The sequence below is a fragment of the Ceratotherium simum genome, chromosome 14 (assembly GCF_057802395.1).
Source record: "Ceratotherium simum simum isolate JZ-2026a chromosome 14, ASM5780239v1, whole genome shotgun sequence".
Taxonomy (NCBI): Eukaryota; Metazoa; Chordata; class Mammalia; order Perissodactyla; family Rhinocerotidae; genus Ceratotherium; species Ceratotherium simum.
Window position 1 is genome coordinate 17,528,612 of NC_141913.1, and position 121,896 is coordinate 17,650,507.

Sequence of the window (121,896 nt, forward strand, 5' to 3'; positions counted from 1 at the left end):
CTCACTCCCTTAAAGTTCTCCAGACTAAAATAAGCGGAATTCATCATAAAATATGAATAAATGGCCACATTACCAATTCTACTTTTTTTCAATTTCAGTAAAATTTCAAAGCAAAGTGCTTCATTTTCCAATCTAAACATTTTATTAACATATATATTTGCATTTAATTTTACGAGTACAAAAACTCCTCAGTAGAGAACAAAGCAAAGTTAAAAGTTAATGCAAATAGTGCCTTGTTTTAGCCTTACCTGAGTATCTCTAAAAAGCCCTGTGAATTGGCTTAAATTTTTCATATTCCCATCTAAAATATATGAACCATTTTTCCTCTAACTTGACTTCACTTCCTTGCTCAATGAGAACTCCCCTCACACCCAGTTTGAAGTTTATGGCTTCAGCTCTTTGAGTTATATAAGCCCCAAAAGCTCAGAGCACTTTTTTTAGAGAAGAAGGTGTGTTTCACCCTCACGTGACTCAAATATGGCTAAAATGACCCAGCAGAAGCTTTAAAAAGATTCATGTACCAGTTGGTTTGGAAAGCTTTAACCTGAGAGAACATAATCCATAACCTAAAAGGAGACTGTTCAGTTGCATGTTCTCAAATTACCTCGATTACATGTTCTATAGTAACACATATGAACATTTATGAAACTTACAAGGTCTTAAACACACGAGGTTTAAGAATTTAACCTGATTATTGTTTATTTGATTTTGCAATACCCTTTTTAGACTTAAAAAATAGGATCTATTAATGGATTAATAAATTAATGTTTTAAGTAAAACTTTTCATTTGAACAAATAGGACCAGTAGTCATAAAGCAAGTATACTTGTCTCCCACTGTGCCTTAAATCAGCCTTGTCTGGAGCTAGGTTTTCCCATCTCCTTGGATGAAAACTAGGACAGGTTCCATTGCTTTTCTAGATATTCTTAGGTAACAAAAGTTCCTCTGGTGACTCTAGTCCTCCAAGTAGTCCCAGTTCATTAATAAAATGTTCAATGCTTGATACTTGTCAAATTTTCCAGCTACGTTTAAAGTTAAGTGTTCTTCCCTTCTGCAGCTAAGCCTGATTCAGGCTGGACATCGGTGGTGGCAAAGATGAGCATGACTGACTTCTCTATTTACTCTACCCGCACTATCCCTCCCCTCCCCACCATTCCCAACTCAGCACTAGCTGACGCTTCAGGGAGTGGAGGGGAGTTGGGGAGGAGGAAGGTAAGAGCAGCAATTTGGTGTGAAACTGTCTTTTGGAAAACTTTCAGAGCTGCCTATTTCTCTCAGGAGCTCTTCAATGGGTTCTTGGGCATTAGAGGATCTCTTACCTGTAGTTCCCATATCTCGGAGAAAGTATCTTCTTAGGCTGGGAGCTTACACCTCCTCCATTGGTCTCTGCCATCTGGCTGTACTCCTCCAGCATCTTCCTGCCAAGGTGTCCTTACTTCTCCAGGTGGACCTTTAGCACAGGAGCTCAGGCAATCCCACACCAGTTTTCTCTCTTTTACGGCCCACACTGTTTCCAGAGAAACCATCAGGCATTTGTTGCTCTACAGATCCTGAGTGTGCAGGCTGTCCCCCACCCAGTAACCAATATATCTCCCCCTCTGTCAAAGCAAGCAACCAGTCAGCCCTGTATCTTTCTCTAGGCATGAGAACAGAGTAAACACTCCTTCCTCCTCTCCCCTCAGAACTGTAGAATATTTCCTAAACTCACCCCAAAGTTCCTTTTCTTATTTCCACTCTCCTCCTAGTCTCTGCAACAGCCCTTATAGGCTAGCATTGTGTCATCAGCTAAGGGTGACAAAACTAGTTCTCAGACAACCCCTCTACAATTCCGCCTTGGTGGTCTGGATCTCAGGAGTAGTTGGCACCTATTGTCTCGTGTCCTAAGCCAGAACTGATCACATTTTTTAACATCCTATTCTTAACACTTTTGCAACATCTGTTGAGATCATTAAAAATATATTGGAATGTAACAAAGCCAGGATTGGAAAAAGTGGTAGTAAACATACAAGGTATACTGTTTTAATACAATATTTTTAGATGCAATATTACATGTACAAGTCAATCTAAAAGGAGGGGAAAATACATGTTACATATATGCACCAATATTAACGTGCCTGGGAGTTCCTATCATAACACAGAATTCTAGTGAAACTGTTAAAAGTGCCATATCCAGGTGACTGGCTTCCATCTACAATTACCTCAGTGACCAAACGCATTCACATTCCTCCACATAGCTCCGCAGGGCCAGTGCAGAAGAACTCACAGGCCCCAACATGGTACTAAATGAACAATTCTCTTGCCACCAGAGATTTGGGGAGTGAGCATAGACCTCTGAAAACTACTCTCCTCTTTATGTTTTTTCTCACCCTTCTCCAATTTGTCTAGAAGTAGCTAAATGTGGTCTACAAGTAACTGCAAATAAAGTTGGCCCTGCAATTAATTATAATAACACAGCACAATTTGGTTCTCTATAAAATAAACTAATATAATGCTATTTGCTCCCTTCCATACATGACTTTGTATTTGTAATATTTCGTTTTCTTTACTTCTATTTTAAAAGAAAGATAAAACATATGATGGGGTAGAATCTATTCTACACAAACTATTTCATGGAAATATTTATCTCTTAATTTCTCTCCATCTCACAAAGCAAATTATATGATTTTAATACTTTTAGAACAAAATTAACTTTAGGAATAATTTGTTCCAAACTACCTGTATAAATTTCCTATAGCTGCTGTAACAAATTACCACAAACTCAGTGGCTTAAAACAAAAGAAATTTTTTCTTTCACAGTTCTAGAGGCTGTAAACCTGAAATCAGTATCACTGGGACAAAATCTAGGTATTGGCTCCCTCCAGGCTCTAGCAGAATTCTTTCCTTGCCTCTTCCAGCTTCTGGTGGCTGCCAGCATTCATTTGCTTGTGGCTGCATCACTCCAATCTCTGTCTCTATGGTTACAGTGCCTCTTCCTCTTCTTCTGTGTAAAATCACCCTCTGCCTCCCTCTTATAAGGACACCATTATTACATTTTAAATAATCCAGGATGATCTCCCAATCTCAAAATCCTTAAATTGATCGCATCTATCAAGACCCTTTTCCCATTTAAGGTAACACTTACAGGTTCCATGGATTAGGACTTGATATCTTTGGGTGCCATTATTCAACCTACTACACTATCCATTTTAGAAATGAGGAAACCAAGAATAAGAGAAGAGAGGTTGCCCAAAAGTCATGCAACTAATTAGAAGTCAAGTCAACAGAAGAACATAAATGTCCTGAGTCTCAGGTGAGTACAGCCCTCTTCATTACATCAGCTCGGTGATTTTTTGTTTTGTTTTTACTTTAGCACAATTACAAAATACACATCCACACACACAATTGTTTTACAAAACTGGCATCATAATGTATATACTGTTTTTGTGTAAACTTCTTTCCACATAAATTATTGTTCATTCACTTTATTTTAAGCAACATATTGTGTTCTGTTGCATGAGTGTGGCAGAATATATATATCATGATTCTCATATTATTAAAAATTTAGATTGTTTCTAGTTTGTATGTTTTGCCAATGAATGTCTCTGTACTGCAATGATTATGCCTGTAAATCTTTGCATCTCTGTATATATTTCTGATTGATTTCTAATGACAAAATCTTAGAAACAGAATTATACAGTGATGGAGTATGCATAATTTTGAGGTTGTAAAGCAAATTGCCCCCCAGAAAGAACAAACACCAGCAGTGTTTATGAGTGCCCCTTTCTCAACACTCTTACCAACAATAAGAATTGGCATTCTTTTTAACATGTCTAAAAAATTTTAAATGTTGTCTTACTCTTGTTTTAATTTGAGGTTGACTAATCTTTATCTATTGGTGTTTATTATTTGAGATATTGCCTACTCTTTTTTTGCCTATTTTTCTATTGAGATTTCACTTTTTGATATTGATTTACAAACCTTCTTAAATAAGTATATTAACTCTTAACCATATAAATTCAAGTAGTTTTTTTTCCAGTTACCAGTTTATTTTCTTTTTTATGTGTATGAGGAAGATCAGCCCTGTGCTAACATCTGCCAATCCTCCTCTTTTTTTGCTGAGGAAGACTGGCCCTGGGTTAACATCCGTGCCCACCTTCCTCCACTTTACATGAGATGCCACCACAGCATGGCTTGCCAAGCGGTGCATCTGTGCGCGCCTGGGATCCGAACCAGTGAACCCCAGGCTGCCGCAGCGGAGCGCCCGCACTTAATAATTTTTTATTTATTTATTTTTTCCCCCAAAGCCTCAGTAGATAGTTGTATGTCATAGCTGCACATCCTTCTAGTTGCTGTATGTGGGACGCGGCCTCAGCATAGCTGGACAAGCAGTGCGCCAGTGCACGCCCGGGATCCGAACCCAGGCCGCCAGCAGTGGAGCGCGCGCACTTAACCGCCAAGCCACGGGGCCGGCCCGAGCGCCCGCACTTAACAGCTTGCACCACCGGGCCGGCCCCCAGTTTATTTTCTAATGTTATTTATTGTATTGCATTTTCTTCTAACATAAGGAAGTTTTAAATTGTTTCTTGGTCACGCGTATCATTCTTTCCCCTCAAGTGGCCACAGTTCCACTTGGTGGCCCCAGTTCTTAAAAGAGAGTGGCATGATGCATTTTGGGGAACAAAAGGGAGGCACTGCTCCACCACAACCACAATAATTCCACAGTGGCAGACACATTGACCATCGGGGAATGTTACATCTGGCAGTGTCAAAGGTGACTGTAGATATCATCAAGTTCAATTCTTTTCAAACTTGGGAAACATGGAATTTCAAAAGAATGCCTCAGGGCCACCTCCAGGAATAAGGGGGAGACTGAGCACGTGGCTCAGGATTTTCCACTTCAGCTTCCAACGGAATAGCACAAATTTTATCTGCTTCATTATTAGGCTTCCACAAAACATTTAATTTTTTTAAAGGGTTCCTTTGAACCAAAACTCTGATCAAAAGCAGTACACTTATTTACAAAAGGCACTAGATGGGCCTTTGTTCTCGTATGGCCCTCACTGTCTTGGTCTGTAGTAGCAACTCCATAGATGTTGGCTGAGTGAAGTCACTTGGCCAAAACAACACAGCTGGTTAGTGCTAAGCTGAGAATGGCACCTAGGTCTCCAGATTCTCAGCCCAATGGCTGTTATTACGGCCATTGTCACACTGCTTACAGTTTTTATAGTCCTAAGTTTAATAAATATTTGCCAAATGATTGTGCTAACCTCCTGCTCCATGGAAAAATAGATGTACACTTCAAGGAAAATATATTCAGTTCCATTGACATAGTTGGGCGTGGTTGGCTACCCTGGCTTTTCCCAAGACTCAGCCTTGAGTTGAGATGAGATAGATGGTCCCCTAGCTGGTGAAAATTGGAGAGGAGTGTCTACAGCAACACCCAAGAGGACCCAATTTCCAAAAGCCTTTTAATAGAGATTCCTGTTTATAACAGACTTTTGTTCTTGTAGTACAAAAGTTTGCATCACCAGAAGTTCTTTTTCCTAATGCAAATGCTCCTGGGTAGGTCAACTCATTCAGTCATTAAAATCTCCAAAATGAATTAGAACAGTGCTTCAGAAAACTGACTGTATAGCCTTTATCTTGGGTTCTGGTTAAAAAGCAGCTTCTGATTCAGTCGTCCTGGGGTGGGGCCTGAGTTTCCGCATTTCAAACAAGCTCTCAGGTGTTGTGAGGCTGCTGGCCTGAGGATCACCCTCCAGGACCAGTTCAATTGACCCCATCTTATCAACAGAGTAATTAAGAGTGGTTTTTCAGGAACCGAGACCCCTTGTCCAGTTCAAGCTGGTTGAGACCACCAAGCCATCAACTGAGCCTGTGCAAATGCTGTCAAGTGACGTTTTTGACATCAAGGAGCTAAAACTCCACCCTTAGATCACGGTAACGCTGCTATTTTGTGAACATGCATCCTATGAAGGGGCGTGAAGCTTGACTATGCTTGCACAGATCATGAATTACCTCACTTCTCACCTCCAATCAGCTATCTCCACACTTCAGACTACCTTGCCCCCTACCCCATAAATATCCCTGAGTCCCCATTTTCAGGGAGGCGGATCTGAGAGTGATTCTCCCACCTCTTTGCTTGGCTGCCTTGTGATTAAATCCTTGTAATTAAATTGTGAGTAAATCCTTTCTCTTTGCAAAATCTTGGTGATTGGCATAATCATGCAGCGGGCAAAACGAACCTAGTTGGGCAACAAAGGGAATGGGTGAGTCTTATAATGAGCCATCTATATGCCTAGCACCCACCTGGGCATTGCTGAGAGCCTAGAGTCTGGATTGTTTAATAAGACCCACTTTCCAGGCTCCCTTGACTTTTAAGTTAACATCTCACCGAGGTGACTAAGAGGTAAGGGTACACTGGAGTCGTACCTAGCTCCGTGGCAGCAGCAATATTATCTGATTGGAGATGCTCTTCATGGAGGCTGGGGGACAGGCGTGTTTGCTCAGTTGGTTTCAGGGAGACTTTACAGAGCTCCTTAAGCTGTTTGCCTCATAGCAGGCAATATTCAGTCTTCCTCCCTCTGTGGCGTTATGCAGGGGCTTGGAGCTTCATTAGCCCCAGCTTAATTTTTACCAGATCCCTGCTGAGCATACACAGAAGCAATTTTTTTAATTGGCTATTTTTTTTATATTTTGTACTTTTCTTTCTTCTTTTCTAAAATTTACACAAATACTATTGCACTAGGGAGATGAGTCATTGGTGATGTTTGAAGTTTTATTTGTTAGGACATTTTTAAGGCACGATGGTAAAGAATACTCCTCTCTTTTTAGACCTATACAATGTAGAAAGAGCTACATATTTTTTTAATGATGGGGAATTATTTGTATAACAAAATAACAAAACATATTTGTATACAAAAAATATTTTGTATAACAAAATAAAGAAAAACTAGCTCTAAAATATTTTCCAAAACTATTGTATATGTAAAATTATATCATTTATTACTTTGTCAAATAAGGTATAATTTTTATTTCTAGAAATGATGGTTATGTATTTTGTGCTTATCTTGAAAACATCTTCTCTCTCAAAAAGAAACAGATTATTTTCATTGTTATTTGTCAGTCACAAGCTTGAGACAAATCAGAGCTAATCTCATTTTTAACTCTCTGAGTTTGTTGACACCACTTTTCATTTCCATAATCTTGAAGACTATTTTGAAGTCTCAGTATTGAGTGATGGAGCTGTTTCAGTCAGTCAGCATTTAGCCCTCCTCCTCACAAAAAAATAAAATTTTGGGCCAGCCCCGTGGCTTAGCGGTTAAGTGCTCACGCTCCGCTACTGGCAGCCTGGGTTCGGATCCCAGGCATGCACCGACGCACTGCTTCTCCGGCCATGCTGAGGCCGTGTCCCACATACAGTAACTAGAAGGATATGCAACTATGACATACAACTATCTACTGGGGCTTTGGGGGGGAAAAAAAAGGAGAAGGATTGGCAATAGATGTTAGCTCAGAGCTGGTCTTCCTCAGCAAAAAAAAAGAGGAGCATTAGCATGGATGTTAGCTCAGGGCTGATCTCCCTCACAAAAAAAAAATTTCTTTGCTGGTGTTCAGTACATTCTGCAGGGTGTTTTCTAGCTTTGATCCGCACTTCCTATGTTGAGAAGTCTTCCTACTTCTTTTCTATCACTGAAAAGTTAATGTTATTTTAAAATGTCCCCTATCACAGCCTAGATTCTCCCGAGGAGCATATTCCTTTCCATAGAATGGGCATTTTTGCAACTTAATATCTTACATTTGATTACCATTGGTGCATATTTAAGTGTTGTCTTGCTCATCTTGTTTATTACGTATATGTATTAAAAACTAATAAAAGCAAAATAATACAAAAAATGAGCATTTCATTTTGGCATCCTCCCTACTACAAAACACTGCAGATGTTTGGCTGCCTGTGATATATTCTGGAGGATGGAGTTTGCAACTGTTATAATTAAGCAATACCATTAAGTCACCCGAGAGTAAATTAGAAGCCTAACTGGGGCTGTGTGCTCAGGAACCCAAGATTATGGGCTGAGATCTCTATTCACATATGAAGTCAACCCCCTTCAAATTGATTCTGAAATAAAGGTGTTGTTTCTATTCCCCACCTCCAAAATACCTAAGTGTATTAAACATGTCCCTAACATCGATTTGGCATGCCAGTTGTAATCTTAAATTGTAGGGGGAAAATGTTTTAGTAAATAGAGCTGTTTCTATTTTGTTACTACTGTTTCAGTGGTAATGGGCAAGAGAAATGTGTAGGTCTGGATTATTTCCAGGGATTTGGCTGAGTTCCATGGTCTCAGTAGTGGTTTAAAAAAAAAGAAGAAGAAGAAATCAAGAGAAGGAAAGGGGAAGAAAGCCGTCCTAGTACTTCCCATTGCAGTTAGAATTAGATGAAGGTAATGTCACTTCTTGGAATTTTCCCTGCATAATACCATCTGGAGAGAGATGATCAAATCCCAACAACCAAAAATACAAATTGTCAGTAATCTGAATAGGACAGTGATACAATAGTTGTCACCAAAGGCAGCCTAAGCAACGTATAATCCAATATACTTAGAATACTAACAATTAAAAACATGTTAACTAATTACCTAATAAAATTAAAATATGTAATCTTGAACACGCCACCATGCTAAACTCCTCTCTCTGACAATAATTTAAATTGACCAGACTAAGACATAATGGTCCAGCCCCTTGCTACTGGCCATTCAAAGTATGGTCTCAGGAACTAGCCCTTTGCCACTCAAAATATGGTCTTTGAAACAGTATTATGAGCACAGTCTGGGAGCTTGTTGGAAATGCAGAATCTTAGCCCCACTCAAGGCCTACTGAATCAGAATCTACATTTTAACAAGATCCCCAGGTGATTCATTCACATATTTAAGTTTGAGAAGCACTGATCTCGACTTTCTGATGTCTATACGTTTTCAGGCAGCCAGGGTGGGTGGCCCAAATTCACAAAGCCTTTTTAGTCACTGGACAGCGGTGTCTCAGTATTGCATCCTTTCTCTGCTTTCCCATTTGTCAGTCACTTCCTTGACTGTCACGATGTAGCTGATCTCCCAAAAGTCACAATAATTTTGGCAGCTTCCAAGAATGCTTCACAAATACCACTGGTCCAGAGGATTGAATTTCCTCTCTTCTTTTTAGAAGAGCTGCTTTCACTGAGCTCCTCACAGAAACATTGACAAGATATCGATGCTATACATTTTCAAGTGAGTCCTTAGCCTGATCTTTCTGCACTTGAATTGCTGTTAGGATGGATTGCTTTTCTCCCCCTACCTGACATATGTCTCCCCTGATCTCACAATCTGCTGCAACTTGGCAGCCCAAGTTTATGAAGTTTTCTATTCTTCTTCCAGTTTTTCTTCTACAAATATTACTCTGCTTTTCTTCTCCATTTGTCTGGGTGTAATTGGTTTTGATCTGATAGTCTTTACACAACAGGATACTCTTTGTAAAGTGACATTTGTCCTTTATATACATGGCTAATCAGGAATGTGTCCTCCCTAGAATGACTCCAGTGCCTTCCTCCATGGCCTTTTCAGGCTCCCACTTTGTCACCCTACCCTATTAATAGAGATGGAACCGTGTTTCCCATTCTCTATGGTTTTGTTGGAAGGTTGCAAAGGACATCAATACAGGAGGGCATATACCCTCTCATGATCTTTAAGAAATAGGAAAAACAAAAACACAAACCTAGCTACATGAGGTCCATTGCACCATGTTTATACAGATACAAAAAGATTTAATTAGGGCAAAGTCCGATCAATCACTATGGTAACTAGTATATCAACCGAAAGGCCAAGGTCTCCTTTGTACTCGAGGCAGCCTCTCTATATTCTTCTCCTCCTCCCCAAAGTACACTTGTTTGTCAGCTGCTTCTATGATTATGTTTAATCCAAGATTTTGCTACATGGGGTTGCTTTTATTTCTCCTTGGCAATTTCAGTCTTGCTATGACTTCCACAATCTCAAGATCATGAATCTCTTGAGCAAATAATGTGCCAATAAGCTCAAATCCAAAGGAAATTTCTACAAAGCTGTCTGTTGACTCTATTTTCACAAAGAGTGAGGTGTTTCTTGTCAAGGGATAATAATCTGAGAAACAACATCTGGCCAGATCCACTACTTGGTTTCAAATTGCATACTACTTTAATATGTTAGAATAAACAATCTTTTATTTAATAAATATCTATTGAGTGCCTACTATATGCAAGGAACAAAAGAACAAAGGAAGAACTCTTACAGCTAAATGATTTTTTTCTCATTTCTTCAAGCCTGTTCTTCTCAAATTCATCACAAGGGCCTCCCAGCTAATTGAAAGGTCTCTGTGCCTCTCCCTACTCCTAAACTGTTCACATCAGCCCTGGGAGCACTATCAATTCAGAAGAGGCCTTGAACACTTTTCAACTCCCCGTGGAGGCACTCGCCCAAGCATCTAAAAGAGAGAGCTCTTGATGGCAAATCAAACATAATTTTAGTTAATATGTTTCTTAGTCATCTCAGTTTAATTTTTGTCCTCCCCCTACATGGACCATTTTTCATACTACTTTCAATGGTAACAATTTCTCAGCCTCTTGAAACTCTCTGTGCTTAGCACTGTGGGACCTAATCAGGTTTTCTGAGCAGCTCCACACTGTGCTCTCAACACTCTGGGACAGTGCAAGACAACTCTAAAATAAACTGGGGGGAAATATGTTGTTCTTTTCCTATTCCCGAGTATATAGTTGGTTCTCAGTAACTTTGCTTCTGATCTAGTAGCCAGTCATAAAATCCTATGATCATATGGAGAATCACTGCCCCCAAGATGCATTGAAAGATGCTGAGAGACTTCTGATACCAGACGGCAACTTGCCCAAGACAAAGGAGGGGCACTCAAGACAATAAGTCTCTGTGCTGAACGTTGGATTTGTATGTCATTGGCTGAGCAGACAGATGTACCTGAGCAAATAAAATCTCATTTTAATGAAAGCCCTACTGGTTTAAGCTACTTGCTCCATTTTGGACTGTTTTCCTATTGAGACATTCTTTAACTTGGAAGAACTCTTCATTCTATTTTCCTAAATGTTCCCTAGTAAATTCTTCTCTTTTGCATATGGTAAGTTTTTTTGTTTCCAGAGCCTTTCCTTCTAAGCTTCCCTGGAGCTTCACACAACCTCTTTTAAGAGATACCATAAGAGAAAGTGCAAACAGAATTATAAAGTTTAGACAAATGCTGCCTGATTCTAAAATGAAAAACAAATACGATTCAGTCATTGCTATCTAGAAAAACAAACCCTATTAATAATAATATGATGCTTCTGATACATTCCCTACTTTATACTTTGTAAATTAGTCTGCCATTCTCATCAGTCGCCCCTCAGGGTTGGCGAGAAGAGCATTGGCGCCCCAGGTAATATTTTTTTGGCAACCCCTCCCCAAAACAACAAAGCCAGTCCCCCACTGCTCTCTCCTCTCCATTCCTCAGGTCGCCCCATCTCTCTAATTGGTATTCATCCAACGCGGAGCAGTAGCTATCAGTACTCGATGATTAACAGCCTTGTGAGACCTTGTGCTAGCAGCAAGAGTTGGCTCTTGCATCCACCATTTAAAAGGGACGCTTGAATGTGAGATTCTTGTTTCAAAGAGGTACAGATGGATGGCATTGTGTTTCCACCATCTGATTGGGTCATGGGATCAAGGGATGTGTGGTGGAGGAGGAACACTTAAATCCCTCCACAGAGTCCCTCCCAACACTGCTATAGCCTGGGGAACTATTCTTGATCTGATTCTACATCACTCAAATATTAATAAATCACTTGATTGTTTAGTTTTACGATACCCCTTTGTATTTCAAAGGGCCTTATGATCTTCATTCACTTTTCTTCCTCACATTGATTTTTGTGCAATCCAGTCCCTTTTACCCCCAGGACCCCCAAATTCTGGATTCTTGCCCCACCTTGCACCAACTTCACTGAGTCATAGGAAATTGGATATTCATCTATATTTGTAGACTTACTAGAGAGTAGCCCAGAGTTACATGCAGTAGATTCAGAATCTACTTCTATTCTGAATGACCCTGAAGGTCTCTAGTTACAAAGAATTTTGCATGTCAAGATTATGATCCCACCGTATGGGGCTCTTTGCTTTGTACTGGAGTCAGGCACAGGATTTCAGAAACATGTTTTGGGTCTCATGGAACTACCAAGTATGTTTAGATTGTACCAGATTTTATAAGCCATGGAGCAAATTGTAAAGACTTTTGGATACTGGCGCACATTTTATAAATAATTCTGGCAGAGTTTTAATTCTCTAGGACTTCAGGGGTTTGTTATATTCCATTTTTCATTATTTGTTCATTTCCATGTGGCCTTATTTCTGCAAACACAATTTCTTGAAAAATGGAATTAGGTCCAGATTTAGCAAACACAAAAGGATGATTTGTAACATTTCTCTCATAAACTGGTTCTGAGCAAAGGCAAAATGAACTCATTTATACTTAGTGAAACATAATTGTAAATTTACACATAAAAGTTGAAGGGAAATTTGATATTCTAAATTTCACCAGTCTCTATAGTCGCTTTCCTAACCTCTTTAGGGTGACTAAGCCTCTCCCTTTTGGTCAGTCTTATGTCCAGAACCCCACAGGGCCGGTATATTTGGCTAAAGGAAGCAATGACTAAGTGGCCCCAGTGACAAGTTCCTCTCAGTAGAACTATTTCTTTCTAAAGTGCTTCATACTCACCACTCTGCGTTGGTTATGCAGTCTGACTCAAGGAGAGAGGAAATGGCTCTACTGGCTAATGTTAAAAAAAAATGAGCTGTTCACACCATTATGTCCCCTCCACCTAAAATACTCTTCAAGCAAATGTCATTACGGCTCACTCCCTCACCTCCTTCAGGTCACTCAATTGCCACCTTCTTAGGATGTTCCCTGATGGCCTATTTAAAACTGCAACCCATCCACCCCCAAACTCCTATCCTCCTTCTCTGCTTTCTTGTTCTCCAGAACCACTGCGTGCGCACACACAGACACACACACAGACACAACCCACTAGGATGTAGGTGCCATGAGGAAAGGGATTTTTGTCTTTTTTGTTCACTCCTATATCCCTAGTTTCTAGAACAGTGTCTAGCACAAGAGAACACTCAATAAATACTTGTTGAATAAATGAATGAATACAAATCCATAAACAATATACATGTAAACACATTCTCACAACCACATTATCAGTGTCAAGTCCACACTCCCATATTTACTTTCCCCTAGACTTTGCCTCATTAAGACTAATCCTATACTTGATATTCCTTTTGACCTGCTTTCACCTCTGCAGAAAAGTTTGAGGTGGGAGAAAATGCATTTCCTAAACTCTACACCAGTAATTAGGAGAGCTTCTTAGATGACTAATCTATGCCTTTATTTCTTCAACAGGCTTTCTCTTCAACTGCCCCAGTCAGGATTCTGTCCCCACCATGCCATACAACAGCACTGAAATTTTTCTCATTCAATCACTAAAGCCAAGTGGACAATTTTTCACTTTTCTTCCTTCCTCCCTTTCTCTCTCTTTCTCTCTCTCTATTCCTTCCTTCCTCCCTTCCTTCCTTTCCTTCCTTCCTTTCCTTCCTTCCTTCCTTTCTCCTTTCCTTCCTTTCTCCTTTCCTTCCTTACCTCCCTCCTTCCTTTCTCCTTTCCTTCCTTCCCTCCCTCCTTCCTTCCTTCCTTTCTTCCCTCCTTCCTTGCTTCCTTCTCTCCTTCATTTCTTCTTTGCTTCCTTCCTTCCTGTCTTCCTTCCTCCTTCCCTCCCCCGTTCCCTCCTTCTTCCTTCCTTCCTTCCTTCCTGTCTTCCATCAGCATGCCACATTTGCTGGGATTGGCTGCTCACTTCATTGTCTTGCCCTCTCGGTTTCTGAGACATGGCTGTTTCCCCTCTCTGCTCATTCCTCAACCAGCTGCTTGTGCTTGTCCATTAAATGCTGGGGTGTTGAAGGCTCAATCTACCACCTACAACCAACGACTCCCAAATCTCTGTCTCCAGCTCAGCTCTTGCCTCTAGATTTTGCACTTTTATTTGTACTTGCTCACTCATCTTCTCCGTTTGCTATCTCGCAGCCCTTCATACTCCACATGCCCACATTCCCTCTCACTGAAGAGCATACCATCGCCCAGTCGAGTAAATTAAAACCTTGGATCTTCCTTTCACTCTCAGACTACTTTCATATGAGAATGGTCAGCAAACAGGATGGGAAAGCAGAGGCTCTGGGGGCAGACCAAACGTGGACTCAAATCTGGACTCTTTGTGACCTTAAGCAAATGAACTAAACTCTCTGAGCCTTAACTTTCTCAAATGTAAAATGGAGATATTTGTTACCTAGTACCAATATTTACTTTTAAAAATTCATAAGGGCTCATTTAATCACTTTAGGAAAACAAATGTATCAAGTGCTATGCTAGGTACTAGGGTCCCACAGTGAACAAAGTAAGCTGCTTACGCTCTGGAAGACATGCTTTAGTAGACAATGAGTTAATTATGTAAACATCTTAGCCTTAATCTAACAGAGTCCAGAACTCAGTAGTTGCTCAGTAAATTGAAGTTATTTTCATTATTATTCCAGTTACTAAGATCTAGCCAATCCACCCTATCAATACCTATTAAATCCATACTAACCTTCTTCCTCCCCTGCCTCAGTTCAGGCCCTTAATATTTCTTGCCTGAATTATTTGTTGGAATTTCTCTCCTTCTGCTAGAGACTGAATGTTTGTGTCCCCACAAAATTCATATGTTGAAACGTAATCCCCAGTGTGAGGGTATTCGGAGGTGGGGCCTTTGGAAGGTGATTAGGTCATGAAGGCAGAGTCCTCATGTATTGTATTAGTGCCCTTATAAAAGAGACCCCCGAGAGATCCCTCGCCCCTTCCGCCATATAAGCACGCAATAAAAAGAGAATCGTCTGTGAACTAGGAAGCAGGATTTCACCAGACATCCAGTCTCCCCTCAAAGCTGGGAGTGAACTCTGCCTCATGAGGCTCGCTCAAAGATGAGAGATGGGTGGTTTCTCCAAAGCAAAATTAGCGTACAGTTATAACAAGAAAGGGAAGGGAAATAATAACACCGGATATACAACCACAGGGTCATAAATAATGCCACCCTCTCTTTTTTTTTTTACAGTTTTGGCAACTAAAGATCAGAGAGGTTTAGCCACTCGCCAAGGATCACTGCAGCCAGCTCTCTCTGGTATGGCCATTGCTTCTTAACACCTGTCTGTTCCCTTTGTCTTACCCTATTTCCTCAGCTGTCTAACTCCAACTCCTTTGAAACTCAGCTCAAGTGTGACTTTCTTTCAGAAGACTTTATCAATGCACTTTCTCTCCTACCCAAGCTGATAAACTGATAACTGCACTGAGCAATCCCCCACTCCCATAACTTCCTCTCTATTCCTCCATAAGCCTTGACTTCTTGTTTGTCTCCACCAGAAAACTGTAATTTATTCATCCATAGATCTCAGTGCCTGGTAGGTACAGTGCTCAATAAGTTTGTTGAATAAAATGGGCTCCATTCTACATATGAGGAAATCTGAGGTTCCAAGAAGTCATCATCACAGGGTCTTGGGCAAGCCAGTGTAGGAACGAGGTCACCCAGGGTCAGTGCTAGGGCTGGATAACGTAGCTAAAAGAGGCTAAGAGTGAAGTGAGGTTGAACTGCAGTGAAGTGAGTTTGAATCTAGGTTCTAAAGAATGCTAGGAGTTAAGAGAGGAACAAGACATAAAAATAGAATGCTTGGGACCATGTGGACATAAACCAAGCAAGGATGGTTCTGGACAATTGCACAAAGCAACAGAGCTGTTCACGTGTTCAAGATTTATATTGACTGGCTGTTGGGTGGGATGAGTCTGAAAATGTTGAGGCTAGGACTCAAGCTGAGGTCCTCTCCTCAAAGTCAAATGCTGTTTTTTATGGTATAAAGCTCTTGGTTTCCTTAATCGATTTCATGAATTGTAGATGTCATTCTCATCTAACAGTTTAATTAATAACTTCCCTGTGTAGCTCAATCTTGATCAAGAATATTTACTGAAATAATTTATCTCCACTTTTATGTTAGCAGCAAAAGGGTAGGGGAGGCAGAAGAAAATTAGGAGGTATGGTACTACAAATACCATGGCTAAGAGGGTGCACGTTGTGTTCCTGGAATTCAACAGGGCCCTCTCATGCTGCTTAGTCTTTCCAAGGACATCGACTCCTAGTTCTGGAAGAGCAGCTCAAGAGCTAGCTGCTCAGGTCAGATGCACTATTCTTACCATACCTTCCAAGAAGGCACTGATGCAGTGGGCAAGAAAACTGCCTTCCAGGAAGGGCAAGTTATGGAAAGAAATGACCCTGTGCATCCTAGGAGATGGTAAGAATGATTCATGAGAGGGCAAACATGAGTAAATATGACACAGTGACAATATATGGGCCTACTAACAATGCGATTTGGAGGACTTTTTTACGATTCCTGTTTTGGGAAAACTATTTTAAAATTTTTCACTGGCCAAGGTAGACCTGGTACTGCTAGCTGGACCGATTAATTTTACATCTGTTCTAACACAAATAGCCAACAGGCATATTATTTCCAGATTCCTAAAGATTGGTGAATAGCAGTGGAATTAATTCTTGAGTACGTGTGAGAACATGTTCTCCCCCTACTTACAGCCCGTCGTGTTTTTTTCTTATAGATGACACTCAAGCAGAGCTTCCATTCACAGTCCCTGATTTCTTACTAAGTCAACTTGATCCTTTTGAAAATAGGAACTAAAATGTTTTGGAATTTCTATTACATGAACTACAAAAATTGTGAAATTCACCAAAACTGTGATTCTGGATTTGGTTTAGATAAGCTCCTCATAGCAGAACTATTATAACAAATTTTTTGTTAACACTTGGTTTTCCTCATGGGGTTTACTGTGAGGCTAGATTCTCCATCCAAGTTGAACCCAAAGTGGGGGAAGGGGATATACATTTTTTTAAGTATTACATTTCATTAGTTACCTTAGCATTGAATTGAATACTATTCAAACAGTAAGAATAGAAGCATACTACTGGAATCCTAGGCCTTCAGAGAATATGAAGATGAATTAATTACAGTCCTTGCCCCCAAGAAATTTATAATCTAACAGGAGGATAAGACAGTAGGCTGTGATAACTTACATAAGAGAGCTTCAAAAGAATATAATGTGGATTCAAAAGAAATAGATGGGTTGAGAGACAGAGGTTGTTGCATTTGAGAAGGTCCTTGAAGGATCTTAACAGGAATATATCGAGGTGGCGGAGAGGAATAGAAAGTTGTGGACGACATCTCAGAGGGCAAGAAAACATGGGACACTCCCATCCCATTGCCCTTGGTCCTGAACACGCATCTATAAGAACTGTATGACTTATCCTTTTCTGAAAAAACAAACTGAGTATTAAAACTGCTCTACAGATTTTTAAAATTTTGTTTTGTTTTAATCATCACTGCTGTTGATCACTAATCAGAAAGAAAATTCTTAATGTTATCTAGGCATAACAATCAAAACCACCTGAATAAATCATGCTAGTTTAATGGCTAATGTGTATACATTGGATCTTCTATTTATGATTCAGTTTGTTATTTGCCAATAACCCCAAAGTTGTGGTCCAGGAATAGACAACATATAACGAGAGCTCAAAGTCAGAACTTGCCCCTCAGTCCATGCAAACATGCTATTACGTAAGACCACTGCCTCAACTTTACCAACAGATGATCCAGCAACCATTTCCCTGAGAAGTGTTTGGAGTAACTATTTGTGAATTTTTGTCACCCAATGTTCATCTTTCCTTTCCCGATGATATATCTTTCCTTCAGAAATGTTGCAGAGAAAAAGCAAGCATAATATGATATACATGATAATAACCCAGCAGAACTAACTGTAATCAAGGAGAGGGGGCTTCATCTAGTACAAGAGATGCAAGGGCTTTATACTTGAACTTGGACATCCTCAGCATCCTTCTATGTCTCTCCGGGTCGCTCTGCCTGAAAAATGGGGCTAATTCAACTCACCTAGATAACTCACAGACGTGATGGGAAGATTAATTGTTCAGGGTTCACTGAGTGCTTTCAATATGAAAAGCACGATGTATGTCACAAACAGAGAGCTGTACTTCAGGGGAGACAATAAACAGCAGGCACAGATGAATTTTTAAAAAACAAAGACCCTATTCTCATGTAAATACTTAATAATAAAGGCAATGGAAAGAAAGCTGCAGGAAATATAAAATATAAACAGAATATTTTCCATGAGGAGTCAGCAGATTTTATCAAGTTAATAAATTATTACAATAGAATATATAAAATCAAACTCATACAGAATCAGACCAGAGAATATAATGTGTGGCTGCTGGGATTATCTGGTGGGAAAGATCTCTTTGATTTTCGTAGAGCATTGGATCTGGGAGATTTTTAAATTAGGAGAGGATGATGACCCAGTTTGGGTGGGAAAAGCTTAGAGGAACCTAAGGAAGAATACAGCCCAAGAAGTCTCTGGAGGTACAGTTATTTTTAACTTTTCAGACTTGCATGACATGAAGAGAATTTTGAAAACTGAATGCAAAAAGGAAACATTTTAAGAACTTTAGTATCCATTTCTCACTGTCATGACCCTAGCATAGAATTTAAAAGGACAGGCAAAGTTTATTTACAATTAAATAGAGATTTGAGAAAAATAAAATTGAGCTTGCTTTTTTATTTTTACCAGTATATGTGGAAACAAAGTTGGATGAATTTTCTCTTAGACTGTGATTTGACTAAGAAATCCTTGCACAAAATAAAGACCATCAGCATCAAATACAAAGCATATTAGAGGTAACCATACTGAATTTAAAAATCAGTGGAAACATTACAGAAGCACTAAGAACTTAAAAAATATGTGTATCAGGGGGCCAGCCCAGTGGCATAATGGTTAGTTAAGTTCATGCTCTCTGCTTCGGCAGCCTGGGGTTCCCAGTTTCAGATCCCGGGCACAGACTTACCCACTGCTCATCAAGCCATGCTGTGGCGGCTTCCCACATAAAATAGAGGAAGATGGGCACAGATGTTAGCTCAGGGCTAATTTTCCTCAGCAAGAAGAGGAAGACTGGCAACAGTTGTTAGCTCAGGGCTAATCTTCCTCACCAAAAAATATACATATATATGTGTGTATCAGTTAGCTATTGCCAAAATAATGCTGCATAACAATCACAAAAACTAGCAACATACAACAATAAGCACTTGTTCTCGTGGTTCTATGAATCAATCTGGGAGGTTCTGCTTCACATACAAGACTGGATCTGCTCCACATATCTCTCATTTTCCTTGAACAAGTGGGCTAGCCATGGCATGTTCACCTCAAAACTAAACTAACTCAAAACTAAAACTTCCACCCTGTTCTGTTAGCCAAAGCAAGAAATATTGCCAAGCCCAAAGTCAAGGAGCAGGAAAGTACACTCCATCCATGTCATGAGGATCCAGCAAGGATGTGAATGCAAGGTGAAGAACTGAGCCTAAGAATTCAAACCACATTTTGTTTCAAAGTTGTATATTAAAAAAACTCTGGAAAGATGGTCCAGAGACAGAGATCAAGATGGACCTGAGATACAGAAACACAAACTTTTAACAAAATATTTGTTGTAATGATGATGTTTTCAATTTCTTTTCCATCTATATGTATATTTTCATTTGCACATGTGACAGTTCTTATGATTGACATTAACCTATTCTCTTCTTACTGACAAAAAAAATCTAAGGCGTTTTTCTTTTTAAACTTAAAGAACTTTACAATGGCTCTATAATATGGAGAGCTTAGCTTCTTTGAGAAGCATTCACCACATGCTAAAAGATTTTGAGAGTTCCATTTCTGTAAATCACAAATAAACTTTTAAAAAGGGTTCTAGAAAGTTACTGCCTCCAACCATAGAGGTGAATTTTACCTCCATGAATTTTGGGAGAGTTTCAAGCTAAATGAGGAATGGAGGCATCAGCCCCAGGATTTCTACACCATCTTCACCAACTCAATAAAACTCATGACAGGCCCTCAGAAAAGTTAACTACTAAACACACTTTTGAACTCAACTACCCAGAGAATATTTTCAATCTGCAATATCAGCAGTTCCGGTGTAAGTTATCATCTTTTATCACCAGGATTATTAAAAATAGTTTCTTAAAATATCACTTTAAGGAATCAAATATAAATATTGATAATGCTCTGTGTTGGTAAAGAAACAAGCACTCTTCTACACCATTGGCTGGGGAGTAAATTTATGCAAATTTTTGGAAGGCTGTCTGGCAATGTGTATCAGTTAACTGATATGTAAAAATAACACTCCTTTTGACCTAGTAATTCCACTTTTAGGAATTTATCTAAAATAATTAGCAAAATACAAAAAGAAGTATACATAGAATGTTCATTGTTCTATTGTTTAAATAATAAAAAAGTAGAATCTACTCAAATTCTCATCAATGGGGAATCTGTTCAATAAGTAATGGTGCTTCTATACTGTGGAATATTAGGTAGCTATGAGAAAAGGCAAAACTAATCATGTTAAGGGCCAGCCCTGTGGCTTAGCGGTTAAGTGCTCATGCTCTGCTGCTGGCAGCCCAGGTTCGGATCCCGGGCACGCACCAGCGCACCACTTCTCCGGCCATGCTGAGGCCGCATCCCACATACAGCAACTAGAAGGATGTGCAGCTATGACATACAACTATCTACTGGGGGTTTGGGGGGAAAAAATAAATTAATTAATTAAAAAAAAAAAAAAACTAATCATGTCAAAATACCCAAGATACAGTATTGACTTAAAAGTGTCAGGATAAAGACCAGAATATTATGTATAACATTTATATATATATTCATATATACATGTAAATTCCATATGTGCTTATGTATGTATGAAAAGCTATATAGCAAACTGTTAATGATTATCTCTCGGAAGAAGAGTTGTTTTGATGGAGTAGGTGGATAATTATTTTTGTGTTTTCTTCACATACTCCTACATTATTTGAATTATGTATAAAGAATATGTACTACCTTTTTTGGGCCGGTGGCATAGTGGTTAAGTTCAGCGCACTCCACTTCTGCGGCCCGGGGTTTGCGGGTTCAGATCCCGGGTGTGGACCTACACCACTCATTAAGCCATGCTGTGGTGGTGACCCACATGCAAAATAGAGGAAGATGGGCACAGATGTTAGCTCACGGCCAATCTTCCTCAAGCAAAAAGAGGAAGATTGGCAACAGATGTTAACTGAGGGCCCATCTTCCTCACCAAAAAATAAAAATAACATAAACAAAAAATAAACAATATGTACTACTTTTATAATTTTTTTCCAACTAAAAAATACCCTTTCACTATTTTCACATTCTCTCTCCTCCATACCACCTAAACACAATAAAACCCCACCAAATCCCACATGTGCAGAAACCAAAATATTCGATTGAATAAAATGTGTTATTGTAAAGTTAAAGAAAGTTTGGGGGAGGCTGCGCATCTAGCCACTGGTAGTTCTGGGTTAGGTGCTGGATCCAAATGTGGTTTGTTTGAGGTCTGGTTTGTCTACTAGCAGTGGTGTCTACTCTGGTTTAAATATCAGTAGGGACAATCTGGGCTCATGGCTGGCTGGGATTTCAAAGGCAGTGCCAACTATCCCAGTTATCTCCTGATTAATTGATATCCATTTCACAGCCACAAAAATAAGTCTAGAAAACTATTGGGATGTGGCAACACACTCTTTGCCTCCCCACTTCCAAAAAATTGGGTTACCTGCCATTGCCCTGGCCAGGCCTCCATCCCAACCCATTGGACACCCCTGCCCCCAGTATAAGAAACTTAGCCTGCCCTTGTTTGAGAATGGGGCTGAATGAGGACAAGAGCCAACGCCAACCACTCTATCTGATTTCACATCAGATAGGGTTTATCACACTTCTAAATCATAAGTCTCGAACCAGATTGCTCTCATGCATTTTTTTCCATGCGTTTTCTACACCATTCCCTTCCATACTCTCCCAGGGAGATTTTTTTTTTTTCCCACCACTGGCCCTTAAAGAGGCAGTTCAAATGCGGTCTCGTTTATATGAAGCCATAGAAATTCCCATCCTCAACTCAGAAAATGCTTCACTGTCGTCTCTGATCTTACCCACTGCTTCATACTTCTGTCACCGCACTGAGAACACACTGTCTTGCCCTGTAATTTGCTGTGTACATTTCTGCCTTCCCAAAAGATAGTAAGGGCCTTCAGTAACTCTCACCATCATCCTCATGCCTTACCCTTTTCTGCTTGCACTACACTCACTCAGCAAAATCTCGACACTGGGTCAAGCCAACCACCTGCCTTTTGCACTCCTACACTGAGACCCCTGAAGAATAGTTAAATAACAATGCCAAGTGCTGCCGTTACCCGCTCCATGGTCTCCAACAGTGACTGGACCCTGACCACTGCCCAGAGCAGCCCTTCTCCCATTGCCTACATATAGCAGCTGCTCCAAATCTTCCCATCCTAGTCAAGCTCTCTGCTCCCACCAGGATCTTCCCCACCCTCAGCAGTTAATTTGGATTACTCTTTGCGAGAGAGAGACTGCTCATCAGGAACTGTCTCGATCTCTGCTCCCCTTCCACCTCTCCCCAACTTGTACCTATGTGTGTATCCACACTATGGTGGATGCTCAGATCCCCTTTACTGGCAGATGCTCTTGTCCCTCAGCTGCTCTGAAGGCAGGTTGTTTAAAATTCACAGCTACGGCCTTCCCTGGAGAACTGCCCTCAGCCAGACAGGACCCACCTAGTCTGGAAGGCTATGCCCCACTCCCTTGGCGGGTACCCAACCAATGAGTGACTGGCCTGGGGAAAAGGCCAGTCCCCTGCCTCAAGGTAGGTAACCTTATTTACGGTGCAATTTGTGATGCAGCCCCTCCCTCCACAACCAGACTGACGTTGGTTTCCAGTGAAAATCACACTCTTGCTTAGCTTCCTTCCCCTACCCTATCCTAACGTCTCTCTCTCCCCTTTTCCTGAGAGCACCCTCCTCCCCAAAATCACTTAAACAAGAATCACGTCCCAGGCTCTGCTCCTAGGGAACCAAACTTAAGACACATGCTGATCCTGATTTCCTTTCCTCCTGTCAGTGTAGAAGAGATGACTCCCCTCTGTCCGAGACCAATGTGCTCTGGATCCTGCCCTCTCCTTCCTCACCAGAGACTTTGTTTGGTCGTCTATTCCTCCTCTCTCCTGGAGCTTCCAATCCTCCCCTTTTCATGGCCTCTTTCCATACAAATTATTCAAGATCATCCTTTCTTAAAACTAAACTAAACAAAAAACTCCATCAACCTTTTGTCTCCCTCTTATCTTCTTTCTGGCCTTCATAGACGAGACATATTGAAAAAACAATCTATAGCTATTGTTTTTATTTTTTCACCTCCTACAGTAGTGTAATTCTCTTAGATACAGAGTATCTAAGAGGAAAGGTTTCAGGAGAAAAATGAATTCCATTTTTGACATGTTAAGTCTGAGATGCCTATCATATTAAACTTAAAACGTCTAATAGGCATCTGATATTGAAGGTTTCAAGAAGTGATGTGCTGGTAAATATTTAACTGGCTCTCTGCTAGAGGGGGGAATGCACGCATACATATGTACATAAGTTTATATACCTTTTATGGATATGAAGAACATGTAGTGCCCAACTTACAAATAATAATAAAGTATATAATACTTTTTATTGTAAATTCCATATCACCATTCAATTTTCACAAAACGTTTTTGTTGACTTTTCCCAAGCTCTTGTATCCACAGCCAACCTGTGATTGCAATTGATGAATGAATGCAGTTATGATACAAATATGGTTGATATTACGTTTATGTTAAGAAGTAAGAGAAAATGAAATAAGAAAGACATGACTCAGAACTTCTCTTGTTCATCAATGATATGAGCAATTTCATTGCTGAACTGGATAATAATTTTTGAATATTAGAAGAATATTGCCTCAATTTTTTCACAAGATAACAGCTATAGACACGACATACTATTAGGCTTAATCTACATTATTAACAATTTTTCAATCACTGTCTTAAGTCTAGACAATCAATAAAACAATAAATTAAGCCCTGATTTGTAGCACTTCCCGATTTCCGTGGTGTAAATACTCCCACTGTGGCAGTTTTCAAGTTCCAACATGACACTGCTGAAAGCAGAGTTGGAAGAGATATACAGTAGCACACCGTTATATGGTATTTCCAACATGCAAATACCATAGATGTACAAAATCTGAAGAGCATTGATAATAAAAAATGTAGCAAATTTGTTAGAAAGTAATGTGTTTTAAGTATTTATTACCTCTGTTTTTAATATTGTAACAGCTAGATCTTAAGTTAGCATGAGGGAAACCATCTTAGGGAAAGGAAGCAATATTCTAACTATATATGGCCCTGACTCACTAGTCTCTGTGAATACATTCTAGCCTGCACTTAGCCTAGATGATTAAGCACCTCTCGTTTTTGCAAAATACATGATCTGCTAGTTCTATGGCTCTTGCTTACGTATATCTCCCAGCTGTGATAAGACGATAACTTTGTTCTCTGAGTTCCCCAGGAACATGATGACCTCCAGAAAGAAAAATTCCGTGTTGGTACCCATCGTAAATGACAGAAGAAAGAGATAATGAGGCGCCTTGAAGTTCGTCACACCAGATGGTCGACATCCCTAAACCCCCTCCGTCCCTGCCCATTTCCTCTATATAACTGCCTCAAGATTCTGTACAATTTTAAGATGGTTCTTTATTTCACTAGTCCGCCATCTTCCAATTATGCTAGCTAACTGTATAAGCTTTCCTTTCTCAACCACCAGCTCATTTGCAATTGATTGGCACCAGATTGCAGTGAGCAGAATGAGCCCCTTTTTGCTTAGTTACAATATAATTTATTTAATTGTAAATTTATTCAATTTTAATAGTAGCTTTTTAGCAACTGATGCACAAAAGTCCTGAAAATTTAACAATTGGCCCTCGTGAGCTGGTACAAGCTGGCTGCAGCAAACCGTTGGTTTAAAGTGAAGTGCAGAGGTCTGGGCTGGAACATAGAGTGTATGGGTAGTAGTCAAACCAGGGATATAGATGAAATTCCCCCAGGGAGAATAAGAAGATAAGATTAGATAAGATTTAATAAGAACATAAGACAAGGTAGTGAGGATGAAACCCTGGAGGAAATCTACATTTAAAGGGCAGGTAGGGGCCGGCCTGGTTGCATAGTGGTTAAGTTCGCGTGCCTTCGCTTCAGCGGCCCAGGTTTTGCAGGTTTGGATCCCGGGCACGGACATACACACCACTTGTCAAGCCATGCTGTGGTGGCATCCCACATACAAAATAGAGGAAGATTGGCACAGATGTTAGCACAGGGACAGTCTTTCTCAGCAAATAAATAATTAAATAAACAATAAAGGGCAGGCAGTAAAAAGTGAGCATGGGGAGAAGATGAGAAACAGCTGATGAAGAAGTAGAAATGGAGGCAGCAGAAGGCAGTCGGGGGGCCAAGGGAGAAGAGTGACGTAAGAAAGAGGGAATGGCCAACAGTATGAAATGACACCAAGAGGTGCTGACCAGGAATGAAAATTACCAATTCATTTATGGGATCATTTGTTCATTCCCTCAACATTTACTGAGAATTCATTTTTACTGAGCACTCTGAAGTGCTTGGAAATCTTGTGTATTACAGTGGGACCTTTTAGCCTTATTTTAGGCTGAGGTCCAAAATACACTCCCAAAAAGGTGCTAGCCCACCTAGATAGGGTTTTTCTTAGGAGGCAGCCACGAGTTTTCTCCCAACACCCACCTTAAGGGCATAAAAGGAGTAAAGTGATGTGAGAATGGGAATTTCTCTGAAGAGAGTTTTCAGGAGGCTGTGAGTGATACCCCCATGCATAGTCCCCTCATTGAAAGCCCCGGATGCCATTGAGAACCACTTTGGAATGCATCATCTGAAGTTCATGGAGTTTGGGGGACACAGCAGCCTGGTGGCTGACTCACTCCAGAAAAAAGTGTGCATGTGAGAGGCAGGGTGAAGTCTGCTCTACAGCCAGAGCAGCAGGCTATGTTTGAGAAGTCCTGCCTTTAATAGGAACCTCAGCCCAGGGAACTTTGAATATATCCTGACTAAGAGGGTTCTGTCAGAGGGCTAGGCAGCCTCTGCAGAAAGGTTGGCAGTGTATGTTTGGATGCAGAGATCACAGCTACCCACTTACTTACAAAATTTTCTTCCCTTAGTTTCTGTGACATAATTTCTCCTGGTTCCCCTACCTCTTGATCTCTCACATTGGTTCATTAATTCTCTTTATCTACCCACTCCTCCAGATGCTTACGTGTCAAGGAGTTCAATCCTCCTTCTGTTACATGAACTCCTCAGGTCATCTCATCCACTCCTACGGCTTCAAATATCACCCCTGCACTTCATGGCTCATGACAATCTAGCTCCAGCCCCACCCCGTCTCCTTGGTTCTGCACTTAGATTTGCAATCATCTATAAGCAGCTCCAAATTAGCTATCACATAGGCTCCTCAAACTTGAACGCTTCATAGTCCCTCTAAAATCTTTGTGGATGTTTAGAAGTTTCTTAAAAACTTAAACATTCATTTCCATAAAACTCAGGAATTCCACTCCTAGATATTTACCCAAGAGAAATGAAAATATATGGACACACAAAGACTTTGTAAGCAAATGCTCATAGTAGGATTATTCATAACAGCCTACAACTGAGAACAATGCAAATGTCTATCAACTGATGAACGGAAAAGCAAAATGTGGTATATCCACACTGGAATATTACTCAGCAAACAGGAGAAAAACTACTGATATGCACAACATGGATGAATCTCAAAATCATCATGCCAAGTGAATAAATTCAGAAAGAAAAAAACATACTGTATGACTACAGTTACATGAGATTTCTGGAAAAGGCAAAACTATAGCAACAGAAAGCAGATCAGTGGTTGCTGGGTCAGGGTTAGGAACAGGCACTGTCTACAAATGGGCATGAGGAAATGTGTTGGAGTGATGGAAATATTGTAAAACTGGATTGTGGTGATTGCTCCCCAACTGTATGAATTTACTAAAGTTCATGGAGCAGTATACCCAGATTTCTCACTGTTAATACTTCCTTGTTAAAAAAAAAAAAAAAAAAGAGGGGCCAGGCTGTGACCTACTGGTTAAGTTTGGCATGCTCAGCTTTAGTGGCCTGGGTTCGGTTCCCAGGCGCGGACCTACACCATTCATTGGTGGCCATGCTGTGGCAGCGACCCACATACAAAACAGAGGAAGACTGGCACAGATGTTAGCTCAGCGTGACTCTTCCTCAAGCAAAAAGAGGAAGATTGGCAACGGATGTTAGCTGAGGGCGAATCTTTTTCAGAAAAAAAAAAAAGAGCAGTATACTTAAAAAGTTGGTACTCAATCAAATACTCAATCATTTAAAAAATAAACAAAAATGCAATATTTGTACATCTGTATGAGCCCTATTGAACTTATCCAAATATGTAAGAAATATGTAAGAAACCCTTTAAAATTATTAAGCAATAGATAAATAGACAGATAAAAAAAATAAGAAAATACAAATGGCTAACACACAGGAAAATATTTCAATTCAACCACAATAATAACTGAAGAAATAAATATTAGAAAAAACTGCCATTTTTATCTATGAGATTAACAAAGATTTATCTTTAAAAAATGCTAAAAATTGGCAAGGGTGGGATAATATATACTCAATCCATTCCAGGAATGGAAATCAATAAAATATAATTGGAAAGAAATGTGGCAGTATTCATCCAGAGCCTTAGAAAATGTTTATACCCTTTGACAACTTCTAGGAATCTATCCTAAAGAAATAACCCCAAATAATGAGTTTACACTTTCATAGCACTTACTATGTGCCAGGCACTACTCTATCTAATGTATTAACATGTAACGACATTAGGAAGTTTGAGTAATATATGTATACTAACTCATTTAATCCTTACAACAACCCTGAGGTTAGTAAGTATAATATTATCTCTAATCAGGGATGCAGCAACTGCTGCACAGAGAGGTTCAGTTATTGCCCAAGGTTTCACAACTAGTAAGAGAGGAACCAAGATTCAAACCTAGGCAGTCTGACTCCAAATTCTATGTCCTTAACCATTCTGCTATTTTGGCCCTCTATAGACTAAGCATATGGACAAAGATGTTCACCTCAGCGATTTTTTTTTTTTTTTTGCTGAGGAAGATTCGCCCTGAGATAACAACTGTTACCAATCTTCTTCTTTTTTTCTTTTGCTTGAAGATTAGCCCTGAGCTAACACCTGTGCCAATCTTCCTCTATTTTGTATGTGGGTTGCCGCCACAGCATGGCTGACGAGTGGTATAGGTTCACTCCTGGGATCTGAACCCATGAACCCGGGCTGCCAAAGTGGAGTGTGCCAAATTAACCACTATGCCACGGGGCTGGCCCCCATCTCAGCAATATTGATACCAGAAATTTCCATAAGAAAAGCCAAATATTCTATAATAGGAGAAATTATTAAGCAAAAGATAGTAAAGATAATATACTATGCTTATTTTTAAAACATTGGTTTTTCTACTGCAGGCTTTTTATTATTTAGGTTATTATAAGTTCTAAGAAACATTAGTCTATTAAGAAAATTAAAAAGAGATGAAAATAATATGGTGTACTTTTAAAAACTTTTATATTGTAACTCATCTAGCTGAAAGCATCATTAATTATAAGAGTAAGACACATAATCATTTTACATATTATCAAGAAAGAAAAAAATCCCAATTGCAGAGATGTTAAAATCTGAACTAAATGGGTCTCAGATGAGATGAAATATAGTATATTCAGTTCAAACTAAAAGGGAGCTTCCAAATATGAAGTCATTATGGCTTATCCTTTTCAGCCTGAATTTTCTTACATCTTCCTTTCTCCATTGGGGCAAACTTATTGATGCATCAGCCCAAATGTGAGATCCTACACTGGTTACCAAGGAGCTTTTGCAATCTATTTTTCATAGAAGAAGAAAAATTATTACAGGCCAGGCCAGAAGCCCACCACCCCTCACATAAGGGAACTGTCTACTAGAGGAACTTGGAAATGCTTAGAAGCCATAAAATGTTAATAAAGGAAACAGGTTTAACAGACAACTTGATTGAACATGGTTGAATGAATATTATGCAGTAAGGAAAGCCAATTGGAATGTAACAGATTGTTTGGGGAGGGTAATACAGAGGGAGGGAGAAACACTGGGAAATAGAAGGAGCATTGTTAAGGTAGAATGGGCATGCGGCCAAGGCTATGAGAGAGATGTGAAGAGGGGAGGCCAAAGGAAGTTCATGATGGTAAGATCATTATATGTATCATATAGTTGGCTATACTGATGGAGCAAAATAGCACATGTTTTCCTAGCAAGTTGTAGACTCTTAATGGTTTAGTTCTGGGCAGAGAATAGAGGACAACAGAGAGCAAAATAAAGAGAAATGCTGTCATCAATGTCATAATTCCTCTGTCTGCATTCCCACAAAAATATATTCCCCCAAGGAGATTTTTTTTTATTAACAAAGGAAAATCTGACAAAGTTAGCTATGCCTACCATTTTATAACCATAAAATTATTGCAATGCTATAATTCATTAATAAATCACCTGTATGACCAGGCAACTACCCCTGGCCTACTTAAAAATGAAAGGTACCCTTCTATTATACAGGCTTAAGAAAAGACATTTACATAGGTTCACAATCCCTTATCCGAAACTCCTAAGACCAGATGTGTGCATATACATATATTACATGGTACCTCCAGGGGAATCTGAGTCAGATAAAGACAGATTATAAATAACCTCACCATAGGTCAGGCCAGGTTTTGCAGCCAGATGACCTCAGGATAGGTCAGGATTGTGGAACTGTGGAAGGCATTGTGGATCTGTGTTAAGGCCCTGATTTTTCTCCCTAATGCATCTGTTTTATTACTTCACTTATAATATATGAATCCAAATTCCTGCATACATCCTAATTCATAACCAACAGTCCCGATACTCTCTTTCAACCAATATTTATGGAACTCCCATTACATATTAGGCATTACTCTAGGCACTGAATGACCAGCAGCAGACAAAAACAAACTCCCTGACTTCAAGGAGCTGACAATGATTCCCTAAAGGCAATAAGAAAATTCATAAATGAGCTATGGGTGATTAAAGAATTCAGTTTGATTCCTAAATCTAGTCACAGCTCCTAAAGGGGCCAGAGACCACATCCTACATCACATCTATTTATATTTTGTGATATTAATGTCAAATGTAGGAAGTTCATAATCAGGCTTGCTATACAGCTCTTTTATAGTACACTTTCAGCAAACATTTGGAATATATAGCACATTTGTAGTCATACTCCTCTTTCTCTTCCTAAAATTGCTTGCTTGTGCCTTAATATTTTCTAGGTCAATTTATAGCTTTTATTTTCAAAAAAACTAGATTTGGTTCTTTTTGGTGATCCTCTATTTTTTTATTATCTTATTTCATTAATGTATGCTATTATCTTTATTATTCCCTTCAAAATCCTTCCTTATATTTATATTGTTTTATCTGCATTTAATTTTGGCTTCCTCACCCATATTCATGAGTTGAAATTATTTTCCATCTTTTTTGTTTTTACATAAAGGCATTTAAGGCTATCCACTTACTTCTAAGAACTGTTGTATCAGCATCTCACAAGTTTTGATACTGACAACTTTTATTGCAGCTCACTTCTAAATTTTTTAAATTTTTCCACTGTGGTTTTCTCTTTAACCACAAGTTGTTTAATAAATTTTGAACGTTTCTAGCACATGTACTGTTGTCAAAGTGATTTATGTAACACTGATCCTTTAAAATTTGATCAGACTTCTTTTGTAAGTTAGCATAGGGTCAATTTTTGTAAATATTGCACGTACCTGAAAAAATGTATACCCTGTCAGGTACAGGATTCTCTATTTATCTATTAGACTTTCTGCATCAAGGCTACCCAGTATGGTAGCCACTGACCAGATGTGGCTACTGAGCACTTGAGAGACTAGTGATGTACTAGTGTACATGTGAAATACAAACTAGATTTCTAAGACTTACTACAAAAAAAAGAATGTGAAATGTCTCATGAATTTTACATATGTTGAAATAGCATTTTGGATATATTGGGTTACATAAAATAATTATTAAAAGTTTCCATTTCTATATTTTTAAATGCAGCTACTAGAAAAATTTTAATTACTTATGGGGCTGACATTATATTTCTATTGGATAGAATTGTTCTATATCCTTACTGTTGTCTGAGTCGAGTTTTACTAGATTAAAATTTTTCCACTATGGCTTTGGAGTTTTTGCAGTTTTGCTTGTAATTCTGTTTTTGCTTTATATATTCCAACGTTATTATATCTTAAATGGTTTTTCTATTTATTACTTAGGGTCTTTCTTTATTCCTATTAATGCTTTTGCTTTGAATTCTTTGATATTAATATACTTGTATCTATTTTCTACCTTTTTGTTATATTTTATTTTAGTATTATCTCTTAATAATATTGTTGGGTTTTCTCCAATAATGTCTTTTAATAAATAAGTTTAACCTGCTTACATTTATTGTGACTACTGATGTATTTAGATATAATTCTAGGGCCGGCCCCGTGGCTTAGCGGTTAAGTGCACACGCTCCGCTGCTGGCGGCCCGGGGTTCGGATCCCGGGCGCGCACCGACACACCGCTTCTCCGGCCATGCTGAGACCGCGTCCCACATACAGCAACTAGAAGGATGCGCAGCTATGACATACAACTATCTACTGGGGCTTTGTGGGGGGAAAATAAATAAAAAATTTAAAAAAAAAAGATATAATTCTATTGTATTCTTTTATGACTTTGTCACTTTTTTCTGCTTTATTTCTTCCATTATTCCTTACTTCCATTGGATTAGTATATTTCCTCTATTTCTTTTCTCCTCCCTTTTTCCTCTCCCTTCCTCTTTTCTGGCTCTTAAATTTCTGAATTGTATTTATCTTTTTAAAATAATGACTCTTACATTTTTTTACACTAATATTTTTAGCATTACTCTTTCGTTTTACCTGAAAATTTTCCAACAGTCTTTCAGTCTATTCTCCTGAACATGAAAGCCCCTTAGCATGCTTCATCTATTCATTCATCATGCTTCCTATCTCGTATCTTGTTATTGTATCAGCTATCTATTGCCACAATAATGCTGCATAACAAAGAAATCAGTGGCATACAACAATAAACATTTATTTAGCTTAAGAGCCTGCAGCTGATCTGGGCTGGACTTTCTTATGCATCTGTGTCAGCTGGCTGGGTGGCTCTGCTCATCTTGGTTGGAGGTTGGCTGGTGTGGGCTATGTTGATGTGGCTTTGCATCTAAGTCTCTCACATTCCTTCAGCAGGTTAGCCTGGGCAGATTTCCATGGCAATGGCAGAGGTACAGACCAGAGGCAGAACTGCACCAGTGCTTTTACAAAACTCTATATGAGTCACATCTGCTAACATCTCACTGGCCAAATCAGGTCCCACAACCAAACTCAGAATCAAAGAGCAAGAAAATGAACTCTGCCTCTTCAATGAGAGGAACTGCAAAATCACATGGCAAAGGAGTATGAACTCAGAAAGAGGTAAAGAATTGAGGTCACAGATGCAATCAATCTATCATATTTAACTTCACCTTTTCTTTGCACCCAAAAAAGAAGTGATGTTTCCTATGAATAATTACATTTGATGAATTTAATGCAACATTATTCTTTTTTGCATCCTATACCTTCTTCTGATTATTTTTGGCTCAAGTACATCTTCTACGAATGATAAGCTCTTTTGGTCTTTGTAAGTTTGAAAATTTTTTATATTGCCTTCACCATAGAATTATAGTTTAGCTGGGAGTAACGTTTAGGCTGACTTATTTTCCCTCAGTACTTGACTCCTTTATCTTGATTGTTGCAGAGAATTCTCCTATCTAAGGCTTATTTCTTTATAGGTAATGTGCCTTTTCTCTCTGGTAGTTTTTAGATTTCGATCTGAACACCATCATAACGTACCTGGATATGGATTCTTTTTTTTTTTTTTTTGCCTTGATTGGACTTACAGTGAATTTACAATCAGAGTATTTATAGACTCTGTTGTGGAAAACTGTCAGCTTTTATTTTATATGTATTGCTTTTCCACCAATCCCTCTCCTTCTTCTGGAGCTACCTTATTAAAACTCTGCATTCACTCCCATATCTCTTAAATGCTCCTTCATATATATTTTTTTACATCTTTTCCTTTCTTTGTACTTTGGTATGGGACAATTTCTCACACTATCATCCAATTCACAAACTACCTCTTCAACCATGTTCAGCCTACGGTTTACGTCAACTGAGCTTGTTTCAATATTTTTTACTTGTAAGATTTCTCAAGTTTTTATATACACCTGTTTCATTTCTCCATGTTTTTGTTCTATAAGTTCATATATGTTTGAGAATCTATGCGAATGAATGGATTTATTTCCTTGAGCATCCTAAACATTCATATTTTAAAATGTTAGACTGTTGTATAAAATTAGTTTTATGTGGTAGGAATACATGTTCTCCCAAGTGATTTTGCTGACATATTTTGAAATGTTAGTTCATGGGTTTATTTAAAGTAGGAAGTTTTACTTGTCTTTTTTTAATCTCTTCCCTATCCTTCCTCCTTGCTTCTGTACTGACACTCATACCCCTGGACCCCTACACTAAGTCCAGAACCAAACCTTTGAGAACTTCTTCCCTACAATGACTGTTTTAGAAATATTTTAGACCTAATTACCAAGGTTCAGAATCCTTTGGTCCAGCTCCAGATCAAGGGGCTACATATGTATTTTCTAGCATCATTATGCTCAGCTTCCTCAAAACAAGGCCCTAGGTAATGGTCAGCAGCAGAAAGCTTTATTTTAAGCCTCCTTTTATAAGTGGGAATAGTGGGGGAGAGTCATATTCTAGCCTCTGACATCAGGCAGTAACCTGGCTCCAGTATCTGATCTTGTGTAATATGTTGAGTCTCTATTACTTCACAGGAGCTAATTTTTGCTCCATTTTTGTTCCATACACATGTGGTGGTGGTGGCAGTGGTAGTAGTAGTATGTGCTTGGAGAGGGTATACCAAAGCATGAAATAATGCCTACTTGCCCAGAAGTCTACATGGAATGTTCAAACACACACCCCCCCACACCAAAACAAACAAAAAACCCATACACATTCTTTCTGGCCTTAAGTTACTAAACTTCTTGTTCATTTTCTACTTCCAAAGAAATTTTTAAGTCAAAATGACACATTTTCAGTGATACTAATGATTAAATGTAAACTGTTATCTTCCAATAGACTATTGCAAATTATGGTTCAAGCCATTTAATCACTGGAACATTTAGGTAGATTTTATTTCAAAGAACCAGAGTTAAGTGCCACTGATCTGCAGCTTGGAATTCAATTCCTTCTTATGAAAATCCAGTTATAACTTATTAAAACTCAAAATGCTTTGGGCGGGGTATGGAGGATGAATGACTTTCAGAATAGCCTGAGAGTCGTGAATAAAGAAAAACATTGCTGTGTTTATTTAGAGAGTATTACCCCTTGGAGCCCGCGTTTGCACTAATGCATTTTACATTAGCGTGCCGCATCAGGAAATCCTGACTTTTTGGTGCCAAGGGGGTAATTAATATCAGTTCATGTTTTCAAAATGGTTGTGTTTATGTGGGAAGGAGGACTGAGCACTAACATGTTGAGCTTGAAGTATGAAAGCTTGCTGTGAAGCGAGATCTTGGGAAAGCATGGAATACTGAAATTAATGAACAGGAAACAGGATTTCTATGGATAGAATAATATTAGTACTGAAAAGAAAGCCACAGCCACACTTCCTTGCTCTTAATTTACTAAGCATTAACAGAAGTAATTCCCTAATATAGTCATATTGACAGAAGATAAAATCCTTGATAGCTATAAACAATATTTTCGATCCACTGATATCAGGAGTCTTGAAAGTTAAAAAAGATGATGATGTGTATGAAATAGTATATGAAAAAACAATGATTATTCCAAACTGTCCTTCCATAGCTAATATAGTTACACCTCCTGTAAATATAAAATTCTATTTGACCTACACTGAATAATAAGAGCCACGATAGGTATAAAATCAAAATGCTTTTAGTACATCGTTTTTTTTCCTCAAAAGTTGGCAGGAAAACTGGAATTGAAGTACACGCTTTGTATCATGAAAGTCAGAAAACAAAGGAAACAGCAAGAAAGCATTAGAGAAAAAAGTCCATAAAACAAATTAAAGCAGAAGCCAAAATAAAGTTAAAAATCCACAAGATTTTATTAAGTCCTACCTAATACAATTCTCAAAATAAGTACTTAGAAAACATGCTATCTATAAAATTTATAACTACAGAGATGCCAAAAAGATGATAAATATTAAGTACATTTTTACTAATACTTTAAAATTAACTAAATCTATTGTTACTAAATATAGCATTCAATTCATTCCAATGATGGAAAGCAGAGGATGATCTTAAAGGAAATATTAAGAACTTTGTCCTACTTCATTAGTCAAGAATATTACCTGAATGATTATGAAGTACACTACATACACAATACACTAACCTGTCATTCCTAAAAACTATCACATATGTCATAGGGTAGTTATGAACTGGTCCTCCACCACATGATCCTGCATTAGAGTACAGGCTTTGCTGCTATAACAAAGAGTCTAGAAGTGCTATTTCTCTCATCTCAAAGTCCAAGCTGATAGGCAGTAGAGAAGTATGCTTCATAAGGCCATTCGGGAGACTTTTGATTCTTTCTAGTTGCACTGCCATTCTCTAGAGTATTTTTCTAATCTATAAGACCAAAGCTTCCCACTAACATGTCATGTTCCAGCCCTTGGGAAACAGAAAAGAGAAAATGGAGCACACTTTTAAGGATGTGATCTAGAAGCTGCACACATCACTTCAGCTCACATTCCACTGACTGAACTTTAAGTCATATGACCACAGGTGGTTGCAAAGGAGGCTGTTAAATGTAGTCACTAGGTAGGCAGCCATGTGCCCACCCAAAACTTGGGGATTATTTTTAAAAGAAGAGAGAAGAACATTGAGGAATAACCAGTATTCCCTAACAGAGGCCAAAAATGATGAAAACCTCTCAAAATGTTCAGGATTTTTATTCACTTATTTTAACATTAAACAATTATTTTTAATGCACTACTTCATGAAAAACCTCTCAGTATATTATCACTGTTAAAGATTATAGCCTAAACATAAATGCATCACTCACATACCTAAGTTCTTAAGCTATGGACCTCTATCAGGAAAAAGATAATATATACACACATTTCCCCACATACATACAAATATATAACCCACACTCAAGCATATATATATATATACACACATATATATGCATGTTATGTATGCACATATATATGTGTATGTGTGTGTCTATGTATAATATCCCCCTTTCATGCTCAAAAGTTTCCCAGATTGACCAATAAATTACACAATCATCTATTTACAGGTCTTTATTAAATTAATGAAAATTGTATTGTCTATTTCTGAGAATTGGAGTTTTAAATAACAAAAAAGATTTTGTATTGATTTAATTTTTTTGTAGTAATCAAATTGAGATACTTTTCGGAAGCAATGAAGATAATTAGTAGTATACAAAAAATTAAAGAGCTTGAAAACTTCAACAAGCAAAATGCTCCAAGAGGTTCTAGTCATTCTATTAAAAAAAACACATTTCTGTAATTCTCTTACTATTAAGAAGCCAGTCATTGTTTATACCCTTGCAGTTAATTCTTATCTAACAAAAAACACCTTGCTAGGGGAAAAAAACCTCTCAACTTTATGCCAGTTAAATGAAGTTATACTTAAATGAAACTAGTCTTTGAAATGGCATGAATCAAACATGCCTTAACAATAATTAATGTTTTAAACAAACAGAATAAGGTGACATCTCAAATCAGCTGGTTTATTCAATAAATGATATTGAAACAACTAGTTATTCATATAGGAAAAAAGTCAATATTCTCAATCATACCTTGTACAATCAATTTTAGAAAAGTGGATGAAGTGGAAGTATGGGGAATATTTTTATAAATTTAGAAGTTAGAGAGGTTACAAGAAGCTATGAAACTATTTGAAATCTTAAAACTTGAATACAGTGAAAGACATCATAACCAAAGTTAAAAAAAAAAAAAAAAATGAACAGATTGAAGAGATGTGCAATATATAGGAGACAAAGGATTAATATGTGCATATAGAGAACTATATATAGTTAGATATATTTGTGTATTTGTATTTATATTATTTCCTCTCTCTTCCACAACAAACTCAATAGAAAAATGGACAAAGGACATTAAAAGGCATTTCAGCAAAAAACAAACTGTCATTAAGCATTCAAGATGCTCAAACTTACAATTAAATCAAATATTATTCAAATTAAATTCTGAGATAGCACTTTTTAAAGCCTACCAGAATTGCAAAAATTAACGCTAATAATCTGGTGTTGGCAAGGATATATCCTTTAGCAGGACACTTTTTAAAATGCACATAGCTTTATAGCTAACATATTAGAAATTTACTGTGTAAAAATAGCCCAACAAGTATACAAAAACAAACAAAAAAAACCTTGCCAGATAGTTTATGAAAGCTTTGTTTCTGCAATAGTAAAAAATCAGGAACAATACAGGAATAGGGAGCATTCAAGATATCTCTAACTTAAGAAAAAAAAAAGGAAGTTACAAAATAGTATGGCTAGTATAATTCCATTTTTGTTTAAAAAGACAAAACAATAATATATGTTGGCTTATGTGTGTAAAATAAGGTGGAATAAATGTATCAAACCTTTTAATAATTGTTACCTTTAAGAGATGAAATTATGGAGAATGTTCACTTTGTGTATGATCTATTTCTGCTAATGTCTTAATTATGTAACATGAACGACTTTTTAAAATCAAAGGCAGTGATTTACTCATAGAAATTCTGAGATGGTTTCTAATTCATTGTTAACACTGAAAATACAAAACTTCAGGAGCAGAAAGAGTCCTTAAGGGCCGGCTCCGTGGCTTAGCGGTTAAGTGCGCGCGCTCTGACGCTGGCGGCCCGGGTTCGGATCCCGGGCGCGCCCCAAGGCACCACTTCTCCGTCCAGCGCGAGGCCGAGTCCCACGTACAGCAACTAGAAGGATGTGAACCTATGACATACAACTATCTGCTGGGGCTTTGGGGGGAAAAAAATGAATAAATAAAATCTTTAAAAAAAAAAAAAAAAGAAAGAGTCCTTAAGTATGAAGGTGTTTTTTAAAAGAGTACTTATCTTTTAGAGATACTTACTGAAATAATTAAATGACACAGTGTTTGCTTCAATTTGTGGGTTGGGGTACAGACAACACAAAATTGGCCACAAGTTGCCAAGTGGATAAGCTGGGTTACTGGTACATGGGGCTCATTATACCATTCTCTCCACTTTGGTGTTTATGTTTGAAAATTCCATGGAAAAATTAAAAACAAAACCCAAAACAATGTGTCACGACAACTCTACAGAATAATACTAACATATTCTCAAGCAACTAAACAAGTACCGTTAAATATTTTTAAATGTTGATCAATAAACACCTTGCTCTTTTCTTTGTAACATTTTGCTTCTGGAATCTTACAGGATGGTATGATATTTCTTCATTATAATATATTTTGATAAAATAGAAATTTCAGTTTTAGAATATATAGTCTACATGGGAATGTAAAATTTGGTAGAAAGCTACTGGTAAAGTTATTTTTCTTACTAGGTACCAAAGGAGTGAGGTAATTTTTGTCACCACCAATTAAAAACTTTTATGAAATAGGACTGTTATAAAACAATTAAACCTTGCAAATGCACTAGTCTCCAGGAAGAAAGTCCTGGAGGAAATTCTGCTTATTAAAATTGCAATTTTAGTTTCCATTAAAAGGAGAATAAGACAACAGAAGATGGGTTGGCAAGACAAATTATTTCTTAATGTCAGTTGAGCTTCTTTCAAATGAGATAACATATCTACACCAGGTTGGGTTCAGTACAATTTTGTCTCCTCAACTCATTTATCTAATTCAGTCATCTTGATTATAGCCTCCTGGACTTCATTTTCAGAGAAAGAATTCTGTAACAAACAGCCCACACAACATGCTGATTACTGAACAGTTAATTCTAATTAACTTGGGCATGGCAAGAGAATTTTGATAAAGTCCTAGAATACAAATATAGTCTGCTTATACCGGACTAACTTATATAAAAAAACCCACAGCACGGTCTCCAGACAAAACAAGACAGTCAAAGAGATCTAATTTAAAGAAACAAATGAGAAAATTAAAATCACAAATAATTTATTCTTCCGTTAGAGTTGATACAGTTTTAAATAGGAACAAAGTACACAGTGGTGGAAAATTGGCACAGAACCTATAAGCATTTCAATCACAATAACGCTGTCCGTCCATGCTTTATCTGTTCAAACTTGATGTCCATTTTCTACTGACCAGCTTGAAAAAAACCTATTCTGACCTTAAAACATACACATTCTCTCTCATACACACACAGAGACAAATTGAAATTCCTCCTTTTGATTACAGTATGTTGAGAATAGCACGTTTTGCTTATTCAAATTTATGGCACCCCTTCTGTTTTGTTTCCAGTTAGAAGTGAGAAAAACCAATTCAATCATAAACAATACACCTTATTCCCCGGGCATAGGCAACTGTGATGAAAATAGCAACTTACCTTTGGGCTAGATGTTTTCAGATTATGCTTAAATAATTGTGGTTATAAACTTCTTAATGCATGATTTCCTGCCCAATGCAATATCCCTGAATTTAGCTAAAATAATCAGGCACAGGACAGTCTCAAATATGATTAAATATGCCATGCTAATAACAAAGTGACCTAGAATGCCACCTCTACGCTTTTAATACAGATCAGAATAAACCTCATCAATATGCATTTTCCTAAACATCTCTTTGCGTTACGTTAACCAACACAAAAAAGGGAAAAAGTGTCCCTTATAAATGGCATTATTTCCAGTTAAGAAAGTTGAAATAAAGGTTTGTAAAGTCTGCTGAACTATTCTATTATATAAATCAATTACCGTTCTAATGTTAAAAAATAAAATTACTGGATCAATGTTGACTCTTCTTTGACATCATTTATAAAATGTTTTGATATTACTAAGTTCCCTGACTACTCAAACAAAATAAAATTAACACTTCCATTTTCAGTTATTGCTATTTTAGGAGAGGATTTCCACTTCATTTACATGAAACTGTTACCAAGATTCTTCAGATCCAACATGAAGTAATTCTTATTGCCTCACATTTTAAAACGGTATTATAAATGATCTTTATAAAAAGGTTTTAGTCCACAAAACTGGAAAGCTTTTAAAAAATGTCTTTACGCAAAACTGTATCACAGTGCCCTTGATCATCTAAGAGATAAAAGGGATCTGAATTTCCTCTAAAGAATATAACAGTGGACGTATGGTGTGCTTTGTCTTCTCTCTCACCTTTATCTTTATAGTACACCATTTTGAGACCAACACAATCCAGCATCCACCATGCTCCATTCCACATTAACAGAGGATTTCTGATTCTGTCCGGTGCGTAGTGTACCGCCTTGCATATTCACATGAAACAAACGTAATATACAAAATATTGCTGCTGTAAAAAGTGTACATTTCCCTCTTCCCCTTACAAAAGAATCTGTGGAAAAGTATTAAATTCCCTTAACCTTCACAAACATACAAAGCTGTTCACACCTTTCAGTCTGTAACAGTCCATTTGAAACACAGTTCCAAAATCATTGCAAATTGGTTATGTCATTCTATTTTCTGTCCAATGTTGCCATCTAGAGTAGAAATGTGAAATCAAGAGTATTTTTGAGCTACTAAAGCCTTTTATAACTAAGCCACAAAGGCTGCTTACTGATGAAACAGCCACTTATCCACAAGGTTTTTCCAAAAACTAGATGGAATGGAAGGATCTCTTCACAGGGAGGTGTCCACAGTGCTGAGGTGACAATATGGCTGCTAACAGATACTGGCTACTGGAATGTAAGTACTTTCTCATTGCTGGTAATTTCCATACTGTCCCTAAAAGATAAATTAAAAAATAATTAGATAATAGTTTGGCATAAAACATTACAAATAAATCTTAACATTGTCATACTACAAAAGCAACTACATCTACAACAAACAAAAACATATATTTAGGTATGTAGTATCTCTGTAATTTCTTCTGATATTATATTCAATTGCAAATGGATTTTAGAGTCTTTGAGCCTAAATAGTACACGTCACATAGTGGAAAGTTAAATGTTTGGTGAATTTTGTTGAACTAAATTGAGCAAGAATGAGTGAGATGTTCTAGTTCTAAATTACGGTGTAGTATACATTAGTGTATAAATTATATGCTACTCTAACAACTTTGTGACTATTTAGCTTATTATAATTACTATTATGAATTAACATCAAGGGTATTTGGGATAAGTGGCAAGAATGGAAAGTTATCTGCGACATAAAGGGAAAAGAACTTGCAGTCCATACTAATGAATCTGGGCCCCTAATGAATTTGGGCCTTTCCCTGAGGCCGATGCAGTGTCAGCACAGGTATTCAGACAGGCAGCTGGTACATAAAATCAAGGGAAGTTTGTTTTGTTTTTGCTGCTTTTAATTAGGGAGACTTGAAGGCCTACAGACTGAAAGAATGAGAGAAAAAGCGAGCAAGATATAAAAGAGGTGATGAATGAAGTAGCAAAATTCTACAAGGGAGGTAAATAATGTCTAGTATAAAAATGTTAAGGTTAGCTTTTGGAGAAGAGAAGGAATACCTTTTCTGGTGAAACAGAAGAAAAATAGAAGAAAAGAGCGATATATCAGAAAATACATATTTTAACAAAAATTTCTTAAATATGTTTAAAATAGATGCTTATGAAAGCATCTACGTCCTCAAAACAGTACTCATTGGAAGCAAATAACCAGCTAACTATTTCCTTTGGCTAAATTTCCCCCGAGTCACATTTTATATCAAGAAAGTATTCTAGAGTTGAAATACTTCTATACCATAAAAAAAAGTACCCTACAAGTTTACATTTCCATAGAAGTAGATATACTGGAATATCTGTTGAATGTAACTATCTATCTAATGGAATAATTCACTATAAATAGAATTAAGGTATTTAAAAATTATTAATGCACTTTACATAATTTTATTCAGCAAAACTTAAAGTCAATGCTCATGTTGAAATATTTATGGGTAGTACATCAAACCTAGGATTTGCTTTAAAATATTCTGAAAAGAAAAAAACAGCATTGGGAGTTACATAAAACAACACTGGCAAAATGTTGATAATTGCTGAAGTTGGTTGGCAGGTACACAGGGATTCATGATGCTCCTCTTTTTCATACTTGTTTAAAGACTCCTATAATACAAAGCTCAAAATAAGAAATATAAGTGAATGCTTAGCATACAGGAATATATTATTCAATTATTAGATTACGTAAATAGTAAAGCTGAATTTAAGTCCCAACTCTATTGTTAACTGTCTATTTGAGTCTAAAAAACACTCTCTGAGACTCAGTTTCTTCACCTACGAGGTGGGACTGTCACATCTCCATCTCTGGATCTCAATTTTCTCTCCATTCATGGCTACATTAGTTCCCACCTCATTTGTTTTTTAGGACACTTAAATAAGAGAGAACATGAGAAAGGACTTTCAAAAATATAAAGAATTATAAATAAGCAACTCTCAATGATGGAGGGAAATGTTCCCCTAGTGAATGTGTGTATAGTGATCTTGATGAAAGTGAGTTGCACAAATGATGTGAGAGGTTAAGAACTGCCGTGCTATATAAATATCAGCTATGATTTATGCACTATACTATGATTACTTGGGGATAGGGACTAGGTCTTAACCATTCTTATGCCCAAGTATTGAAGAGTGCCTGATACATAAGACTTCTTCCATAAAGTATGTTGAATATTATATTCAAGCAATTATAAACATTTATTGAGCAAATATTATGTGTTCATCATCATAGTAAATTTGGAAAACAGGGAAGGTAAGACTTACAAATAAAGTACAATTATAGAACAGAAGTTCTACAAGAAATCAGAAAGGAAAAGGTTAACACAGCTAAAATATTTCACAGACTGTGGGAGCCTTAAGAAAATAGTAAAATCTGAATAGCAGAGAAAAGAAAAAAAGGATAATCCAAATAGAAGAAATACTAAAGCAAAGGCATGGTGAAACAATAAGTACAGAATGCTTAGAGAAGTAAAGAATAAAAAAGAATATACAATAACAAGGAGTAGAAGCTATTAATTATTTGGTAACACAGAACTTACAGCAATGAAAATAAGAAATCTGGCTAATATTAACAATAGCTAACTCTCAGTATATCTCAATAACTAAGACCTTACCATGTGTCAGGCACTTATAATAGGTACTTTGTGTCCATCTATAACCTATACAGTAAACATTATACAGATGAAGAAATTGAGGCACTGAGAATTTAAGTAACTTGATCACATTGCTAGGTCCAAATCAAATCATAAGCAAGCCCAAAAAAAGTATACTGAATATTTGCAACCATTAGCCAATTCCAGGGTTAAAAGCATGGGTTTTAGGGGCCAGCCCGGTGGCACAGTGGTTAAGTTCGCGCACTCCACTTTGGCGGCCCGGGGTTCGCAGGTTCAGATCCCAGGTGCGGACCTATGCACTGCTTATCAAGCCATGCTGTGGCAGGCACCCCACATACAAAGTAGAGGAAGATGGGCATGGATGTTAGCCCAGGGCCAATCTTCCTCAGCAAAAAGAGGAGGACTGGCTATGGATGTTAGCTCAGGGCTAATCTTCCTCACCAAAAAAAAAAAAAAGTATGGGTTTTAGAGCCAGAAACCAATTACTAGTATTAACTCCACCATTTAACAGCTTCTTGTCCTTGAGCAAGTGACCTGAATCCTCCTTTGCTCAATTTTCTCATCTAACAAGTGAGGGTAATTATAATCCCCACTTTAAAAAATTATTCAAGAAGAAAAACATGAAAACACTCTGCATACTACTCAAGTACTCAATGATGCTACTGGAGGTAGCATGGGATAGTGAAGACTTTACTCAGTGGAGGCTCTAGTCACTCAGGACTTGCTATCCAGCTCCACTATATCTTCGCTCTGTCATCTTGTGTAAATCATTCCAACTCTACAAGCCTCAGCTTCTCTCTCTCTCTGCTTCTTTGATTTTTTTTTTTAATTACAAAATTGCTCTGACTAGAGTGTAAAGAATGAATGGGAAAGGAAGCAAGAAGACAGTGTTGGATGAAGCTAGAAGATGTCAACAGTCTAAACTAAGATAAGGCAGTAGTTAGAGAGAAGTGGATGGATTCAACAATGTTTTAGGAAAGAGGATTAACAAGATTTCATCATTTATTAGATGAAGAAAGAGAGAGAGAGGAAGACAAATATCAAATATGGCACCTGGCATTCTAGGTTGGTAATAATACTCTGCTCTTTGACAGAAAATACAGAAAGGAGGAATAAGTTAGGGTGGAAAAATTATGAATTTGTCTTAGCTATGTTGACATCTAAGTGGAGATGTCCAAGAGGCATCTGATTTTCAGAAGAGAGAGTCAGACTAGAAATAGAGATTTGGGGGTCAACAGCATGGTACACTGAAACCATCTGAGTAAATGAGATTGTCTAGGGAGTATACTGAAGAGAAGAGAGTCTTTAGGCTAGAAAACTGAGCAATACCAACCATCTTTAAATTTCTTCCTTTCATTCATCTAATCATATAAAAGTCTTACAATTATTCTGTCTGAATACTTTTTAGGGCTTGGTTTCTCTCTCTATTCTTATGATCACCATTTGAATCTAGAAGTACAGGCCTCATTTATTCACTTACTTATACTTTATTTATTCACCAATATTTATTGACTATTTGATAAGTTCTATTAGGTGATGGAGACTCAACAGTGATAAAAACAGACATAGTGATATCTTTAAAGAACTGACATTCTAAAGGAGGAGAGTATGACAATAAACAATAACTACATAATCTGTCATATGGAGATAAACGCTATGCTAAAAAATTAAAGCATCTACACATACCTAATGAACTGTCTCACTAAGACCAAGAACAAAGCAAAGATAACCCTTTCACTAATCCTTTTCAACACTGTACTGGAATTCCTAGCTTATGCAATAAGAAAAGGAAATAAAGGTACACAGATTGGGAAGAAAGAAATAAAACTGTCTTTGTTTGCAGATGACATGATTGTCTAGGTAGAAAATCCTAAAGAACCAACAACAAAACTCCTGAAACTAATACGCAAGGTTGCAGGATACAAAGATAACATACAAAAGTCAAACACTTTCCTATACACCAGCAATGAACAAGTAGAATTTGAAATTAAAAACACAATACCATTTACATTAGCACCCCCAAAAATGAAATACTTAGGTATAAATCTAACAAAATATGTACAATATCTATATGAGAAAAACTAAAAAACTGCTGAAATAAATCAAAAAAGAACTAAATAAATACAGAGATGTTCCATGTTCATGGACAGGGAAATCAATATTGTCAAGATGTCAGTTCTTCCTAACTTGATCCCTAGATTCAACGCAATCCCAAGTTATTTTGTGGATACTGACAAACTAATTCTAAAGTTTATTTGGAAAGGCAGAAGACCCAAAATAGCCACACAATATTGAAGAAGAAAAAAGTCAGAGGACTGACATCATCCAACTTCAAGATTTACTATACAGCTACATCAATCAAAACAGCGTGGTATTGGTGAAAGAATACACAAATAGATCAATGGAACAGAATTAGAGAGCCCAGAAACAGACCCACATTAATACAGTCAACTAACCTTTGACAAAAGAGTAAAAGTATTACAATGGAAAAAAAGACACTCATTTCAACAAATGGTGCTAGAACAATTAGATATCCACATGCAAAAAAAATGGATCTAGACACAGATCTTACATCCTTAACAAAAATTAACCCAAAATGGATCATAGACCTAAATGTAAAATACAAAACTATAAAACTCCTAGAAGATAACATAGGAGAAAACCTAGATGACCTTGAGTTTGTTGATGACTTTTTAAGTACAACACCAAAGCATGATCCACGAAAGAAATCACTGATAAGCTAGACTTCATTAAAATTAAAATTTTCTGCTCTGCAAAAGACCGTCTAGAGAATGAGAAGATAAGCCAAGACAATATTTGCAAAAGACACACCTGATAAAGACTGTTATCCAAAATCTAAAAGGAACTTTTATAACTCAATAATAAGAAAACAAACAACTCAGTTGAAAATTGGGCCAAAGACCTAAGAGACACCTCATCAAAGAAGATATAAAGATGGCAAATAAGCACATGAAAAGATGTCCACATTATATATCATTAGGGAAACAACAAAGAGACACCACTATACACATATCAGAATGGCCAAATCCTGAACACTGACAACACCAAATGCTGACGAAATGTGTAATGACAGGAACTCTCATTTGTTGCTGGTGAAAATGCAAAATGGTACAGCCACTATGGAAGACAGTGTGGCAGTTTCTCACAAAACTAAACATATCTTACCATATAATCCAGTAATCATGCTTCGTGGTATTTATCCAAATGAGGTGAAAATTTATGCCCACACAAAAAGCTGCACACGGAAGTTTACAGCAGCTTTATTCATAATAGCCAAACCTTGAAAGCAACCAAGATGTCTTTCAATAAATCAAGAGATAACCAAACTATGGTACATCCAAACAACTGAATATTATTCAGCACTAAAAAGAAATATGCTATCAAGCCTTAAAAAGACTTTAAATACATATTACTAAGTAAAAAGCCAATCTGAAAAGGCTACATACTACATGATTCCAAGTATATGATATTCTGGAAAAGGCAAAAATATGGAGACAGTAAAAAGATCAGTCGTTGCCAGGGATTAGGGAGGAGAGAGAGATGAACAGAGGGAGCACAAAGAATTCTGAGGACAATGAAACTCTTCCATATGATATTATAATGGTGCATACATGTCTTCATACATTTGTCAAAACCCATAGAATGTACCAATATCAAGAGTAAACCCTAATGTAAACTATGGACTTGGGGTCACAATGATCTGTCAAGGAACATTCACTGATTATCACAAATGTAGCACTCTGGTATGGGATGTTGATAGCGGGGGAGACTGCATGTGTGGAGGTAGAAGGTAAATGGGAACTCACAGTACTTTCTGCTCAATCTTGCTGTGAACCTAAAACTGCTCAAAAAAATAAAGTATCAAAAAAAATTAAAGCATGTTTCTGGTTAAGATAGATCTACCCTCCAGTCTAAAGCAAGCAAAAGCTACACAAAACATACAAAATAATCATATTCAGGACACAGGACAGAAAGCAACAAAGGACAGCGATCTTTGAGAAATGGGAAACAAAGAGGTGAACCCTCTGACTATCACATCTTACTACACTGCGAGTTTCTACACTACAGTGCATGAAGGGGAACTGAGGATGAATATGAGTTAAGAAGATAAAGCTTTGAGTCTGGAGAGAAAAAAGGAACTAGAGTTCATAGAACAGAGTACCAGAGAATGAAGACTTGCATAGAGAACTGTGGAGATCTGCAGAGAAGCCCTCTTGAATATTCAGCATAGTACTGATATGCAAATGAATGCAAGGAAAATACCCAAGTCTGAGGAAAGAATTAGACCAAAAGGATTAAAGGAAATAATACCTAGTGCTCACATAGGAACAGAAATAGTGTTCATTCCCACCAGCCAGAGTGAAAAAGCTCGTACTTCAATGACATACTCAAAAGGGTCTTACCTTAGTAATGGGAATAACTAGCCCAGGACTAAACACTGCTCTGGTCCTGCCAAACAAATCTTAAAAGCAATCCCCATAAGATCAAGCTGTTTCTAAATTACTTAACTGCATCCCAAAACAAAATTCAAGAATATTTCTTGGAATACAAATATATCCATCATCCAACAAAATAAAGGTAATATCCACAATGTCTGGGCATTCAGTCAAAGACTATCATGCATACAAAGGATAAGGAACATATGACCCATAATGAGGAGGAAAAAAAAAATCAAAATTGACCCAGATGATAGAATTAACAGAAAGAAATATTAAAACAGTTATCATACTTGTACTCTATATGTTCAAAAATTTAGGCAGAGACAAGGAAGATATAAAAAAGACCCAAATCAAACTTCTAGAGATGAAAAATACAACATCTGTGATGAAAGATACCTGGGAATGGATTAAAAACGGATTAGACCATGAACAAGAAAAGATTAGTGAACTTTTAGACATATCAACAGAAACGACTCAAAATAAAACAGAAAAAGGAATTTAAGAAAATGAACAGAGGATCAGTGAACTATGGCACAACTTTAAACAGCCAAATATACACGTAACTGGAGTCTCGAGAAGAGAGAAAGGGGTAGAAACAGAAAAAAAGATTTGGTCAGAATTTTTCCAAATCTGATGAAAACCATAAAGCCACAAATCCAAGAAGCTACGCAAATTCCAAGCAGCATAAGAAAAATGAAGACATCTACACCAAGGCATGCTGTAATCAAATTGCTGAACACAGTTTGAGCAAGGGAAATTTTTTTTCAGCCAAGTAATTTGATAAAGGGAAAATCTTAAAAGCAGCCAGAGAAAAAAGATACACTAACTACTAGAGCAGAAAGATTAACAACAGATGTCTCCTTGGAAATAACGTAACCAAGAAAACAGTGAAGCCACATCTTTACAGTGCTGAAAAAAAAACACTGCCAACCTAGAATTCTATACCCAGAGAAAATATCTTTCAAAAATGAAAGAGAAACACTTTTTTGGACATACGAAAGCTGACACAATTTATCACCAGAAGACCTGGATTACAAGAAATCCTAAAGGAAGTCCTTCAGGCAAAGGAAAATGATACCAGATAGAAATATGAATCTACACATATGAATGAAGAGCACCAGAAATAGTAACTACAAGAGTAAATATCTGTTTCTTTCTTATTTAAAATATCTTTAAAGGATAATTGGTTTTTTACACAAAACAAATCCCATATACTCTGGCATTCATAACATACGTAGAAATAAAATTTATAACATTAACACAAAGGTCAAGAAGAAAGAAATGAAAGTAGACTATTGTGAGGTTGTTATACTAAACATAAAGTGGTATAATACCACTTAAGGGTCCTGACACATGCTACAACAGGAGCAAACCTTGAAAACATTATGCTAAATGAAAGAAGCCATCACAAGACACCACATATTACATGATTCCATTTATCTTAAATGTCCAGAATAGGAAAATCCATAAAGACAGAAAGTAAACTAGCTGTTTCCAAATGCCGGGTGTCTAGAAAGAAATAAATATACTTAAAAAAAAATCCCATTGAATGGTACACTCTAGAATGGCACATTAAATGGTACATGAATTATATTTCAAAAGACGATTTTTTAAAAACAGAAAAAAAAAATTCAAAATAAGATAGAAAAAGAGGAAAAGGAGAACAAAGAACAGATGGGACAAATAGAAAAAAGATATTAAGATGAGAGACTTGACCATATCCATAATCACATTAAACATAATACTCAATGCCCTAATAAAAGGCAGAGATTGTCAGATTGGATAAAAAAGCAAGACCTAACTATGTGCTGCTTACATGAAATACAATTTAAACATAAAAACACAAATATGCTGGGGCCAGCCCCGTGGCTTAACGGTTAAGTGCGCGCGCTGCACTACTGGCGGCCTGGGTTCGGGTCCCGGGCGCACACCGATGCACCACTTCCCCGGCCATGCTGAGGCCGCGTCCCACGTACAGCAACTAGAAGGATGTGCAACTATGACATACAACTATCTACGGGGGCTTTGGGGGGAACAAAAAGGAGGAGGATGGGCAATAGATGTTAGCTCAGGGCCAGTCTTCCTCAGCAAAAAGAGGAGGATTAGCATGGATGTTAGCTCAGGGCTGATCTTCCTCACAAAATAAATAAATAAATAAATAAATAAATAAATAAATAAATAAATAAATAAATAAATAAATAAAACAAATATGCTAAAAATAGGAGGATAAAAAAGATATATCATTCTAGCACTTCTAGCACCAACCAAAAATAAGTTGGTGGCTATATTAATATCAGACAAACATATTTCAGAGCAAAGACTATTACCAAGGATAAAAAAGGCTATCTCATAATGGTAAAGTAATAAATTCATCAAGAAGACATAAAAATCCTAAAAATGTATGCACCTTAAAAACGTAGTATTGAGCCAGCCCTGATGGCTTAGTGGTTAAACTTCAGCATGCTCTGCTTCAGCAGCCTGCATTCAGTTCCCAGGCACAGAACCACACCACTCGTCTGTCAGTAGCCATGCTGTGGCAGCAGTTCATGTAGAAGGACTTACAACTAAAATATACAACTATGTACTGGGGCCTCAGGGAGGGGAAAAAAAAAAGTGAGCAAGACTGGCAACAGATGTTAGCTCAGGGCAAATCTTTCCCAGCAAAAACCAAAAAAAAAAATAGTACTAAAATACATAGAGCAAAAATGAATAGAACTATAAGGAAAAATAGACAAATGCACAATTATGGTCAGAGATTTAATATCCCTTTCTCAGTAACTAATAGAGTTTTAGAAATGAAATCAGGTAAGACATAGGAGACAATACTATCAACCAACTTGGTCTAACTGACATTTATAGAAGACCCTCATGGACCATATTCTGGGCCATAAAAAAAGTCTCAATAAATGTAGAAGAATTTAAGTCATACTAAGTATGTTCTATTATGATGATGGAATTAAATTAGAAATCAGTAACAGAAAAATATCTCGGAAATCTCCAAATATTTGAAAACTAATTTTTACACTTCTAAATAACTCTTCAGTCAAAGAAGAAATCAAAAGCAAAATTAGAAAGCATTTTGAACTGACTGAAACTAAAAACATGACATAAAAATTTGTGGGATGTAGCTGAAGAAGTACTTAGAGGGAAATATATAGCAGCAATACACACCTACCGTAGGTAAAGACAGTTCTTTAATAATTGGGACTTCAGCTCTTACCTTAAGAAACTGGAAAAAGAACAGATGAAACCCAAAGTAAGCAGAAGAAAAGAATAAAGATCAGTGTAGAAATCAATGAAACAGAAAAAAAAAGGGGGGGGATCAATAAAACTACAAGCTGGTTTTTTGAGATCAATAAAGCAGATAAAAACCTGCAGCCAGATTAATCAAGAAAAGAAAAAAAACAGAGAAGACACAAATTATCAATATCAAAAATGAAAGCGATAATATCACTGCATCTAGAGATACTAAAAGGACTATAAAAAAATTATTCAACAGCACAGATGAAATAGACAAATCTCTTGAAACACACAAATGTTTACTCAAGAAGAAATAAGTAACTTGAATATCTCATATTTAATAAAGAAATTAAATCTGTAATTAAAAACCTTCCCACAAAGAAAACTCCAGGCCCAGATGGCTTCACTGGTGAATTGTACCAAACATTTTAGAAAGAATAACACCATTTTCACACAAATCCTCCCAGAAAACTGAAGAGGGATAAATTCTTCCCAACTCACTCATGAAGCCAGTACTGTTTCGATAACAAAACTAGACAGACATTAAAGGAAAAGAAAACTAGAGTCCAATATCCCTCATGAAAATAGATGTAAAAGTTCTTAAAATTTTAGCTGATCAAATCCAACAACAGGGGACAGCCCCGTGGCTTAGCGGTTAAGTGCACACGCTCCACTACTGGTGGCCCGGGTTCGGATCCCGGGTGCGCACCAACGCACCGCTTGTCTGGCCATGCTGAGGCGGCATCCCACATACAGCAACTAGAAGGATGTGCAACTATGACATGCAACTATCTTCTGGGGCTTTGGGGAGAAAAAGGGAAAAAAAGGAGGAGGATTGGCAATAGATGTTCGCTCAGGGCCGGTCCTCCTCAGCAAAAAGAGGAGGATTGGCATGGATGTTAGTTCAGGGCTGATCTTCCTCACAAAAAAAAAAAAAAAAAATCCAACAACATATTAAAAGAATAATATATCATGACCAAGTGGAGTTTATCCTAGGTATGCAAGATCGATTTAAAATTTGAAAATGAAACAATGTGATCTGACATGCTAACAAACTAAAAAAGGAAAAGTACGATTCCTTCAACAGATAAGGAAAAATCATTTGACAACATTCATTCCTGATAAAAATTCTCAGCAAACTAGGAATACAGGCAACAACCTCTACTTGATAAAGGACCTCTACAAAAATCCTACAGAATCTTATGTAAGGCTGAAAGGGTGATGGCTTTCCCTCTAAGATCAGGAACAAGACAAAAGATGTCCACTCTCTCATGTCTACTCAGTATTTCTATTTCACATCATATTGGAGGTTCTAGTCAGGGGAATAAAGCAGCAGGGGGAGAGAACATCCAGACTGGAAAGGAAGAAGAACCTTAATCACAGACAACATAATTTCTCTGTAGAAATTTTGATGGAATCTACAAAAGAGCTACAAAAAATAATATGTGAGATCAGTAATGTTACAGTTTGGATAAAATATCAATATAAAAAAATAAATTGTATTTGTATATAACTAGCAACTAACAACTGGAAATGGAAACCTAAACAAAAATTTTTAATATAAATTACTTATTAATATAAAATACTTATTAGGGATGAATCTGACAAAAGCTGCCTAAGACCTATACACTGAAAACTACATAATACTGCTGGAAAAAAAAATACCAATTCTCCTCAAACTGATACACACATTCAAGGCAATTCCAATCAAAATCTCAGTAGGCTTTTTCTAGAAATTGACAAGCTGATTTGAAAATTCATATAGAAATGCAAAGGACCTAAAATGCCAAAACAAACTTTGAAAAAGAACAAAGCTGGAAGACTAACAATACCTGATTTCAAAACTTATTATAAAACTATTATAATCAAGACAGAGATTAGTCTAAAGATAGATAAACACATCAATGTAATAGCATAGAGTCCAAAAATGGACACATTTATGGACAAATGATTTTCAGCAAAGGTTCAAAGACAATTCAGTAGAGAAAAGATAGTCTTTTCAGCAAATGGTGCTGAGAAAATGAGGTATCCATTTGAAAGAAAAAAACCATGCAAACTTCAATTCATGCTTCATATTATATACACAAAAATTAACTCCAAATGGATCATAGACTTAAATGTGGAGCCTAAAGATAGAAGACTTCTGGAAGAAAGCATAGGAGAAAATCTTTGCGACCTTGAATTAGCTAAAGATTTCTTACATATAATACCATATCAAAAGCACAATCCATAAAAGGAAAAAATTGATAAATAGGACTTCATCAAAATTTTCAAGTTCCTGTCTTCAAAAGACACTGTTAAGAGAATGAAAAGACAAGCCACAGACTTGACTTGCAAAACACTTTGCAAATCATACATCTGATAAAGGACTTTTATCTAGAATATATAAAGATCTTAATACTCAGTAGTATGAAAATAAAGAACTGGATTAAAAAATGAGCAAAAGATTTGAACAGACATTTCAGAAAAGAAGACACACAGATGGAAAATAAGCACATGAGAAAATGGTCAACAACATTAGTCCTTAGGGACATGCATATTAAAACCACAATGAAATACCACTATACATGTACTAGAATAGGTAAAATTGAAAAGACTGACCATACCAAGTGTTGATAAGGATAGGGAGAACTGAAACTCTCATAGACTGCTGGTAGGAATGTAAAATGGCACAACCTTGTTGGAAACCAGTCTGGCAGCTTCTTAACGAGTTAAATATACACCTACCGTATGATTTAGCCATTCCACTCCTAGGTATTTACCCCCCAAAAGTGAAAGCATATGTCTACACAGAGGCTTATATATGAATATTCATAGCACTTTATCTGTAATAGCCCCGAAGTGGAAATCCAAACTTCTATCTATAGTTCAAAGGATAAAAAGGTTGTGGTATATCCATACAATGAAATACTTATTCAGCAATAAAGAGGAATTAATTATTGATACATACAATATGAATAAACATCAAAATAATTAAACCGAGTGAAAGAAGCCACACAAAAAAGAACATACTATATGATTCTATTTATATAAAATTCTGGAAAATGTAAACTAACCTACAGTGAAAGAAAGTAGATTAGTGGTTGTCTAAGGAAGGTTTGGTGGTGAGGGGAGGGATTTCCAAGCAGCACAGAGAAACTATTTGGAATGACGGACATTTCATTATTTTGATTTTGATGATGACTTCACGGGTGTCGTACACATGTCAAAATATATCAAATTGTACACATTTAATATGTGCAGTTTATTGCATGTCAATTATGCTTCAATAAAGCTGTTTAACTATAAAAAGAAGAGCAGGGAAATACAGTGAGGCAACGGAGGGTGTTACTATTTTAGAGAGATGGATAGTGAAGGACTCCTTGATATAATATGGTGACATATCAGAGCAGAGATTTGAAGAAAGTGAGGAAACAAAGCATTGCAGGTATTAGGGGAAAGAGTTTCAGGTAAAAGAGGGAGCAGCAAATACGAAAGTTCTGAGGTAGAAACATACTTGATGAGTGTAAGGCACCCAGCAAATAGGTCAGTGTGACTGAAGCAGAGTGAATGAGAGCAGTGAGTAATTGAGATATAAATACAGAGATGAGGTGGTGGGGTAGGAGGTAGGCACAGAACTCACACAGGGCCTTGTAAGCCATTATAAGGTCTGGCTTTTACTCTGAGTGAGACTGAAGTCACTACAGGGTTTTGAACATAGGGGTGGCATAATCTGACCAATGTTTTTAAAGATCACTCTGGGTCCTATGTGGAACATATCCTGTAAAGGAATCAGGATGAAGGCAGGAAGACCAGTAATGAGGATACTATAATAATATACAATAGTCCAAATGAGTAATAGTTGTGACTTTGACTTGGGTGAGAGCAGGAAGTTGTAAAAAATGGCTAGTTACTAGATATATTTTGAAGGAAGAGGTGATAAGATTTGCTGGTTGACTAGATGTTTGATTTGCAAACAAGAGGGGAGTCAAGGATGACTTAAGGTTTTTAGCTTGAGGAACTGGAAGAATCGAGCTGCTGTTTACTGAGATGGGAAAGACTGACGGAGGAACAGCAGCCCCCTAACAAGGCTTTCTCTCTCAATTTTCCCCTTTAATTCATCCTGCACACTGCTACAAGATTCATCTGCCTAAACCACCACTATAATTATATTACTATTGGGTTTAAAAATCAGTATTGGTTTCCCATTGCCTTAACCATCTTGAAGAAATGAACTACTTTCCTTAAAATGAAGAGACGAATAGGTGTTTGGTTTGGGGGACACAGATAAAGTGAAAAATAAGATAAATGTGAGGAGATTACTGACACTAGAGTAGCTAAAATGTTCCCCTCCTTATAACCTTTTCTAGTAGGGAAGGAGATGTGGCTGGCAATTATCCAAATCATGGGTTTTTATCTACAGTACAGTCCCAAATTCCTGAGAACTTTATGGCATGGAATAATTACAATGATAAAAGCAGTATACCACATATCTATCATATATATCACACATGATATACATATCATGTTTACCAAGTGCTAGCCACTGCTGGATACTTTATATACATCATTTAAAACCCTCTAAAGGCTCCACACTGATGTCAGGATACAGTCCAAGTCCCCTAATATGGCTTATAAGAGTCTTCCTAATCTACCCCAATTTCTCTCTCTAGTCTTGCCTCTTCTTTCCCATGCTTCTGCTTTACTGAACCACACATCTTACACTAGCCCTTTGTGAACGCACTTCTTTCTGATTAGAATATCCTTCCCTCCTCTACATCTACCTGGCTAATACCTACTCTTCTCTGGGTCCTGCCACTTATAGAATACTTCCCAAGGAACATTTTCTCTGTATCTGGGTTAGGAGCTCCCTTCCACAAAAATCTTGCCTTTCCTCATCCAAGTACTTCTCACACTATATCATTTGCTTACTTGTCTAGACTTAAGTTTACAAAGGCTGAGTCCATGTCTATCTTATTTTCCAATATACCCCCAAATCTTAGGTACCTAGCATATAAAAGTTGCTCAAGAAACATTTACTTAATGAATGATGTTAAGTTTAAGGGATTTAGAAATATGTTGATTCAGAGGAAAAAACGGTTAGTTTAGTCCATGACATACTGAAGTTGAGGGAAATGGCAAGACATTAAAAAGAGATGTTCTGTAGTACCACAGTTGGAAAAATGGAGCTGAAGTTGGGTTGAGAAATGTGGGACAAGCATACTGAAAATACAAGACAGGGTGAACACACAGACTAAGAAAAACACCGAGCCAAGGGTTGATATTTGGGTAAAAGAAAGATGAGAAACGAGTAAAAAAATAAAGAAGAAATCACTGGAAATGTACAAGGAATAAAACAGTACAGTAATACAGAAGCTGAAGAAGACCATTCAAGAATGAAAACAGGAAAACGTGTCAAATGCTAAAGTGAAGTCAAGGAAGATCAAGATAGTTCCACAAGCCATAGTGACCATGTCTGTTTTACTCATCTGGACCTAGTGTCCAGCACTCATAAAAAATTAATAAATATTTGTTGAATGAGGGAATAAATGACCAGAATATCACTTTTCCATCACTTTATGTATTAAAATGAGCCTAAATTCTATCTGCTCAGATAGAATTGCCCTTAAATACTAGGTAGCCAAGACTTTACTTTTAAAATTTAGAGAAAACCTCTGACTAATCCTTTGATTTTATTCTAGTGTATTTTTTTTAAAAAAATATTACCTGTTTGTCCTTACTCATTTAGTTTAAGTCTTATATATCTGTTTTATCTTTACCACTTAAATAGGAAGTGTCAGTACAAGGGGGTTGTTGGCTTGAGAGAGCGTTGATAAAAGAACTGTTCATGCCTCAAACTCTAATTAGCAGTGCATATGAGTTGTTCCTCAAACCAGATCATCGACACTGGCTCTGGAACCTTAACTTACAAAAAAAATAACCTATTTTAAGTAGCTTAAGTGGTGAGCAGGTCAGATTATCCTCACTAGGAAGTCAATTAGACAAACCTGAAATCAATCTAAAAATACTGCCAACATAATAAATCATTTCCATTATAATTTATAGTATGTATGAAAAGATTCACAAAACAATGACTGTGGCACAGATGATTAAGTCTGAGAAGTTTACTGATGAAAAGAAGGAACTTAAACACTAGGTTCAAGAGAATACAGTTGTCTTAGGATGAGATACACCTCTACATATTTGAAGGTAGAAGGAAAGATAACGGGAGAAAGACAGATTATTAATATTTGAAATAATGGATATGTATATGGAAGGAGGCAACAGAGCAAGGTGGCAAATATCAACTTAAAGAGAAGGGATAGGGCCGGCCCCGTGGCTTAGCGGTTAGGTGCTCGCGCTCCGCTGCTGGCGGCCCGGGTTCGGGTCCCGGGCGAGCACCGACGCATCGCTTCTCCGGCCATGCTGAGGCCGTGTCCCACATACAGCAACTAGAATGGATGTGCAACTACGACATACAACTATCTACTGGGGCTTTGGGGGAAAAATGAATAAATAAAATCTTTAAAAAAAAAAAAAAAAAAAAAGAGAAGGGATAACACAGATGTGAAGGAAGTGTGGTGGATATGCTGAAGTGAAGACGAGAGCTAATAAGAGCACTGACGTAGATCGACTCCACATCTCAGAAGGTCAATGCATAGTCTTCAGCAATAAACATGAGGAAGTAAGAGAAATTAGTGGCTTTAAAACAGAGAATGACGTTTGGATAGCTAAGGGAAGCATGCCTGAGGTAAAGATCAGAGAAAGAGAATGAGAATATGAATGAATAAATATGAACGAACTCTGATGCCTAGACATAAGATGTTTTACACATTATAGTATGATCAACTGTGCTACCATTCTATGAAAAAGACTTAAAAAAGTAAAGACTTTTTTGTTAACTCATGTACTATGAACAGGAAAAGGGAAAAATGAGCCTTCAAGTGAAAAAAAAAAGTTTAATCTAATCAAGAGTCAACAAATAATGGGGCAATCAATCACACAGTTGGACAAATAACTTACCTGGTCATATCCATAAGGCCTCTGCTGTGGTGGCTGTGGTGGTCCAGGCTGTGCTGGTCTATACCCTCCATACTGCTGACCTTGTCCCTGTGGATAGTTAGGATACTGAGGACCTGGACCACCCTGTGAAGGACCTGCAAAATAATTAACACAAACAACAGCATAGATAAAAACATAAGTCCCTAGAACTACAGAAAGGATTCAGAACCAGATATTATTATATTTTTATATCTAAACTAAAAAGGATAGTTTGGTCTTGATTTTTCTCAAATGCTTTTTGTAACCAATTCCAAAGGTTATAATAAGAGCAAAAATATTGTAAAGATATCACTATGTATCAGATGCTTTGATTCAGTGTAACTACTGTGCTATGTGTGAGCCATTAAAAATGTATATATTAAAATGAACAAAAGAGACTCAGGAGTTGTAAATCAGCTTAACTCGAAATTAAGAAAAATCATCTATACCTCTATTAGAAAGTTAACCAGTATAAGCAAGAGGTAAAAGAAAGGGCAAGAAGCAGATTCAAATTAAAATACTGAAGTAATTTCTGAATCAAGTTTGGAAAATGATGATAGTTACAGCTGTGTGACTCTAGATTTACACTTGCAATCACCAAAAAGAATCGCAAAGAACGATTTTACATATAAATTCTAGAGTTATATTTGCAATCACCAAAACAATGCTTTATGCTCTGTATTGACAAACTTATCACGATACTTTCAAACAGAATCTAAAGAAGACTTGAAAAGCCACAGGTTGCACATGGAAAAACGTGATTCAAAAGTTACACTCTGTGTACCAATCACCTTTAAATACTTAACCAATAAAAATAAATGATTTCAAAGTCCAGAGATGGCAAGGGACTAATCTGGCTTGCCAAATAAATATGTCTATTTCACAAACTCTACTATTGTCTATTATGAAGCATGCTTTGTAAAGCATAAGCTGAAAAGCTGTGATTCTTATGTTTTCTATAACAGCCCTTCAAAACCTGCCATAAAAAGCGCTGACTACAGAGAAAAGTGCCAAAAGAGAACAATAAATTTTCAAGCTTAAATATATTCCATCAGTCTATTATTTTATTTATTTAATTATTATACATTCAATTATTAAAACTCTAAATTTTCTGTCAGAATAAAGTTTGACAGCTGAAGCCTATGGATGAGCAAAATGGGAACTTCTTTAGAATTCTTGATGTCTAACAAAACAGCATTTAACTACTTAAACCAAAAATATTGAATTTCTTTTACTTTCTCTTCCCACTGAAAATAATATTGCTCTTAAATCAATGAGATTACTTCATTTAGTCACATCATATTTGTTTTCATGCAAATACAATAAAACCAGAAACTCTATTTATTCAAAGCAAAAATATTCAATGGTCATGAAATGAAAATGCCATTTGAGAAAAAGAAGCAAGACTCTTTATAAAAGACAAGAAATCCATGAAGTATTTCTAAAGTCATATCTAGAATTAGGGAACAAAACTCATCATTTTGGGGAAAGTGCCTGACTCCCAATACCTGATTAATGCCATTGAGTTGACTCTGACTTCTAGCAACCCTGTGAACCTGTGTACAGCAGAGCAGAACCCAGTCCAGTGTTTTTGCGCCAACCTCTCACCTTCCAGCACTATATCAGACAATCCTCTGCTGCTATTCATAGGGTTTTCATGACCAATTTTTTTGGAAGTGGGTGGTCAAGTATTTCTTCCTAGTCTGTCTTAGTCTGGAAGCTCTGCTGAAACCTATCCACCCATGGGTGACACTGCTGGTACCTGAAATATTGGTGGCATAGCTTTCAGCATCACAGCAACAAGCAGCCACCACAGTATGACAACTGACAGATGGGTGGTGTGGTTCCTTGATCGGGAAACAAACTTGGGCCATAACAGTGAAGAGTGCAAAATCTTAACCACTAGACCACCAGCGCTGGCCTCCCAATACCTGACTAAATTTCAATGCATATGTTGAAGCCACAAGAGAATTTCAGCCTGATCTTGGTTCTTAGACTTGCTATCACAGGTAGAGAGAGGTGCACACAGTAACAGCAGAGCTTAAATCAATGAATAAAATGAGAAGACATTACTGATTAAAAAAGAGACCATGTTAGCAAGAGATGATGTCAGATTAATAAGCAGCTACTTTTCTATCATTAGAACCATATTTTCCTATATCTAAAAGTCATAGTAGCTTGAAATTTAAGACTGAGATAAAGTCCTTATCATTCCCCACTCTCTATCTAATAAAGTTATTTAAAGTTAGATATCCAGCTAAGAGATATTATAGCGAGTATATAATCAGAAAATATGGCTATACTTCCCTTAAACTTTGTAAGATACATAACTGCAATACCTATGGATGTGTATGTTGCTATTTAACTAGAGAATGACAAAAACACTTTCTTTATGCATTCCAAATAGATCACATTATATTTTTTCATGGTAATAGTTATTAGTTTTAGAAAAAAATTTGCTAAGCGGCTTATGTAGATATGGTTAATAATCGCCCAATTCATCAGTTTTCCAAGCAGATACAAAGCTACTGGCTGGTAGTGATGCCAAATAGGTTTAAGAATTAATTTTTCTTGTCTTGTAAATGACTACATACCTTATCTTTGGTCAATGAACCATCTCTAGTTTATGTTTCTTTTTAAATGGATTAGTAGTTTATCTAAGAACAACATTTTAAATAAACACTACAATGATGGACTGAGCTAAAACTGTGAATTTTCAAAAATGTTAAATACCCATTTCCATATTTCAAAACATTAATCATCTCGTTTTTTGGTGACAAAAATAAACTGCAGTAAGCTATTACCGTAACCCTGCTGCTGTCCCGGATAGCCCTGCTGCCCTGGGTACTGCTGTTGCTGGGGTGCATATCCCTGCTGGGGAGGTGGTCCTTGGTAAGCATCTTGCTGTTGGCCATATTGTGAATTTCCTACAGGATAATTGGAGAAGAGGAAAGAAAAAAAAACTGAGAAGTTTGCTTAACTAATCTTTTTCCTCTAAGATGCACAGCCAACAACACAAGAACAAAATAAAATGCCATATTGATTTTTAAAAGTTAACAAAACAAAGAAAAAACTCAAACCAAACAGAAGGATTTCGGCCAAACAAACTGCAGTTAAAGCCAATTTTGCAAGGTTGAACTGCAGCATTTCAGCGTCTCTGCCATACGAGCATTACATTTACTGGAACATCACAGTCATAAGATCATGACTATGCTAAATAAAATAAAAAAGACAAAATTAAAGACAGCTACAAGAGCACACACTAGCTACACAAGATCAGCAAGCTGTTTCCTAAAGGCACTACACTTATATGTAAAATTATACATATGTAAACACACACAAGAAAAAAAATTGGATTGATGGATTTATGTTCAAATAGAAAATTTCCACTGAGGAAAAAATTATTTTTAAATGTTTTAGTCTTCTTATTGTTGTTAGAAATGGCAAGTCATGGTTATACATTTTAAATATTTTGTAAGGAAATTATTTTGCTTGTTCTGGGCTCCCTGTAACTTTCAAGACAGCCAGCAACTAGTATTCTACAAGAGCTTTGCATGGGGGAGAAGTTGTCTTATGCAAGAATTTTCGTTCCTGTAGAAGGGGATATATATGTGTACGTGTGTGAAGGTATATAGATACCTCCTTCGTAGTAATGTTGTGAGGAATCCTCATAAGGCCTATCGTAGCCTTGTTCAGGATACGACGGTTGCTGATAACCGTAATCATTATGACCTACATCAATTCGACAAGAGACAGGAAGAAACGTTAATGGCCACTGAGTGAAAACCCTAAATATATTTAAACTTTCAAATAAAATTGAAAAAAAGAAAAAGAAATGGAAATACATAAAAAATAATTTCAATTGCATTAGCCAAATATTTACCAATGTGATTGTTTTCATATTGAGATAACGTGCAAATTTTTTTAAAAGCAAAAAACAGTAGTTTTAGAAACATTACACTTAGTCTTAACTCTGATAATCCTTATCAAGGGGGAAAAAAAACTTTATCTTCCATTTTATTTTAAAAAAGAAAGAATGAAAGCATTTAGGCCTTTTACATGTAAATAACTTGAATTAAATTAGAATGAACAAAGGAAGTAATTATCATATTTTGTCAAACACCTGTTCTGCTGATCTCGAATTCCACAGCATATGCTAAAACAATACAAAATATAAAAGAGCTCCATAAGTTTTTTTCCCCTGAAAGAAACTGAAACAAATTTTTCACATTCCATTTACTTCATAAGGTATATGTATCTCAAAGTATTTTCAGATGCAAAAATATATTGCTTAATGCTGCCATTCTAGAAGCCCTTAGAAAATATTTCTAGAGTACCAGAAACATACACCTTCATAAAATTAATATTGTGTTAAGTGCCAGAGTACACCTTTAGTTTTAAGGCACACTAAATTTCACCTGCAAGATGACTGGACTTGGATGAAAATCAACACTCTAGTCCTTTTAACTAAGTTGCACAAAAAAAATGCAGGAAATAACCTTTTAGTTAGCTAAAATCTGAACTTAATTTTAGAAGATTGCCTAATTAAGGAAGGAGGAATATAGTTACGAATAAATGTTATAATCAGTATAATTGTGCTAATATTCCAATGTTCCAAAACCACCTCATAAATATCTACATGAAGGGTTGGCAAACTATGGCCTACAGTCTAAATATAGCCAGTGACCCGCTTTTGTAAATAAAGTTTTATTGGAACACAGTCATGCCTGCTCATATTTTCTATAGATGTTTTCTTGCTACAACTAGAGTTCAGTAGTTTACACCAAGACCGTATGGCCTGCAAAAACTAAAATATTTACTGTCTGGCCCTTTAGAGAAAAGTTTGTCAACTCCTAATCCACATATTTACTGGCATACGTATCTGAACATAATGAGAAAAAATCCAATGCTGCTTAATAAAATTAATTGTTGTTATAAATGGAATAAATACGCTATGTAAACGTCAGACAAAAACATTAATACACACCTATGCAAAAATGACACCATTTAAATTAAAAAATCCCCTGATGTAATAGAAGAAATTATTTACAGAAATCTTAAAGCTCTGGTATTTATAAAAATAATGTATCTGTCTATTTTGAATAGAAAGGTCATATTTATAAGAATACAAATCTCACATTTCAGGAAATACTCAAGACTAAAATAAAAGTGTCAAATACAACTCAATTACTTAAAATGTATTTTAAAAATTAAACAAAAAAATCATTTATTTTCAACAAACTTCCTAATGCATCAAGTTTAACAACACAGATTTCACCTCTTTAAAATATCTATACTCTATAAACTTACTAAAGTTTTTGATTAAAAAAATCTCAATACAACGTCTACATGTAGAAAGAAAAAGAAAAGAAAACATTCTGAATAACTCTGGACAAGACAATCTGAGATAAAAAAAATCTGAGATAAAAAAATATGTCATTTTTCTAACCAGAATTATCTATACACTTCAATACTGTTACTAATAAACATTTATTGTATGTAGAATTCTACAGGCTCTGCAAGTAAAAAATCAATGTTCTTATACCGATCTAGCTTTACGCTTCATATATTGATGAAAAATGGTAGGCAAAATGAATTTTTAAATACACCAAATTATATCTTCTTGCTAGCTTACATTAGTGTCTACACAATGTTCCCAACACTTTTGCTCTTTAAGTTCTTAGTTTCCCCAAATTTCTCTGCCAAGTAGTTTACCCTAAATACCCTAAGGGAGCTTACTATGTAAATGAAGATTTTGGCAAATCCTTTTCATAACAAGACAAATCATTTTATTTTGTGAATAATCACCTCAAATTTATCAGTTTTGTATGTCTGGATTATTTTTCCTTCAACATTGTATCATAAAATTTCCAAACATACAGAAAACCTGTATAGTTGAAAGTCTGCCTGTATGCCTGCATTATTACTAAGTGCAGTACATCTTTACTGACCACTTTTTCACAAGCCACCTTTCCACTAAAAAATAATAATAATAACCACTAACCTAAACAACCAAAATTAAAATCTGGTTTGCAACTCCCTTTCCTATTCTCTTAACTCTAAATACAGCTATATTACGGCTATAATTTAGCCTCCAAAATTTTTCTCAAATGCAAATGCCAATGTATATAAACCATAGTTCTTTGAGAAGTATGCAACATTAACTAAAATGATGAAACTTGGAAAAATACTTGAGCACTATATTCTCTACGTACTTACACAATGCATAAAAGTAAACCAACGGGTGAACTTTATGGTATGTGAATTATTTCAATAAGCTGTTACTTAAAAAAGTAAATCAATAACATTTGCTTTGGTTCAAATAAACAATTCCAAATACAAAAGGATCCTCTTTTATATAAGAAAGGATTCCAGTGACCAAAGGTGATTCCTGATGGTACCAATATAGAGAAGCTAAACAAAATACACTTTGAAATAGATTATAAACTAATGCTATCATTGGTACTTTAGATACACACTTTGAAGTGTGTCTAAATTTAGAAGAAAACAGCTTTTTAGTTTCTTCATACTCATTAAAATGTTCTGAATAAGCTATCTATAGTTATGTTGGGCAGGGACAGAAAATAGGAAAGGTAACATTAGGAGAGATTACCATCAGGGTAATATTGCTGGTTCATGCCTTCTGGAGGACCTTGTCCACCATGACTGTATTGGTCCCCATAATAGTCTTCCTGGCCTGAGTACTGCTGTGGTGGGCCTGAAAAACCACAACCAGTTAAGATGTAAATAATTTGTTCTCTACGTCATCAAAGATTTTCTTTCTAATCTGATGTTATGAGAGATTATTTCTCAGATGTAGATTCCCCTCCCATGCTTTGGCATTTCAGATACTTTTAACTATTCTTATACACACACAAACACCACACACCACACTTCACAAAAATTAATGTTGAGACCATACATGCAATATAAAACAATACCAACTCAAAAAAACAAACACTAACTTCTTAAAAAGAGGTTCAAATTGGTAGAAAATTAATTTCCTTTTTATTTTGATATTAGAGCAGTTTGAAATAAAATTGGGTTTGTTTCTGACCATACATTTAGTAACTTCTCAAAAATAAAACAGCATTTTCTCCTATAAATTAGTGAGCTTTTAACATAAAATTTTATGATGTAAACTCTTCCCAAAAAAGAAGAGGGAAAAGAAAGCTGTACACAAGGAAGCGCCTATCCACTCTGTGACCCTTTTTACCTACTAGAGCCACTAGCTTTTAGGAAGAAAATAAAATGTAATAAAAAAATATAAAGAAACAAAAAGCCCTGACTTTGTCTAGATGAAAAATTCATTAAAATTTAAAGCCTTTCAACTACTGTTATTTATATTAAGCTAAAAAATTTCCAAATGGAATCTTACCCTGTTGAGGTGGTCTATAAGGAGGAATCTGTCTCTGACCCATCATATGATTGCTTTGATTAACTTGACCCATCATTCCCATAGGTGGTTGCTGGCCTTGGTAATGCTGCCCACCTCCCTGTGGCATATTGTATTGTTGAGAAGGAGGCTGCTGATGCATCATTGGGCCTGAAAACAGACAAAACATACGCATATAATATTTTTGCACATAATTTTAAGATCTTAAAAGAAATACAAAAGTTTATCATATAATCCCCAAAATATATAATTTATTGTAATGAAAATTGACTTCCAGTAATAAAAACAAATCTTTGAATTAAAGTTCACATGCGGGCCAGCCCCGTGGCTTAGCGGTTAAGTGCGTGTGCTCCGCTGCTGCCGGCCCGGGGTTCGGATCCCAGGCACGCACCGACGCACCGCTTCTCCGGCCATGCTGAGGTCGCATCCCACATACAGCAGCTGGAGGGATGTGCAGCTATGACATAACAAGTATCTACTGGGGCTTTGGGGAAAAAATAAATAAATAAATAAATAATAAAAAAAATAATAAATAAATAAAGTTCACATGCCTAAAATGATCTACAAACAAAGGAAAACAACCAATCCATGGTAGTTGATTTGAAATCCACTGGACCTAGTCATTTTTGAAAAAACAAAGTAGATACAATGTATGAACATCTTGAATGTATTTTTCATTATGTACTATATAATATCCACATTTATTATACACTCTTTCTAGAACAGATAGAATTCTTATGCTATACAAGAAAATACACCAAAATAAAGTAAACTTCACAAAGTCACACAGCAAATCAGCAGTCAAACTAAGGGAAAGAAATCTAATTACTGGATATTCATTTTTTTCTCCTTTTTCAATGCCCACTCATTATGTAATGGTAGATAGGGAAACTACACAAACATTTATGAATATACTTACATCAGTGGAATTTCATAAACTTTAATTTTAGGACAAAATTTTAAAGGGTCTTCTTTCCCTTTTCCAACTGTAAGATTTATAAACTAAAAAGGTCCTGAAATCAAAGGGTTGTAGTGCTTCTTATTAAGTTCTAACACACATATAACCAAAAGCACCTAGGCAGAGAACTGCAATAAGCCATAAAGAAATCAGAATTACGCAGTTTCCAAGGTGAGCAATACCGAGGTAGTCAAACTACCACTGCTGTAGTATCACAATGGCAACAGTAAAAGTGTATCACATGAAATAATCAACAATGGCCATAAAGTTCTATGTTGCTATCTAACAATGTAAGCAGCTCCTCAGAGCTTCACTGGGTCAAGTCATGGTATGGGGAGCTCATCATTCCACCATTATAACCATTAGAGTCTCAAAAGTATATATGAGTCATCACCCAGTTTATTGCTTAAATAACTACATACTCCCCCTTTCCTGACTTGGGGACGATTTATGAAGTACAAAAGGCAAACGACTAGAGAGCCTGGAAAAGTTTTACAGGCAAAATTGCCCAGATGAGCCAAAAGCTTACTGTGTAATTAAACAAAAATTCAAAACAAAACAAGCTCACCTCTTTAAATATATCACTGACCTACAATAGCAGGAACAACGTAAGCAGAAGGAATTCAATTCTTTTCCAATCTGAAGAAATGTATTATCTAAAGAATTACTTTATCAGAGCCAACTCTTTCTTCCCTATTCATCTTCTGTTCTTCCACTTCTTTTCAAATTCCTTCCTCCTTCTAATTTTATTATCATAAATATAAGCCTTTCAAAGGTTACTCTGGGGTTTGTCTTTCAACAAGAAAATAAACTCTTAGTAGAGATAAAGTGGCTAGGTGGAGAGTGGAGGGGAGGAGACCTTAACACTCAGCGCACTTAACACTACCAGGCAGCTTTCACCTTTATTTGATGTAAACCACTAAAAACTACCAGTGGTAAGGATCCTAATTTTCAAGTTTTTAGCCAAGGAATCCAAAGATCAAGATTATGTAGCTAATAGATATCAACTGGGAACTGGACAAAACTCAAGATTGATTTCCAAGTACATGTTTATCCCACTATTCTTCACTGCCTCTGCTCAAGCTATAGCAAATTTAGCAGTTCAGAAGCAAACTGTCCAATAAAAAAGTTTCAAAACACTAACTAGTTTAATTGAGGTTACAATTTTTAAAATATATTTTGCATATAATAAAGTATTGAATACTAGCATTCATAATTTAATAAGTAGCATGATCGGGCATCTATGTAAGTCATTTTCAGTAAATAAAGGTTTTGCCTTGTCTTCCTTCTCCAACACTGATTAAAGACCTCTTGTCTTGACAGAAGGTAACTATGAAACTAAAGCATATCATATGCATTGGAATCAAAATTAAAAATCAAGTAGGAAGAAAGCAAAAACATAACAGCCAAAGGAAAATCCAGAAGGATATAAAAACAACAGAATTCTAAGCTTTGCTCTAAAGGAGAAAAGTAATTCTAGCTTAAACCCTAGATAGAAAAGACCATATATAAAGCCACTTGTGCTTTATCTTTTGGGACGTCAGCAGTTCCAATCCCAAAGAGCTCAATTACCACCCTTCTTTTATTCTCTGTCACTTCCCTCCCTCTGAGCATCCTCAACATCATTTAGGATCAAGCCTAAAACCACAGAGAATGGAAGGGGATAGCACTGCTAAAACATGGTGTTTTTCATCTTTTTCCTTGAAGCCTTATCCATTAGGAAAAAAAAAAAAAAACTATGACTTCAATTCTGATTGTTTAGGACGCATATTATTTTCCTTATGATAATGAAATATGCTACACTGGTAAATGTGTGAGTATTATCCCTTGAGATACTATCAGAAATGAGAGAGCTAAATCTCAAAAGTTTACCCCAAAATAAGTTCTAAAAATTTGTACTACAGAGTGAAATAAGATTACAAAATGAGTCTTGTAACAATTTTCTACAAACAATGGCATCATACATTACTATATGCTTAAAGGTTACTTTTACATAAATTGTTTTGATATTAAAATGCACTACAAAGTGTGATACTACATACACAAAGATCCTGTCTTAATTATCTACAATGTTTTTATAAAAATGTTTTGAAAGGACACATAACAAATGTTAATAACCACATTATTTCATTCCATTTTGAGTTTTATACCCTAATAGATATTCTATGGAAACAATGTCCTATATCTTAAACACATGTAAAATATCCCCACATCACCACGTTTTTATATTACTGGAATTCTTTGCTCCAATAAGATGGTTAATACTTAGTTGTACCTTAATTCACTGGTCAAAAAGAAGAATTTTTTAAGACTCAGCTATAAAGATAACAAAGTTTTAACTGATCTCTGAAGAATTTAGAATTATGTAATTTTAAAAAATTCTGTATACACATACATACATATACATGTATATTCACATCTTCAAATGCAAATTAACATATTAAAACTCTATAAAGCATACCATTATCAGTATACAAAGCATATCATTAACCTATGAATTATTTTAAATAAAGGTCAAAAGTGACAGCTAACAATTAATTAGTACTTATTATGGGCCAGGCACTAAGCTAAGAGCTTCGTCTATTTTTTATCCTCCCCAAACCCTATGAAATCACAGGCAGTATTATTATCAACTTCATTTTACAGGTAGGAAAATTTAAGGCTTACAAGCATTAAGCATCTTACCTAAAGTTGCATAGGTGGTAAAAAGTGACAAGTCTAAGCCATGCTCTTAACCACTCTGTGTACTTCTCCTCCAGAGTCAAATCATACTCTACCAAGTAATATCTCCCAGGAAAATAGTTCTATATAACATATCACTATAATATAAAAATCCTAAAGAACTTCTTCACCCCACCTATATCTATCTAAGAATTAGACCATGAAACTGCATAGATAATACCCTCCCTAAGCCTATTTTCTCATTCATATTTCATCATCTACTGCTCACATTTTACTACTTATTCCTTAACTATTCAATCTCAAACTAAAGCATCTATACTCTCATTTGAAGGTATTACTAATAGTTTATTTGCAAGAAAAAATCCCTGTCTTTCAGCAAACTCAACTGGCTAACCTATTATCTATTAAATAGCCATTTAAAATGAACAGGATTCAGGGGCCGATCCCGTGGTTTAGCAGTTAAGTGCGTGTGCTCCGCTACTGGCGGCCGGGTTAGGACCCCGGGCGTGCACCGACGCACCACTTCTCCGGCCATGCTGAGGCGGCGTCCCACATACAGCAACTAGAAGGATGTGCAACTATGACATGCAACTATCTACTGGGGCTTTGGGGAAAAAAAGGAGGAGGATTGGCAATAGATGTTAGCTCAGAGCTGGTCTTCCTCAGCAAAAAGAGGAGGATTGGCATGGATGTTAGCTCAGGGCTGATCTTCCTCACAATCAATCAATCAATCAATAAAATGAACAGGATTCCTTATTTACCTAAAACATACATCTGTCCTCACCAAGAGTTGTTTTTTTTTATTTTTGGTGAGGAAGATCAGCCCTGAGCTAACATCTGCCAATCCTCCTCTTTTTGCTGAGGAAGACTGGCCCTGGGCTAATATCCATGCCCATCTTCCTCCACTTTATATGGGACGCCGCCACAGCATGGCTTGACAAGTGGTGAGTTGCTGCGCGCCCGGGATCCGAACCGGTGAACCCCAGGCCACCGCAGCAGAGCGCACACACTTAACCACTTGCGCCACGGGGCCAGCTCCACCAAGAGTTTTAAGTAGTTCATAATAAGGCATTTAGATACAATCCCAAGGATAAAAGAACAGGAGCCAAGTAACTAAGACAACCCCAGAAGCTTAGAGTAGTCACTGCAACCAACACAAGCTGAGTTTCCTAGGAACCAATGAAAAAATAGAACCATAATAGATTTTAGCTAGTAAAAAGAACAACAGTTCATTAAGAGATACAAACTTTTTCATAATATGACACTTTGAGAAATTCTCATGAAAGTATTAAGTATTAAAACGTAATAGTATCAATAACTTTTGTTATTGTCGTTTAGTAATACACATCATCTTTATATGTAGTTCCTTATATTAACCATTTCTTAAAGCTGTGATTCTAAACCATAGGTGCTTTTGTCCCCCAGGGGACATTTAGCAAAGTCTGGACACATTTTTGGTTATCACAACTGGTATGGGGGGGTGCTACTGCCACCTAGTGGGCACAGGGCAGAAATACTGCTAAATATCTCACAATGCACAGGACAGGCCCCCCACAACAAAGAATTACACAGCTCAAAATGTCAACAGTGCTGAGTCAAGAAATCCTGAATTCTCAAGGGCATAATTTTAAATCATAGGCATTTCCACAAACTAGCCCGGGAATTAGATTATGTATTTAGCTGTCTGGTGATTGAAAATTAGAAAAGGGATGTGTTGTGGCTTAATAAATCCAGCCAAATAAAAGGGTAGAAAATTTCTTATGGTTAGACAACCCCTCTTAAATAGTTCCAACCATACTATATAATAATATGAATTCAAAAACAAGTCACTGCTAACCATTTATTGTAGACTAAAAAGAACTCCAAAAGCTCCAGATTTATGTGGCACAAGTGACAATCTGATGTAAAAGTAAAGATCCTCCTTTGCCCCAGGTAGAAAGCCATGGAGACAGGCTATATTAGAACATATAGCTTTTGTGTCATTTAGCATGAAAGCTGAAAGTTATGAACCATCTGGCACAGAAGAGATGAGCCTGCCCAGAAAAATTCCGAGGAAATAGACTGTAAATAAGCACGACTTAGAACATTTATTAAAATGTAATTTCTAAAATTAACCCCTAGAGACTTTGGTTTAGCAGGTGGGGCAGACAAATATTTTAACAAGTACCCCCAGATGATACTGATCCAAGTAGTCCTAACACCACAGCTTTAGATAGGGTTATAAGGGAAAGAATAACCAATCATCTCCTTTTACCATAAAAAACAGAATATAGTTCATATAAAATGTTGAAATTGGAGCAGGACTGCATCCTATAAGGACACCCAGGATATCAGTTATGAAATGAATCCTAAGGGGTGTGTGTTACAAACATGTTACAACTCACTAGATAATACACTTAAGATTTGTGCATTTCATTGTATGTAAATGTTACCTAAAGAAAAAAGTTAAAATTAAAAAATGTTGAGCTCTTAACATGCAAACTAAATGTTTATGGGTAAAGTGTACTGATATCCACAAATTACTCTGAAATGCATTTTGAAAAATAAGATGCATTAATGGGTCAGTAGGTGGATGATTAACAAATTTAGTAAATTATTAACTGCAGAATACAGATGGTGACTATACAGGTATCATTCCTTCAACTTGTCTGTTTGAAATCTTACATAACAAAATATTGGGAGGAAATATAAAAATTAATCCTAGAAGAATATATAAAGACTTCTCAAAACTCAACAGTAAAAAAACAAACAATCCAACTAGAAAATGGGCAAAAGACACACAGAGACATTTCACTGAAGAGGATATAAAGATGGCAAGTAGCACATGAAAAGATGTTCACTACCAGTAGGCATTAGGGAAATGCAAATTAAGACTACAATGAGATATCACTACACATTTTTAGAACAGCTAAGATTAAAAAATATATATATTGACAATACCAAAGGCTGGCAAGGCTTTGGAAAAAGCAGATCTCATACACTGCTGGTGGGACTATAAAATGGTACAGCCACTCTGATAATCAGTTTGGCAGTTTCTTAAAAAACCCAAACATTTAAAATGTTTAAAAAGCACTCTTGGGTATTCATCTCAGAGAAATGAAAACTTATGTCCAAATAAAACCATGAACATGTACACAACTGTTCACAGACCTTTTATTTGTTAAAGTCAAAAACTGGAAACAAGAGAAATGTCCCTCGATAGGTGAATGGTTAAAACTGTGGTACATCCATACCATGAAATACTACTCAGCAATAAAAAAGAATGAAACACTGATACATGTAACAACTTGGATAAACAACTATGCTCAGGAAAGAAAGCCAATCTCAAAACATCACATACCGTATGATTCCATTTAAATAACATTCTGAAAATGACAAAACTATAGAAATGGAGAAAAGAATAATAGTAGTTGCCAGGGATTAGAGATGGTCAGAGGGAAGAAACATAGGATCTCTCTATATTACCTTCACCAACTCCCTGTAAACCTATAATTATTTCAAAATAACAAGTTTTTAAAAATGAAGTCCACCATGGTCATATAATCCAGTGGTTAGTTTTCAATCCTCATCTTACTTGAACGGTCAGCAGAATTTTACATGTTTAATAAGTCCCTCATTTGTAAACACTTTCTTCACTTAGCTTCTAAGATACTACACTCTCTTAGCTTCTCTCCCAACTCACTGTCTGCTCCTGCTCAACTTCCTAGTCTTCCTGAAAGAAATCCATCATCTTCCCAGTGTCAAAATGCTGCAGTGCTCAGGGACTGAATCTTCAGATCTCTTCTCTTCTTTACCTTTCTTCATTCCTTAAATGATCCCTTCCAATCCCATGGCTTTTAATACTCTGACCTCTCCCCTCAACTCCAGACTAACATATCCAGCTCCCACTGATATATCCACTTGGATATTAACAGGTCACTCAAACTTAAGTTCTGCCAAACTAAACTCTTATTATTCGCCTAAATCTGTTATTCTTCCAGTCTCTTAATCTTAGTATATGGTAATACCATTCACTCAATTACTTTGAGTAATTTGACAACGAAGTCATGATTAACTTTGTCCTCTTGTACTCCAAATCCAATCCACTAACTAATCTTAGCAAATCATGGCAGCTCTTCCTTCAAAATATATGGTAAATATCCCAAAACTGACTACTTCTCATTACTTCCATAGTATCACCCTATTCAAAGTCACCATCATCTCCTACCCAAATGCTACAGCAAGAGCCTTTTAATAGATCTCCCTGCTTCCACACTTGCCCAACTACAGTCTATTTTCCATACAGCAGCCAAAGGCATCTTTTTAAAACATATATTCAGATCATGTTATTCCTTTGCTCAAAACTTTCCAGCAGTATCTCCACTCTCTCAGAATAAAATCTAAAATCCTTATGGACTACAATACAAGGTGTTTCATAGCCTGGCTTTCAACTATAGCTTGGATCTTATCTCTTATTGCTCTCCACTTTTACTCACTCAACTCCAGCTAGACTTGTCTCCTTGCTATACCTCAAACACACCAAGTATGCTCCAGCCTCAGGGCTCTTGCTTGCTGTTCCTTCTGCTTGTGCAATGCTCTTTTTCCAGGTCTCTGCTCACCACCCTAAAAGAGCACACACATCCTCATCTTTGTCTTTCCCTTTACTTCGCTTATTTTTCTTCATAGCACTTATCACTATCTGACACAGCTGTATCTTATACAAACCTTTAAAATAGGACGGTTTTCACCTGAAAATATTTATATAAAGTTAGAAACTTAATAGCCTTTCCCAAAGGGGATTCTTTTTCTGTTGTTGTTGTGAGGAAGATCAGTCCTGAGCTAACATCCAATGCCAATCCTCCTCTTTTTGCTGAGGAAGCCCGGCCCTGAGCTAACATCCGTGCCCATCTTTCTCTACTTTACATGGGACGCCACCACAGCATGGCTTGACAAGCAGTGCATCAGTGTGTGCCTGGGATCCGAACCTGTGAACCTCGGGCCGAACCTCGGGCCGCCGAAGCAGAGTGTGCGCACTTAACTGCTACGCCACTGGGCCAGCCCCAAGGGGGAATCTACAAAACTTTGTACTCTTCACTTTGCATGGTGGTATGGGTTGTATAAATGATCACTCAAGCTGAAATCATGCAAAATGATCTTAATAATCAATGGAGAAAAGTACAATTGTTCCATGGTCTTTAAAAATTTCTGTTAAAACATTAAAAACTTAGAGGCAGCCCGGTGGCATAGTGGTTAAGGTTTGGCGCACTATACTTTGGTGGCCAGGCTTCATGGGTTCAGATTCCGGGCACAGACCTACACCACTCATCAAGCCATGCTGTACTGGCAACCCACATACAAAATAGAGGAACACTGGCACAGATGTTAGCTCAAGGCCAATCTTCCTCAAGCAAAAAGAGGAAGATTGGCAACAGGTGTTAGCTCAGGGACACTCTTCCTCACCAGAAATAAAAAACCACTAAAAACTCTATTAATGTCACTTACAAATACATAGAGACACAAGAAAAACTAATCTTTATTTACCACACTGTAATTTAAAACATTAGAAATACTGAGAACCATTAATTTTACTTCTCTGTAAAAATCTTATCAAGAGTAGTTTAGGGCCAGCCCTGTGGCTTGGTGGTTAAGTGCGCGCGCTGCGATGCTGGCGGCCCGGGTTCGGATCCCAGGTGCGCATCAAGGCACCGCTTCTCCGTTCATCCTGAGGCCGAGTCCCACATGCAGCAACTAGAAGGATGTGCAGCTACGACATACAACTATCCACTGAGGCTTTGGGGGGAAAAAATAAAATAAACAAAATCTTTAAAAAACAAAAAAAAACAAAAAAAAAAAACAGTAGTTTAAACAGCGTGCTTCCCTTCTCCTCACAGTATAACTGACAATCAGAGCTAGCATTTTTTCTATAGCTTGGCAAATTGTCATAATCCTTTCTAAGTATGGATCAGCTTCCAATATTTCATCCTTTGCACTTTCAATGTTGTGAAATGTCTCCAAGAATTTCTTGAATATGAAGTATTTTGCCAGCCTCACTTTCTCTGGGAAATCATCATTCTTTTCATCACAACCACTTTTCTCATTTATGTCAATGAGTTCACCTTCACTAAGTACCTACAGTGAATATCTGAAGGCTCTCAAATGGCAGCTGTGTCAACATTCCCAACGTTCCCATTCCATAGAAGTCAGTAATTTCTTCTTAACTCTGTTTACAATGGATTTGGATTTCATTTCCAGAAGTCTTACTTTTCACTTTTTTGCTGTATTTTTATCTTTTTTGGCCAAGCCCCTCTTTGAACTAACCATTTTTGTAAAATATTTGTAGGTTTACCACTGGGAGCCAAGGAAGCAACACACCTACAAGCTTTGCTGTATATGCATAAACTGACAGATGCACAGTGACCAATCACTGACAGAATCTGAAAGTGACATGAATGGTCATTGATCATGACAGGTATCTGCTATTTACGTAGTGATTTGAGTACTGAAGAGAGAGCAGCTACTTTTGTACTTGATGCAACTATGTACAGTTAATATATCATGGTAATTGAAAGTTGAACCATGTTGTTGGGGAACAGGTATTATTTAACTAAATTGTGGTAACTGAAATTCATGCATATCTGAACTGTGCAAAGGGAGGCCTGCCGCTATTTCCACAGAACATGTTTCTTCATGCATAGAATGAGGATAATAACACTACCTACCACCTCAACGATAACATGAGGATTAAATTAAACAAGACATGTAAAGCACTTCATCACAGTACCAGGCCTAAAGAGCACTCACTGAATATTAGCTCAAATTTTTCATGAGTAATATGCTCCTCCTCTCAAAAAAAAAAGCAGGAAGGGAAGGGAAAGAGCTCCAAGTAATACACTTGTGTTAACCAAAATCAAATCGGTTTCCTTACTGTAGGACTTCTGAGAACTTTTAACATATTAGTAAGCATGCTGAGTCCTCCAACGTATTTTATCAATTACTATATAAGTCTATCTGGACAATAATTTAACAAATGTTGGAACAAAGGCCTGACATAACTAAGAAATAACTACACTTTTTCATAAAAGTAACATTACCATTTCAGAATCCTACTACCAGAACAAACCATTTTAAAAAGTTAAATTCCTATATCCTAAAACCTACAAGATGTTTTCACATTTGCTAAATAAAGAGTGAATAGCTTTAATCTATAAAGAACTTCTTCCAATAATAAACAAACCAAAGAATATGGAACACAAAACAAATAGGCAGTTCATAGAAAAAATGCAAATGGCAAATTCCTTAGTCTGAATTTTTGTGTCTCCCCAAAATTCGTAAGTTGAAATCCTAATGCCCACTGGGATGGTATGTGGAGGTGCGGCCTTTGGGAGGTAACTAGGCCACCAGGGCAGAGCCCCCATGAATGGGATTAGTGCTCTTATGAAAGAGACCCCACAGAGCTCCCTTGCTCCTTCTACCAGGTAAGGAAATGAGAAGTCAGAGACAGGGAAGAAGACTCTCACCCCACCATGCAGGCACCCTGATCTCGTACTTCCAGCCTCCAGAACTTTGAGAAATACATTTCTGTTGTTTACAAGCCAGTCTGTGGTATTATATTATAGCAGCCCAAATGGATAACACAGCAAATAAACACACAAAAAGTTACACAAGCTCACAAATGAAGACATATAAATTTAGACAAGATTATATTTTTCCTATCTTTCCTTTAAAATCCTTCCTTCTTAAATCTTTCCTTTACCAAAGATTAAGAAGAATGAGTGCCATTAGGTATGTAGTGAAATGAGCACTCTCATATTCCGTTAGGGTTGTGATGTTATGCAACCTTCGTGGAAAACAACTTAGCAATGTCTCTCAAATATTTTAAGTATTCTTATATACCTAGCAATTCTATTTCTAGAATTTACTCTACAAAATTTTTGCACAAGTACTCAAAGATGTATGTACAAAGATGTTTGTTCCAGAAGTATTTGTAATAGTAAAACACTAGAAACATCTATCAGAAGGGGATATGCTTTTGTTAAATAAATTATGCTACATCCATATAATGAATCCTATCATTTAAAAAATAAGGTAGATCTATACAGTCATTATAAAGAATGAGATAAATCTATAAATACTGATAACAAAGAGGCATAAGGAAATAAACTACTACAATCATATGCACAATTAAAGGCTAGGCTTATCTCAAGCACATCTGCTTGGTACAGCTCTTATCAGATAACAATTCACTGTATAATAATAAGGGTAAATACAACACTCCTGGCTCTTGGCCCTTCATATTTACAAAATAAAGGTACTGAAAGAAAAATTTACCACTACTCTAATATCAAACCACTATCATTTGTAACTTATTACCTAAATGAATCAGGACTTTCTTAATACTACTCAAACAAAACTAAAACCAGCAATAAATTAGATGCTGTGCCTGAAATGAGACAACAGGTGATAAACCAATCTCAAATTTTTGTGTTATTTAAAAAAAAAAAAAAGATGTTTATTCTGACCAACTAATTTTATATAAATTATCCAACAATTATCGAATTAGGATTTTTACATGCATCATCTCACTTAATCTTATTTAAAGAAATTAAGCAATTTAGTCAAAGCTCCCACATACAGTAAGCTACAGGGCGAAGACTTGAATCCAGGTATAAAGAATTACATATATTGAACTTGAGAAACACATGCCTTAGCACAAATATAACAATTTGTGCAACTCCTTATATTTGAATATGTACTTAGTAAAATCATGCTAAATGAGGAAAGCTATAATCACTAATGCCTGGGAATGAAAAAATAGGCTGATTCTATCAAATGTAACTCTTGGCCATCTTCGGAAAGCCTTGTTATTCTAATTTGACTTTTAATACTCTAATGAATATACTTGTTGCTTTATCAAAGAAATATCTTTAAGGCAGTAACTCTGTCTTTTCAGGTTATCGTATGACATTTGGTTTCAATTTCTATTCACTGAAGAAATACATTTGTATGCCTACCCTCAGGCACTGTTCTGGGCACCAGAATAAAACAGTGTTAACAAAACAGACAAACTTCCTCCCCTTTTGGAGCTTTTTGAACTCCAGTGGAGTTTATGCTCTACATATGAGTAGGCAGATCCAATTATGTAAGATGGTGGTTCACTTTGAACACAGGTCTTTAACCCAAAGTTCAAAATGATACTCACTGAACTTTATTTGGATAATAGTGAAAATAACACAGGAAAGTTTATGTTGGATTGCCTGTTATACAACATTTTGCCAGCAGTTTAAGAAACAACATTAAAACCTTGCTAAACCTTTCACCTGGAAGCAGTAGACCCTTTAAAAGAACACAGAGAAAAATATTCTGCTATAATAATAAATCTAGTTGCTGAATAAAAAAATATTTCAGTCTTCTCAATTCATAGATACATATAAAAGAGTACAAATCAACTAAAAGTAGGCCCCAATTACAATGCCACTGTCATGGAAGCTAATATTTTTTAAGTTCAAAAACAAAAAACTGCTGAAACATCCCCCCCCGCCAAAGCCCCAGTAGATAGTTGTATGTCATAGTTGCACATCCTTCTAGTTGCTGTATGTGGGACGCGGCCTCAGCATGGCCGGAGAAGCAGTGCGTTGGTGCGCGCCGGGATCCAAACCCGGGCCGCCAGCAGCGGAGCGCGCACACTTAACCGCTAAGCCACAGGGCCGGCCCCTGAAACTTTTAAAAATAACCATGAACACAGTAATACTATATAAATAGCAAATTTAATGGCCAACTTTTTGTGCAGCTTTTTGAAATGACAAATTTTCTGTGGTAGGTCTGTTTTTGTTATATTAGCCTTGCATCCATTTGGGTTTTTTAATTTTTAAGCAAAAACTTAAAAGCTCAAAACAACTTTTAAAGAATTAACAAAATCCAAAGAGAGTCCACAATTTCATTTCTTCAAATAATATTTTTACTGGAATACTAGTACATAATGTGCCTTACTATATTGCAGCTAATAGTATAAATTAACAGAATATTTCCCTTTACTTTTTTAAATAATCAAAATGATAAATTATAAATGTATAAATGGAGGTATAAATGTATAAAAAGGATAGATATCTCACACATTATCTGATTGGGTAAATTTCAATCCAACTCCTAAATTATAATGAGAAAATTTTCAGACAAGTCACTTTTCTTCCCCTGAATTTCATTTTCAAAGTTGAGAGAGAAAAAAGAAAGGGAAGGGATGGAGGTTAAAAAACAAATCCACTTCAAAACTACCAGAATGCATGTAGACTTTGACCTGCAATGTTTTGTTTAAAAACTACTACTGCAGGCCAGCCCCGTGGCTTGGCGGTTAAGTGCGCGCGCTCCACTACTGGTGGCCCGGGTTCGGATCCCAGGCGCGCACCGACGCACCACTTCTCCGGCCATGCTGAGGCCACATCCCACATACAGCAACTAGAAGGACATGCAACTATGATATACAACTATCTACTGGGGCTTTGGGGAAAAAAAAAAGGAGGAGGATTGGCAATAGATGTTAGCTCAGAGCTGGTCTTCCTCAGCAAAAAGAGGAGGATTAGCATGGATGTTAGCTCAGGGCTGATCTTCTTCACCAAAAAAAAGAAAAGAAAAAAAAACTACTACTGCATAATCAGTTAAAGTTCCCAAATATGTCACTTAAGTAATTAACAATTAATAATATAATAATTAAATAATTGCAATTTAATTGTTCCTTTTTAAAACAAAATTCTCTGGACTAGTCTTTTTCCTTTTTTTTTTGTCACTTGACAGATGTTTAGTCTAAGAAATCCCACAAATATTTCTTTTCCTTGACTAATAAATCCCATTATTAAAAAATGATAAGGGGGCCAGCCCAGTGGCATAGCGGTTAAGAGTGCATGCTCCACTTTGGCAGCCCAGGGTTCGCAGGTTCGGATCCCGGATACCCACCAACGCACTGCTTGTCAAGCCATGCTGTGGCAGCGTCTCATATAAAGTAGAGGAAGGTGGGCAGAGATGATAGCCCAGGGCCAATCTTTCTCGGCAAAAAGAGGAGACCGGCATCAGAAGTTAGCTCAGGGCCGATCTTCTTCACAAAAGAAAAAGATAAGTAGCTTTAACATTTTTTTGAATACCTCTGGATACAGAGACATGTATGTAGAAATATGGGAATAGCCAAAAGATTTCAATATTTTGATTTTAATCCAAAGAAGGGCTAATAATATCTCAATAAATGTAAGAGAAATTTTTAAAAGTCAAAAATGTTTCCTTTTATAGAATTTTGGTATTTTCCAAGCTTTTAAGAAGGCCTATTTAAAATGCTGTCTCCTCTAATTTCTTCCACCTATTTATCAAAACATAAATATTTTAATGTAAAATATGTAGTTTATTTTTGCAACACTATCTAAGAAAATGTTTTATAGTGAAACGAATATTAAAAGTTTTACCATGTTAAATTTTTTCATCCACCAAGTACCATATAATTAAAATGTTTTCATAAGAAATTCATGATTAAGAAAGTGGAGATTGCCAGAACCTTGTATAACTTTCTCTCTCTCTTTTTTGGTAATTGTAATTTTCTTTGGTGTTCTTTGATTCTGAAATATCAAAATTTGATGACTGAAAAAGTTTTTTATTTGTTCTAAAGAGATTTTTTAAACATTGAAAATTTCCTCACTGATTTCCATCCTATTCTCTTTTGAAAAGTAACTTTTATTTCTTTAAAATTAGAAATTTAAAGACATAACCTACAGTCATTTTCTGTATAGTCTATTTTCTATTAAAAAATTCATAAATTATGAGAACAAAGCAAAAAGTAATATAACTATAGTAAAAGGAAAAACTATACATTAATACAAAATATGACATTTTTAAAAAGAAGAGTCAGTCCCTAAGTTTAGAACAAAAAATTCCTATAAATGACTCAACTCCTTTCTCCAAAAACAGCAACTATTTTTCTACATGGACATTGCTACATGCATTATTTTTCTCTTCCTCAAATCTTAGGATGTCATATCAAACCATGCTGTCGCAACATCCATTTTTGTGCACACCCTACCTTTTCTTAACTATAGTTTCTAAGAAGTGTGCCATCATTACTGTAGTTGCTGTCAGAATCATTAACAATTCTTGCTCTCTCTTCTGGTAACCAAACTGTATGCAGAAACATGTGAACTCCTTTCTGATCTAGCACTGACTGGATCTTGCTATTGTTTTGAACCTTTAATCGGCCTAATTAAAAAAAAGAAATATTCCATCATGGGCACTAAACTTAAACTTCGGGGAAAAAAATTGAGCAAGTGTCAGTTTTGTGAAGCTACATTCATTGACAATTTATTCTATTATCTCCCTTTGTTTTCAGTGTATCTCATCAAAATTACAGAAAATATCTGTATTAATATTTAAGAATTAGAATATATTATTTCATCATAAGTAATTATCAAAAAAGTAACATGAACTTCCTTTCTCTGGTTGCACTTCAGTGATTTGTTTTTCATAAGCAGAATCTAGAAAATTTTATTGCAAATACATTTAATTCTATCTTATACACTTAACCTCACATTTAGTAATTGAAATAGCTTTAGGCTGGCAATATGCCAAATGTTTTAACAGGCAATTAGCAGAACAGAGCGCCACTTACTGGTTTTTAGTTATTATTCACAAGAATACTTAAAGTGAAACATGATAATTTCATTCTCTGAGATTGGTAATAAACTTTAATAGACCTCACACCACTCTAAGAATATAAGAATACAGGGGCATCTCCATTGAACATTCTAATAGAAAACCATGTTAAAATTACCTTTTAATGCTGAAACACAGCATCACAAAACATCCATATAAACAAGGGAAATTCATATTAATTAACATCCTTAAATAAGTAAAATGAACCACAGAGTAGATATTTTCGAAGGGGCTGTACTTACAAAGATAAAATTATATTTTCTCAATTTTCTTGCTCTAAATCAAATGTTTGGTTATTCATTGATTAGCTTTAAAAGAAAAATCCAAAAATATAGAATTTCAAATACTCTCTCCAAAAGACACAAAAATAAATAAGCTTAAAAAGCTAAATTAAGAAATTTAATTTCTAAATGTAATAAAAAAGTATTTTAAGGTGGTTTCAAACTCAGTGTTACTGTTTTATAGGTATATTGTTACTCACTTCAAACGTATTTTTATGAATCAGCTAATAACTTGATAAAACTGTTTCATTTTCAAAGGTTAATGTAGCATTCTAGTCAATAACGACATAAAGCTTATTTACCTTGATTTGGCTGCATATTCATATTTGGTCTGGGGCCATAGTTTCCCATTGGTTGCCCTTGACTCATCGTCATCTGATTCTGTACTGGCATGCTCTGTGATGATGGCACGGAATGGTTGTAACCTCCCATGGATCCATGGCTACTTGAAGGCATGTTCATGGAACTGTTTGTCATATTGAGTTGATTGGGTCCAGGTCCCTGAATAGGCATATGGTTAGGCCCTTTGAAGAAAAGTGACCAGAACGAAGATACGGAAGTTAAATAGATGGTCTATAAAAACGTACCTTAAAAAGCTTTTTATTTTTTTGTATTACCATAATAATACCAAATAATAACTTAAGTATTTAATCAATAGCAAATAAAGTAAATGCTTTACATAAATGCTAGCAAATACTGCTAGCTGGATGGTACCATTCCCATCTTACGGATTAAGAAACTGACGCTTTCTCAAAAGCCACGAACATTCTGAAAAGGAAGAGTAATGAGTGAGGACTAGCTTTATAAAAGAGCAAAATAGAAGGGATTAAAAGTGTGTAGTACTAGCACATAAATGAATTGATTAACAGATCAATAGATCCAGAGCAGAGTCAAAAAATAGACCCAAATGCATAATTTAGTAAATGATAATAGTGGTGACATTAAGTATTAGTGGGCAAAAGAAAGATAATTCGATAAATGGTGTTTTGACAACTGAGTAGCCATCTGGAAAAAACACAAGTTGGATCCCTATCTCATTCCTTCCATGAAAACTAATTCCAGATGAATAAAAAAATTAAACATTAAAAAAGAAGAAAGAAAAAGAAAAGACATCATATGAGAGAATTTCAAAAAGGAGAATTTTCAAATAATCTTGGAGTGAGAAAACAGAGATGCCATTTCTGGAGATGCCAGAAAACACAGAGCTGTAAAAGACTGATAAACTAGACTACCTAAAAACAAAAAATTTGAACGTGTCCAAAAAAAAAAACCAACAACAAAACAAAATTAAATAATAAAAAGATAAACTGGGAAAAACTTATTTACAAGACATATCACAGACTGAACTAATTACTTAACATATAAAGTAAGTAAAAGACCACCAGCAGTAAAAGAAAGGGCAAAGGACATGAATGACCAGTTCACACAAAAACTACAAAAGGGTCATAAACATGAGAAGATGGCTTGTTTCACTTATGATAAAAAGGCAAATTAAAACCATGAGACCTATTTTTCATCTTTCAGATTTGCAACGATCAGAAGTTTTAATCTGACTATATTATGAAGAAAGAGGTACTTTCATACATTGTTGAGTAAATATAAATATATAAATAAGTACTATTTTTATGGAGAGCAATTAGGCAATAATTATGCTATTTTAAAATGCATAGGGCCGGCCCTGTGGCTTGGTGGTTAAGTGCGCGCGCTGCGATGCTGGTGGCCCGGGTTCGGATCCCGGGTGCGCATCGAGGCACCACTTCTCCGTCCATCATGAGGCCGAGTCCCACATACAGCAACTGGAAGGATGTGCAGCTATGACATACAACTATCTGCTGGGGCTTTGGGGGGAAAAAATAAAAATAAATAAAATCTTTAAAAAAATAAATAAATAAATAAAATAAAATAAAATGCATATACTTTTAACCCACCAATTTCAGTTCTAGGAACTTATCCTATAAATATACAAGTTTTTGTGTGCATGTGTGTATGGATGCAAAATCGTGTGTGTGTATTTATTTATTTACATTTTATAGTCATATTCACGGGAACATAACTGTTATACCAAAAGACTAGAAACAACCCATATTTTTTCTGTGTGTGTGAGGAGATCAGCCCTGTGCTAACATCTGCCAATCCTCTTTTTTTTTTTTTTTTTTTTTTTGCTGAGGAAGACTGGCCCTGGGCTAACATCCATGCCCATCTTCCTCCACTTTATGTGGGACGCCGCCACAGCATGGCTTGCCAAGCAGTGCGTCGGTGGGCGCCTGGGATCCGAACTGGCGAACCCCAGGCCGCCGCAACGGAGCACGTGCACTTAATCGCTTGCGCCACCAGGCCAGCCCCCAACAACCCGTATTTCTACCATAAGGGAACTGTTCAAATAAATTAGTGTGTTCAAATAAATTAGAGACATCCATAAAAAAGAATGTAATGCAATCACCAAAAAGAATGAGGCAGCTCCTTATATATTAAGTGGTCTCCAAAACATATCTTTATATACTCATGGTCTCCAAGATATATCTTTAAGAGGGAAAAAAATGATATATAATATCTAGTATATGCTACCAGTTGTGTTTTTAAAACAGAAGAAGAAAGAAAAAAGAACATATATATGCATATGCTTTATATACAGAGAATATCTCTTGAAAGATAACTAGACACCAATGACTCTCTGGAACAATCTGTATACCTTATGGTACCTTCTGATTTTGGTACCATAGGCATGTATTATCTAGTTTTGTTTTAAATCAGCTAAATCCTTTTAAAAAGGAACCTGAGACTGAGAAGCAGTTCTGCAACTTAGATTATAAAATAAAATATTAAAAGCAAAACCAAAATAGGAAATTAAAAGCCTGGATACAAATTTGTATGCATAAAAATGTTGGCTAAAAGCTATAAGGAACTTTTTTGTGTGTGTGTGAGGAACATTAGCCCTGAGCTAACATCTGTTGGCAATCCTCCTCTTTTTGCTGAGGAAGACTGGCCCTGAGCTAACATTCGTGCCCATCTTCCTCTACTTTAAATGTGGGATGCCTGCCACAGCATGGCCTGATAAGCAGTGCGTAGGTCCGTGCCTGGGATCTGAACCTGCACACCCCGGGTCGCCGAGGTGGAGTGCACAAACTTAACCACTACACCACTGGGCTGGCCCCATAAGGAACTTTTTAAATAAAAAAAATATAAGTTACTGGACTTTCAATTTCTCCTACACCTTACTGTAACTCTCTATAGTTTCAGAAGCTCTACAGTATTCTGGACAACCTAGATCATAACTGGTTGAAAATCTCTGGCTTATAAAGAATATAACTACTCCAGATGGCCTTACACAAAAAACCAAAATGTCACGTTAACAATAATTATACTGCCCCTCAACTGCTTCTTCAGCCTTAAGTTTGAATGTTACATGGAGAAGTTAAGTCAAAATCCTAATTAAAGGTACCACTATAAGAAGTCACAAAACTCCTAACTTGCTAACCTGCATTAGCACTACCGTTCTGGTTGTAAAAACAATGTGTCCTGATGAGCTAAATGTGGATTCAGCAAGAAGCTACCTCCTGACTACAACCTGACAAGTATTTATGTCTTTAGTCCCACCTCCATACAGGGCGTTGGCCACCAATGTGGCAAGCCTTAGCAGGAAATAGGAGATAGCCACCGAAGCACTATTGCCCTTCTACATGATCAACCACACATCAACCTTCTATAAACCAGGCTACCTGGCCTCTTTTGCTCTGTGCTCTCTTTTGCTTCACTTTCTACCAATACAACCAACAAACACAATCAGCTAAGACGACACTACCCTAAAGAAGTTAATTACTAATTTTAAAAATAAATTGCTCTGTTATTTTATTTTCATTATTGCTACTTGTATAGTACTTCCTTTCTGTTAATGAAAATAACCTTTGTCTTTAGAAAGTAAAAATATTCTCAAATTAAATACAGAAAACAGCCCACCAAAAATTACGGGTATGGGTTGTGGCTGTTGTTACAAAAACAAAATAGTTTAAAGATACTTTTAAAGTTAAAAATTCAAACCAGCAAAAGGTAACCTAAGTAAGCATCCAATGGCCTGAAAGAGAATATATTCTAAGTGGCTCTAAACTTAAAATGGATAATTAGTAAAGGAAATGGCTCATTATATAAGAACGCTGACTTGTTTTTCCGCTTTTAATTTTGCTTTACTATCAATTTCCATATTTATATTATGCTGTAACACTTGTATTAATAAAAATGTATACTCAGTTTCAATAGTATCCATGACAAAATACTAAATACATTAGCACTTTAGAGATTGTTGTTTCTTTTCCCCATGCGTTTGTTCCAGAAATACTGTTTCTGAGATCAATAAATTTTTACGTAAAGACAAAACTCAGGGAAATGTTATAACACCTTTTTGTAAACAGATTTTAATTTTTAAGCCATGCTGCAATGCCTTTTTTTTCCCCAAAAAGCTTCTAAAGCCAGCTGTATTGCATAGTTTCAGACAGACTAAATTTAGCCAGTTCTGTTCATCAGAGGAATGCTGTATGTCAGCTACATCAAAGCCCAAGGGCAGCCTGATAAACACTGAATACAGGTCACGTAGCTCTGTAGCTAACAAACTCTAAGAGAGCTTGTACTCCAGGGCATTCAAAGCAGTTTTGTCATCAACAATCTAGTATCCCTTGAGCCCCCATGTCGTTTCAGTTGCTAAGCAACTCTGGTGTTAATGTCTTAGAGGAGAAAAACTTACCAGGCATCTGGCCGTTCATCTGGTTCTGCATGTGTGGTGCAGGAGGACCCCCACCTACCATTCCATCTGAAGCCATGTTGTGAGAGCGTGGAGGTGGGGGAGGGCCGCTCTGATTCATCCCTCCAGGACCCATAGGCATATTCTGTGTGGGTGGCTGAAAGAAGACAGTTTAGTAAAACAAGAGAAACAATTAGACTAATATATTAAAGATGCATATGGCATAACAGTTGCTTATATTATTAAATTGAATAGGAACAAAAACACAAATGCATTTCAATTTATTCTAATGCATTTTAATCATGAACTTATTAACATATTTAATATCCCCCTAAAACTTCACAAGATCGTTAGCATGAACATGTCATCTGACCACCTTAGACCAAAAGAACACAAAGTATATTTTACTTTATAAAAATCTCAGCAGTGAAAATAAAAATTTCAACATTCTATACAAAAAGAATTCTCATTTATTTATATACAAGGATTTTTAATGTGTCTGTTATTTATATTTTATTTAAAAAATTAAGTCTCCTTTCATTATTAATATATTTGGATATATTTACTATTAACGATGGATTTTACCTGAAAAGATACAGTAATAAAAAACCATAAAAGGACCAGAAATCCCAAAATGTGATATATTTTATACTGTTTGAGGGTGAAAAAAAAGTAGTCTTGGTGGGGGAATGTTTTAAACCACAAAGACTCAGTTCAGCCCAACATTTTTGTGCCGACTACTCCTATAGATCAGAAACATTACTGATGGCCTCCAAGGGTACAGAGACAGCTGCCTCAGAAGGATGCCTTTGGCAAATTTCCTAATGAAAGTGTGAAGAAAATCACTGACTAACCTTGAGAGTTCACACAAGGGCGAAAGGAAAAACACAGATACAAGGTAGTCTGCAATACCTGGCTCCCTTCTTGGGGATATTTTGGTAGAGAAAGCAAATGGCTAGTTTCTTTCCAAATCCCTACTTTTAAGCCCACAGGAGGAAGGGAAGTATTATTCTTTACAGATCTACTTCTGCCTTCTTTTTCTACTTCTCTATGTTCTACACAATGTCCATTCCTATCAGTCATTCTCTTCCTCCTACATTTTTAGATAGCCAGTTAGTTGCTGTGTCTGTATCTTTCCAGATTTTGTGAACACAATCCTCTCTGGCACACTTAACAGATTTACACATTCTTTAGCCATCACATGAAAACACCCAAATCTCCAACCATTTAATAGTCACTAACATTTACAGAAATAACCAAGTGCTATTCTAATAGTACCTATTTAAAATTCAGAATATTAATTTCTTCACTATGAAATCCAGACAGTAATTGCTCTTTATTAAATATTTTCTCTTCAATTTTCATCTTAAATTCTTTAGCCAATTTGTATTCTTTAAACACTTAAAGATCTTGTTCAGTTTTCAAAAAAATTACCAAACATCACCTCAGTATCACATCTTACTTTATTCTTTATCATCCTTCAGACATGGCTGACCTTGACCCTCTTCTGTTTGAAAGTAAAAATCCTTCCTCTTATATTCTTGTCTAAATTTTCTGTTAAAAATTCACGTTCTCACTCTGAACAGGTATCTGTTTTTCATTTTCTTGTGATTCAATTCATAAAACAGCGTTATTCTCGGTTCCCATCATAATAGCTTGTTATCAAATTAACCCTCCTGCTAATAAAAGTTATAAAATCTACACATATGTAAAAAAAACTGTTTGGAGGCACTAAAGAGGCACCACACACAGAGAGAAACAGGAGGGGCTATCACTCTTGAAAGAAGGGAAACACAGAAGATCAGCTCCACAGTTACCTTGGCTTTTTCCTTAACCTTGCTGCGTAACAGGGAAATAAAGCCCAAGCACAAAATGGCAGTCCCATTGGACTGAGGAGAAGAGAGCTGGCTACCAAAGAGCCGGACGCTAAAAAACAAAGTCCCAGAGAGGAAGAACCATAAAGAAGGGAAAAATTCAAGAAAACTAGCAGAAAATAGCAGTTAGAAGGCTAAAGAGCTAAGCAGCAATTTCAGATTCTGCCCCGTGCTAAGGAGACAAAGATCGGAGTGTAAGCTCCATCAAGTTAGAGGTGCCTTCTTAAACAACTCAGGCTCTGTGCTGAGACTTCAGAAAAGCTTCTCTTTAGACTAAGGTCAAAACTGAAATAAATCAGCCCTAACAAGTCTTATAATCAACCCTCAATAGGCTCAAGGTGATCTTCCAGTACTTTGCCTACCAAAGGAAAACTTAACTCTCTTTGAAGAAAAATAACACCAAGTAGAACCTTTACAGTTCTACTGAACAACCTTACAGTTGTTCATCCATAATGTCTGGAATTCAAGTAAAACTTAAAGGCATTCTAAAAAACAAGAATAAATGGCCAACACTTATTAGGATGGCTATAACGATTAAAAAAAAAAAAAACTACAGAAAGTAACAAATTTTGGCAAGGATGGGGAGAAACTAAAACTCTCATACATGCCAGTGGGACCGTAACAGGGTGCAGCTGCTGTGGAAAACAAGTTGGCAGTTCCTCAAAAACTTAAACATAGAGTGATCTAGCAATTCTCCTCCTAGTATAGACCTAAGAGCATGCAAGATATATGTTTACATAAAACTTATACACGAGTATTCATAATAGCCAAAAAGTAGAAAACCCCAAATGGCCATCAACTGATGAATGGATAAACAAAATGTAGTATATACCCATACAATGGACTATTAATCAGTGACAAAAAGGAATGAAGTATTGATATATATACTATAGCACGGATAAACTTGGAAAACACTACACTAAGTGAAAGAAGTCAGACTCAAAGGGCCATACATTGTATGATTCCATTTATATGAAATGTCCACATAGGTAAACCTAGAGAGACAGAAAGTAGATTACTCATTGCCAGGGGATGGGCAGGGGGGCAAACTGGGATTGACTATCATTGGGTATGAGGTTTCTTTTTAGGGTGATGGAAATGTTCTGGAACTAGATAGTGGTGATGGTTACACAGCACTGTGAATATACTAAAAACCACTAAATTGTATACTTTAAAGGGTTAAAATGGTGAGTTTTATGCTATGTAAATTTTATCTCAATTTAAAAAAGAAAAGATGGACAACCAAGAGAAATAAAAAAAAAAAACAGAAAAAGACACATAGGTGATTCATATTTTGGAGTTATCTGAAAGACTTTAAAATAACTGTGATTGCTATGTTCAAGGGAAAAAAAAAACAGGACAGATGGAGAATTTTGGTTAAGTCCAGAATTCTCAAAAAAGTGTCAAACAGAAATTCTAGAACTGGAAAATACAATCACTGAAATTAAGAACTCAATACTTTAGAAACAGCAAAACAAAGGATTGGTGAACTAGAAGAAATGTATAGAAAATATGACACATCAAGAGATATAAAGGAGAGAAAATAGAAAAAAAAACAAGTGTAGACATGTATAGCATGGTGGAAGGGTCTAACACATATCTAACTGGACTTATAAAAGTAGAGAAAAGAAAATGAAACATAAGCAATATTTGAAGAACACTGGTCAAGAGTTTTCCAAAGCTAACAAAAGACATGAGTCTCTAGCAAATGTATGAAGCTGTATGAACCTCAGCAGGATGTGAAGTAAACCACATCAGAGACCAAGTCCTAAAAACCAAAGTCCAAGAGAAAATCTAAAAAGTAGTCACAGAAAATAAGACCATTACCTTCAGGGGAACAGCAATAAGACTAACAACAAATTTTTCATCAGAAACAATGGAAACAAACGACAAATGACATCTTAAAGTGCTAAAACAAAATAAGAAAATAAAGCAACCAACCTAGAATTCTACCCTAAGAGAAAATATTCTTCAAACGTGAAGATGAAATAAAAATGGTTTCAGATGAATAAAAGCTGACAGAACTTCTTACAAGGAAATTCATCAAGCTGAAACAAAATGATCCCAAATGGAAGTACAGAACTGGAGGAATTAATAGAGAGGAATGGAAAGGTAAATATGTAGATAAATATAATATTGACATTTAAAATAACAGTAACAATGATTTGTATGGTTTAAACATATGTAGAAGTATAAAATATATGACAAGACTAGCACAAAAGAAAGTCGGATAAATGAAGTTAAATTGTTATTAAGGCTCTTGCATTTTCAGCAGGTGTTAAAAGTGCAAATTTAGACTAGAATCTAATAAACCAATGTAATCTCTCAGGCTACTACTTAAGAGTGCATACACACCCCATATAAAGAATGTATAGCTAAAACACTAGAGAAGAAAAAATAATGCCTAACTCAAAGAAAGGCAAGAAAGGGACAAACAGAAAACAAATATCAGGTTGACAGACTCAAATCCTACTATACCATGTTCTACATTATATGTATATGGACTCATCATTCCAATTAAATAACAAATATTATTACATTGGATTTAAAACACACCCAACTATATTCTGTTTACAAGACATCCATTTTAAATATAAGGACACAGATATGTTAAAAGAAAAAGATATACTATGTAGACATTAATCAAAAGTATGATGATGTCATTATATTTATATCAGGCAGTTGACTTAAATCAAGAAGTACTACTTAGGGCCGGCCCAGTGGTGCAGTGGTTGAGTGCACGCACTCTGCTTCGGCGGCCCGAGGGTTCCCAGGTTCAGATCCCGGGCATGCACCGCTTGTCAAGCTGTGCTGTGGCGCCATCCCACATAAAATAGAGGAAGATTGGCATCAGTTGTTAGCCCAGGGTCAATCTTCCTCAGCAAAAAGAGGAAAATTGGCATCAGTTGTTAGCTCAGGACTAATCTTCCTCTCACACACACAAAAAAAGTACTACTAGAGATACTAGAGGGATACTTTATTACGGTAAAAGGATCAGTTCAACAGGAATATGTAACAATCATACATATATCAATTATATCTCAATAAAAAAAGATCTGTATCTAGACTATATAAAGAACTCCAACAAGTCAATAAAAAAAAGACAACTCAATTTAAAAATGGGCAGAAAAGGGGCATCAGAAACCTTTTCTGGGATGATAGCATTGTTCTATATCTCGATTGCAGTGGTGGTTACACGGATTTGTCAAAATATATCCACCTATACAATCAAAATGAATAAATTTTATTGTATGTAAATTATACTTCAAATGTCACTTCCTCAAGAAAGCATTCCCTGGCCACCAGAATAATCAGGCCCCCCATCTGCTACCACAGTCCTAGTAGCGCTTTCTTCGTAGCATTTACTACAGTGGTCATTTAAAATATATTTTGAGTAATTAATTAATGTCTGCCTCCCCCAATATCTGTTAAGTCCATAATGACTGGGTCCATGATTACATTAGTTTATCACTGTAGCTCCCAAACATCTAGTATCAAACAGAGGTACTTAATAAATATTTGTTAAATGAAAAAATGATTTTGAAATGTAAGCAGCATTTCAAAATTAAATTAAGGACCAGTATCTTTGTGGTGACTTCCATAATGTTTTCTAATTGTCAACATTGCCTATTTTACCTTCCCATCTCCATTTGGAAGTCTATCAGACATAAAACTTAAAATCTACAATACTGAATGTCTGATATCTCTACCTCCCCACTCCAATCCTCTTACCCAACAGGCTCAGCTGATGGCAATTCCATTCTTCCAAATGCTCTGTCAAAAACCATGGAGTCAACCCTGACATCTCTCTTTTTCTCATACTCTGCCCCCCATATTCAATTTTCAGCATATACTTTTAGGCTCTACCTTCAAAATATACCTACATTTGACCACTCCTACCACCATCTCCTCTCCTACCACCACCCTGATATAAGCCACCATCACCTCTCTCATGCTTTTTTTTTTAAACAATCCAGGAATGTAACATTTTATTCATTTCCAGATTATGAGTACCACACAGCATACACATATATTTAGATAATACATAAAACAAAGAACCATAGAAATAAATATTGGTCTGAAACATCTCTCATGTTGATTACTGCCAATAGCCTCCTACCTAGATACCCTGCTTCTATTTATGCTCCCCTATAACATATTTTCCACACAGTAGTCAGAATGAGCTTGTTAAAATACATCAATTCAGAGACCAGCCTGGTGACATAGAGGTTAAGTCCGCATGCTCCGCTTCAGTGGCCCGGGGTTCAGGGGTTCGGATCCTGAGCGCGGACCTACTCACCGCTCGTCAAGTCTTGGTGTGGCAGTGTCCCATATACAAAATAGAGGAAGACTGGCACAAATGTTAGCTCAGGGCCAAACTTCCTCACCAAAAAAAAAAAGGCCTCTCAAAACTCAACGGAAGAAAACAAACAACCCAATAAAAACATGGATAAAAAAAATAAAAACTAAAATTAAAAAAATATATATATGAATTCACTCTTCTGCTCACAATGCTCCAAGAGCTTCCAATTTCAGAGTGAAAACCAAAGTTCTTACAATAGCCTACAATTTGTCCAAACTACTTCTTTACCTCATTCTGTTACAGCCACAACCTTCATGCTGTTCCTCGAAGAAGCCAGGCATAGTTTCATTTCAGAACCTTTCCACTGCTTGTTTCCTCTGCCTAAAACACTATTCCTCAAGTCTTGGCTCAAATGTCACATTCTCAAGGTGACCACTCTACTTCATATTGCAAATTCCATCCCCTGCCTCCAGCATTCCCAATACACCTATCCCTGCTCTATTCTTTTTTCCTTTTCCATAGCTTTTATCATCTTCTAACAAGCTATATGATTTACTTATTTATTATGCCTGCCTTGCCTGCTAGAATATAAAACCTAAGACATTAGGAATATTTGTTTGGTTCACTGACATTTCAGAAAGTACCTAACTATGCCTGACACACAGCAGGTACTTAATATTTAGTAAATAAATGAAGGAATTCTCAAATTTAAATGATTTACAATAAAACTAAAAATAACTCGGACTATAAAATTTTTTCTTCAATATTTCTTTAGAATATAAAAATATCACTGTAAAATATAATTTTTAGTTTCATAATACTTCATCTGTATAACTATTGTTAATAAAACTGTCACTAAAATAGTTCCCTGCAAGGAGGCACTAACATGACACACAGAAATAGGAGATTTAAAAATAAATCATTATTGGGGCCGGGTCGGTGGCGCAGGTGGTTAAGTGCACATGCTCTGCTGCGGTGGCCCGGGGTTCGCCGTTCGGATCCCGGGCGTGCACCGACGCACCGCTTGTCAAGCCATGCTGTGGCGGCGTCCCATATAAAGTGGAGGAAGATGGGAACGGATGTTAGCCCAGGCCCAGTCTTCCTCCACAAAAAGAGGAGGATTGGCAGATGTTAGCTCACGGCTGATCTTCCTCACAAAAATAAATAAATAAATATTATTCAAAATGGGAGATATATAGATAAAATACTTCCAAAAGCTGATAAAGAGATGACCTCTACATACAGAAATGAAAGAGCCTTGATTACTTAACCAAGACCATATCCAAAAGCCCCATCAGTATCATATTTGCCTTACTTCCTAGTCCTAAATCAGTCTCCCAAAATGAGTTCTCCGTGTATCTGAAACAGTTTAGGAAGGTCTTCTCAATTCCACACTCATTCCCACAAGAAATTTCAGTATACCATCATGGGTAGCCTTGAATTTATACAGGCTTTCGATCTTACCAATTGATTTCCTCAATTTAATAATCTCATCAATTGTCATCATGTCATCTGGTCCCAAAAAAAGACAGCAAATACAGAATTCAGTCCTACTATAAAACTGGACCAGTTTAAACTTCATAATTAATATTTATCACTTATTTTCACAGCATAATGATTCTCCAAATTACCTAAGGGCTTAGGCCCCAGAATAATTCACCTACTAACAATATTCTCCCCAGTTTTAGTACTAGGTTCCCCATTAAATTCAATCTTTCTCTATTCAATGAAACAGCAAACATTTCCACCATAACAAATCCAACATTACACTTTACCTCAGCTTTGAAAAACTAAGTCTACCTGACCCTGATGATGATGTTAATTACTAAAGTCACTCCAGATCCACATAAACTTAAAGAACAAAAAGTAAATGCTTTCTTTTTCCCAGACCAAAAGAATTCTCTGGAATATATTTCCAAAAGAAAAAAAACTAATCCATTCCTGAAACATGGGAGATAGGACTTGAAGCCTTTCTTAAGGTTGTAATAATACTATCCATTAAGAAACAGAAAGATATATTTGCTTAATCTTGAATTTTTCCATATTATTATATCTATACCAATCTGGCTAAATTACAAAAGTAATGTGTAATCATTATAAAAATAGAAACAATACAAATGGGAACAATTGCTACAAGTTTGTTATGCAAACCTCCAGAAACTTTTTCAAAATTCATATATATAAAAAAACATGTATTTAGTTTTTAAAACTAGGGTCACACTATTCTGTGATTTGTTTCTACTGTAGGTATTACTCTTTATCAGAATATAATTCAACCTCTTTCAAAAGTACAGAACTCAACTGAATAAACTGTAACAGTTTTTAACTTATCCTCACTACTAACACTTTTTCCTAGTTTTTTTCGTTTTTTGCTAAGACAAACAATGCTTAAATAAACAGCCTTGTACAAATACTTTTCTGTAGTTATTCTGTGCAAATAAGATTGAATTACTGAATTTCCAACATTTAGGTTCTTTTCTTTCTTAGCTATACAGCAAAGAAATTCTGCTCCTTGTAAAGGTGAGCTAGATACATTACTTTCAATTAATAACAAAGAGACAATCTTTAGGTTCCCTAGTACATTTGTAAGCTACTTTCACTGATTTAACACAGTTCTGCAAAAAAAAAATTTACACACACACATACACACACTTAACATTTATATTCCTTGTAGTAAGATTATCCAATCTCTTTTTATATTTGGACTCAGAGAGTCTTCTGAATTTTATATATACCACCTAACAAATAGTTAATGTAACTTTTACTAGGATTCTGAAAAGACAAGATAGGCAACAATGTTGGCAAAATACTCCCTATATCAATCCAGAGAACTATGCCCCCATAAATCAATTCTCTACACAATACAGGATTAAGTCCTTTATGAAACTCTTCCTAAGCTCCGTCTACTATGTTTCAAATGTACTTTAAATATACAGTAATTCTAAAATAGCATATATTTTACTGTAGAATTACTATCTGTTGACTTGCCTTTAATTTCATTTATAGAATGTTCTGGCATATAAAAGGTTTTACTTTACATTTTTAAAAGAATCAAATCAATATCTTCTTTATAGTTTCCTCCTCTGCTTTTATTCTCAACAAAGCCTCTCTTACCTCAAAATCAGATAAATATTGACGCCTTAATTTATACTAAATCTCATACAAATACACATTTCAAAAGACATTTCACTGGTAGTCTTGCTTCTGTTTTTAATACCAAAATGTTTTAATCAGACATCTTTTATTGAGCAGCACCATATTAGACACAAGAGAAAGAAGACTTGTAGACTAGCTGTGGTAAGTGAAAGAAAAGGGAGAAGTCTGAGATCACCATGTTGCTAAATAAAATAACTCAGTGTTTATAACTACTCGAGATATGAAATATGAAAATGCAAGCTGTGTAGGGGCCGGCCCCGTGGCTTGGCGGTTAAGTGTGCACACTCCACTACTGGCGGCCCTGGTTCGGATCCCAGGCGCACACCAATGCACCGCTTGTCCTGCCATGCTGAGGCGGCATCCCACATACAGCAACTAGAAGGATGTGCAACTATGACATACAACTATCTACTGGGACTTTGGGGAGAAAAAGGGGAAAAAAAAAAGGAGGAGGATTGGCAATAGATGTTAGCTCAGGGCCGGTCTTCCTCAGCAAAAAGAGGAGGATTAGCATGGATGTTAGCTCAGGGCTGATCTTCCTCAAAAAAAAAAAAAAAAATGCAAGCTGTGGACTTTTTTCTTTTAACAGCAGGGAACAACAGAGCAGGAGCTGAGGAAAATGAGTTTTGTGTTGAGAGGCCTGTGGAATATCCAAATGGATACGTCTATTGGAAGCTGGATTCATGTTTCACACTCAGGCAAGAAGATACACATTTGGGAGCCAGGAATGTACGTTTAGGTGGAACCTGAAGTCAGGAATATAAGAAACGAGGAGTATGGATGAAATCTCCCAGGAGGGGTATGTATAACAAAAAGATGTTCAAGAAGAGAACATCAACATTTGATGGGCATGTTAAAAGATAAGGAGCGGAGCAGCTAGAAAGGTAAAAAACTACCACAGCAGTCAAAGAACAAAAGTTTCAAAGGAGAAAATAGTGATGCTATCATACTGACCAAATAAACATGATCATGTTTACCAAACACTTAAAACTAAAAACATTCTTAAAATTATGCCAATATTTAAGAAAAGTTCCTTCTATAATCCTAAATAAGAATTTAAATTCTTTCATTTAAAAAACTGTAATAAAAAAACAAGGTACAGGCCAGCCCCGTGGCGTAGTGGTTAAGTGCGCGTGCTCTGCTGCTGGCAGCCCGGGTTCGGATCCCAGGCGCGCACCGACGCACCGCAGTGTCCCACATAAAGTGGAGGAAGATGGGCACGGATGCTAGCTCAGGGCCAGTCTTCCTTAGCAAAAAGAGGAGGATTGGCATGGATGTTAGTTTAGGGCTGATCTTCCTCACAAAAAAAACACACAAGGTACAGAACAGTGTGTATGGCAAGGTTCTACTTGCATAGAAACGAAGGGGAAAGTATGTACTTAGATTGGCTTTTGTTTTTTTTGGGTTTTTTTTGCTGAGGAAGCTTCACCCTGAGCTAACATCTATTGTGCCAATCTTTCACTTTTTGTATGTGAGCTGCTGCCACAACATGGCCACCGACAGACAAGTGGCGTAGGTCTGAACCTGGGAACCAAACCTGGGCTGCTGAAGTGGAGCGCGCCTACTTCTACTAGGCCACCAGGGCTGGCCCCTACAGTGGCTTTTATATGCATAAAAAGCAGGTAGAAGATACAGATGGCAGTAGGCTTTTGTATGACTTTGTAGTTTTTGATGTTCAAACCATATCAAAGTATTACCTACGCTAAAAATTAAGTTAAAATTTCTAAACGCAGGGCCGGCCCAGTGGCACCAAGTGGTTAAGTGCATGCGCTCCGCTGCAGCAGCCCAGGGTTCACCAGTTCGGATCCCGGGCGTGCACCAACGCACCACTTTTCAAGCCATGCTGTGGCAATGTCCCATATAAATTGGAGGAAGATGGGCATGGATGTTAGCCCAGGGCCAGTCTTTCTCAGCAAAAAAAGAGGAGGATTGGCAGATGTTAGCTCAGGGCCAATCTTCCTCACAAAAAAAAAAAAAATTTCTAAATGCAATAAACCCTGCTAATCTTCAAAATGTTTCACAGCTCTAAGTGTGTGTTCCTTCACTTCCCTTGGATCACATCTGTAAACAGTAAATTCTATATCATATTTTGGTCAATGAAGTACCTCAATAGATGTTCTGCCAGCAGTCACTGAACCTGAAGACTAACATATTGTTTTTACTGAAGCTCGTGCAAGGAAAGGCTAATCAAGTGGTGCCCAGTGGTTGCTCAGAACATGAAATGTGGCATCACCAAAAAAATGCAATTTAGGAAATGAAAAATATATAAAATGTAAGACTACTTACTCTAAATCAATTTGCATTAATAGTCCAGACTTTTATTCTTCGTACAGAACATCTATTAAACAAAAATTATCTTTAATAAATTTAAAATTCAAGAAGAGTATCTGGTTAAATTAGGAATTTTTTTAAACTTAATACTCATAATTAATTAAGTGAAAAGCAAGATAAGCAATTCCAATCAACTTTCAGCCTTCTTTTAAAATAAAAACATGCTTATACACCCAGTCTTAAGGATGGGATCACTCTCAATCAAGTCTCCAAACTCTTTCCCTTACCCTTCCTATGTATTCAGTAATTGACTCCAACTAGTCTTACTTCAAACAGCCCTGAATGTGACTTCTCTTTCCATTTATACTTTCCAACTGTGTACTACCTTCATCTTCATCATTATCAATATTTACTGAGTACCTCCTACATGCTGGACACTTTGGGCTGTTTTATTTAATCCTCATAATAATGCTCATAATAACATTATAGAATAAGTATTATCTTTCTCATATTGTAAAAATGGTTCATGGTATGCAACATCAAATGTAGTTGATACTACATATTTTTCTGAAGATTTGCATATCCTCTGGATATCAGTATCCTCTGGATACTGGATACTCCATTTAAAAAGCATGGCAATGTAAGATCCTTAATATCTACCTGCACAACAGAATCACCTTAAAACCTTTTAAAATGTGCAGCCAAGGTAGAGAAACACTAGGCTATGTGATTTTTCAGGTTCTTGCCAGCTCTAAAATTTTTAATGCTGTAGAAATATTTCCAGACTGTATGGCTTAAAATGAACTACTATGATAGAAAGACAATTTCTTGAAGTTTTTCCCAAAGAAAAATTAAATTAATGGATAAAAACTTTTCTTGATTTAAATTGTTCTTGCATAATTCTTTGCTAAACCAATGGTGCCTACCACTTTGTATATGCTAATACTAGCAGGTGACAAAAATAAATGAACCATAACTAATATTAGGCTAAAACTCAGAAATGCAGGGCCGGCCTGGTGGCATAGCAGTTAAGTTCGCAAGCTCCGCTTCGACGGCCTGGGGTTCGCAAGTTTGGATCCCGGGCACGGACTGATGCACCACTTGTCAAGCCATGCTATGGCAGCGTCCTATATAAAAAGTAGAGGGAGGTAGGCACGGATGTTAGCCCAGGGTCAATCTTCCTCAGCAAAAAGAGGAGGATTGGCAACAGATGTTAGCTCAGGGCTAACCTTCCTCACAAAAAGAAAAACAAAAACTTAGCAATGCAATTTCTTCAAAGTATGTTTGAGAAGGAAAGACTTGCATACACATAATATAGTCATATTCCCTACTGGTAAAATTGTTCATAGTTCATATGATGAAAATAATTATGTCAATAGTTTGTTACTTCAGAAAGTAAATACCAACTCTGAGAACCAATATTCAAATGATGCTTCCCAGGTTTACCAAGGTAGATAGGGCCCTATATAACTACATTAAATGGAGCAAGAGCAGTGTACATTTTTAATTATGTCAACTTCTTACAAGTATTTGGTCTCTTTTCATGCTACCACAGTTGTCAGGTAACAGTGCTTTTATGTATGCCTGCCTATAGAATACACTCTCCCATTTCTGATTTGCTGCTTCTCGGCTATCACCTCAAATTTAAACAAACAAGTGTGCTACAACATGTACAAGGTTAACATGTACAAGTACAAGTTTCTGTTACAAACTTGTAATGCTTTTGTAATTAGAAAAGAATACACAAGGCCCAAACTAAGAAGTAAAATACCTAAGAGTTAGTGTAGTGACTTTATAAGTTATTTTTCTAGCCTTTTTCTATTTATTCCTGGTTTTTGAATTCTTGACTTTCTTTCAAACAGGAGAAGCTTGCTAGATGTAGCATAGTTCCAAATATGTGAACTATTACTAGAAATACATGATTCCTTTTGGGGGGGCATGAAAAAACCTGACAGGTGAACTTATACATATAATTATGAGCACATTTCCAATTCCTACAACCAGTTAAAGTAAGTAAAGTACAAGATTCCATTCTGGAAAACTTCAGTAAAATCACCCTAAAACACATAGTTCTTTTTCAGGGTCAAAATTTCTCAAACTACAGTTACTAACTAGTTTAGTCTCTCATTTGGCAGATTGGTTACATTCACTATGTATTCTGTTATTCTACTTTGCCCAACTCCACCTTATTTCACCTCCAATACACTTGCTTTTCTTCTAGCTGATTTTTTCCCCTCAACAGCCCCACTTTTCTTTATTGGCTCAGTCCCTCTTGTTCCTGCTACTATGAGGATATATTTATTTCCATTCTTTCTAAAACCCCTCCTCTGTTAACTCGGCTTCCCAAGCAACTTGACCTTCAAAATATCCATATTTTTTTCAATGAAAATTTGACCATGTATTTTAAATTAAACTTTGACCAATATCAAGAGGTAAAAATTTTATTTCAAAATAGATGAATGGCAATATTTATATTCATTAGTAAAATATAATATAAAATGATGACTCCAGGTTAAATGAGTGAAATAATGGTAAAAGGTTTCTAAAATATGTCTCCTTTATGATGGTTCTTAACCAGGTGATGGTAAAATAATATAATACTGTCTCTGAATATAAATAGCAATGATTGTAACTGTCCTATTTGATCTATAGGGAAAAATGTAAATACTACAAAAAGCAAATGTAAAGAAATTCAATAAAAGTGTATAACTTAACAACAGGTGAGAATGGAATAGTGAATTCTGAATTTGAGATTTTGCTGTACCATAATGAATTTCTATGGTAAGCTCAATTTTACCACACTGGCATTTCAAGAATTACTACCTTCCTAAGGAAGGGCAAGAGAAATGAGTAACTAAATATGAAGATACATAATCTGACCAAACATTTTTGTGTTCTTTATAAAAGCTAGAGAATATGGGACATATTTGAGAAGCTGTAATGTTTAAGACTTTAAGATATTTCCACATTTTATGGAGAAAATATTTCAAATCAAAACAAACTGACAAAATCCACAGTTTGCACCGTATCATAAGTTACACAGAGAATCTCAACTGGTTGGGTAGAAGGGACGTGGAAGGGATAGAGAATCACCTGAGGACACTGTGCAAACTACACCCCTTCCCCAACCACCCACAAGATTCTGTGCAAACTACACCCCTTCCCCAACCACCCACAAGATTCTGAAAAGACTATGTGGAGAAAAATGTCCCCCTCTCCACCTTCAATGCCCTGACTGGAGATTCCCTGCCTTGAGTTATTGCTGATGAGAACATGTTGAGAATGTATATCTTTCAGATGTGTTACAACAGGGATAAAAGCTTAAGAATCACTGAGTTACAGGTCATCATGGTGCTCATAAGCTAAATTCTTAACCTGCTGTCAAATCTATATTAGTTTAGTCCTCAAACTATAAGCAGACCCATTCATTTAACTTTTTTTTTTTTTAAACAACACATAAGTACAGGAATAATGCTAAACAACAAAAAAACAAAAATGATTAGGGCATTCATTTCCATAATAACACAACGGAACAATCAAGACACTGCAGCTTGTAAAATTTAGATTCAAGCTCTGTGAAGATCTAGCCAAGTCCCACCCTGATACACAAACTTGAGAGCAAATGGGTCAGGCTCTTATTTCTATTCCATCCTAGTAACCACATGACATGACAGGATAATGCACAAACCGCTTTCAGTAAGGCCTAGGTTCAAATCCCACGCTGCTACTTACCAACTATGAGTCCCTAGGCACGTTAATTAACCTATCTGAGACTCAGTTTCCTCAACCACAGAATGGGACTAATATCTTAAAGGGTTCTGAGGATGAAATAAAGTATTGAAAGGACCCACTGAATAGTAGTCACTCTGCAAATGTTTGTTCTCTCTCCAAAGAAACAGTCATATTTGAAAAGCCATACAATTAACTAACATACTATGGATAGCAAAACAGAATTCAATTCTAATACTTAAAAGAATCACCTAGGGTAGTGGCAAACTAGGACATTCAAACATCCCTCCAGTGAGGATAACAAAAAAGCTGGACAAAACATTTTAAAAATATGTTTGAAGATATGGAAGAGCAGACTCAGTAGTAAAAAATGATCAGGCCAAGATCCAGGAGAAGAAAAACAATCCAGAGAGGTGGGCCCAAATCTGGGGGCTACATTGGCTATGGGCATGTTAGCCAATCTAGAAAGCCAGTTGAGAACTTCCCAAAACTGATGAAAGACAATGATCCACAGATTTCAGAAATCTCAACAAACATCAAGCAGGGTAAATAAAAAGACATCCACAGCTAGAGATAGCATAGAAAACTCTAGACAAAGCAAAAAATCTTCAACAGAGTCAAAGAAAATAGTCAGATTACCTTCAAAATAGTAACATTAACACTGACAACTAAATTTTCAATAGATATAAGACAAAAAAACAATAGAATGACATACTGAATGTGGTGACATGACAACAGAATCTATCCCTGGGAAAAACATCCTTTAAGAATGATGGTGAAATAAAAGCATTTTCAGATCACTAAAACAACAACAACAAACAAGCCTAAAAGTATTTGTCACCAGCAAACCAATGCTAAAAGGAAATACTAAAATACATTCTTCAGGGAGGAAAAAAAGTGATCTGAGATAAAAGGTTGTCAATGAAGGGAGGAATTAAAAGTATCAGAAATGGTAACAATGATTAACTCTAATGAATACTAACTTAAAAAAAAAACAGTAGTAACAATCACTGTGAGTAAACATATAGAGATTTAAAATGCATGATAACAACAATAGATAAGTCATTGAGGGAATGAAGAGAAATAAAGTATCTGAGGGTTCTTGAATTGTTGGGGATGCATATTACAAACTGTGTAGTAACCACTAAGAGAACAGTAATATAATTTCCAAACTAGCAAAGAGAAGAAAAAAATAATAATAATAATTATAAAGAAGGCAAAAAGAACAGAAGAAAGAAATATAAAAGAGATGAGACAAATAGAAAGTATATCGTATGATGGCAGGCTTAAACTCAGATATATGAGTGATTATGGGCCGGCCCCATGGCTTAGCAGTTAAGTGCGCTCACTCCACTGCTGGCAGCCCGGGTTCGGATCCCGGGCGCGCACCGATGCACTGCTTCTCCGGCCATGCTGAGGCCGAATCCAACATACAGCAACCAGAAGGATGTGCAGCTATGACATACAACTATCTACTGGGGCTTCGGGGGAAAAAATAAATAAATAAAAGTTTAAAAAAAAAAAAGATATATGAGTGATTCCCTTCAATATAAATGGATTTAATGTCCCAATTACAAGACAAAGATTGCTATATTGGATTTTTTTAAAAATCCACATGCTGCTCCTAAGACACATATCTCTAATAACATAAGGAAATGGAAAGGTCGATATACCACGCAAACACTAAAGAAAGCTGATGGAGCTACACTATCATCAGATAAACAGACATTAAGACAAAAAGCATTATTAAAGATAAAGAGAGATACTTCATAATGACAAACATGACAAAGAATTAGAAAGCTGTAACATTTCTAAATATATATTTCCCCCTCTAACAGGGCCTCAAAATGTATTAAGCAAAAACTTCGAAGAGTTACAAGGAAAAAGAGTCAATCCACAATTGTACTCGTACATTTTAAACATACATCTCTCAGTAACAGAACCAACAAAACATCAGAAAGGTTAAAAAAAATCACAAAGGCTATACAAGATTCAAACAAGATAACCATACTTGACCTAATAAACATATATAGGACTCTGCACTTGGGCTAAAGAATACACTCTTTTTAAGTATACATGAAACATTTGTTAAAACTGACCATATATTGCACCATAAAACAAATCTCAAAGAATTCTAAAGAACTGAAATCATATAAAATGTACCTAACTACAATAAAATGAAGCCAGAAATCATTAAGAAAAAGAAAATGAAGGGCCGGCCCAGTGGTGTAGTGGTTAAGTTCACGTGCTCCGCTTCGGCGGCCCAGGGTTTGCAGGTTCAGATCCCAGGCGCGGACCTACACACCACTTATCAAGCCATGCTGTGGCGGCGTCCCATATAAAGCAGAGGAAGATGGGCATGGATGTTGGGCCAGGGCCAATCTTCCTCAGCAAAAAGAGGAGGACTGGCAACAGATGTTAGCTCAGGGCTAAACTTCCTCACAAAAAAAAAAAAAAAAGGAAAGAAAAAGAAAATGATAAAATTTCCATATGTTTGAAAACTAAGATATATATTTATCAACCCATGTATAAAAAAGAAATAACAATGGAAATTAGAAAATATTTGGAAGTGAAAAATATGAATGTGCTATATATCAGAACTATGATTAACAGGAAATTTATGCCCTTAAATGCATATATTAGTATGGAACGATAAAAATTGATGAAACAGGCATTCACCTCAAAACTCAGAAAAAGAATAGCAAAATACACAAAAACAAAGTAAGAGGAAATTACAACTGTAAGATCAGAAATTAATCATAACCAAAAACATACAAGAGTCTTTGGGGGGTTCAAAAGTCACAACTATTTCCATAATAATACAAAGATGTTTGTCTTTTATGCTACATTCATATTTACAATGCTGGTATGAAAGCAAAAAAGTGGATATAACTGCTGGAACCTTAGCACGAATCAAGACACCAAACTCTACTGTTCAGTCATTGTATTATTGACTGCCACTGACGAGCAGTTAAACAAAAGAAGAAAAAGTCATTTTCACTTAAGAATGTCCTTAATGAAGCAGTAAAAATTACTCAATTATTAAATTCTCCATGTCAGTTAAATATTCTGTGTGACAAAATGGGAAAATAATAAACATATCCGTGGCAAATCGAAGTTAGCTAAAAGCACTTTGTGACTGAGTGGCTCACTGATCTAGGCACTGTTTTCATGGAACACCATTTTTACTTGAAAGAACAATTGCTATACTTATCCAGGCTTGGGTATTTAGCAGACATTTTCTCAAAGATGAACACAATAAAATCTGGAAAACAACTGACAGCATTTGTTGCCAATGATCAAATTCGACTTTTCAAGCAAGAATTGGGAATTTGGCAGACTTATATCTACTGTTTTGAGCTTGACAGCATCCCAATACTTAGAGGCTTTTTTGACGAGACTGGTGGTGATTTCAACAAATGTGGTTTTTGGTATCACATAACGAAATATGTCAATATTTGGAAGATGTGCATAACTCAGTCAACCTATATTTTCTGAATAACCAAACCATGATGTTACAAATTTACACATCAGTAAAAGATCCATCCAAAATACGAGACAGACCAATGAATTTTAATGTACCAGAGTTAAGAAAAATATATTGATGTGGTTTTAGATTCCGTACTACAGCTAACCTTTAAAAAAACATTTGAGATCTGTTGTACTATCAAAGATTATCCACAACAACCTGAAAAGGCTATTAAAATATTTTTCCCTCTTCCAACTCCTTATCCGTGTGTGACTGGATTTTATTCTACCTCAACCAAAACATTATGCTAGATTGAATTCAGAAGAAGATATGAGAATATAGCTGTCTGCTATTAAGTAAGACATTTAAAAGAAATTTGAAAAATTATTAAACAATGCCATTCATATCTCACTAAATTTGTTCTTAAAAATATAGTTATTTTTCCTTTAAAGAATGTTACTTGTATTAACATGCAATGGGTTTATTATTGTTCATTTTAAATGAACTAATAAATATTTTTAAATTTTCCTCAGTTTTAATTTAAAAACCGAAAAAAAATTTAAAATATATCAATTTTTATAACCCACATAAAGCTCTTCAAAGTCTTCAACAATTTTTAAGTGTAATGGGATTCTAAGAACAAAAAGTTTGAGAACTGCTGCAACAGAGAAAGACCAAAGCCAAAGACTGATTTTTGGAAAAGACAAAAAAAAAACCATGATAAACATCTGGCAAGAGTGATCAAAAAATAATTTCAAGAGAAGGCACAAATAAACTATGTTAAAAATTAAAAAGAAAATATAACTACAGACCCTGAGAATATTAGAAAGATTATTTCATGAACTTTATGCCAATAAATTTGAAAATTTAGATAAAAGGCTAAAATGCACAATTTACCAAAATAGGCAACTCAAAAAATATAAAAATATATAAATTGTCCTATAACCATTAAAGAAACTGAGTAAGTAAATAAAAGCCTTCTCATAAGAAAAAAAAAACACTCCAGATCCTTTCCTAAAGAATTATACCAATCATTTAAGAAATGGCAGCTCTATTATGCAATCTTCCAGATAAGAGAAAGTAGGAAAATTCTCCAGCTCATCTTATGAAGCAAGCATAACCTCAAAATAAAAACCAGAAAAGGCATTATAAGAAAGGAAAATTAAAGGTCAATTACACTCATGAACAAAGATATAAAAATCTTTATCAAAATTTTAACAAACTGAATACAGCAATTTTTTAAAAGACCATGACCAATAAAAAAGACCATGACCAAATGGGTCATGAAAATGTAGGTTAATTACAAGAATGCAAGATTGATTGAGCACTAAAAAGTAAATTAGTGCAATTCACCACATTAACAGATTAAAGAAGAAAAAGCTTATGCTCATCTCATTAGATGCAATAAAAGTATTTAATACAATTTAACATCCATCCAAAATATAAACTCTTACTTAGCACAAGAAAAAGAAGGGAACTTCCTTAATCTGATAAAAGGTATCTACAAAAAAACTACAGCAAACATCATACTTAATGGTCAAACAGTGAAAGCTTTCCCTTTGTGATCAGGAACAAGATAAAGATGTCCTCTATCACCACTTGTATTCAGGAATGTACTGGAGGTCCTAGCCAGAGAAGTAAGGCAAGAGAAAGAAATAAAAAGTGTAAGGATTGGCAAGAAAGAAACAAAACTTATTATTAGCAAATGATATGTTTGTGAATACAGAAAACTGAAAGTATGTATAGAAAAATCATTAGAAATAAGAGTGGAACAAGACTATGAAATTCAAAATCAATTGCATTTCCATGTAAACAACAATCACAGTTAGAAAACACAACTTAAAAAACAAAGACTCCATTTAAAATTGCCTCAAAAAATATGAAGTACCTAGCAATAAGTCCCAAGAGAGATGTGTAAATCCTCTGCAGAGAAAATCCTGCAACTTCACTGACAGATATTAAAGGACTAAATAAATGAAAATGTAAGCAATGGTCATGATTTCAAAGACTCAATATGTAGAGATATCAATTCTCCCCAAAGTGATTTAGAGTCAAGGTAATCTCAATGAAAATCACAACAGGATTATGTTGGACATGCTGATGTTTAAGAGTATATATAGAAATGCAAAAGCCCAATAGCCAAGATATTCTTGAAAAAAATAAGAAATAAGTAAAGAACTTCTCTAACATATATCAAGATTTAGTAGACTATGACAAGCGTAACAAGATAGTAGAATTTATAAAAACAGACCAATGGAACAGAAGAGAGAGATCAGATACAGACCCATATATGTATATGGACACTTGATATATGATATAGACAACATGACAAAATAGAGAAAAGATAATTTTGTTGTTTTTCCAATAGATAATGCTGGGACAGAGAACTATCCACAAGGAAACAAATGAAACCATACCTATTCCTCATACTAGTCATAAAAATAAATTCTACCTAGCTGGTAATCAAGTTCATGGCAATAATCACATGAAGAATTATTTCAAGAGTCAAAACAAAATTTATTGATTATATATTCCTAGTGGGATATATCTTAAGGACAAGCATCTTATTGTTAGTGGTAACCTTAGTATTATTATATTGAAATTATTTTATATATTGTAGTATAAAGCAAATAAACAACTATAATGTAATTAAAATACCACGATTTTTGAAGTAAGACAGAAGAGATACTAATACATAAAATCAAAGCTAAGTAAAAAACCTTTCCTGAAGTGGAAATATCACTAATTCAATATTTTATTTCCTTATCTAAAAACTGCGTTTACTAGCTCTGTTCACTGAAAATACCTAGAAACAATGAAAACCCAGTTATAAGGAATGCCCCAAACACCCAAATTGTGGTCTCCAAATATCAATTCCCACTGAAAAAGAACTGCTTGAAAAAATAGCTGGGGCAGAATAGTTCTGGGGCAGAAAATATAATCATCCTGATCTGTCTCTCAAATCCTGAAAGCAAAGAAGCAATACAAGAATACTGGAATCAAGTCAGAAGGACACAGGAGCCAAATGAAGAGGCTCCCACTGACCAAAGATGAGATAACTTGAGTATCATACAGAATGACTGCAATGGATTTAAACACATCAAAAATATAAAAATCTCTAAGTTTAGAAGATAATAAAAAAAATCATTGGTCATCTTCACAGGTTGCTAGGGACCAATTTATTATTCTGAAAATTCATAAAGGGATAGAATCAAGCCTTTATCATGACTATCCTTATAGGGACTCTATTTCAGGTTAACCAAATATTTGACAAAAGAAAGTTTTTCTTTTTAAAAAAAGTACAGCTGGGCCGGCCCCGTGGCTTAGCGGTTAAGTGCGTGCGCTCCGCTGCCGGCGGCCCGGGTTCGGATCCCGGGTGCGCACCGAGGCACCACTCCTCCAGCCATGCTGAGGCCGCGTCCCACATACAGCAACTAGAAGGATGTGCAGCTATGACAGACAACTATGTACTGGGGCTTTGGGGGAAAAATAAATAAATAAAATCTTTAAAAAAAAAAAAAAAAAAAAGTACAGCTAATAAATGCAGGAGGAATTGTAAAATTAGCAATTTATCATTCTGTGATACCAAAATGAAATAATGGATCTGGTCAACAAGCATCAATGACTGCTAAAACCATTAAGTGAAAGGCTGACGAGGTACTTTACAATGGATTGATCAGGCTGGTATCAACCGTACCCACTGATTAATCCAACCGTACCCAGTGATTAATCCTAACACTACTAAAAATGGAACAACCAACCAATGTCCCTCCTGATGCGATAAGAGGCAACACACAGCACCACCAACGAAATACTCTTAACACAAAACTAAACCTAACTCTAACCCAGCCTCTCTATTTAATTACCGGTTTATAGGAAATAAGAGATGAGATGGAGGAACATGTTAAAGGACCATGAGTATACAATCAGCTAAATCCAGAATATGAGAAATTCTACAAAATATATGACCCAGTTTCTCAACAAATAAATGGAGAATAAAAAAGATAAACTGATAAAGATTAAAACAGACTTAAGACACGTATCAACCAATGCAACATATGAACCTTGTTTGGATTTTATGGCAATCACTAAAACATTCTGGTTTTTTTAGATAATCCATGAAAACGGAAAACAGCCTGGGTATTATAAGACATTTAGAAATTTTGGTTACTTTTGTTGGGTTAATTTAATATGCATCTACTAGAGATGCATATTAAAGTATTTACCAGTGACATAAAAGATGTCTGAAATTTGCTTTGAAATACTACAGATTTATTCATAAATTATTTGTGCAATTACAAATTAAAATAAATTAATATAAAAAGGTAGGATGGTGGGTGGGTATGTGGGTGGCTGAATGGATGAATATAACTTCCTCAGGGAGGGAATCAATTCTAGATGATTTAATTCAAATTAAATACGAAGGCAAAACAATAAAGCTTTTAGATCATTGGAGAATACCATCAGGTTCTCAGAGGAGGGTAGGATTTACTAAACAAAACTCAAAAATCATTAAAAAAAATGTGTTACATCGTACATAACTATAACGATTGTCTACTTCACACTATTTTAAAGGTACTTACTGCTGGTAAAAGAGACTGCATATTTTGATTAGAATCTGCTATTGTAGCAAGGTAGACCAAGTTTGTATGCAACATCTGCTGATACCTATATTAAAACAAAACAAATACCAATATTAAAAAATAATTTTCTTCCTATCTGCTTAAATACAAAGAGCATTCTAATTATTTCTCAAGTTTAATAAAAGATTTGTTACCTGAACATCAATAGCACTTCAATTTTTTCCTAGTTCCTCTGCAAAATAATTCCAAATAATAAATACATTCGAAGATAATAATAAACAGAGATCTTACCATATGCTAGACATTGTTACAATTGTTTTACATACATATATATCTCATTTAATCCTCAAACCAACACTATGAGGTAAAAGTTCTTATTTTCTCCATTTTCTAGATGAGGAAACTGAGATTTAGAAAGGTTAATAACTTGTACAAGATTGCATAGCTTAGTAAATGGAATAATGGAGATACGTACTGGCTCCATACATAGTACATGTGCTCTTTTAAAAGAGATCTAGAACGAAGGAATTAAATAAAACTGATGTGCTTGTTCCCTTCCCTCTGCCATTTTCATGTTGCCAAAAACCTCTAACCCAAGCACAGTCAACATGCTCTGCTAAAATGTCAGAAAGGAGGTGGGAACCACAAATTTTTTTCCTTCTCATTCCTGCAGCAGTGACCAACAATTTATGCCTGCTGTGGTTATGCTGCCCAGCTATTAGGACTAAGCATACAGAGAAGACAATGTATAGGCAGCTCCAATAACCAAAAAAAGAAAAATTATATGCTAAAGCACAGAGATAGAGGAAATAATAGGACATCAACACCATTAAGGATTAACTTTTTAAAAAATAGAGCAAATTCTCATTACTGGAGTCAAGTGGTTCAAGAAGTTTATTGTGATCTTACTTATGGATTAGTTTCGCTAAATACCTCTCTTCAAAATTTTAAAAATTAACTAAGACAAAACCAGATTAAAATCAGTATGATTCAATTACTAGTGTTTGTAAACCCTCAAAATACCAACTCAAACCCTGCACCAAATTGTCAGACTGTTTTAGAATTTTGTTTACTAAGAAATACTAAATACAAATTAAAACAATTAAAACTAAGTCAAAAGAACTTCATTCAGCTAAATAGTGTCTTCTAATACAGATCCCAGATGACGTAATTTTCTAAAACAAACACCACAAAAGGAATCCTAGTAAATTCTTTGCTGCATTATTTTTTTTCTATTAGAAACTACTGGTTTCACTGCTTTTTTCTTATGGGGGGGGACGTTATTTCTCACTGACCTTAAAGTTTCCTCACTAACACGTTTATGCTTTTTGTCACTTTTTACAGATTTACTGAGGTATAAGAGATATACAAAGAACGGCACACATTTAATGTGTACAGTTTGATGAGTTTGGACATATGCAAACACCTGTGATATTATCACCACAATCAAGGTAACAGACTTACCCAATACTTCCCAAAGTTTTCTTGTTTCCCTTTGTTTCTGGTTGTTGTTTAAAAACAAGTCTATGCTCTTAATGCTCCTCCTCAGATATACACTATGTTGCTTAATCAGACACGACATATTATTCATTATAGTGATCCTTATATAAACAAGGACCAAGAATTATTAAATTGTACTGAATTATTCACACTGAATTATTCACAATGGTTAATTGTGTTGTCAAAATTCTCCAAATAGCACTCATAGGCAACACTAGCTGGCACCACTATTTCATTATTCTGTAGAGATCTTGAATGGAATTTAGGATATACAGTTCCACAATCTTTTTTTTTTTTTTTTAAAACCAACCAGCCATTTTATATTAGAACATGACTCATTTCAAAGTGGACTCCTTCAAGTTTTGATGTATGGCTGTATTACACTCAGATATGAGATTTGCTGACTACTCTATCAAAAATAAAAATACCAACCCTTACTAAAAGATTATGGTTTACTCATGATCCTTTACAAAAAATTTTAGTCATGCTGATTAGTATTTAATAAGCCAATGGTAAAATACTGTTCAGTCTGATCTGCCACACTCTTAAGGCCTCATTTGTAAAATAACAAAGTTAAAGTAGATCTCTGAAGTTCCTTGCAGTTCTAAATATCTATAAATACAGCATCTTTTATGGAGTATTTTAATTTTAAGACATTTCCCAAACCATCAAATCTTTTTAACTTTTAATTTTGAATAATTTCAAACTTATAATTTCAATAATAGTATAAGGAACTCCCCAATATCTTTCTCCCACGCTCCCCAATCATTAGCATTTTACCACATTCATCTTATTCCATCTCTAAACACACATACCAATATACACATGCACGCAAGCACACACATGCTTTAGTCAAAATCATTTGAGAGTCGGTTACAGACATAACACCCCATTACTCCTAATACTTCAGCGTCAATTTCCCAAAAACAAGGACATTCCCCTATATAATCACAGTATAACCATCACAATGAAGAAATTAATATTGATACAGTATTACCATCTAATCCACAGAACCCATTCAAATTTCTCCAATTGTCCCAATAGTCCCAAATCTTTTTACCTCATGTATGGGGGTAGGTAAAAATCATTTTAACTGGTCTTTTCTAACTTCAGTAGGGTTCCTTTTTCGTAAAATTGCATTATTTTTATAGCACTCATCAAATAAGCTTATTCTAGGATCACTCAAGGCTCAGAGATGAACAGTAATGAAAAAGTAATAAACACTCATATTCTTTTATAAGTTTGTGCATTTCACCTAAAAAGCAACAGGCAAAAAAATCTAGCTTCAGCTGACACTACTGAAATGATAATATAAAGCAGATTCTTCTACAAATATTAAAGAAACATCTTCCTGAGAAATTATTTTTTAGTCTATAAATACTTTAACATGTGTCACTGAAGCAGTTTACTTTTTTAATGTATATGCTTATTACTTCTAAAATAGTATACATTAATAAAAGAAAATCAAGCATACAAGCTAAAGGCAGATATAAAACATATTCAACATCTTATGTTTGATGATGGTTAACTTGCTAACAAATACTGGTAGATATTTCGGAACACTCATAATTATTAACCTATTAAATGAGAGGCAGTTCACTTCCCAAGGATTCCTCATCAATTACCTTGAATAAAGTAAAATAACCACTATTAAATTTACTGATATAATTAAAAAATGAATCTGAAAACATCAAGAGTCCGTTTTTAAAAAGAAACCTTTACCTAGAAGATATGAAGATTGTAAGACAACAGGAATTCAATTTATAGAAGTTTTTTTCCTAACTAGAAATTTACAACTAAATTCCTTTATATTCAGATGAATACAAATCTTTTGCATGAGAATTGTTTAAAGCACAGTTAATAGTTGCACTCACTCTAAAATACAAAAAATAAGGGCTGATTTAAACAAATACATAAGTTGATTTAGAAAATGCTCAAACCAGACACCACAATAGAGCAATAATACATTCTCACATATATGTTATCAGAATTTAAAGGGAAGAGGATTTGTGCATAGAAGTTCCATAAGTGATTCACTGACTTATATGAGTGTAATATATAAGTGTGTATGTGTATGTAGATAAGGATAGATAGAGCAATATATACAAAGATGTTACCAATGAAAAATCTTTAGGTGATGAGAATACAGCGTTTGTTACCTTATTTTTACATATCTTTGTTTTCTAATTTTCTACAGTGTATATGCTGCTTTCATAAAAATAAAGTTATTTTCAACTTAAAAAAACACTTTCAGGCAAAGTTAGCACATCTTAAGGAACTATTTAATTAAAATTGAACTATCAATTCCCAGATGGCTGTCATTTATTGACCTTCTTCTTTATTTTCCTTTTGGTTCTCCTACTACGAGAAACAGGAACATTTATTAAGGTTAAGAGAAGGAACTTTTTTTCCTTCACTCACAAACCAAGCCTGACAACTTGAGAAAGAATGAATATCTGAAGAACTCTAAGAATGAAATTAAATCCATCAGAAAGAGCAGAATTTAAGATTCTACCTAAATCAATTTAAGCCCAATCTGCATCAAATATGTGAAAAAATGAGGTATATTCCAATATGCAGAAAATGGGGGAATGATTATATATACAAAAAAAGCTGAGAATACAAAGAATAAAACAGTATAAACTTCCGCTGACTCAAGTTGGAAAAGCTAGTTCTAGATCTGAACATTTCCCACCCATGCCATGTACTGCTGGATCCTTTAACAAATTGAACCAGTCCTATGCCACAAAACCCCTTGGGCTCTACCTGGTGTTTAAAAAAGCCGTAGGTGAAAATAATTATATATCCCAAACAGAACCTCTCAACTTTTATCATCTCATGGCTGACTTGAAGTAGCTGTCTCCTTACCACTGATGATTATCCATAGTTAAACTAAGGAAGTAGATCAGCTAGTTAATTTTTTAAAAGAATATTTTCAAATATAAACAGACAAGATTCATCGAAGAAACAATATGTAGTCATGTGTTGCTTAACGATGGGGATACATTCTGAGAAATGAGTCGTTAGGCAATCTCGTTATGCAAATGTCATCGAGTGTACCTACACAAACCTAGATGGTACAGCCTACTACACACTTGGGCTATATGGCACTAATCTTATGTGACCACCATTGCATATGCGGTCCGTCACTGACCAAAACATTATCTGACACGTGACTATATATTAAAGAAACAGAAATGGTCACATAAAATGCAAAATGTACAAGTGCTTAGAAAATATATCCTAGCACTCAGACCTCAGTTTCTCAATATCATTCTCCAAAGAAAGAATCAGGGCTTGAAGAAACAGGTGATTCCACACTGGGGCAGAAAAAACTACAAGATGAGCCTAGAACATTTTATGGTGCAAGAAAATGTTCAAAAAATAATGGAAACATGTCAAAAAGCCAGCTTGAGGCTCCCAATGGCCAACATCAGGGACAATTTGAGAAAGAAAATAGATAACAGAGTAATAGATTAGAACCTAGAGAATACAGTAAGAATCTGTAAGCCCATTCAGATATAAATAAAAGAATGAATGAATGAATGGGGGCAGGAGATAGGAAATTTCTTCCTTACAGTAGGATTCCAAATAAATGTAGAAGGAATGACAGATTTAGTCACTATTAGGCAATCACCACAGTAATAACTGCTTCAATCAGGAATCATTGGTAGATGCTAAAATTAATACGTGAAAGTACGATAAGAAACAACATATCTGTGTCTCAGGGTGTCTCCCCAACAAGATACATATGAATTATAAAGAAAAAAAACAGTAACTTTACAGTGGAGAAACTAGCAGACACCACGTTAATTAAGTGATCAAAGTTATCACCAATACTGGGACAAATCACTATCATATAGTTATTTGAGGATGCACTGAGGACACAACATCACTTCTGTAATACTCCTGCCAAAAGTGCCTAACATGAATCTGATCAAGGGAAACACTAGTCAAACCCAAAATGACGGACATTCCACAAAACAACTGCGCTGTACTCCTCAACAATGTCAACATCATGAAAGATAACAGAAAGACTGAAGAACAGCTACAGATTCAAGTGTACTCAAGACACATGACAACTAACAGCAATATTGATCCTGCACTGGATCCTGGACCTGAAAAAATACACTAATAGGACAACTGGCAAAATTTTAAAAACCTCTAAAAATCAGATATTACTATTGCATTCTTAATTTTAACAGTTATACTCTGATTATTTAAGAATGGAAGCTTGTTTTTATGAAATACACACCAAGGTTATTAAAGGTAAGAGAGAATCATATGTCTGCACCCTATTCTCAAATGTTTCAGAAAAACAATATGGGGAAGAAATAAATGATATGGAGAAGAAATGAATGATAAAGCAAGTGAGCTAATACGTTAACATTAGAGGAATTTCAACGAAGGCATACAGGAATTTCTTGTACTATCTATGAAACTTTTGTGAAATTATTTCAAAATAAAGTTTTGGAAAAAAATACTTTTCACCAACCAGATGTGCAAAATTTTTTAAAAGATGACTAATATCCACTGCTGGCAGAGGTGGTTGAAAACCAAAGATCTGAAACCTGGTTGGGGGAAAGCAAACCAATACAATCTTTTTCCAGGATAATTTGTCAATTTAGCATGGGCTTTAGCCATTTCATCCATAAAATCCTAACCTATTAAAAACAAAACATCTATCTAAATGTGTTTATATACATATGAGTGCTTATGCGTAAATGCACAGAAAACACTTGGAAGGATAGGTACTAAATCATTAAAAGTAGTTACCCCTGTGGAGAGGAGAGAGATGTAAGTGGAAGGTAAAAAGCGTCTTACTTCTATCTCTACAAACTTTTTTTTTTTTGCTAAGGAAGATTTGCCCTGAGCTAACATCTGTTGCCAATCTTCCTCTTTCCGTATGTGAGCCACCACCACAGCATGGCCACCGACAGATGAGTGGTGTAGGTCTGCACCTGGGAACTGAACCCAGGCCGCCAAAGCAGAGTGCACCAAACTTAACCCCTAGGCCACTGGGGCAGGCCCTCTACAAACTTTTGTACTTTATTATTTTCTTTTTACAATGACTATATACGACTTTTTAAATTCAAAAATAATTTTAAACAAAAGGGAAAAAGACAAGTAATGGAGAGAGACTCAAAATTAAATGTGATAGCAAGAGATCAGCACAGCATAAAAGCCATGCAGAGCAAGAGCTGGGAAAAGCTACTTGAGAGCAGACTATCTCCAGGAAAGACAGATGTGTCCCAAAACAACGGTAAAAACAAAATATTCTAGTGTTGTCCAACACAATGGCCACTAGACACACTGAAATGTGGCTAGTCCACATAATAAAAATCTGTTATTAGAATAAGATGCACAATGGATTTCAAAGACTTAGTATGAAATAAAAGAAAGTAAACTACCTCATTAATATTTTTATATTGATTACATATTGAAGTGATATTATTTTGGAAATAATAGGTTAAATAAAATATATTATTAAAATTAATTTCTCCTGTTTCTTTTTACTTGTTTAACATGTCTACTAGAAAATGTAAAATTACATATGTGTCTCACAATATATTTCCACTGAACAATGCTGCTCTAGACTTTTGATAAAATATTCAACTTGTTCCACTACATCAGATTCTATTAAGGAATACTGTTTACTTCAGACACATCACTTTAAAATAACAAGTTTGGTTCTTAGGAATGATAACCAATTCTCTATTTATTAGACATAAGCTTTGCTTTTTCAACCACATATATGGATGGAACTAAATATCCTATATATGTGATCTAACTTTTCCACAAATCAGACTACATACAAATTTAAAGTCATTATTTTATAATGCAGGATAAGAAGTATAAGAAAAACTGATACCTACTCCATCCCAAAGAACAAATTTTTCTTTTGTAAAATCAAGAAAAGTCAACACAAAAAATTGTATACTAATGTTCATAGCAGTCCTAGTCATAGTAGCCAAGAAGTCAAAACAACCCAAATGTCCATCACTGATGGATAATTAAAATGTGGTACAGCCATATAATGGAAGATTATTCAGCAATAAAAAGGAAGGAAACACTGATAATATGTTTCAACATGGATGAATCCCGAAAATATTATGCTAAGTGAAAGAAGTCAGTCAAAAAAGACCACATATTGTATAAATCCATCTATATGAAATGCCCACAATAGGCAAATCTACGCAGACAGATCATCAGCGGTTGTCAGGGGGTGAGGGATTAGTAAGTAGAAATGGGGAGTGACTGCTAATGGGTACAGGATTTTCTTTTTGGAGTGATGGGTGGAATGGTTGAATTGTATGGTATGTGGATTATATCTCAATAAAGCTGTTATTAAAAAGAAAGGTAAAAAATTAACCAACAGAAAAATGAATACAAAAAAAATTATCATGTCAATCTTACTGAGAACACTCTGAGGTCTTTCCTTTATTCTGATAGTCCATTATACACTGAATAAGATGGTTATTTTCATCCAACATCTGAAATAAAATTAGAAAAAGTTTATTGTAAATCTAATGCATCAAGTAACATTTTAAAAAATTATTCAGATTTCTAGAAATGTTTATCTATACAGGAACTGAATCCACTGAGGTCTTTAAATCTTACTTTAAACTTCTGGAATGATATCATGTTTAATCAACATTTTTTTTATTAACTCTATTCCAATTATTCTCCCTCTGAATTATTACCTGAAGCCCAGAAGGGAAAATTTGGAGTCTCTTTTGTATTCAAACATTTAATTACCTCTGCTACCTGTAACAAAAGCTTTAGCCTCTTAAGACTAGAGTTAAGAGCCAAATTATTAGAGTCCAAGTTGGCTTTGCATCATTCTAATGCTTTGTAGTAGTAAAGAAAAATTCTGTCCTTATCCAGAATGAAGTAAATACATGAAAACGTCAGCCCAGGAGGCTTGAGGTGATAGCTGCCTGGTTTCCAAGTTTTATACAGTACCGTTTTGTGATCCTCCAAATACAGAATAATCAAATACAATAATTTCTATGTATGTATAATATTTACTGCAGACTTTATGAGCTTACCTTGTAATTACGTTGTCCCAAAAGTTTAAAAACAAAGCCTATCAATTTACCATTCTTCATCTTATAACCATTCAAAGCAATACTGGCTTTGAGAGTTAAATAATTCATCAAAGCAAAGTGGCAATTAAGGAAAGAACACTGATGTAGCAATTAAAAGGCCAGTTGGTTTTAGTGCCAGCTTTGCTATCATGTGCCACCCACTTAAGATTTCAGGAGCTCAGATTTATCTGTAAGATCAAGGGAAAGGAGTAGATGTTCCTCCTGAACCTGCTTCTCCCTTCCAGGATTCAATGAAAGCATAAAGTACAATACCATAATCACTCTATCTCAATAATTCAGTTAATGTAACTCTTTTAATTAAAAAGAAGATCCATTTAACATTAACTTTGTGCCTTTTTTTCTGCATATGAATCATAATCTTCACTTGCTGGAAAAAAAATATTAACGTGCCCTTCCAAAAAGTGCAGTTATTTCTTAAATAGAATCATTGGATGCCAAAAAATTTGTCCTTAAAATGCTTTAGTCCAATCTGACATTCTCACAACATATCTTCTAGTAGATTCCTCAACCTAACAAAGTTCACCGTTAGAATGTCTCATATCTAACATCAATCCCTTACACTGTTAGAATGAGGCACTTAGTTAGGAATCCATTTTCTCTTCTCATCTGAGGATGAAAATTGATCAGCATCTTCTGAATTAATCACCCAAGATAAATATCTTAAGACGTACGGAAGAAAAACTCGTAGAAAAAAATAACTCCTGACTTTTCTACACTTCAAAAATAAAAATAAAAAGCGAATCCCTCCGGAAACATGTTTTGCGTGTGTGTACTTGGAGCTGTCTGCCAAGCTGCAGACTTAGCCCCATGCACTGTATGAAAGCACTGTATCTCCAAGCACTGCCAAGCGGATTTGTTCATAAAACAACCCAACAGTTGGGCAAATGTCAAATGCCACACGACAAAGAAGCTGACAGTAAACAGAAGCCGATTAACATAATCTACTGGACATACGATGGTGTCCTGAGTGGTACTAAAAGCTGACTTTTCTTCAATTTTCATCCTTGCTCCAGTGCATAAAACAAAATCGAAATATTTAAGGTAAACTGCTAAATTTAGCAAGTAACTTTTCAAAGTCCGGCTGACTACAATTCAGAATGCTGTCTTGCTCACAGGCCACAAGAGGTGGAGGACAATCAAGAACCTTTGTAGCCCTAACTGGCAGTAACACAGCAGCGACAGAGGCAGCACTACCCTCTAAGAAGGACTCAGTTCCCTGTGTGTGTACCACGAGTTCTGTAATTGGCCACGACTATCAGACTGTCCCCACCACTAGACTGTAGGCTCCATGAAGACAGGGACCACGGCTCATCACTGTAGCCTCGGCGCCCAGACTAGGCGCTCAATAAATATCAGCTGCAGATGTAAACGGATAAGGGGTGCAACCAGAAGGGAGAAGTGGACTCCGAAGGTAACCCCGAAGTCCACAGAGCTCTCCCTCCACCGCCCCTGAGACTCTACTACCGTTCCCAGCAGCGTCTCCCAAGCTCTCCTGGGAGCTCCCCAACTCCGCCTGAGTTTGCAGCGCCGCGGAGGGAGGGAGCGAGCAGCGCTCCAACTTCCCTCGACCTCGCGCGCCCGGAGGTCGGGTCTGCACCGAGCGGCCGCGGCGCGCGGGGCGGGGCGACGCCGAAGTAACTCCGGAGCGACGCGCGGGGCCGCGGGGGGCGCCGCTCCCACAAACAGCCCTGCCCCGCGCGGCCGCCGCCGGGCGCACGCGCCCCGCCGCCCGAACGCCGCCCCATCCCTAGAGAAATCGGGCGGCGGTTCCTTGGGCTTTTGTCCCTGAGAAAAAGAGCCTGGACGCGCGAAGGACTCGGTGAGAGAACCGGTTCGCCCCCTCCCGCCCCCCACTCCGGCACAGCCCGCGGCTCGGGTTCCCACACACCGCCGCCTCCCAGCAGGCCCGCCTCCGCCCCCGGCCCGGCCGACTCCCCCCCGTGTCTCTCCCAAAGGCGGGACTCCCGGTCCTGGCATCCCCGACCCCGCGAGCGTTCACCTTCTGAATCGCGGCGGGAGTGATCTCCCCCTTGCCTCGCTGCCTCGGGGCTGCGAACGCCACAGACATGTTGCCGCCGTCACCACTATCGGCAAGTCCCGAGCGCTCCGGGGGAACGGCAAACTGGGGGAAAAGACGCCGGCCTCTCGGGCTGAACCACCTGGGGAATGCGGGGAGGGGGGATGCTGCAGTGCCGAACGCACAGTCGGCCGGTCTGCCCTAAAGGAGGCACTCCGGCCCACACACGTCCTGTTTTCGGTGCGTTAGTAGGCAACCACAGCCCCGGTAGAACTTTCCTGTTCTTGACTGACCTCTCGTCCCTCAACCTTTCCTTACCCGCCCCCCCCGTCCCTTTGCGCTAATGGTAGGGCCGCGCCCCAGTCCTCCCTCCGCTTCAGCGATTCAGGAAATGGTCCCGCCGCTGCGGGAGAGGGAGAGGCTGGGGCAGCCCCTGTCACAGGAAATGCGAGCGGCCCGAGCCGGCCCGCCCCTTGCGCGCGGGTGCAACTTGCCTCCCTCTCCGGCGCGCTGGAGCGTCCCTCCGACTGCGCTTCGGCACTCTGCCCCGGACCTAGTTCAGTTTTTCCAACTTCGGCTTCACCCCTCCCGGGAAGAAGTGGCCGCCCTGAGTTGTCCGGGCACCCCGGAGAGTGAAGGAGGCAGGTCAGGACCCGGGAGTTCGTGCAAACCCGTGAAGCATCAGCTGAGATGAGGCAGAGGTGAAAGGACTAGGTGAACGCGGATTCGCTGGTTTAAATGGCTCGGCTACGCCCCAAACGCGCACCTCCGAGTCCACAGTCTCGCACGCACACACAGTCGTGCCTAAGAGTTGCAAAGTAAGCCTGACCCCAAATCGGGAAACGAAGGCTGTGTGCAGGACTCAGGGGCAGTCGGCCAAATGGGCTAGAGCGGCCACAGGAGAAGAGTGCGCCTCTTAGGACAAACCCTTAGCCGAACTGTGGGTCGA

General features: G+C 36.4%; 1 protein-coding gene across 4 annotated transcripts; it reads right to left on the minus strand.

The window, feature by feature from the left end:
- Positions 1 to 39,410: 39,410 nt before the first annotated feature.
- On the minus strand, positions 39,411 to 121,612 carry SS18 (SS18 subunit of BAF chromatin remodeling complex). Of its 4 annotated transcripts, none has more exons than XM_087439089.1 (11): positions 121,442 to 121,612; positions 118,236 to 118,312; positions 110,319 to 110,403; positions 86,937 to 87,090; positions 82,507 to 82,728; positions 65,609 to 65,776; positions 64,844 to 64,948; positions 61,870 to 61,962; positions 61,035 to 61,157; positions 58,213 to 58,346; positions 39,411 to 41,181 (listed from the first exon to the last, which is right to left on the minus strand). In XM_087439089.1, the coding sequence occupies exons 2-11, from the start codon at positions 118,310 to 118,312 to the stop codon at positions 41,155 to 41,157; spliced, it is 1,188 nt and encodes a 395-aa protein (XP_087295215.1). In that variant the 5' UTR covers positions 121,442 to 121,612; the 3' UTR covers positions 39,411 to 41,154. The 4 variants fall into 4 exon arrangements, with proteins under 4 accessions (XP_087295215.1, XP_004421042.1, XP_087295214.1 ...); XM_004420985.3 differs by lacking the exon at positions 121,442 to 121,612 and adding an exon at positions 120,930 to 121,090; XM_087439088.1 differs by lacking the exon at positions 121,442 to 121,612 and adding an exon at positions 110,513 to 110,550.
- Positions 121,613 to 121,896: the final 284 nt, after the last annotated feature.

Excerpts from the sequence above, each read along its gene's own strand:
- SS18 (XM_004420985.3), bottom strand. The coding sequence starts at position 120,998 with ATGTCTGTGGCGTTCGCAGCCCCGAGGCAGCGAGGCAAGGGGGAGATC. Across the intron at positions 118,313-120,929 it reads CTCCCGCCGCGATTCAGAAG|ATGTTGGATGAAAATAACCA; the intron begins GTGAACGCTCGC and ends ATTTTATTTCAG. Across the intron at positions 41,182-58,212 it reads GGCCTTATGGATATGACCAG|GGACAGTATGGAAATTACCA; the intron begins GTAAGTTATTTG and ends TTTATCTTTTAG.